This window comes from Homo sapiens, chromosome 5, assembly GCF_000001405.40.
Source record: "Homo sapiens chromosome 5, GRCh38.p14 Primary Assembly".
Classification (NCBI taxonomy): Eukaryota; Metazoa; Chordata; class Mammalia; order Primates; family Hominidae; genus Homo; species Homo sapiens.
In genome coordinates, this window is record NC_000005.10 from 69,030,318 (window position 1) to 69,133,161 (window position 102,844).

Consider the following 102,844-nt stretch of genomic DNA (forward strand, 5'->3'; position numbering starts at 1 on the left):
AGAACCCATGCAGAATCACAAACTGATCCTCCCCTGGGTTCATCAGCATGAAGGATGATGGCATTCTTTTCTCGATCCAAATAAAACCCAGCAAACCCTTCTTCAAGTGTTACCAATGAGGCATGTAGAATCACAGTAAGGAGATTTAACTGATAAAGGCATTTTATTTTCCAGCATTTAAGTGTACACTTTAAAGACTAAAATCAATTCCAACGTCCCTATTTATACTCTGGTGGTACACATGTGTATATATAGCAAACCAGCCATTAGGAAAGAAGCTTTGCATCTTTCCACATAATCCAAAATAATGGCAAATTATGATGTGGTGATTAAATCAAGACCTTCCATATCAAAAAATATATTGCGGACTGGATCTATTCAAAGCTACCTTCTTTTTCAATTTTTTATATTTTATTCCACCTTGCCAATGTACTTTCCTTATAATTCATTCTCTAGCTCAGCTGGACTTATTGCTACTTAGAATGGCACATACAACAGTGAAAAGATGATGTCACCCTTTAGCCAAATTGCACTATTATTCCAGAACTGCATGTACTCTCATTCATTTATCTCTGCTGACATCGCTCCACAGGAAGGTTTTCCAGGGCAGATGCGTGCTCCCTTGGCAATAAAAGTGGTGGAGATTGCACATCCATTTTAAAATCCTGAAAGGTAGATTTTAGTAAATCTCAACTTTTTAAAAATGTATTGTGATTAAAGGAGGCATCAGTTGTTGTCCCCAAACCTGTTCTGGTTAAAAACCTCAAAGAATCTTGAATGTGAAACAACCTTCAAAATTTATTCTCATTATACAAATATTTTCTTCATTTAAAGGCATGTTTTAAAAGCTGAATTTAAGAAGAATTGTGCAGATTATAGTGGTCTATTTTGCAAGTATGTGCATATATGCTAAGAAATAACTATACACTTTAGTGAACATTTGATAAGGAGTCGGGGGAAAAATTAGTGAAAGATTATTATGCAGGATTCTATTCAAGTGTGCCAGAACAGCTTTAAAATCAAATGCAAGCATTAGAGATAGGAAGAGACTTTAGGAAGAGGAAGACAAGCAATTGCAGAAATTGTATAAAACAGAAAAGGCAACGTAGGAAGTAAGAGTGAAGAGAAAATCCAGGAAAAATAGGGTTGGGTACAGTGGCTCATAGTTGTAATCCCAACATTTTAGGAAACTGAGGCAAGACAATCGCTTAAGGCCAGGAGTTCAAGACCAGCCTGGACAACATAGTGAAACCCCATCTCTACAAAAAATTTAAAAATTAGCCAGATGTGGTGGCACACACCTGTGGTCCCAGCTACTCAGGAGGCTGAGGCAGGAGGATGGCTTGAGCCCAGGAGTTCAAGGCTGCAGTGAGCCACGATCACACCACTGCACTCCAGCCTGGGTGACAGAGCAAGATTCTGTCTCTTTAAAAAAAAAAATGTGGGGAGGTAGTTTTTAAAAATACATTTTCTTATGTTTTAATCTTTTTAGAATGTAATCCATGCACACAGCAAAAATCCCAATAGCACAAAAGGATATACAAAGAATAGGAATCTCTTTCCCACTCCTGACTCCAGACCCCTAGAATTCATCCCCCACCCAAGGCAAACACTGTTACCACTTTCTTGTTCTCTTCATTTTTGTGTGTGTACCACAGACCACTTCAGTATCTGATAAAGCTTATGGATCCCCCTCTCAGAACAATGTTTGAAAATATGTAAGCTAAAGTGCAGAGGATTACAAAAGAAACCAATTTGCCTGTAATACTGTTCTATCTGTGAATCCCTTAGGGATCCATGGACTCCAGGATAAGAGCATCTACTCTTAGATTCCCATGCATGTACAAGCATATATAGTACAGTATCCTTCCTGCAGTACGCCATCTGCAGGGGGTGCTGCTGTAGCTCGGCCTAGATCCCCTGAAGAAGCCAGTGCACCCATCTCTTGGCTGCTATGAGTGTTAGCAGCTAATGGTTCACAGTTGCCCCCTTCTATAGAGAATTCTCCATCCTGCGGCACATTGTAGCCAGCACAGGGGTATAAAAGGTTGGACAGCTTTATGGTGCAATTCATGCTCCAGAACTCCCTGTGGGATCAGGCTAACACTGATATCCACTGAGATCATCTCTTGCTTACCTTTTATCCACTACTCTATGCTGTTCCCACCCCATCTCCTGGGAGCAACCTCTCCTAAAAACACAAGAATCCCTGTCTCAGTCTTTGCTTCCAGAGATCTCAGCCTAAGACACTTACTCACTGTTTCTTACCTTGCTTTTTTTATTTATTAATTTCTTGGAAAGAATTCCATATCTGTACATTGGAATTGTTGTATTCTTTTAACTGTTGCATTCTTTTAACAGCCCCAATATTATTGTATTCTTTTAACTATTGCATTCTTTTAACAGCCACATACTATTCCATTAAATGGATTTACCATAATTAATTTAGCCCATCTCCAACAGAGCCATTTCCAATAGTTCCTCTCTGGAAACTTACAAATCTAATTTTTACACATCTAAATGCAATTACCTGTACCACCTTGCCACATTTTAAGTATCTAACTAGTTGCTAAGGACCCTTTCTCTAACCTCATGAGCTACAAAACTTTAGTGATTTGCTTTCTTTTTAGGATAAAGCTTTATTCTCAAAACAATTTATCTTTATATTTGACAAACTGTGAAGACTCAGCTGGCTTTTAGCCCCTGCATCTCTTAATCCCCACAGCCCCAGCCTCAGAGCATCAGATCAAGGATTGAGCAATGGACCAATCTCCATTCTAAACTGAAGAAAAACAAGGACCTGCAAATGCTTAACTTGGACCCTCAAATCTCTGGGCCTCATCACTTGCCTCCCTGCTAGTAAGAGGAGTAGATGGGCCTCTTCATTCTGCTAGGAAACTGCTAGATCTCTTGCTCCGTCACACACCCCTCCTAATGACAAACATTAATCCCCAGGGACAGCACAGTATAAACACCTAAAGGGAAGAGAAACAATGTCCTATCTGCCCACACACTGAAAAGCAGTTTTGGCTGGACGCGGTGGCTCACACCTGTAATCCCAGCACTTTGGAAGGCCCAGGCAGGCAGATTGGTTGAGGTCTGGAGTTCGAGACCAGCCTGGCCAACATGGTGAAACCATGCCTCTACTGAAAATACAAAACAAAACAAAACAAAACAAAATTAGCCAGATGTGGTGGCACATGCCTGTCATCCCAGCTACTCAGGAGGCTGAGGTGGGAAGATCACTTGAACACAGGAGGCAGAGGTTGCAGTGAGCCGAGATTGCCACTGCACTCCAGCCTGGGAGACAGAGCAAGACTCCATCTCAAAAAAAAAAAAAAAAAAAAATTAAAATTTTTTTTAAAAAAGCAGTTTCACCCCACAGTATAGTATTTGCCAAAGGTATTTGTTTCAGGCTGCCCCGCACCTTTTGAAAAGCTTTCCTATGTTTAAGAACTTCCCACAGTTTAAATTCCACTTCCCCAATACTGAAATCAGCACTTACCTCCCGTTTTGCAGGTGACTCACACTTTACACAACTATCAAAAAGAGAGGAACACAAATAGGCAGGTGTTGCTTGGAATTCATTTTCTGGCCAAGAAGGAACAGAGTGACCCAGGGAGCCTGGGCTGAAGGTAGGGTGTCCACTGGATTGGTTTGATGGTATAAGTTCTGTTACTTGCATCAGAGAACTCAGGCTGATAACTTCCTACACATTCATTTCTCTTTCCCTCACAGGCTCCTCTCTCCTCCAACCATAAAAAGATACTCAATTTCAATCAAAATCAGAGAAATGCAAAAGAAATCAAGAGAAATATCATTTTCTACCAATAGATTGGCAAAGATGAAAACATTTGCTGTAGTGAATGGGGGAGAGATATGAATGATTAATGGGTACTAAAAAATAGTTCAAATGAATGAATAAGGCCTAGTATTTGATAGCACAACAGGGTGACTATTGGTAATAATAATTTAAGTGTACATTTTAAAACAGCTAAAAGAGTATAATTGGATTGTTTGTAACACAAGGGATAAATGCTTGAGGGAATGGATATTCCATTTTCCATGATGTGATTATTATGCATTGCATGCCTGCATCAAAACATCTCATGTACCCCATAAATATATACACCTACTACATACCCACAAAAATTATAATAAATTATTTAAAAATTATTTAAATCATCAGCCAATAAAAAGAAAACATTTGATGTGCTGCAATGGTGAGAACATGGTAAAGTACACTGCTAGTGGAAGAATAAAGTAGTACAACCTCTACGAAAAGAATTTGGCCATAACAATCAAGTAGGAAATGCAAAATCCTTGACCCAGCAATTCTACTAATAGGAATTTATCAGCTGGGTGCCATGGCTCACGCCTGTAATCCCAACACTTTGGAGGCCAAGGTGGGTGGATCACCTGAGGTCAAGAGTTCAAGAGCAGCTTGGCCAACATGGTGAAACACTGTCTCTACTAAAAATACAAAAAAAAAAAAAAAAATTAGCCACATGAGGTGGCAAGCACCTATAATCCCAGCTATGTGAGAGGCTGAGGCAGGAGAATCGCTTGAACACTGGAGGCGGAGGTTGCAGCGAACCGAGATGGCGCCACTGTACTCTAGCCTGGGCAACAGAGTGAGACTCTGCCTCAAAAAAAAAAAAACGAAAAAGAATTCATCCTATAGCTCAGAGGCAAGCAAACTTTTGCAAAAGGACCAAATAGTAAATGTTTTAGACTTCCAGGCCATACATCACTATTACAACTACTCAACCCTGCTATTGTAGCATGAAAGGAGCCATAGACGACAGGCAAACAAATGAGCACAGCTGTGTTCCAATAAAACTTTACTTTTTTTAATGGCAGGTTGAATTTGACCCACAGGCTATACTTTGCCAACCTCTGCTAGGTATCCTAGCACATATAAATGAAAACATGTATACATATAATTATTGTATTCATCACAGCAATAGCCTAACAGCGGCAAACAACTTGATGTCCATTAAGAAAGGACTAGACAAGTAAATTATGGCACCTCTATTCAATGGAATACTTGCCGTCACTAAAAAGAAGGAGGTAGCTCTATGTGCACTGATAAGGGTTGGTATTCAAAATACATCAAATTTTTTTAAAAAGCAAGTACAGAACACGGTACAGTAAGCCTCCATTTTTATTGAAAATTTATATGTGCATATGTACATATTTGCTTATCTAAGCATAGCATGTATCTGAAGGACAAAGAGATTGGGGAGGGGAAGTGGATGGCTGTGGGACAGGAGGGTGAAGGCTTTTTTTTTTTCTACTATGCCCTTTTGTGCCTTTTGAATTTTATACCACGTGCTTTACCAATGAATGACAAATAAATATAATTTAATGTTTTAAATGCATATGTTCTCGCAGTAGTGTTTTTAGATTACAAAGTATAGATATAAAAATTAATTGGAGCTCTGGACAGCAGACTATCTATTTCCAAAGTCCTCTCCCATGCCCAGAAGCCATGTGGAATCCGTCAAAGAACATCATAGTGGGAATCGGGAGACCTGGCTCCAAGCCCAGGCTGTTACCCACTCTCTGCGCTGCCTGGGGCCAGCCACCTCATCTCTCTGAACATCTCCTTCCTCCTCTGTAAAATGGAGGCAGTAGTACTTGAGAGCTGTGTTATATGAAATAATATTACTGTTATTGGGGAAATCTCAATGCCTCTGGACCTGTTTCTTGATCTGCAAAATCAGAAAGTTGGACAAAATGAGCCTTTTGACTCCCGTGTCAATAAAGAAAATTGTTATTTGTAAGAACTCAGGCAAAATCAAACTTGGTAAGCAAGTAAGGACTCTTTTTGCTTATCTCAAGAAAGTAATCTCCAAGACCAAAAAGAAAATAGGAGACATGTTTGGACTCAGACATCAAGTCCAACCTGGAGGTGGAGAAAAGCTGCCTTCCTCCAAGGACACCACTTCTTGTTTCCTCAACCCAGCTGACTCAGTGATTGTCAACCAGTCAACATTTTTTGAGCTACCACTGGGTACAGAACACACTCTGTAGGAAAAAGTTTAGGAAATGTCACTCATAAAGAGGGATACACTAATAGAGTCAAATAATAGACTTATGAAGGCCAGTGGGACAAATGAATGAAAAGAATGGGTGAGAGGGGCCATTCAGGGAGGGTCCTCTGCCCTGACCTGACTTCTGGTCTCTGCTAAGAGCCATCATTTGTGTTGTTTCAGGGACTCCAGGGAGATGACAGGACAGTAACAAGGAAAAGCAGTGTTGCACTATTCTCTTCTCTTTTTTTTTCTTTTTCTTCTTTTTTTTTTTTTTTTTTTTTTTTTTTTGGACACAGGGTTCCGCTCTGTTGCCCAGGCTGGAGTGTGGTGTCAAGATCACAGCTCACTGCAGGCTCAACCTCCCCTGGCTCAGGTGATCTTCCCACCTCAGCCTCCTAAGTGCCACCCTGCCTGGCTAATTTTGTATTTTTTGTAGAGGTGGAGTTTCACCACTTTGCCCAGGCTGGTCTTGAACTCCTGGGCTCAAGGGATCCACCTGCCTCAGCCTCCCAAAGTGTCCTCTTATTTCTGAGAATTAACAACGGGAACTGGTTATTGTTAAACAAAAGTTTTGGGTGAGTTAAACTGACAGGAAATAGCATACATGTTGAATTATAAGGTGGCAAATGTGAAATCCATTTTCAGACAAAGCCGATTCGATGAGAATGTGCTGATATGACAAGGGGCAGAGCTCTCAGCAACATGTCAACTGGTGGAAAACTCTTTCCTTTCCTTCCTCACTTCTGTGGGCTTGGGTGTAACTCTCCAGACCCTTTGAAAGTAATGTTGCAAAGACTCTGTGTTCCTGGCTCTAAAGAACTTTTTACACCCAAATAAACCGGTTTTGCTCCCTCAATCTTAAAATGAAGGCAGCCAGTCAAATCTAAGAGAATTTCACAAATCATAGACGCTCCCTGGCAATACAGAGAGCATGGCAAGGGTATAGTCCCAAAAATGATGGGATGGGGCAAGGGCGGGGAATGCGGTACCCTAAGTAAGCAGAAAAAGAGGGTGGGATTTCAAGTGCGAATTTAAAAATACACTTTCTCGGCCAGGCGCGGTGGCTTACGCCTGTAATCCCAGCACTTTGGGAGGCCGAGGCGGGCGGATCACGAGGTCAGGAGATCAAGACCATCCTGGATAACACGGTGAAACCCCGTCTCTACTAAAAATACAAAAGAATAGCCAGGCGTGGTGGCGGGCACCTGTAGTCCCAGCTACTCGGGAGGCTGAGGCAGGAGAATGGCGTGAACCCGGAAGGCGGAGTTTGCAGTGAGCCGACCAGCCTGGGCAACTGGGCGAGACTCCGTCTCAAAAAAAAAAAAAAAAAAAAAAAAAAATACACTTTCTCTTTGAGAGGTGGGAGATAAATGTTTATTTAGGGTTTGGTAACAATTTTGGTGGAGTATGGGAACAAGAAGAAATAGGATGAAAAAGGGAAGAGAAAAAGGAAAATGAGGCTGGGTGTGGTGGTTCATGCCTGTAATCCCAGAGCTTTGGGAGGCCAAGGAGGCTGGATCACGGGGTCAGGAGTTCGAGACCGGTGAAACCCTGGCTCTACTAAAAATACAAAAAATTAGCTGGGCGTGGTGGCAGGCGCCTGTAATCCCAGCCACTCGGAAGGCTGAGGCAGGAGAATCACTTGAACCCAGGAAGCAGAGGTTGCAGTGAGCCAAGACGGTGCCACTGCACTCCAGCCTGGGCAACGGAGCGAGACTCCGTCTCAGAAAAAAAAAAAAAAAAAAGGAAAACGAATGAGTGAATTCAGTACGAGAAAAATTTGCTATGTGCCCACTCTTTGGGCTGCTTCATGAGGAGGAATCTCCTGAAGGGGGACTTTGTGCTAGAGGAGAACAGGCAAGCCGTGATGGGGCTGGGGCCTGAGAGAGAGCATTTGAAGGACCAGCACCCGAGAGTGTGAGAAGGGGACCCACGTGGGATGGCCTTTTTGTTCCCTCACAGTCTCAGTCCCCTCAGACTCCCTAGGGCAGCAGTCCCCAACCCTTTTGGCACCGGGGACTGGTTTCATGGAAGACAATTTTTCCACAGATGGGGGGCAGGGGGTGGTTTCAGGATGATTCAAGAACATTACATTTATTGTGCACTTTATTTCTATTATTATTACATTGTAATATATAATGAAATAATTATACAACTCACCATAATGTAGAATCAGTGGGAGCCCTGAGCTTGTTTTCCTGCAACGAGATGGTCCCATCTGGGTGTGATGGGAGACAGTGACAGATCATCAGGCATTCTCATAAGGAGCACACAACCTAGATGTCTCGCATGCATGTTTCACAATAGGGCTCGCGCTCCTATGAGAATCTAATGCCACCACTGATCTGACAGGAGGTGGAGCTCAGGAGGTAATGTGTGCAATGGCGAGCGGCTATAGGTACATACAGATGAAGCTTTGCCTGCTCGCCAGACACTCACAACCTGCTGTCCAGCCAGTTCCTAAATTAGCTTATTTCCACCATACCAATCCATGGCCCAGGGACTGGAGACCCGTGCCCTATGAGGAACTGTTACTATGAATTAGGCTTAGTCTTTTGTTTTGTTTTGTTTTGTTTTTTTTGAGACAGAGTTTCAGTCTGTCACCCAGGCTGGAGTGCAGTGGCGCAATCTTGGCTCTCTGCAAGCTCTGCCTCCCCTCCCAGGTTCACACCATTCTCCTGCCTCAGCCTCCAGAGTAGCTGGGACTACAGGCGCCTGCCACCAAGCCCGGCTGATTTTTTGCATTTTTAGTAGAGACAGGGTTTCACTGTGTTAGCCAGGATGGTCTCGATCTCCTGACCTCGTGATCCACCTGCCTTGGCCTCCCAAAGTGCTGGGATTACAGTCATGAGCCACCGCACTTGGCCTAGGCTTAGTCTTTCAGCCTGTATTTTGCTGCATATATACCTATCTGCAAACAAAAGATACTTTTCTTTGTGTGTTAATTTCTACCCAACTTGGAAAAAATAGTAGCATCTAGTATACATCTTTCTGCAACTTGCTTTTTAAAAAAAAAAAAAACCTCATTGCCTCCTAATATATATTGATTGAGTTCATTCATTTCAACCACTTTGCATCATTTCATCATATAAACATACCTTGATTATTTATACATTCCCCTTTTGATGGGCATTAGCTTATTTCCAATTTTCATATTTTGCAAGCAGTGCCATAATATACAGCCTTTTCCATGTCTCCTAGTGCATATGTGCAAAAAGTTCTAGACCAATGAGTACCTAGAATTGGAATTGTTGGATCCTGTGGCATGCTTACTTTCAACTTTACAAGATATTGCCAAATTATTTTCCAAAGTGGTTGCACCATCTAGGCACAGTGGTTCACACCTGTAATCCCAGTGCTTTGGGAGGACAAGGTGGGATGATCACTTGAGGCTGGGAGTTTGAGACTTGCCTGGGATACATAGCAAGATCCCATCTCAATTTTAAAAATAATAAAAATATAAAATATATATAAATAAACAAAGTGGATGTATTAATTTACACTTGTACCCACTCCCCAAAGACTATTCTATGACTTTTTTTACTTTTGCCCTTATAATGCATATGAAGTGCTATCTTGTTTTAGTTTGCATTTTCCAGATTACTAATGAGGTTGTGCATCTTTTCATATACATTTTCCATCTGTGACTTGTCTATTTATACCCTTTGCCCATTTTTCTGCTTTATTTTTTGTCTGTTCCATATTGATTTGTAGGAGTTCCTTATATATTCTAGAAATTATTCCTGTGTTTCATATACCTGTTTTTTGTCCAACAGTTTGGAAACCAAAATATCACTAATCATTTCTGGAATATAGCATTCAGTTACATAGGCATTAATATCAGAAAAAATACCACTTGGTTTTCTAACCTAAAAAAATTTATAAAATAGTTTCTATCTTTGACTCTGATACACCAAAAATTTTACAAAGGGTCAGTTACTGGACCATCCAAGAATAGTTTATCACGTGGTCCAAAAAAAACTTGATACAATAGAAGAACTTTCTCTCACACTTGTTTTAAACTTCCTGTATCAGTCCAGTTCTCTCCACCTCAAGGAACAAAAACAGATGGCACACACGAATTAGGAAAATTGGAGGAGGTTTTATTTACAGAGGGACTAATTACAAAGGGGTGAGTGGGGATAGCAGAGCCATAAGAGATAGTGGCAGTGGAACTGTATAGGAATAGGGTAAAAGAGAGCTTGCCAGAACCCAAAAAGAGAATGGCATAGAGCAGGCCACCTAGACAAGAGCAGTGACATTCTGTTGAGAGACTCAGCAACTTGTGTCAACCTCGCAGGAAGGAACCAAGGAAATATATGCCCTGACCCCATGCTCCTTTCTCTCTCCCTCCCATCTCCTGCGGAAAGCCAGAAGGCATAGGTGCCTTTGCTGTGATCCACACAGGACAGCCTCCCAGAACAGAAAATTATGGATAAAGGTGGAAAATGAATCTAAAAGGTCAAATTGAAGAAATCCAGCAAGCTTGCCTAGCCAAATAACTTCAGATTCTATACCACACAAAAGAAAGGCAGATAAACTTTAAATGTAAAGAGTGACTTAAAGCACTTTTCTGGGCACAGTGGCTCACCCCTGTAATCCCAGCACTTTGGAAGGCTGAGGCGTATGGATCACCTGAAGTCAGGAGTTTGAGATCAGCCTGGCCAACATGGTGAAACCTCGTCTCTACCAAAAATACAAAAACTATCCCAGCATGGCGGTTCATGCTACTTAGGAGGCTGAGGCAGGAGAATCACTTGAACTCGAGAGGCGGAGGTTGCAGTGAGCCAGGATCATGCCACTGCACTCCAGCCTGGGCAATAGAGCGAGACTGCATCTCAAAAAGAAATTTTTTAAAAAGAGCACTTTCTGGAATTATACAAGAGTAGTGAAAGATGGATAATAGAGGCAGATACCACTTTATCTCCTATTTTCTATCTTTCATTTCTGCCAAGGAGAAAGATTACTGGCCAGAAAATAATACAACAAGGATTAAGATAAAAGATCTAAAAATCCAAACTGGTGGAAAAATCATAAGAAAGCATCTGGGTTCTCTACATCGGTGCAAACCTCCTGGCCCCAACAAACTACATCCTAGCCTATACCTAGAAGAGATTGGTGACAAAATGAGCTGCTGTTCGTTATCACAAAGAATTCTAGAAACTGGGGCAGGAATCAATAGTGCAATTCTCAGGCAGGTTGTCTAACACCACCTTGAACATGGAGAGAAGAAAGGGGAGTATTTAATTGTGCATAAGATTCAGATAGGGAAAGTCATGACTAATGAATTAACAGGACTTCTGTTTTTATCCAAACTCTGCCAGACTGACAAATCAGAAGAAGCTGTCAATACGCAGCTTCACCATTTGAACTCAGCATTTGACAGAGACTTTTACCTTGTGAACAAGACAGAAGAATGTGGCCCAGATGATCACAAAGATAGGTGCTAATTATGAATCAATGTCAGCCCAGAGTTTCTAGTGTAAAGGAATTCTGTTTGCAGACTTGTCCTGTTCATTGAGTAAATAGTTGAGTGTACAGTTGGCTTGCTAATGCACTTCTCTGACTGCTGGGAAAGGTAGCCAATATATTTAATATGGCAGAGTGAAGATCCAAAGGCTCTAACGATAAGCCAAACTTAATAAAAATTTTAACTGAAATAAATGTAAAGCCCTACGCTTACATTTTTTTCGTGCATAAGAACAGAATCAGGTCCAGGCGCGGTGGCTCACACCTGTAATCCCAGCACTTTGAGAGGCCGAGGTGGGCGGATCACCTGAGGACGGGAGTTCAAGACCGCCTGACCAACATGGAGAAACCCCGTCTCTACTAAAAATACAAAAAAAAAAATTAGCCGGGCATGGTGGCGCATGCCTTTAATCCCGGCTACTCGGGAGGCTGAGGCAGGAGAATCGCTTGAACCCGGGAGGCGGAGGTTGTGGTGAGCCGAGATTGCACCATTGCACTCCAGCCTGGGCAACAAGAGTGGAAACTCCGTCTCAAAAAAAAAAGAACAGAATCAGAAAAACATGACTAGGCCCCTAATTAAACATGGTGGGGTTTATTTCTTTCTTGTTTTATTTCTTCTGTCCTCCCAAACCTATCAAAATGATAATAGATTAATTTTTGACAAAAAGTAAAACTCAAAAAAAAAAGAATGAGAGAGGAGAAATAGAAGACAGGAGATATGAGCAATAATTTGAAACACAGAAAGTGCATAGTAACTGATTTAGCAGAGCCTACCGTCAATGGGTCTGCAAAGAAGAATTCCAATGAAAGTGAAACCAATTCACTCCCAAGAACCCTGGAAAGACCTAGCACTAGGTTCTGTCCGGGTGCTGCAGAAAGGAGTGGTGAAGCACTGAGTGAAAAGTAATAGTGTGTGAAAGTATTCATATTAATAGAATGAGCTGCTTAGTGAGGGTGTGTTTTCATTCACTGAAGATGTTGGAGCAGAATTAAACACTAATCAAATATGTTATAAAAGTGATTCAAATGTTGGACACAAACTTGACTCCAATGACTTTTAAAGCCCCATCACTCTGAAATCCTATGATTCTAGAATTTATAGTTACTTACAAAATTGTGTAGACAGGACTTCAATAGGTTTTAGGTACTTCCGGATGTATTTTTATCAGCGTCCAATAGGTGGCGCTGTGGTATAAGATGAGACTCAGCAAATGGCTGCCCTTACTTGATTCTCCTGTGCCCTACCGAGTGTCTAATAACAAGTAACAGCTAGAATGTTTGATTTTTTTTAATCGGAAATCTAAACCCAGAGATTCAGAACACCTAGGTTTCATAGTTCTTGTGGCGCATGAGCCTTTGTGTGATTTAGTTTGTCATCCTTCTCTGTCCTTCCGTCTTATTCCTATCCAAGTTGTGGCACTTCAATGTATTTGTCGTTCTCGGACAGCAAAGTAAGTCAAACGCGAAACAACTCCCCCTTCACATCCCGGATGCCCTGCCTCCATTGCGTGTACCCTTTATCTCAGGGCTCTGAGTGTGTGGGGCTCTACAAGCGTTATCTCCCTTGATTTAAAAAATAATAATAAATAAAAACAAGACAAAACAAAGAACTTACTGTTCCAGCACAAGTTTACATCAGTATCGATCAGGAATACGATTGTCTCCGGCTGTCCTCCCTTTTCTGCTGATTAGGAGATTCATGCTTCGCTTCTTTGTTTTTGTTGTTTTTGTTTTCGTTTTGATTTATTAAATGAATTCCTTCATATCATAGCCAAGTCCAATACACTTTGCTTCCTAAAAGCTAATTACTTAATATCTAGCTCTTATTGACAAATTTTGCCACTCATCAAAGTTGTAAAACTTGGTTTCTTCATTTCCCTTTATCTGCTTCAGATTTACAAGGTCCCTGGGGAATTTCTGCTTCTCATCAAGGAATGTCTCCATCAACTCCATATATTCAGGTAACTCTGCTCCCACATTGAAGACTCAAATCCAGGAAAATTTCCTAACATGAGGCATCTGTAAAGCTGTCCAATTCACCCTCTTGGCATAACCTGTCCCGCAGGGTTTTTCAACTTAATGATTTTTTTTTTCATTTTGGCTAAATGCCATTAGTCCACCCAGAAAGCAAGACTGGCCTTTTTGTTTGTTTGTTTTTAACGGAGGTTTCACTCTTGTTGCCCAGGCTGGAGTGCAGTGGCGCGATCTCAGCTCACTGCAACCTCCGCCTTCCAGGTTCAAGCAATTCTCCTCCCTCAGCCTCCCAAGTAGTTGAGATTACAGGCACGTGCCACCACTCACAGCCAATTTTTGTATTTTTATTAAAGACGGGGTTTCACCATGTTGCATGTTGGCCAGGCTGGTCTCAAACTCCTGACCTCAAGTGATATGCCTGCCTCAGCCTCCCAAAGTGCTGGGATTACAGACGTGAGCCATTGCACCGGCCAAGGCTGCCTTTTTTAAATACTTGAGTCTAGTCTAACTGACAAGAAATGTTAGTGAGTTGAGCTGGGGGGGAAAAGGCCCATACTCACAATGCAAAACAGTAACAAACCCCAAACAACAACAGCAACAACAACAAAAAACCAGCATTCTTTCCATGACCAGATTTTCAATAGTAATTTCATCTTTGCACCTTGTGTAAGTACACATCCTAGCAGCCTTGCTCAGTTACATATCTGATTGACTCCTGTTGTTTTACTTGGTTTTCTAAAATGTCCTCTGTACTAATCTGATCTGAACTCATATTTTCCATCAGTTCTATACCAACTTTCTAGACTTGATCTTTCTGTTGTTCTCTGGAAAGAACAGAAGTATTTAGAGCAGTTAATAAGCACTTGTGGAAACCTCTCTGAGTTGTTTGTCTCACAGAAGGAAGAGTTACACCTGGCTAATTAGTCCTCCAACTACATCGTTTCTGTAGTTTCAAAACGTTCTCACATTTCCAACATCAGTGGTGTAAGTGAACACCCACCCACCCCAAATCACAAAATAAAAAACTTTCAAAGGAATGTTATGCATTTGTCATACAGATTCTCATATGTTTATTTTAAATTTATTATGTTCATAACATATTTAGTCTGTTAAGTAGCTTATAATGTTGGGTTGGAAGTAGTGTTCTTAGTGGTCCTTGTAATCTGCTATCAGGCAAATTGCAGAGCCTATTGAAAAGGAAAGATTTTCAACTTTGTGGGTTCGAATTCTACATACAAGCCCCTACTCAAGCCGCATTCATTTATGTTGTGATGAAGCTGTGTACTGGGAGACCCTGGAACGGCCCAATGGGTTCACCTTTCCCGCTGCCTAGACAGAGCGAATTTATCAAGACAGGGGAATTGCAGTAGAGAAAGAGTAATTCACACAGAGCTGGCTGTGCAGGACACCAGAGTTTTATTATTACTCAAATCAGTCGCCCTGAGCATTCAGGTATCAGAGTTTTTAAGGACAACTTAGTGAGTTGCGGGAAGCCAGTGAGCCAGGAGTGCTGATTGGTTAGGTAGGAGATGAAATCATAGGGAACTGAAGCTGTCCTCTTGCGCTGAGTCAGTTCCTGGGTGGGGGCCACAAGATCAGATGAGCCAGTTTATCGATCTCGGTGGTTCCAGCTGATCCATCAAGTGCGGGTCTGCAAAATGTCTCAAGCACTGATCTTAGGATCAGTTGAGGGAGGATCAGAATCTTGTAGCCTCCAGCTGCATGACTCCAAAACCATAATTTCTAATCTTGTGGCTAATTTCTTAGTCCTACAGAGGCAGTCTAGTCCCCACACAAGAAAGAGTTTTGTTTTGGGAAAGGGCTATTATTGTCTTTGTTTTAAACTATAAGTTCCTCCCAAAGTTAGTTCGGCCTATGCCCAGGAGGGAGAAAGGACAGCTTAAAGGTTAGAACCAAGATAGAGCCAGTTAGATCTCTTTCACTGTCTGTCATAATTTTGCAAAGGCAGTTTCAACCCTAAGGATGAGGCACACCAGTGTCTCTGTAACTCAAGCATCTTAAACATAGATGTGGTTTGCCTCCCACCAGGACAAAGGAGAAGCTTTCTAAAGCTGATGAAAGAGCTGCTCAAGAGAGCATACAAGCGCAGTGGCTCATGCCTGTAATCCCAGCACTTTGGGAGGCCGAGGTGAGCAGATCACTTGAGGTCAGGAGTTTGAGACCAGCCTGGCCAACATGGTAAAACCCCGTCTCTACTAAAAATACAAAATTAGTCAGGCCTAGTGGCACATGCCTGCAATCCCAGGGAGGCCTAAGGCAGGAGAATCACTTGAACCCAGGAGACAGAGGTTGCTTGACCCGGGAGACAGAGGTTTCGGTGAGCCAAGATCATGCCACACTGCACTCCAGCCTGGGCAACAAGAGTGAAACTCTATCTCAAAAAAAAAAAAAAAAAATGCATACAAGTTTTTGGTTTCTAAAGCAAAATAATAATAATCAACTTGAGCCTATACTTGCTTCAAGAAAATTTTCAGTCAGATTTAAAACAAATAACAATCACAAAAAAAAAAAAAACCTGACTAGGCTTCTATGAGATTATACCACCTAAAGTATGCCCTAGCTCAGGCTGCCATAGCAAAATATCATAGGCTGAAGAGAAACAATGGAAATCTATTCTCTCGCAGTTCTGGACGCCGTTCCCAGAACTGGAAGGTGCAATGCTGCCGTAGCAACAAATAAACCCAGGTCACCATGCTGACTCTTCAGCTGCTGTGTTCATTGACCCACCATCATGGTGACTCAGCAACTTTCTTTCTCTGCTCCTCCAGCTCCACTGCTACCAACCTCTTTAATATCAACTTTGAGTATCTTTTCTCTACCTCACAACTAACATAACTTCTGCTAGTCCGTGGCTTTTACAGCCTCTTGCATTTGTGTACTGCATCTCTGGAGAGCCCAGATCTGCTTCCGTTATCAATTGTCTGCCTCTTGTCCTTTATTGATCACCAGTACAAATTCTTGAGAGAGAAAACCTGATTGAGTTAGCAAGTAACTATAGGCTTCCTCACAGGCCTCCAGCCCAGTGGGTCTCAAATGTGAGCATGGAATCACCTGGAAGGCTTCTTAAAACACAGATTGCCAACGGGAGTGGTGGCTCACGCCTGTAATTCCAGCACTTTGGGAGGCCAAGGCAGGCAGATCACTTGAGGTCTCGAGACCAGCCTGACCAAGATGGTGAAATCCCATCTTTACTAAAAATACAAAAATTAGCCAGGCATGGTGGTGCGCACCTATAATCCCAGCTACTCAGGAGGCTGATCAGGAGAATCGCTTGAACCTGGGAGGCACAGGTTGCAGTGGGCCGAGATTGCACCATGGCAGCACTCCAGCCTGGATGACAGAGTGATTCTCTGTCTCAAAAAAAAAAGAAAGAAAGAAAGAAAAAACACACAGATTGCTATGCACTACCCTCAGAAGTTCTAATTCGGCAGATCTCCAGCAGAGTCCGATCACCCATATTGCTATACATTTCCAGGTGATGCTGATGTTTCTGATCTTGAGACCACACTTTGAAAACCACTGCTCTAGCCTGTAGGTGAACGGTCCTTGGGTAAGATGTCCATCAGCTGTAGGCCGGGGAATATGTGATGTGGTTGTGGATGTGGCCACCTATGGATAAGGATAATAAGACTTCCAGGGGATTCTATGCTCACATTTGAGAACCACTGGGCTGGAGGCCTGTGAGGAAGCCTATAGTTACTTGCTAACTCAATCAGGTTTTCTCTGTCAAGAATTTGCACTGGTGATCAATAAAAGACAAGAGGCAGGAATTGGTAATGGAAGCAGAGCTGGGCTCTCCAGAGATACAGTCAACAAATGCAAGAGGCTGTAGAAGTGTCCATTTCCCTCAACAAAAGGCTCTGGACATAAACATTTTAATATGGCCTGTGGACAGGCAAGCTGTTGTCTGACATTTTCCCTGTTCTGTCTTTTACTATGAGACGTCCACCAGGCTTTCACTGAGTGCCTACTACATGCCAAGCTTTCATTGTGCTAAGCATTGGAGATATAAAACTCAGCCATTTTAACTTGTAATCACGGAGGACTTAGCTAGATAAATTTTAATGACTTGTAAAAATTAAGATAAATGTTTTGGTTCCCTTTTAAATAGAAAGACATATCAAAAGATAACTACAGAAATTCTCAAAAGTTTCCACTCAAATCGAGTTGTGATAAAAACAGAAGTGTGAGGGGTGCATAAGTAAGAAAAGCACATTCAAAAAAATAATTCAGTTAAAAGAATTAGTTATGAACTACTCAGAATGTTTAACACAGAGCAAACCAACATATATTATGTTGAAAATAAACTAGCCTCGGTGCTCTCAAAATCCAGATTCATGCAAAGAAGTAAAGCCAGCATTTCTGAAAAGGAAGAGTTATTCAGCAGATCTGCTAGAGGCAGGAAATAAGCAAAATGTATACTGAATTTTTAGTAAAGGCTAAAAACCTGCTTCCATCCCTAAGTCATTCAGGTTCCATTGCCCACCCTTCCCATCTCTGAATTTTGGCATTTGCCCTGCCTAAATTCGGGGTGGATTGTGTTGTATTATATCGTCCTCTAGTGGTTTCAAAAATTTCTTGTCTCCCTTCTCTACAGTCAGTGCCTATCACAGGGCCACACAGACACTTGATGTGAATGAATGTTAAATGGACTGATGGATGACATAGGTCCTACATCCTACTTGATGACTGAGACTGGGTGACACAACCTATGTCAGCTTCACTAGGAGAATGAGCATACAAGTATTTTAGGCTCAAGCTACTTATGCCATCATTGATTGTCCTTAAAAATAGACAACGAGGCTGGGTGCAGTGGCTCACACCAGTAATCCCAGCACTTTGGGAGGCCGAAGCAGGCATATCACCTGAGGTCAGGAGTTCAAGACCAGCCTGACCAACATGGTGAAACCCCGTCTCTACTAAAAATACAAAAAATTATCTGGGCATGGTGGCAAGTGCCTGTAATCCCAGCTACTCAGGAGGCTAAGGCAGGAGAATTGCTTGACCTGGAAGGCAGAGGTTGCAGTGAGCTGAGATTGCGCCACTGCACTCCAGCCTGGGCAACAAGAATGAAACTCCATCTTAAAAAATATATATATATTCTGTGAGCTAATTTTTGTTGTTGTTGTTGTTGTTGTTGCCAGCTTGGTTTATTATGCTTTTTGGTTTGAGGTGTTTTTTGTGTGTGGATTTTTTTTTTCACTTTATGTATTTGTTCAACAAGTGTTTATTGCTTCCACTATGTGCAAGGGACCCTGATGGTGAGTTTGGGGAGCAATTGAGGTGCAAATGGGATATATCCTTGCCCTCAAAGTGCTTACAGCATAGGAAGAAACCAGAGTAAACACGGATTCCACTCCAGCAATGTTTCAGGGTGCCCCAAGAGAGTAATGGTTTTAAAAGTTCAGAGAAGGGAGAGGTTGCCTCTGAAATAATTATCTCTGGACATATGACACCTGTCTCTCTTTCCTAAATGAAGACCACTCAACAGCAAACAAATCACAGGATGTCAACATGACAGAGCTGATGTCATAGTCTACACTTAAGCTGTGACTAAGTTCAAGAGTCCATTCCTGTTCTTCAAGTAACAAAAATGCTACTAGATTTCAACACAGAAATAATATTCACTCAGTATTTACTGACTTTAAAATACCTTACCAGTTACCATGAGGAAAGAAAAAAAAATAGCTAAGATATTGACTCTGACATGAAGGAAATTATTATATAGTGGGAGAAAGTTGCTTAGGATTAGTAATTAAGCAATGTATCAGAACTGAGATCTTATGATTCTCCAATTTAAACTCAGCTATTAAAGTTTATTGAAATAATTTATAACATATCTAGGTGTTAGTATTGGAACTGGAGGTAGAAAAAAAGTTTTATCTTCTTTGCTGGAAAGAAATTTGCAAAACGTTTGTTGATGAAGGAATGGTATAGGCAGAATATAAAGTTTTCCTACAAGTTAGTAATAAAAAGACAAACCACCTAATCAAAAGTTGGATGAAATACTCAAACAGACGTTTCTCAAAAGAAGACATAAAAAGGTGAGCACGTTTTCATGTGCTTATTGGCCATTTCTATTAGTCATCAGGGAAATGCAAAGTAAATGAGATACCACTATCCACCTATCAGAATGGCTTACAATTAAAAAGATTGATAGCACCAGCTGTGATGCAGATATAGAAAATCAGAACTCTCAGACATTGTTGGTAGGCTTGTAAAATGATACAAGTATTTTGGGAAAAGGCCTGACATGTTCTTATAAAGCTAGACAGGCACCTACCCTGTGATGTCACAATTCTACTCCTAGATATTTAACAAAGGAAAAAAAATACTGTCTAGCCAAATGTGGTGGCTCCTGCCTGTAACCCCAGCTACTTGGGGAGCTGAGGCAGGAGGATCCCTGGAGGCCAGGTGTTTAAGAGCAGCCTGGGCAACCTAGCAAGACCCTGTCTCTACAAAAAAAAAAAAAAAAGTTTAATTAGCTGGATGTAGTGGTGCGCACCTGCAGTCCTAGCTATTCAAGTGGCTGAGGCAGGAGGATTGCTTGAGCCCAGGAGTTCAAGGTCGTAGTGAGCTATGATTATGCTACTGCACTCCCGCCTGGATGACAGAGAGTGACCTCATTTCTTTCTTTTTTTTTTCTTCTGTAAATTATGAATAACCTTGGAAGAGACCTTGTTTATTTAAAAAAAAAAAAAGCCTCTCTTTCCCCTAAACTGTATTCATCAATAAGGGAATTAATAAACTGTGCTACACTTACACAGTGAAGAAAAAGTAACAAAATACACATCAACAAAAAATAGTAAACTATTGATATAGCAGCATATAGCAGCAACATTGATACATCCCAAAAACATTATGTTGAGTGAAATGAGTCTTACTCAAAAGAGAACACATTATAAGATTCCGTTTATATGAAGTTCTAGGACAGTCAAATCTACTCTGTGGTAGAAGAAAAAATGAAAACAGTTGTTTCTTCTTTTGGGTGACTGCTATCACTTGAATGTGTGTGTTCCCTCAAAATTCATATGTTGAAACCTAATCACCAATGCAATAGTATTAAGAGATGGGGTCTTTGGAAGGTGATTAGGATAGGAAGGAGGAGCCCTCATCAATAGGATTTGGGCTCTTAGAAAAGAGACCTAGCCTGGCATTGTGGCTCACGCCTGTAATCCTAAAACTTTGGGAGACATGGATCACTTGAGCTCAGGAGTTCGAGACCAGCCTGGGCAACATGACGAAACCCCATCTCTACAAAAAAGTACAAAAATTAGCCAGGTGTGGTGGTGTGCTCCTATAGTCCCAGCTACTTGGGGACTAGGGCAGGAGGATAGCTTGAACCTGGGAGGTCAAGGCTGCAGTGAACTGAGATCATGCCACTGCACTCCAGCCTGGGTGACAAAGTGAGACCCTGTCTCAAAAAAAAGAGAGACCCAAGAGAGCTGCCTTGCCCCTTCCACCATGTGAGGATGCAACAAGAAGTCATCTAAGAACTAGGAAAAGTCATCCTAAGAACTAGGAAACAGGCCCTCACCAGTCACTGAATCTGCCAGAGCCTTGATCTTGGACTTCCCAGCCTCTGGAACTATAAGAGACAAATTTCTGTTGTTTATAAACCTCTAGTTTGTGATATTTTGTTATAGCAGCCTGAATACACAAGGACAGTGGGGGTGGAGATGGACTGAGAAGGGACATGAAGGAAGTTTTTGAGTTGATGATAATGTCCCATGTCTTGCTGGGAGTTTGGTTACAAATATATATGTATTTGTCAAAACTTGATAAATGTACACATAAGATAGTGTATTTCATTTTACATAAATTTTATATCAAAAGAAAAATCTATAAATATTAAACTTCACTTAGTAGTATACATGCTGAAGTATTTAGGGAAAGTGTATTGATACCTACAATTAACTTTGAAATATATCAAAAAATATAACGGGTGATGTGAGTGGGGCTTGTGGGTTAAAAATATACATGATGGAACAATTAATGAGTAGATGAACAGACATGACCAAACAAGCATGATATTATGTTAATAGAATCTGTGTCATGGGTATGTAGATGGATGTTCATTGTAACTCATTATAAAATTGTAAAATTCTTTTTACTTTGCTGTATGTTTGGAAATTTTTATAACAAAATGTTGAAAATATATATATAATCAATAGACTTCAAAGTGGAGCATAATGGTATAAATACTGAAATAAGTGTGTCTACAGAAATTTATTTATTTATTTATTTATTTTGAGACAGATTCTTGCTCTGTGGCCCAGGTTGGAGTGCAGTGGCGTGATCTTGGCTCACTGCAACCTCCGCCTCCTGGGTTCAAGCAACTCTCCTGCCTCAGCCTCCCGAATAAGTGGGATTACAGGCTCACGCCACCATGTCCGGCTAGTTTTTGTATTTTTGTAGAGACGGTGTTTCACCATGTTGGCCAGGCTAGTCTTAAACTCCTGACCTCAGGTAATCCACCCGCCTCAGCCTCCCAAAGTGCTGGGATTATAGGCATGAGCCACCGTGCCCAGCCTACAGAAATATTTTTAAAATATGGTTGTAGTCAGCATTATTACCATGATATTCTACTTTTTAAAAAATCTGTCATTATTTTACACTGTTCTATGTTTATTCATTGTCTTTATATTTATCCTTTTAAATGACTGCATAGTTATACACCAATATCACTATGCCAAAAGCAACTTAACTATGCCTCTACAGTAGATGTTCACTATAGCAGAGGCAGGAGGAAAAGCCCTAGAATAGAGGCCAGATGTTGGGGTTCCAGTCCTCCTCAACTCAGTCTCTGCTGGCTACTCTCTGTCTGATCCTTGCTGGGCAGGTTCTCTATCTCACCTGTCCTCAGTCTTCTCCTGTGTTAACTGAGGTACCAAGATTAAAAGAAATCTACAGCCCCTGCCAGCTCTGTACTTGGTGCTTTTATAAGGGTGGTTTGTAGTTTTTACTTTGTTATGAATAAAACCATTATGAATAATTTTAGAGAGTTACTTGTCAAATTGTAAAAATAATAATATTGGCTGAGTGACATAAGATTCAGAAAAATAAGAAAATGTTTAAAAGTTTAAACAAAAAAAACTAATCACACATAAGCACTCTACCCAAAGATTATAATTGTCAACATTCCAGTGTATCTTCTTCTACATTAGATTTGCAGTGAGCCATGATTGCACCACTGCACTCCACTGTATGTACTTTCAAACATACAGCAAAGTTCAAAGAACTTTAGAATGAATTACAATGGGGCCAGGTGCGGTGGCTCACGCCTGTAATCCCAGAACTTTGGGAGGCCAAGGAGGGTGGATCATGAGGTCAGGAGTTTGAGACCAGCCTGGCCAACATGGTGGCACCCTGTCTCTACTGAAAATACAAAAAAAAAAAAAAATTAGCTAGGCATGGTGGTGTGCGCCTGTAATCCCAGCTACTCGGGAGGCTGAGGCACGAGAATCGCTTGAATCCTGGAGGTGGAGGTTGCAGTGAGCCAAGATCGAGCCACTGCACTCCAGCCTGGGCGACAGGGCAAGACTGCATCTCGGGGGAAAAAAAAAAAAAAAAAAGAATGAATTACAATAAACATCCATCCACATACCCATGACCTAGATTCTATTAACATAATATTATACTTGTTTTGTCACACCTGTTCATCTACCCATTAATGGCTCCATCATATATATTTTTAACCCAGAAGCCCCACTCACACTGCTACATATTTTTTGATGCATTTTAATTTTTGTTTTTCTTTTTGAGACAGGGTCTCATTCTGTCACCCAGGCTGGAGTGCAGTGGTGCAATAATGGCTCACTGCAGCCTCGAACTCCCGGGCTCAGGTGATCCTTCCACCTCAGCTTCCCAAGTAGTTTGGACTACAGTTAGGTGCCACCATACCTGGCTAACTTTTTTTATTTTTTGTAGAGACAGGGATCTCACTCTGTTGCCCAGGCTGATCTTGAACTCTTGGCATCAGTGATCATCCTGCCTTGGACTCCCAAAGTGTTGGGATTTACAGGTGTGAGCAACTGTGCCCAGCCTGATTTGTCAATTTTTTAATGTGTTAGTATGAAATTTCTTAGAAAAAAATTCCTTACACAGGTTGGGTTCTCCAGGAGCACAGTGATTTGGGATCTGCATGCAATATATTTATTCAAAATCAACACCCATAGAAGGAAGGGAGAAGGAAGCAGGATTGGGCAGATGGAAAAGTGGAACGCCAGTGCAGGCCTGGTGAAGTCTCAGCCATAGGATGTGCTACGGAGTATGTATGATGGAACAGAATTGCTGTGCATTAAGACAAAATAACCAGGCCTTGTAACATGGCTTCAATCAGTCATTGGTTGTGGGCTACCCCAGGAAGCTGAGGCAAGCCCTGAAGAAGCTGACAGTTGGGGGCTGTGAGCTAACAACCAGACAAGCTCCCCCTGGAAGTGGGATCCATGACACACATCTCTGTGTCCACCACGGCATATTTTGTTTTGATTTGCATTTCTTTCACTATTAGTGAAGTTTTAAAATATTTATAGATTAAAATGCATATTGAATCATGTTTAAAACACTTTCAATCTAATGTACAACCCCTTCCCCAACAAGGGGCCGCTGAATTATTCCATTCTTTGAAGTGCCTTCAAGCCCTAGTGCAGTTTAGGCAGGAAAGATAGTGATGAGGTTGGATAGGGAGGGAAGGATAGAACCCAATTGAGAAGAGAGGTTGGAACTTTATGTACTGGCAATAAGACAGTCACCTAATGTCGCTGAATAGGGGGATGTCATGATGAAATTCTGGCCTATCACAGTGATTCTAGCAAAAGATGTCAGCACCACAATCCAGCCTTAAACAACACCCAGACAACTCTTCTTGAGCAAGACTTGACGTTTCTGACTTTCTGAGAGTTTGACCTTTCAGAGTTCTTCCATATCCAATTCTCACTGGAAAACCACCCAACCATGGTGAATAAGTTAAGGTTAAAGATTATGGTAAGCAGCACTGGGCACAGTGGCTCACGCTTGTAATCCCAGCACTTTGGGAGGCTGAGGCGGGCGGATCACGAGGTCAGGAGTTCAAGACCAGCCTCACCAACATGGTGAAACCCCATCTCTAATAAAAATACAAAAATTAGCCAGGTGTGATGGTGGGCACCTGTAATCCCAGCTACTCAGGAGGCTGAGGCAGGAGAATCACTTGAACCCAGGAGGCGAAGCCTGCAGTGAGCCGAGATCGTGCCATTGCACTCAAGCCTGGGTGACAGAGTGAGACTCCGTCTCAAAAAAAAAAAAAAAAAAAAAAAAAGATTATGGTAAGCAGCAACAAGCGATGGATCAGAAAATAAATAAGACATGTCCGGGCGTGACGGCCCACACCTGTAACCCCAGCACTTTGGGAGACCAAGGCAGGCCAATTACCTGAAGTCAGGAGTTCAAGACCACGCTGGCCAACATGGCAAAACCCTGTCTCTACCAAAAATACAAAAATTAGCTGGGCGTGGTGGCAGGTGCCTATAATCCCAGCTATTCAGGAGGCTGAGGCAGGAGAATCACTTGAACCCAGGAGGCAGAAGTTGCAGTGAACCAAGATCTCAGCATTGCACTGAAGCCTGGGCAATAGAGCAAGACTATCTCAAAAAAAAAAGAAGAGAAGAGAAGAGAAGAGAGAAAGAAAGGAAGGAAGAAAGAAAGAAAGAAAGAAAGAAAAGAAAGAAAGAAAAAGAGGAAAAAGAAGAAAACAGTGTAGAAGCTATACCTGAACATGGTCCAGGCAAGAACCCCACAGCTGGAATTAGAGTCTAAGGAGGCCGAGTGCATTGGCTCATGCCTATAATCCCAGCACTCTGGGAGGCCAAGGCAGGCAGATCACCTGAGGTCAGGAGTTTGAGACCAGCCTGGCCAACATGGCAAGACCCCATCTCTACAAAAATACAAAAATTAGCTGGGCATGATGGCAGGTGCCTGTAATCCCAGCTACTCGGGAGGCTGAGGCCGGAGAATCACTTGAACCCAAGAGGCAGAGATTGCAGTGAGCCAAGATTGTGCCATTGCACTCCAGCCTGGGCGACTGAGCAAGACTCTGTCTCAGAAAGAAAAAAAAAAAAGTTGTTAATTGTTATAAGTACATAATAGGTATATATTTTTATGGGGTGCATAAGATATTTTGATACAGGCATACAATGAGTAATAATCACATTAAAGTAAATGGAGTATCCATCAGCTTGAACATTTATCATTTCTGTATGTTACAAACATTTCAATTATAGCTTTTTAGTTATTTTATTTTATTTTTACGTTATGTACTTTTTGTTTTTTTTTTTTTGAAACGGAGTTTCACTCTTTTTGCACAGGCTGGAGTGCAATGGCTCGATCTCAGCTCATTGCAACTTCCACCTTCCAGGTTCAAGCAATTCTCCTGCCTCAGCCTCCCAAGTAGCTGGGGGTATAGGCATGCGCCACCACTCCCAGCTAATTTTTTTGTATTTTTAGTAGAGACGGGGTTTCACTATGTTGGTCAGGCTTGTCACGAACTCCTGATCTCGGGTGATCCACCCGCCTCAGCCTCCTAAAGTGTTGGGATTACAGGCTTGAGCCACCACATCTGGCCCAGTTTTTAGTTATTTAAAATGTACAGGCTGGGCACAGTGGCTCATGCCTGTAATCCCAGCATTTTGGGAGGCTGAGGCAGGTGGATCACCTGTGGTCAGGAGTTCGAGACCAGCCTGACCAACATGGCAAAACCCCGTCTCCACTAAAAATACAAAATTACCCGGGTATGGTGGTACACACCTGTAATCCCAGCTACTCAGGAGGCTGAGGCAGGAGAATCGCCTGAACCCGGGAGAAGGAGGTTGCAGTGAGCCGAGATTGCACCATTGCACTCCAGCCTGGGCAACAAGAGTGAAACTCCATCTCAAAAAAAGTACAATAAATTATTGCTGACTATAGACACCCTGTTGTGGTATCAAATACTAAATATTATATTCATTCTATGTAACTGTATTTTTGTGCCCACTAACCATCTCCACTTCTGCCCACTCCCAACTATCCTTCCCACCCTCCAGTAACCATCCTTCTACTCTCAGCCTCCATGAGTTCAATTTTTTAAATTTTGAGCTCCCACAATTAAGTGAGAACTTGCAAAGTTTGTCTGTCTATTCCTGGCTTATTTCACTTAACATAATGTCCTCTAGTTCCATCCATGTTGTTACAAATGACTAGATCTCATTCTTTTTTATGGCTAAATAGTACTCCATTGTGGCCGGGCGCGGTGGCTCACACCTGTAATCCCAGCACTTTGGGAGGCCAAGACAGGTGGATCACGAGGTCAGGAGTTCAAGACCAGCCTGGCCAAGATGGTGAAACCCCGTCTCCACTAAAAATACAAAAAATTAGGCAGGCATGGTGGTGGGCACCTGTAATCACAGCTACTCAGGAGGCTAAGGCAGAGACTTGCTTGAACCCGGGAGGCGGAGGTTGCAGTGAGCCGAGATCATGCCACTGCACTCCACCCTGGATGACAGAACGAGACTCCATCTCAAAAAAAAAAAAAAAAAGAAGGGCGTGCGGTGGTTCACGCCTGTAATCCTAGCACTTTGGGAGGCCAAGGCGGGCAGATCACGAGGCCAACAAGGTGAAACCCTGTCTCTACTAAAACTCCAAAAATCAGCTGGGCTTGGCGGCGTGCCCTGGAGTCCCAGCTACTTGGGAGGCTGAGGCAGGAGAATCGCTTGAACCCAGGAGGCAGAGGTTGCAGTGAGTTGAGATCATGCCACTGCACTCCAGCCTCAGCGACAGACCAAGACTCTGTCTCAATAATAATAATAATAATAATATTCTATTGTATATGTGTACCACATTTTCTTTATCCATTCATCCATTGATGAACACAGGTTGCTTCCAAATCTTGGCTATTGTAAACAGTGCTGCAATAAACATGGAGTGCAGATACCTCCTCAACATGCTGATTTCATTTCCTTTGGATAAATACCCAGTAATGGGATTCTTGAATCATATGGTACCTCTATTTTTAGTTTTTTGTTGAACCTCCAAACTCTTCTCCATAATAGCTGCACTAATTTACATTCCCACCAAGAGTTCCTTTTTTTCACATTCTCACCAGCATTCATTATTGCCTGTGTATTGCTTAAATACAATTTTTACTGAGGTGAGATGATATCTCATCATAGTTTTGATTTGCATTTCTCTGATGCTCAGTGATGTTGAGAACCTTCTCATATACCCATTTGCCATTTGTATTTCTTCTTTTGAGAAATGTCTATTCAGATCTTTTGCCCTTTTTTAATCAGATTAATAGATTTTTTTCCTGTAGAGTTGTTTGAGCTCCTTATATATTCTGATTATTAATGCCTTGTCAGATGGATAGTTTGCAAATATTTTCTCCCATTCTGTGGGTTGTCTCTTCACTTTGTTGATTGTTTCCTTTGTTGTGCAGAAGTTTTTAACTTGATGTGATCCCATTTGTCCAGTTTGGCTTTAGTTGCCTGTGCTTTGGGATATTGCTTAAGAAATCTCTGCTCAGACCAATGTCCTGCAGTTTCCCTGATGTTTTCTTTTAGTAGTTTCATCATTTGAAGTCTTAGATTTAGGTCTTTAATCCATTTTGATTTGATTTTTTCTATGGTAAGAGATAGGGGTCTAGTTTCATTCTTCTGCATATGGATATCCAGTTTGCCCAGCATCATTTATTAAAAAGACTGTCCTTTCACCAACATATGGTCTTGGCACCTTTGTCAAAAATGAGTTCACTGTAGATGCAGGGATTTGTTTCTGAGTTCTTTATTCTGTTCCATTGGTCATGTGTCTGTTTTTATACAACTGCCATGCTGTTTTTATTACTGTAGCTCTGTAGTATAATTTGAAGTCAGATAATGTGAGTCTTCCAGTTTTGCTCAGGATGGCTTTGGCTATTCTGGGTCTTTTGCAGTTCCACATAAATTTTAGGATTAATTTTTCTATTTCTGTGAAGAATGTCATTGGTATTTTGATAGAGATTATATCAAATCTGAGGATTGCTTTGGGTAGTATGAATGTTTTAACAATATTGATTCTTCCAATTCATGAACGTGGAATGTCGTTCCATTTTTTTGTGTCCTGTTCAATTTCTTGCATCAATGTATTATAGTTTTCATTGTAGACATCTTCTCTGCTTTCATTAAGTTTATGTGTAGGAATCTTATTTTATTTTTAGCTATTGTAAATGGGATTAATTCTTTATTTCTTTTTCAGATCGTCCATTGTTCACATATAGAAATCCTACTGATTTTTGTGTTGATTTTGTATCCTACAGTTTTACTAAGTTTATTAGTTGTAATAGTTTAGTGGTGAAGTCTTTAGGTTTTTCCAAATGTAAGATTGTCTCAGCAAACAAGGATAATTTGACTTCTTCCTTTCCAATTTGGATGCCTTTTATTTCTCTTATCTGATTGCTCTAGGTAGGACTTCCAGTACTATGTTAAATAACAGTAGTGAAAGTGGGTACACTGGTCTTATTCCAGATCTTAGAGGAAAGGCTTTCAGTTTTTCCCTGTTCAGTATGATACTAGCTATGGGTCTGTCATATATGGCTTTTACTGTGTTAAGGTATCTTCCTTCTATTCCCAGTTTTTTCTTTTTCTTAGGGATGTTAGATTTTATCAAATGCTTTTTCAGCATCAATGGAAATGATCATATGGTTTTTATCTTTAATTCTGTTGATATGATATATCACATCGATTGATTTGCATATGTTGGATCATGCTTGCATCTCTAGAATAAATCCCACTTGGTCATGATAAATGATCTTTTAAATGAGTTGTTGAATTTAATTTACTGGTATTTTGTTGAGGGTTTTTATATCAATGTTCATCAAGGATATTGGACTGTAGTTTTCTTTTTTTGATGCATCTTTGTCTGATGTTGGTATCAGGGTAATACCAGCCTCATAGGATGAGTATGGACTTGTATTCTCCTCCTCTATTTTTCAGAATAGCTTGAGTAAGATTGGTATTAGTCCTTCTTTAAATGTTTGGTAAAATTCATCAGTCAAGCCATTGGGTCCCAGGTTTTTCTTTGCTGGGAAAGTTTTTATTACGGCTTCAATCTCATTACTTGTTATTGGTCTCTTCAAGTTTGAGATTTCTTCATAGTTCAGTCTTGGTAGGTTGTATGTATCTAGGAATTTATCCATTTCATCTAGGTTTTCCAACTTACTGGCATATAGTTGCACGTAACAGCCTCTAATGATCCTTTGAATTTCTGCAGTAATCCATTCTAATGTCTCCTTTTCATCTCCGATTTTATTTGGGTCTTCTCTCTTTTTTTCTTAGTTAGTCTGGCTAATGGTTTGTCAATTTTCTTGATCTTTTCAAAAAACCAACTTTTTGTTTCATTGATCTTTTGTATTTTCTTCATTTTAATTTCATTTATTTCTGCTCTGATCTATATTATTTATTTTCTTCTAAATTTTGGGTTTGGTTTGCTCTTGCTTTTCTAATTCTTTACGACAGTGGTTCCCAACCTTTTTGGCACCAGGGACCAGTTTCATGGAAGACGATTTTTCCATGGACAGCAGGGGGTGATGGGGGATGGTTTTAGGATGAAACTATTCCACCTCAGAACATCAGGCATTAGATTCTCATAAAAAGCACGCAACCTAGATCTCTTGCATGCGCAGTTAACAGTAGGGTTTGTGCTCCTATGAGAATCTAATGCCACCACTGATCTGACAGGAGGCGGAGCTCAGGTGGTAGTATTCACTTGCCCACCCGCCACTCACCTCCTGCTGTGCAGCCTGGTTCCTAACAGGCTACGGACCAGTACCAGTCCATGGCCAGGGGGTTGGGGACCCTGCTTTAAGATGCATAATTAGGTTGTTTATTTGAAGTTTTGCTACTTTTTTATGTAAGTGCTCATTGCTATAAAGTTTTCTCTTAAGACTGTACCCCATATGGTTTGCTATGTTGTGTTTCCATTTTCATTTGTTTCAAGAAATTTTTTATTTCTTCATTGACCCATTGGTCATTCAGGAGCATATTGTTTAATTTTCTTTCATGTGTTTGTACAGTTTCCAAAGTTCCTCCTGTTATTGATTTCTAGTTTTATTCCACTGTGGTCAGAAAAGACACTTGATATGATTTCAATTTTTTTGATTTTTTGAAGACTTGTTTTGTGGCCTAACATATGGTTTATCCTTGAGAACAATCCATGTGCTGAGAAGAATATGTATTCTGTAGCCATTGTACGAAATGTTAGGTGAATATCTATTAAGTCCATTTGGTCTATAGCACAGATTAAGTCTGATATTTGTTGATTTTCTGTCTGGATAATCTGTACAATGCTGAAAGCGTGGTGTTGAAGTCTCCAACTATTATTATATTTGGGTCTATTTGACTCTCTAGCTCTTATAATATTTGCTTTTTATGTCTGGGTGCTCCAGTGTTGGATGCTTATATATTTGTAATTGTTATATGCTCCTGCTTAATTGACCCTTTGTCATTATATAATGACCTTCTTTATCTCTTTTTATAGTTTTTGTCTGGAAATCTATTTTGTCTGATATAAATATAGCTACTCCTGCTTTTTTGGTTTCCATTTGCATGGAATACCTTTTTCTATCCCTTTATTTTCAGTCTATGTGTGTCTTCTTAGGTGAAGTATGTTTCTTGTAGACCACAAATCATTGAGTCTTGTTTTTTTATCCATTCAGCCACTCTCTGTCTCTTGATTGGAGAGTTTAGTCCACTTACATTCAATGTTATTATTGATGAGTAAAGATTTACTCCTGCCATTTTGTTATTTGTTTTCTAGTTGTTTTGTGGTCTTCTCTCCCTTCTTTCTTTCCTTGTTGTCCTCTTTTTAGTGAAGGTGATTTTTTCTGGTGATGTATCTTAATTTTTTCTTTTTACTTTTTGTGTATGCATTGTGTGTATGTATTTTTAATTTAAGGTTACCACGAGGCTTGCAAGTAATGTCTTATAACCCATTATTTTAAACTAATGGCAACTTAAAACTAATTGTGGCCAGGCACAATGGTTCATGCCTGTAATCCCAGCACTTTGGGAGGCCGAGGCAGGCGGATCACCTGAGGTCGGGAGTTCCAGACCAGCCTGACCAACATGGAGAAACCCCATCTCTACTAAAAATACAAAATTAGCAAGGTGTGGTGGCGCATGCCTATAATCCCAGCTACTCAGGAGGCTGAAGCAGGAGAATCACTTGAATCTGGAAGGCGGAGTTTGCGGTGAGCTGAGATTGCACCATTGGACTCCAGCCTGGGCAACAAGAGCAAAACTCTGTCTCAAAAACAAAAACAAAAAAAAAACTAATTGTATAAACTAACCAACAAGCAAAGAGAAAACTAATAAAAACCTCTACACTTTTAATTTCTTCCCCCAACTTTTTAACTTTTTGTTATTTCTTTTTTTTTTTATTTCAGTTTTCAATATTCACTTTTTTTTTTTTTTTAATTGATCATTCTTGGGTGTTTCTCGCAGAGGGGGATTTGGCAGGGTCATAGGACAATAGTGGAGGGAAGGTCAGCAGATAAACAAGTGAACAAAGGCCTCTGGTTTTCCTAGGCAGAGGACCCTGCGGCCTTCCGCAGTGTTTGTATCCCTGGGTACTTGAGATTAGGGAGTGGTGATGACTCTTAACGAGCATGCTGCCTTCAAGCATCTGTTTAACAAAGCACATCTTGCACCGCCCTTAATCCATTTAACCCTGAGTGGACACAGCACATGTTTCAGAGAGCAGAGGGTTGGGGGTAAGGTCACAGATCAACAGGATCCCAAGGCAGAAGAATTTTTCTTAGTACAGAACAAAATGAAAAGTCTCCCATGTCTACCTCTTTCTACACAGACACGGCAACCATCCGATTTCTCAATCTCTTCCCCACCTTTCCCCCCTTTCTATTCCACAAAACCGCCATTGTCATCATGGCCCGTTCTCAGTGAGCTGTTGGGTACACCTCTCAGACGGGGCGGCTGGCCGGGCAGTGGGGCTCCTCACTTCCCAGTAGGGGTGGCCGGGCAGAGGCGCCCCTCACCTCCCGGACGGGGCGGCTGGCCGGGCGGGGGACTGACCCCCCCACCTCCCTCCGGGACGGGGCGGCTGGCCGGGCGGGGGACTGACCCCCCCACCTCCCTCCGGGACGGGGCGGCTGGCCTGGCGGGGGCTGACCCCCCACCTCCCTCCCGGACAGGGTGGCTGCCGGGCGGAAACGCTCCTCACTTCCCAGACGGGGTGGCTGCCGGGCGGAGGGGCTCCTCACTTCTCAGATGGGGTGGTTGCCAGGCAGAGGGTCTCCTCACTTCTCAGACGGGGCGGCCGGGCAGAGACGCTCCTCACTTCCTAGATAGGATGGCAGCCGGGCAGAGACGCTCCTCACTTTCCATACTGGGCAGCCAGGCAAAGGGGCTCCTCACATCCCAGACAATGGGCGGCCAGGCAGAGACGCTCCTCACTTCCCAGAAGGGGTGGCGGCCGGGCAGAGGCTGCAATCTCGGCACTTTGGGAGGCCAAGGCAGGCGGCTGGGAGGTGGAGGTTGTAGCGAGCCGAGATCACGCCACTGCACTCCAGCCTGGGCACCATTGAGCACTGAGTGAACGAGACTCCGTCTGCAATCCCGGCACCTCGGGAGGCCGAGGCTGGTGGATCACTCGCGGTTAGGAGCTGGAGACCAGCCCGGCCAACACAGCGAAACCCCGTCTCCACCAAAAAAAATATGAAAACCAGTCAGGCGTGGTGGCGCGCGCCTGCAATCGCAGGCACTCGGCAGGCTGAGGCAGGAGAATCAGGCAGGGAGGTTGCAGTGAGCCGAGATGGCAGCAGTACAGTCCAGCTTCGGCTCCGCATCAGAGGGAGACCGTAGAAAGAGAGGGAGAGGGAGACCGTGGGGAGAGGGAGATGGCAGCAGTACAGTCCAGCTTCGGCTCGGCATCAGACGGAGACCGTGGAAAGAGAGGGAGAGGGAGACCGTGGGGAGAGGGAGAGGGAGACCGTGGGGAGAGGGAGAGGGAGAGGGAGAGGGAGAGGAACTTTTTGTTATTTCTATTCATTTCTTTTTTGTGTCATTTTTTTTTTTTTTTTTTTGAGACAGTCTTGTTCTGTTGCCCAGGCTAGAGTACAGTGGTGCAATCTCGGCTCACTGCAACCTCTGCCTAACCAGGTTCAAGTAATTCTCGTGCCTTACCCTCCCATGAAGTTGGGATTACAGGTGCATGCCACCATGCCCAACTAATTTTTGTATTCTTAGTAGAGATGAGGTTTTGCCATGTTGTCCAGACTGGTCTCAAACTCCTGGGCTCAAGCAATCCAGCTGCCTTGGCCTCCCAAAGTGCTGGAATTACAGGCGTGAGCTACTGGGCCCAGCCTCTATTCATATCTTTTTTTTTTTTTTTTTTTTTGAGACGGAGTCTTGCCCTGTCGCCCAGGCTGGAGTGTAATGATGCGATCTCGGCTCACTGCAACCTCCGCCTCCTGGGTTTAAGCGATTCTCCTGCCTCAGCCTGCCAAGTAGCTAGGATTACAGGCACGCTGCCACCACGCCCAGCTAATTTTTTGTATCTTTAGTGGAGACCGGGTTTCATCATGTTGGCCAGGCTGGTCTCAAACTCCTGACCCTGTGATCCACCCGCCTCAGCCTCCCAAAGTGCTGGGTCTACAGACGTGAGCCACCACATCTGGCCCTCCTCTATTCATATCTTATTGTAATGTCTGTGTCTCGAAAAGTTGCTGTAATTTTTATTTTTGATTGGTTCATCTTTTCATCTTTCTACTTAAGATATGAGTAGCTTATACACTACAATTACAATGTTGCAATATTCTGTGTTTTTCTGCGTACTTACTATTACCGGTTAATTTTGTACCTTCAGATTATTTATTTATTTATTTATTTTTGAGGCGGAGTCTTGCTCCATCGCCCAGGCTGGAATGCAATGGCAGGATCTCGGCCTCACGGCAACCTCCGCCTCCCAGGTTCAAGCAATTCTCATACCTTAGCCTCCCAAGTAGCTGGGATTACAGGTGCATGCCACCACTCTCGGCTAATTTTCGTATTCTTAGTAGAGATAGGGTTTTGCCATGTTGCCCAATCTGGTCTTGAACTCATGACCTCAGGTGATCCACCTGCCTTGGCCTCCCAAAGTGCTGGGATTACAGGCCCTTCAGATGATTTCTTATTGTTCATTAACATCCTTTCCTTTCTAATTGAAGAACTCCCTTTAGCATTTCTCTCTTGTGGAACAGGTCTGCTGTTGATGAAATCCCTCAGCTTTCATTTGCCTGTAAAAGTCTTTATTTTTCCTTCATGTAAGCTAGTATTAGGCTACATTCTTAAATATGTTTTTTGAGGAATATATGTATATATTTGTGTTGGGTATCATAGGAGTAAAATTTTCTGTATTATGGAGTATGTATGTTCAACTTTATCAATACTTTCAGTTTGCAGTGCTATAAGCAATACACAGGAGTTCCAGTTTGTTCCACATCTTAGACAACACTTAGTATTGTCAGGCTTTTAAATTTTACTTGTTTTTGTAGTTGTGATATCACATTGTAGTTTTAGTTAGCATTTCTTGAATGTCTAATGAACTTGGACAATTTTTTAATATTTTTGCTGGCCATTAGGCTAGTTTCTCTGTAAAATGCCTATTCTTTTGCTCGTTTTTCTATTTTTCTATTGAGTGATTGAATTATATGTTTGTTTTCTTACTGATATGCGGGGTTTATTTATACACTTTGAATATGAGTCCTTTTGGGGGATTATGTGTTGTAAATATTTTGTCCTACTGTGAATTGCCTTTTCACCCTTTTAGTCATGCCCTTAAATGAATAAAAGTTTTTAATTCTAATATAGCCCAGTCTATCATCATTTTTTTTTTTTTTTTTGAGATAGAGATTTGCCCTTGTTGCCTAGCCTGGAATGCAATGGCATGATCTCGGCTCACTGCAAACTCCACCTGCTAGGTTCAAGCAATTCTCCTGCCTCAGCCTCCCGAGTAGCTGGGATTACAGGTGCCCGCCACCTGGCTAATTTTTTGTATTTTTAGTAGAGACTGGGTTTCACTATGTGGCCCAGGCTGGTCTCGAACTCCTGACCTCGTGATCCGCCCACCTCAGCATCCCAAAGTGCTGGGATTACAGGCGTGAGCCACCACGCCCGGCCTCCTATTTTTAACTTCTGAAAACTTACTTTGTTTTACATTTCAATTTAGATTGCAATCCTCTAGAATTTGTTTTAATTTAAGGAAATGGTTTATTACTTAAAATATCTTAGCAAAATAAAAGCATCAATTTTATGCCATAATTAAATTTTTTTAAATTGACATAACATTTTATGGTTGATTTTTTTTTTTTTTTTTTTAGGGGACAGAATTTTGCTCTGTCACCCAGGCTGGAGTGCAGTGGCACAATCTTGGCTCACTGAAACCTCTGCCTCCAGGGTTCAAGCGATTCTCATCTCTCAGCCTCCCAAGTAGCTGAGGGATTACAGGCACATGCCACCACACCTAGCTAATTTTTGTATTTTTAGTAGACACAGAGTTTCACTATGTTGGCCAGGCTATTCTCAAACTCCTGGCCTCAACTGATCCACCAGCCATAGCATCCCAAAGTGCTAGGATTACAGGCATGAGCGACCACCCCTGGCCATTCTATGTTTTATCATGTACAACATGATTAAAATTCTTTTTTAAGGTACGATGTAAGAGTAGGGATCAAGATTCTTTTTTTTCTTAAAGATTTATAATTGCTTCAAAGCAGCTTATATTTTTAAAAAACTTGTTTTCCACTTTGTCATAAGTTAAGTGATCATGCATATGTGATCAATTTCTGGACTCTCAATTTTATGCCTGTGGTCTGTTCATACATACACACACACACACACACACACACACATATATATATATATATATATATATTTTTTTTTTTTTTTTTTTGAGATGAAGTCTCACTCTGTCGCCCAGGCTGGAGTGCAGTGGCGTGATCTCAGCTCACTGCAACCTCCATCTCCCAGGTTTAAGCAATTCTGCCTCAGGCTCCTGAGTAGCTGGAATTACAAGCATGCACCACCATGCCTGGCTAACTGTTTTTGGTTTTTTGGGTGGTTTTTTTTTTGTATTTTTAGTAGAAATGGGGTTTTACCATTTTGGCCAGGCTTGTCTCGAACTCCTGACCTCAAGTGATCTGCCCACCTCAGCCTCCCAAAGTGCTGGGATTACAGGCGTGAGCCACCACACCTGGCCTGCATATATTCTTGTAATAATGCCACACTTGTAAATCTAACATTATAATAAGCATTGTGTCTTATAGTGTCAGTCCTATAGCTCTGTTCTTCTTCAAGATTGTTTTCGCTATGCTTGTCCTTTATATTTCCATACGCATTTTATTTTTTTCCGCTAATAGTCATTTATATAACTTTGTTAATCTTTGTTTAGCATCAGTATCAATCTATCAGAAACACCAAATAGCTTTATTTCCTCCTTGAAATGTTACTTCTAGCAGGACTATTCATGTGTTTTTTTCTAAGTCTCAATTTTCTATTTAATATTTCTCAGAATAAAGAACACAGCTCATTTTAAATAAGAAGTTTATTTAAACAAGACACTTGAAGAGAAAACTATCTAGAATTCTTTTTTTTTTAAGAGTAATTTATCCCTACTTAAAGACAGATTGCCCTATATGTAACCACTACACACAAAAAAGTTATAAAATTGTCCTTGGTTTTACAATAATAAATGAAAAATATTAAAATTCTTTGAACAAGGTATGCCAGGATTTTTTTTCTTTTTTCTCTCTTTTTTTTTTTTTTTTTTTTTTTTTTTGAGACAGAGTCTCGCTCTGTCGCCAGGCTGAAGTGCAGTGGCATGATCTCGGCTCACTGCAACCTCCGCCTCCCGGGTTCAAGCAATTCTCCTGCCTCAGCCTCCTAAGTAGCTGGGTTTACAGGCGCCCGCCACCATGCCCAGCTAATTTCTGTATTTTTAGTAAAGACGGGGTTTCGCATGTTGGCCAGGGTGGTCTCAATCTCTTGACCTCGTAATCCGCCCGCCTCAGCCTCCCAAAGTGCTGGGATTACAAGCATGAGTCACCGAGCCCGGCGAAAGGATTTTTATGTTGTTGTTTTTTTTGTTAAAATAGAGGAAAATAACTTACTGGAATATAAAGATAAGAACTGAATGAGCATGCCACTAATGGAGAAGGGATATTTTCACAGAATGAGTATTTTTCCCACCCCATTTCCACTTGATGTCAACCAAAACATACCATTGGCTGTTTAGTTTTTAAAAATGCGATATTCGCCGGGCGCGGTGGCTCATCCCTGTAATCTCAACATTTTGGGAGGCCGAGGAGGGCGGATCACGAGGTCAGGAGATCGAGACCATCCTGGCTAACACGGTGAAACTCCATCTCTACTAAAAATACAAAAAATTAGCCAGGCATGGTGGCAGGCGCCTGTAGTCCCAGCTACTCCGGAAGCTGAGGCAGGAGAATGGCGTAAACCCGGGAGGCGGAGTTTGCAGTGAGCCGAGATCGCGCCACTGCACTCCAGCCTGGGTGACAAAGCGAGACTCAGTCTCAAAAAAAAAAAAAAGCGATATGCTTGTGCATATATACCAGCTACTTTATGTACAATAAAGGAATAGGGAAGGGGGAAATGAAAGAACAGAGAAAACTATACTGTAGTAGTCAGGATGTGGTGGCAACAAATTGCAGTTTTGTAATTGAGAATGTAATCTTGATCTTTAAAGAACAGAGTTCTGGCCGGGCACGGTGGCTCACGCCTGTGATCCCAGCACTTTGGGAGGCCAAGGCGGGCGGATCACCTGAGGTCAGGAGTTCGAGACCAGCCTGACCAACATGGTGAAACCCCATCTCTATTCAAAATACAAAAATTAGCAGGGCGTGGTGGTGGGCACCTGTAATCCCAACTACTCGGGAGGCTGAGACAGGAGAATCGCTTGAACCCGGGAGGCAGAGGTTGCAGTGAGCCGAGATCACGCCACTGCACTCCAGCCTGGGCAACAGAGCAAGACTAACTCTGTCTCAAAAATAAATAAATAAAATAAAGAACAGAGTTCTGGAGTAAAGAAGCAGTTTCCTTTTTCAGTAGACACCTCCCGTCTGCTGTTGGAATGCATCAATTCTATTTTCATCCCACATTTCCAACTGTGCAGGTGTGTCTACTTCATTGATTGGTTGCCCGTCAAATCGGAATCTAATCTGCTTCATTGACAATACCTGTCATTCACAATAGGCTTTCATTAGTTTACTAAATGGTGTATGCCTCTTAATCTTAAACTGCACCACAGAACCATCCTGCCCCAACACCTTCAAATTAATATGTTCCTTGTTCTCATTCTTGACTCCTTCCTTGGGCTTTTTTTTCATCGGCCATAGCAAGCACCAGTCTCCTCAGCTGCTGCTTCACAAAAGAGGCACCAAGTCCACACCAAACGAGCACACAAGCAGCCCCAAGAGCAGCAGAAGAAGGAAGCAGCAGTGGTGGATGAGAGCTCCATATGCATTTTAGAGTCAGCTTATCAACATTCACCAAACACATATTCTCTTACAAAACTGCTGGAATTTTACCTTAGCTTTCATTGAATCCATATGTCAATTCAGGGGTTTGTCATCTTTATAACTGTGCTTTCCAATCCATGAAGATGGCATATCCCTCCATTTATTTAGGGTTGGTTTTGAAGTTTCATTTTTTGGTTTTTTGTGTGTGGGTTTTTTTTTTTTTTTTTCGTTAGTTTGTTTGTTTGTTTTTGAGACAGGGTCTTGCTCTGTCACCCAGGCTGGAGTGCAGTGGCATGATCTCAACTCACTGCAACCTCTACCTCCCAGGCAAAAGCAATCCTTCTGCTTCAGCCTTTTGAGTAGTTGGGACTACAGGTGTATGCCACCATGCACAGCTAATTTTTGTATTTTCTGTAGGTGGGTTTTCATCATGTTGCCCAGGCTGGTCTCAAACTCCTGGCCTCAAGCAATCCGCCTGCCTCAGCCTCCCAATGTGATGGAATTACAGGCGTAAGCCACCATGCCTAGCCTTATTTAGGTTTTGTATAATTTTGTCTCAATAGTGGATATTTTCTAGTTATATTTTTGTTTGTCTTTTTCATTTTTATTTTAGGTTCAGGGGTACATGTGCAGGTTTTTTATATAGGTAAATTCATGTCATGGGAGTTGGATGTACAGATTATTTCATCATCCAGGTACTAGGTCTCATACCCAATAGACATTTTTTCTGATCCTCTCCCTCCTTCCACCCTCCATCCTTAAGCAGGCCCCAGTGTCTGTTGTTCCCCTCTTCGTGTCTGCATCTTTTCGTTTTCTTAGTGGTATCCTTTGAAGCATAAGATTTAAATTTTGATGAAGTCTAATTTACCTATTTTTTCTCTTGTTGCTTGTACTTTCGATGTTATATCTAAGAAATCATTGCCTAATCTAAGGCCATAAATATTTATACCTATGTTTTCTTCTAACAGTTTTATGGTCGGTGTGGTTTGAATGTTTATGTTCCCCCGAAATTTATTTGTTGAAATCCTAATCTTCAAGGTATACACACATAGTCAGCCCTCTGTATCTGTGGGTTCCACATCTGTGGATTCAACCAACCGTGGATGAAAAATGTTTGGAAAAAAAATTGCCTCTGTACTGAACACGCACACTTTTTTTCTTGTCATTATGCCCTAGACAATACAGTATAACGACTATTTACAGAGCATTTACATTATATTAGGTGGTCTAAGTCATCCAGAAATGAATTAAAGTGTAAGGGGGGGTGTGCATAAATTACATGCAAATACTACACCACTTTATATCAGCGATTTAAGCATCCACGGATTTTGATATGCATGGGAGGTCCTGGAATCAATCCTCCTGCCAACAGGTACCAAAGGATGACTGTATATGTATATGTATAAATATATGTATATGTACATGTTCATGCACACATGTACACACACACATAGATGCAATGAGTACACCAGCAGCAATGAGCATACCAGACACTAAGACTTTGGTTTTAAATACTATTCTCCTCAAAAGGAACCAGAACTCCTTGAAGAAATGGCTGACTTCGGGTCTAAAGCAGAGAAAGCATATAATACACCTAGAACATATTGTACCATAAAGTATGGTAATTCTCAAAGGTTCATGGGGATGTGTCAAAATGACACAAGAGACAGCCAAGGGGCTCCCACTGGCTAACTCTGGGATAATTTGAGTGTCAAAATAATGACATAATTATAGCAATTTCTTATAACCCATTAAATAGGAACCTATGAGCCCATACTAATATCAATTAATAGATAAATATTCCTCAGAAGTATTGACAACATAAAATAGAAATTACAAACAAAATATATATTTTTTTTCCTGGATGACAGAGGGAGACTCCATCTCCAAAAATATAATGAAATAAACAAAAAAATTTTTTTAAGTCAAAAAATTAATAGACAAATAAATGAGAGCAGAGGGATGGGAAAGCTTTCCCTTACAATAGAAGGTCAACTAATAAATGTGGAAGAAATAATAGAAGGAATGATTATCTTTTTTTTTTTTTTTGAGGCAGGGTCTCACTCTGTCACCCAAACTGGAGTGCAGTGGCGCCATCATAGCTCACTGCAACCTCCAACTCCTGGGCTTAAGCAATCCTCCCACCTCAGCCTCCCAAGTAGCTGGGACTACAAGCACATGCCACTGCGCCCAGCTAATTTTTGTATTTTTTGTAGAGACAGGGTTTTGCCATATTGCCCAGGCTTGTCTCAAACTCCTGAGCTCAAGTGATCTGCCCTCCTCAGCCTCCCAAAGTGCTGGGATTACAGGTGTGAGCTACCATGCCCAGCCAATGATTATCATTTGATAACCTTTACAGTAATAATCGTTTTGGTGAAAGAACAAATAAAATGGTACTTATATAAATAGGTAAAGTCCAGGCAACATTGAGACCCCCATCTCTAAAAAAAAAATTAACTTAAATAATTAGCTGAGTGTGGTGTGGTGGCTGGCACCTGTAGTCCCAGCTACTTGGGAGACTGAGGCAAGAGAATCGCTTGAGCCCAGGAGTTCGAAGCTGTAGTGAGCTATGATCTCACCACTGAATTCCAGCCTGGGTGACACAGCAAGACCCTGTCTCAAAAAATAAATAAATAGGCCGGCCACGGTGGCTCACGCCTGTAATCCCAGCACTCTGGGAGGCCAAGGCGGGCAGATCACCTGAGGTCGGGAGTTCAAGACCAGCCTGACAAACATGGAGAAACCCCTACAAAAAATACAAAATTAGCCAGTCACGGTGGCACATGCCTGTAATCCCAGCTACTCGGGAGGCTGAGGCAGGAGAATCACTTGAACCCAGGAGATGGAGGTTGCGGTGAGCCAAGATTCGTCATTGCACTCCAGCCTGGGCAACAAGAGTGAAACTCCATCTCAAAAAAATAAAAAATAAATAAATAAAATAAATGCGTTATCAGTAACAATATTTTTACATAGTCTCAAAGTATCTCAAGACAAAAATACTTACTAACTTTACATTGCAAAATCTGGCAGACATCATCGTACCAAATGATGACAGTTAATTTCACCAGTGATGAGACAAATCAACATCATATGCCTTCTGAGATGATGCATTAAGAAGAACACAGCTGGCTGGGCTTGGTGGCTCATGCCTGTAATCCCAGCACTTCGGGAGGCCGAGGCAGGTGGATCACTTGAGGTCAGGAGTTAGAGACCAGCCTGGCCAACTGGTGAAACCTCGTCTCTACTAAAAATACAAAAATTAGCTGAGCATGGTGACACAAGCCTGTAATCCCATCTACTCGGGAGGCTGAGACAGGAGAATCACTTGAACCCAGGAGACGGAGGTTGCAGTGAGCTGAGATCGCGCCACTGCACTCTAGCCTGGGCAACAGTGTGGGACTCCGTCTCAAAAAAAAAAAAGAACACGACATCACTTCTGCAGTATTTCTGCCAAAATGATTATCCTAAATCTAATCATGGGGAAACATCAAACACAATCTGATGGACATTCTGCAAAATAATCGACCTGTCCTCTTCAAAATTCCAGGTCATGAAAGAAAGAAGAGACTAGGAACTGTTGCAGATAGAAGGAAACAAATGAGACACGGCAATTAAATGCAACACGTGATCCTGTATTGGATCCTGGATCTATAAATAACTTTATTGGGAAAAATCAGTAAAATTTGAATGAAGTTTGTGGATTAGAAGGTGCTATGGTGGCCGAGCACGGTGGCTCATGCCTGTAATCCCAGCACTTTGGCAGGCCGAGGCAGGTGGATCACCTGAGGTCAGAAGTTTGAGACCAGCCTGGCCAACATGGTGAAACCCAGTCTCTACTAAAAATACAAAAAATTAGCCAGGCATGGTGGCAGGCACCTGTAATCCCAGCTACTTGGGAGGCTGAGGCAGGAGAATTGCTTGAACCTGGGAGAAGGAGGTTGCAGTGAGCTGAGATCGTGCCATTGCACTCCAGCCTGGGCAACAAGAGTGAAACTCCATCTAAAAAAAAAAAAAAAAAAAGAAGGTGCTATGGTATCAATGATAATTTCCTGATTTTCATGGGCATTCTGTGATTACATAGAAGAGTATCCTTATTTTTATGAAACAGACACTAAAGTATTTAGGGGTGATTGGCATCATGTCTGTAACTTATTCTCAGATGGTTCTGGAAAAAGAAATAATCTTTATCTATACAGAGAGAAAAAGAATAATAAGGCAGATATGGTACGTTACTAACGATTAGGGAATCAGGTGGAGGGAACATAGGAGTTCTCTACAGTATTCTTGAAACTGCATTAAGGTTTTTAATTATGCCCACTTTAATAGCTGTAAAATATTTCTTATAACTCTATTTTATAAATCCCCGGCATCTATTTAATTCAAGATCAGAATACAATAAGAGCATGAAGGTAATGAGAAATAAGTCAGGCACAAAGAGAACTTATAAAGGTAAATAAGAGCTATTCACTAAATATACTAAGGCCTATGAATCTTAGGTTCAATTTTTTTTTCTTTTTTTTTTTTTTGAGATGGAGTCTTGCTCTGTTGCCCAGGCTGGAGTGCAGTGGTGAGATCTCAGCTCACTGCAACCTCTGCCTCTTGGGTTCAAGCGATTCTCCTGCCTCAGCCTCCTGGATAGCTGGGACTACAGGCACACGCCACCATGCCCAGCTAATTTTTGTATTTTTAGTAGAGACAGGGTTTCACCATATTGGCCAGGCTGGCCTCTTGGCCAGGCTGGTCTCGAACTCCTGTCCTCGTGATCCGCCTGCCTCAGCCTCCCAAAGTGCTGGGATTACAGGAGTGAGTCACCACGCCCAGCCCTTGGGTTCTATTTTTTAATTACATATGAAATTTTAGTATTAAAGAGCCAGAAGGAGCTTGAAAAGTCTAGTTCCTCAAGTCTTTTCGTCATACATGTTTACATTAGGATGAAGAATAGAAAGGGGCTGAGTACTGTGAGAAGCCAGGAAATGAGGTCCCATGAAGAGAGACATGTTTTCCAAGGAAAAGGACAAGGGAAGTCCACTCACCATGGAAGAAAGTGCCACAGGGCATGCTAGAAAGGCCAAGGACAGCAGAGGGATGGATGGAGGTGGGGGATACAGGTTGCTGCCAGGCAGTGGATGTGAGATGGGCCCCACCCTATTTTGCACCTCAGGCCTGCCAAGCCGGGATCCTTCTGCCCAGCCAGGCTCTGGGCAAGGAAGAGGGGTTCTGGGAGGAAGTCCCAAACTCGAAGGGTGAAGGAAGATGGCAGTGCCGAGGCTTTGGGAAGGGAGCCAGAGGCAGGAATTGGAATTGGGGCCTGGTTTCCCCATGGCAGATTTCATCCAGGTCCAGGATCTGCCCTCTCTTGGCATTGACTGGCCAAGCCATGGCTCAGGTATTCCACACCTGGGCCCGGAACCACATGCCAGAAAACCCAACACTGTTCGGCCCCAGCCGGCAACTTCCAGCAGCCAGGAGCAAACAGGACTTGTGAAGGAGGCAGTGGATCTCCAGAGCCCAGCAGCAGGGAGGCTACTTTCCGGGAGAGGGCAGCAGCACAGGAGAAGGCCCTGCCGCCTACAGGGGTCCTACTCCACTCCGGGACCCTGCCCATCTGTGGCCATCCTCCCACCAGCAGCCTGTCACCTCCCATCCCTCCCGCTGGTGACAGGCACCGGGGTACCGTGCCCAGCCCCCGGGCACCTCCACAGGGCTGCCATGTGGCAGAGGAAGCCGGTGAACTGACGCTTGGCTGCAGCCAGGCAGGCCTAAGCTCTGTTGCCCCGCCGCATCCCAGCTACACCCACAGGCCTGGATGCCAACCAGCTGGCGTCAGTGCCCGCGGTGCCTTCCAGCACCCGCCTGTCCTGGAGGAGCTGCACCTGTCCCCTAATATCTTCACCCGCCTCTTAGGGGCAGCCTTCTCGGCCCTGGCGTGCATGGTGCACCACCTCCACCTCTCTGAAAAGCTGGCCTGGGTGCCCGTGGAGGCCTTCGTGGGGCTGCAGATCCAAGTGAACCAATCCGCCAACCCGTGAAACTGGGACTGTGCCCTCCAGGGAGTGCTCAGGCTGGTGAGGCTGGCGCCGGGCACCAGGACAGGCATCGTGTGTGACCCCAGAACCCGACCAGACCTCGGTGGGGCAGGAGCTCCTGCCGCTGGCAGGGGAGGAAGAGCTGTGTGGGTCGGGGCAGGGCCCAGAGGAGCACCAAGGTGGCCCCTGCCGTTGAGGGGTGGCTGACCTGGTGCATTATGTATGGTAGAACCGAGATGAAACCTGGCGCACCCTCAAGCGGCCCCTGTTGCCAGTGCACCCAGAGGATGACTCCACCCTCAGCACAGTGGTCTAAGGGTGCTCCTGGGGCCACACCACACACTCCTCCTCCTACGCCCTCTCCCTTCCTCTGACCCCCCGCCTTCTCCCTTCCTCTGACCCCCTCGGCTTCCTGTGCAGCCTCACCCCAGCCCCCTAAATACCTGTCCTCTCTCCTCTCTGTCTCTCTCTGTCTCTCTCTCTCTCACACACACACACACACACACACACGCCATCTCTAGTGCCTGGATTTATCTGGTGCTCCAACTTACTTAAAGAATGGGAAGGACTTTGGACAGAAAAGAGGGAGGGACCCTAGATGAAAGGCTGTGGAGGCGGCAAGGAAAATGTACAACTTGAAATGTCTGGGCAGTGGCAAGACCAGCCTCAGGGCTGGAAGAGAGGATGCAAAGAGGGACGGGGAGATGGTGAGACCAAGCTGCAGGTGGGGTCCGAAGTCGGGGTGCGGCCAGATTTAAAAGGACACTGTAGGCTCCGCCTCTCTTCTCCCTTTGCCTCTACTGAGAGCCTCCTCCTTGCTTCTTGCCTCTCTCTTGCCCACAGGCCCCTCTTCCTGCAGTCTGTTGGAGACCTCCCATCTCAGACTCCCTGCTTCCTTCTCCAGACACTCCTTATCTCTCTGTGCCCTCCTTTATGCACTGACAGGGTTCCTGAGCTCCTTCCTGTGTGGAAAATGTGGTCTCTTCTATGACTGAGCTGGGGACGGGTAACTGGAGAGAGCTGGGGGAAGGGGGTAGACCCCAGAACATCACTGGAGAAATCAATAAAGTCACCTTTATGAAGGAGGAAAAAAGGATCAAGAATAAAGTACTATGGGCCAGGCGCGGTGGCTCACACCTGTAATCCCAGCACTTTAGGAGGCTGAGGCAGGCGGATCACCTGAGGCCAGGAGTTTGAGATCAGCCAGGCCAACATGGCAAAACTCCGTCTCTACTAAAAATACAAAAATTAATCAGGCTTAGGGGCACGCGCCTGTAATCCCAACTACTCAGGAGGCTGAGGCAGGAGAATCGCCTGAACCTGGGAGGCAGAGATTGCAGTGAGGCGAGACTGTGCCACTGCACTCCAGCCTGCGCAACAAAGAGAGAGTCTGTCTCAAAAAAAAAAAAAAAAAAAAAAAAAGAATAAAGTACTATGAGCCCAAGAGGATTATGTATCAGAGTTTTTCTGGAGTTCATGTATATAAGTTTCATTTTATTTCAATTCTTTATAAAACAAATCAAGGAAAAAAGTCTAGAAAAGACATTATGGGCCGGGCACCGTGGCTCATGCCTGTAATCCCAGCACTTTGGGAGGCCGAGACAGGTGGATCACCTGAGGTCAGGAGTTCAAGACCAGCCTGACCAAAATGGAGAAACCTGTCTTTACTAAAAATACAAAAAATTAGCCAGGCTTGGTTGTGCATGCCTGTAATCCCAGCTACTCGGGAGGCTGAGGCAGGAGAATCACTTGAACCTGGGAGACAGAGGTTGCGGTGAGCCGAGATCTCTCTATTGCACTCCAGCCTGGGTGAAAAGAGCGAAACTCCGTCTCATAGAAAAAGAAAGAAAGAAAATACATTAGGTAGGCCGGGCGCGGTGGCTCACGCCTGCAATCCCAGCACTTTGGGAGGCCGAGACGGGCAGATCACGAGGTCAGGAGATCGAGACCATCCTGGCTAACATGGTGAAACCCCATCGCTACTAAAAATACAAAAAATTAGCCAGGCGTGGTGGCGGGCACCTGTAGTCGCAGCTACTCGGGAGGCTGAGGCAGGAGAATGGCGTGCACCCGGGAGGCGGAGCTTGCAGTGAGCCGAGATTGAGCCACTGCACTCCAGCCTGGATGACAGAGCGAGACTCCATCTCAAAAAAAAAAAAAAAAAGAAAGAAAGAGAATACATTAGGTAATATAATGAACACCCACTCAGTCTAAAATAAAACATTTCTAAACACAACAGACTCCCCTCCCTATCACATTCCCAGTACAATATCTTTAATTTAGCATTTGTCATTCTCTTTTATGTATTTATACTTTTACTACACAAGTATCTACTTCTTAACAAAAGATAATATTGTTTGGCATGATTTTTGACTTTACAGAAGTTGTATAATACTGTATATGTCCTTCCAAGCTTATTTTTCCCACTCAAGTTTTCTTTGGCGGGAAGGGGGTGTTTGTGTGTTTGCTTTCTGAAAATTCCTAAGTCTTATCACTCAAGTTTAATATTTATTTAGCTTAATACACATAATTTTAATTCACTCATTTTATCTGCTATATAGTGTTCCACGATATGAATATGTAATTTTTCATTGTGTATCATACTGATGAGCATTTTTTTTTTTTTTGAGACAGAGTCTCGCTCTGTCACCCAGGCTGGAGTGCAGTAGTGAGATCTCAGCTCACTGCAAGCTCCGCCTCCCGGGTTCACGCCATTCTCCTGCCTCAGCCTCCCAAGTAGCTGGGACTACAGGCACCTGCCACCACACCCAGCTAATTTTTTGCATTTTTAGTAGAGACGGAGTTTCACCATGTTAGCCTGGACGGTCTTGATCTCCTGACCTCGTGATCCTTCCGCCTCGGCCTCCCAAAGTGCTGGGATTACAGGCGTGAGCCACCACACCCAGCCTTGATGAGCATTTAAATTGTTACCCCATCTGTTCTATTACCATCAATGCCAAAATGAACCCCAAATCTGACTCCTTGTGTTGATATGCAAGTATTTCTCTAGGCCAGTGGCCCTCAAATTTTAGAAAGCATCAGAATCACCTGAGAGTTTTATTAAACAATAGACCGTTGAATCCCACCCCCAGAGTTTCTAATTCATTTCTAACAAGTCCTTAAGCGATGTTGATGCTGTTGGCCTGAAGAACGCACTTTAGAACAACTGCCCTAGGATGTTCATCCTGGAGTAAAATTGCTATCAAATAATTGTGCATCTTCAACTTTACTAAATGATGCCAAATTGCTCTGCAAAGGAATTTTAATGATGTGCTCTCCCAAAGAAGTCAGTTCCCTTTCTCATGTCTGAAACCACCTTTGCACAATTGTGACTGAGACAGTGAAAGAGATCTAACTTAATCGACTTCATCTTGCTTCTAACCTCCAAGCTGTCCTTGTTCATTCCTGGGCATAAGCTGAACAAACTTTGGGAGAAACTTAGTTTATAGTTTATAGTTTGGAACAAGGACGATAACAGCCCTTTCCCAAAGCAGACCTCCTTCTTGCCTGGGGACTAGACTACCTCTGTAAGACTAACATTAGCCACAAGATTAGACATTATGGTTTTGGAGTCATGCAGCTGGAGGCTACAAGATTCTAAGATTCTGACCCTCCCTAAACTGCTCCTAAGATCAGTACTTGAGATATTCTGCAGACCCTGCACTTGATGCATCAGCTGGCACCACCCAGATCAATAAACTGGCTCACCTGATCTTGTGGCCCCCACCCAGGAACTGACTCAGCTCCAGATGACAGCTTTGACTCCTTATGATTTCATCCTTGACCAATCAGCACTCCTGGCTTACTGGCTTCCCCCCACCAAGTTGTCCTTAAAAACTCTGCTCCTCAAATGCTCAGGAAGACAGATTTGAATTAATAATAAAACTCCAGTCTCTCGCACAACCAGTTCTGCCTAAATTACTCTTTCTCTATTGCAGTTGCCCTGTCTTGAGAAATCGGCTCTGTCTAGGCAGTGGGCAAGGTCCACACCACATTTGATGTCATAACACTTCAAAAGTGTTGCCAATCCAAAGAATACAGAATTGTATTTCACTGTGGTTTCCATTTGAAATTCCCTGTTACTAATAGGATTGAGCATCTTTTCATATGGCTGTAGCCATTCAGGCTAAATTATACTGTCTCTTATCTGTTCATTCCTTTGCCTATTTGCTATTAGGGTGTTTGACTTTAATTTATTTCAAAAGACAAAATTACAGGCTGGGCACAGTGGCTCAGGCCTGTAATCCTAGCACTTTGAGAGGCCGAGGCAGGTGGGTAACCTGAAGTCAGTTTGATACCAGGCTGGCCAACCTGGTGAAACCCCGTATCTACTAAAAATACAAAAATTAGCCGAGTGTGGTGGCAGGTGCCTATATTCCCAGCTACTTGGAAGGCTGAGGCAAGAGAATTGCTTGAACCTGGCAGGAGCAGAGGTTACAGTGAGCCGAGATCGCACTACTTCACTCCAGCCTGGGTGACAGAGTGAAACTCCGTCTCAGAACAAACCAAAAAAAAGACAAAATTACAACAAATTTAGTTTAAAAATCCAATTGGCTTTTATTTGTGATTGTAGAATCAGGCAACACCTCACTGTATGAAATAGAATGGGTGTTCTGGTAGACAGAGCAGAGGAGGTTGGCTTTGTAGGCCAAAAAGGGCCGAAGAAAACAGAAACAGAGACCAAAAGGTAAATTGGCCATTTCATAGTTACTTTCCTTCTAGGGTTAAAAACAGAGGGGACTGGCCGGGTGTGGTGGCTCACCCCTGTAATCCCAGCACTTTGGGAGGCCAAGGTGGGTGGATCACAATGTCAGGAGATCGAGACCAAACTGGCCAACATGGTGAAACTCCGTCTCTACTAAAAATACAAAAATTAGCTGGGCATGGTGGCACGCGCCTGTAGTCCCAGCTACTCGGGAGGCTGAGGCAGGAGAATCGCTTGAACCCAGAAGGTGGAGGTTGCAGTGAGCTGAGATCATGCCACTGCTGCCACTGCACTCCAGCCTGGGCAACAGAGCGAGACTCAGTCTCAAAAAAAAATTAAAAAAAAAAAAAAAAAAAAAAACCAGAGGGGACTTCCTTATTATGCTGACTTAGGTTGACTGGAATCCCCGTGTTTTAGAAAACTGGCCCATTTCAAAGTTTGGTTTGATTACGTGGCACTTAGCATAAGTGACTTCATTCTGCTTTGGGCTGCTGGGGCCTAGGGCAGGAGGCTATCCCAAAACAATGGCCTCCTATAAACCTTACTTAACACTTATATAGTTATAGTTACTAAACCATCATCTTTAGAACATAATGAGGAAAGGCTGGGTGCAGTGACTCACACCTGTAATCCCAGCACTTTGAGAGGCTGAGGTGCATGGATCACCTGAGGTCAAGAGTTCGAGACCAGCCTGGACAACATGGTGAAACCCCGTCTTTACTAAAAATACAAAAATTAGCCATGCGTGGTGGTACATGCCTGTAATCCCAGCTACTTGGGAGGCTGAGGCAGGAGGATTGCTTGAACCCAGGAGGCAGAGGTTGCAATGAGCCTAGATTGTGCCATTGCACTCCAGCCTGGGCTTCAGAGAGAGACTGTCTCAAAAAAAAAAAAAAAGAAAGAAAGAAAAAAGAAAAAAAGAACATAATGAGGAAAATGCATGTCTAGCACATTTTTCAGAAAATTCAAGATATACATTTATACTGAATTTACTATAATACAGAAATTTTTGTGTTCTGTTAACCTAAAAGGGCAAAGCTGAGGCAAACTTTAGAGAGTTAATTTGGGCCAAGGTTGAGGACTGCAGCATGGGACATACTTCCAGCTTGCTTTGGAGAGTACTCTGGGAAACAGAGAGGCTCAAACCCACGTATCAGGAGGGTGCAATTACTAAAGCTGTTTGTCGGGAAGTCTCCTTGGTTTACAGAAATAACATTGGTTAGCGATCGGCTATCCGTTGTTGAACTACAGTCTAGCGCCCCGCATAGCAAGTGGCTTCAAGAGGGGAGTGACTGCTGTTACAGTTTAAATGCCTCTCTGGGCCTGGATAATTTAAAGAGGCTTGCCTTCCTCAGATTAAAAGAGGTTTTTTTCTTTCTCAGTTATAGTAGGAGAAAAAAGAATACAAAATTATACATGTACCACAATATACAAACTAAAATTCCAAAACACTATCCTTAGAAAAGAGACTAAAAGGAAATATACTATTATTGCATGAGCAGTTTAGAGATAGATTTCTTATTTTATGGCTTTAAGTGTGTATACTTTCTTCCAATTTTCTATATTTTCAGTTCTTTTATAAAATAATGCAGTTTCATATTCCATGGAGATTCAGTGCCAAGCTAATACAAAAAACAAAAATCATGTATGCAATATTACCCCAAACATCCCTTAAATTGGGCCGTCTCAGCCAGGCACGGTGGCTCATGCCTGTAATCCCAGCACTTTGGGAGGCCAAGGCAGGCAGATCACCTGAGGTCAGGAGTTCTAGACCAGCCTGGACAAAATGGCAAAACCCCATGTCTACTAAAAATACAAAATTAGCCAGTGGTGCAGGCCTGTAATACCAGCTACTCGGGAGGCTGAGGCAGGAGAATCGCTTGAACCCAGGAGGCGGAGGTTGCAGTGAGCCCAGATCGTGCTACTACACTCCAGCCTGGGCAACAGAGCCAGACTCCATCTCAAAAAAAAAAAAAAAAATTGAGCCGTCTCTCAGAAAGTCCAATAGTGATTTAATAAATGTTCAGGGTAATTTTGCAACATGGCCTATTTTTTTCCCCTATCATTGGAATTGTTGCTATTTGTTTGATTGACCACCAGACAGAACAACAGAAAATCAACTATCTACATGTATTTCCTTTTAGAATCACACTTAACTCTGGTAAGATGATGTTATCAGAGGCACCCAGGAACTAGAACCAACAAACTAGGGACCAAGGAAAAGCAGATTTACACATCCCATCTCATGCTCAGCCTACGGTTCACTGAGAGGAATGTTAGGTAGAATCATGCACCATTTACATTGCCACTTTCTCCCTCTCTTATTTTTGTGGGGTTGAGTTAATATGGTTGAGTTTGCATATGGTAAATTTGTATGTGATGAGACTCCTTTGTACATAATTCATTTATAATAGAAAAAACCTCTTTTTTAGAAGGAACAGATTTCTTGAATATATAAAGATATACACACTTTCTGTTTTCATCATTCATTTACTCTTTCAACAAGTATTGTATCTGCAATTTTTTTTTTTTTTTTGAGATGGAGTCTCACTCTGTTGCCCAGGCTGGAATACAGTGGGGTGATTTCGGCTCACTGCAACTTCCACCTCCCAGGTTCAAGTGATTCTCCGGCCTCAGTCTCCCGAGCAGCTGGGATTAGAAGTCTGCACCACCACGCCGTGCTAATTTTGTATTTTTAGTAGAGATGGGGTTTCACCATGTTGGCCAGCCTGGTCTCAAACTCCTGACCTCCAGGGATCCGCCCACCTCAGCCTCCCAAAGTGCTGAGATTACAGGCGTGAGCTATCACGCCCAGCAATTTTTAATAGAGGAGATGGAAGGAAGAAGTAAAATAGTCTCTGTCTCTACTCTCATGGAGCATAATCAACTAATCTAACAGTAAAATAAATAAAAAACTACCCTGTGATAAAGAAGAAGTACACAGTAGCTTAATAACATATAATAGTAATATTTTATCTTCATTGAGGGTTTTAGAAAGGCTCCCTGAGAAAGTGGTTACTAAGCTGGGTGAGGAGTGTGGTGGATACTGTGTTGTGTGACCAGCAGTGGTGCTGGAGCTGGATCATACTGCCTCATGGGTGCCAATAGTTGAATTGTTAGGAATTTTGAGACAGGTTTTAAACAACCATTATTAAATATTATGTAAAGTTATATTAAAAACACAAATCAATAATACTCAAAACTCATCACTTCCTAATTATTTTTTACTACATTTTACTATTATCTGTGCTTTTGAGGTTATCTATCGTGCATCTTTTCCCAATTCCACATTCACCGATATCACAATTGGTAGCTTGAAAGTGGCCATGGTGGGGGTATGTACACCATGGAAATTGGCAAACACTATAAAATGGGGCTTTTTCTCCCATAGAGCTGGTTGTTAAATGTTTACCAACATACTACTGAGACAGCCAAGTGTAAAGAGGCTCCTGGAGAAACTCTGACCAGCCTGTGCACACTGGAGTAGAGCCACAGAAGTTCACACCCTTTACAGCAGGAGGAGCCTGGCCCCTCCTCTTCCTGGGTGGAACCTGGGATTCAATCTGTAAGGTGGGAAGCCTATATACTAGCAGGAGTCTCCCTCTGCTGACAGTCCCTGTTTCCCTTTTTTTTTCCTTTGTGACCAATAAATTCTACTTTTCTCACCCTTCAGAGTGTCTGCAAGCCTAACCTTTCATGGTCAGGTGACAAGAATCTTGTTTTTAGCTGAACTAAGAAGGAAGTCCTTCAACACTACTGTGCACAACCCAAATCCTCCTTCAAAGAAAGATCTCTTGCCCTGCGGGGAATGTGGTCAGCAGATGATCTTTAGCTATAGGTACCTTTAGGGATTCCTTACATGCAAAGAATCATCCTTCCAAGGTTGATGTACATCTCATGAATGACTGAAGTGGGAGTATAAAGGTCCAGTCATTTCAACCGAATGTAAGATACCTGAAAGATCATTTTAGCTCCAAAGGTCTCCATGAGGCTTTTGTTGGACTGTACTACTTCTTGACTTCTCCCTCTGCCAAAGTATGCTTTCTTTCCCTCTCTTTCCCAGTTGTTGGTCCCAAAAGCACCCTTTTCCGCACTAAACTCCATGTGAGTCTGCTTCTGGAGAACTCAAACTGCAAGAAAAAGGATAAGGAGGGTGTTAATGAGAAAATGTTCAGGTAGGGAGTGTTAAAAGAAAGGCTTTAGCCAAATTAAATTCAGAAGAATTTAATTGAGCAAAGAATGATTCATGAATTGTGCTGCCTCCCGAGCCAGAGTAGGCTCAGAGACTCCAGCACAGCCATGTGGTGGAAGATTTATGGACAGAAAACGGAAAGTGGCATACAGAAAATGGAAGTGAGGCACAGAAAAAGCCAAATTGGTTACAGCTCGGTGTTTGCCTAATTTGAACACAATTTGAATAGTTGGCCACCTTTGACTGGTCAAAACTTGGCACAAGAGTAGGCTACAATCTGTTTACAACTAACTCCATTTGGGTAATAGTTCATGATGTACAGAAAAACCTTTAGGCTGAACTTAAAATATGTAAGGAGGCAGCTTTAGGCTAAACTTGATTTAACAGGAGTGTTCTAGGGCATGGAAAACTATCTGAGCAATGTCTTGTATTGGAAGACAAAATAGCACAATTGAAGAAAGTACTAAAGGGCTAGTGGAACCCAGAGAGCAGGAAACAGCTTAATGTGAAATGAAACTGAAAAGGTAAGTTGGGGCAAAACCATGTAGGATGTTATTGGCCATGATAATGATTTGAGTTTGTCAAAAGGATAATGGAAAGCTACTGGAACGCAGGGGTGGAGTGTTATGCGGTGGGCAATGCATTGTGAGATTTGCATTTGGAAATATTACTATTACTATGGCAGAATGTGGAAAATAGATTAGATAAAAGGAAGTGTAAACTTGGAAGGTTAGCTAGGAGATGATTGTAGTGGTAAAGATGATGGCAGCCTAGACTTGATAGTGATGGAGATGAAAATTTTTGGATTGATTTGAGAAACATTTAGAAGGTAAAAAATGATGCAACCTGGTAATAGATTACAAGAAAGGGGAGGTGTTAAGGATGATAACTAAGTTTTTGATTTGCTAAACTGGATAAATGGCACCATCCAATGAGATAGAAGAGGATTAGGTTTGGGGGAAAGATCGTAAGTTTATTTTAGGACACAAAGAACTCGAGCTTCCTTTGAGACAATCAAATGCAGTATTCTGGAAGCCAAGGAAAGAGAATGTTTCAAGAAGAACAGAGAGATCAATTATGTTGAAAGCTGTATAGAAATGAGACAATATACAGCTGAAAGTATGTAGGCCCCTTATCTACAGTTTTGCTTTCCACAATTTCAGTTACCTGTGATCAACCACAGTCTGAAAATATTAAATGACAAATTCCAGAAATAAACAATTCATAAGAGTTTTTTTGTTTCTGTTTGTTTGTTTGTTTTTGAGACAGAGTCTTGCTCTGTCACCCAGGCTGGAGTACAACGGCAAGATCTTGGCTCACTGCAACCTCCACCTCCAGGGTTCAAGCAATTCTCCTGCCTCAGCCTCTCAAGTAGCTGGGATTACAGGTGCTTGCCACCATACCTGGCTAATTTTCTCTCTCTTTTTTTTTTTTTTTTGAGATGGAGTTTTGCCCTTGTTGCCCAGGCTGGATTGCAATGGCACGATCTCGGCTCACCACAACCTCAGCCTCCCGGGTTCAAGCAATTCTCCTGCCTCAGCCCCCTGAGTAGCTGGGATTACAGGCATGCACCACCACTCCCGGCTAATTTTGTATTTTTAGTAGAGACGGGGTTTCTCCATGTTGGTCAGGCTGGTCTTGAACTCCCAACTCAGGCGATCCACCCTTCTTGGCCTCCCAAAGTGCTGGGATTACAGGCGTGAGCCACTGTGCCTGGCCTGTTTTTTGTTTTTGTTTTTTTTTTAAGACAGAATCTTGTTCTGTCACCCAGGCTGGAGTGCAGTGTTATGATCTCAGCTCTCTGCAACCTCCACCTCCTGGACTCAGGTGATCCTCCCACCTCAGCCAGCCTCCCGCGTAACAGGGACTACAGGTGCACACCACCACCACCCCTGGCTAATTTTTGTATTTCTTGTAAAGACAAGGTTTTGCCATGTTGCCCAGGCTGGTCTCGAACTCCTGGGCTCAAGCGATCTGCCTGCCTAAGCCTCCAGGAGTGCTCGGATTATAAGCATAAGCCACCATGCCCAGGCAATTCATAAGTTTTAAATTGAGCACAATTCCAAGTAGCGTGATGAAATCTGACGCTGTCCCACTCCAGCCCAGCTGGGACATGAATTCTCCATTTGTCCAGCATAGCTGTACACAGTTCCTGTCCATGAGACACTTATTAGCCCTGTCCATTATCAGTTTGACTGTCACAGCATTGCAGTGCTTACATTCAAGTCACCCTTGCTTTACTTAAAAATGACCCCATTGCACCAGAGTAGTGGTGCTGGCAATTTGGAAATGCCAAAGAGAAGCCATAAAGTGCTTCCTTTAAGTGAAAAGTTGAAAGTTCTCAACTTAATAAGGAAAGAAAAAAATTGTATCCCAAGGTTGCTAAGATCTACAGTAAGAACAAATCTCTCTGTGAAATTGTGAATGGTATAACATTATAATTATTCCATTATTATTTATTGTTAATCTCTTACTTTGCCTAATTTATAAACTTTATCACAGATATTTACATATAGGAAAAAATATGGTATCTATAGGGTTTGGTACTCTCCGTGGTTTCAGACATCCACTGGGGGCTTGGAACATTTGCCCCACAGATAAGTGAGGACTACTGTGTCCTGCTGCTTCAGGGGAGTGATGAGTATAGAAGCCAGCTTGGAATGGGTTCAGAGTTGAACAGGAAGAAAGAAAAGAGAGGCACTTTTCCTTCTACCACAAAAACAACTGTAAGAAAAGTACTTATATTTGGCCTAAAAGAAAAATGTACCAGGCCCGGCCAGGCGCAGTAGCTCACGCCTGTAATCCCAGCACTTTGGGAGGCCAAGGCAGGTGGATCACCTGAGGTCAGGATTTCGAGACCAGCCTGACCCACATGGAGAAACTCTGTCTCTACTAAAAATACAAAATTAGCCAGGCTTGGCGGTGCATGCCTATAATCCCAGCTACTTGGGAAGGCTGAGACAGGAGAATCGCTTGAACCTGAGAGGTGGAGGTTGTGGTGAGCCAAGATTGCACCACTGCACTCCAGCCTGGGCAACAAGAGCAAAACTCCATTTCAAAAAAAAAAAAAAAAGTTTAAAAAAAGAAAAATGTACCAGGCCCAATGGCTCATGCCTATAATCCCAGGACTTTGGGAGGCCAAGACAGGAGGATTGCTTGAACCCAGGAGTTCAAGACCAGCCTGGCCAACATTGCAAGACTCCGTCTTTACAAAAAAAATACAAAAATTAGTCAGGCATGTGTAGCAGGACAAGCCACAGACAAAACCCCTCAGACACCAAGTTAAAGAAGGAAGGGCTTTATTCAGCCAGGAGCGTCGGCAAGACTCACATCTTAAAAACCGAGCTCAGGCCAGGCACGGTGGCTCACACCTGTAATCCCAGCACTTTGGGAGGCCAAGGCGTGCAGATCACGAGGTCAGGAGATGGAGACCATCCTGGCTAACACAGTGAAACCCCGTCTCTATTAAAAATACAAAAAAAATTAGCTGGGCGTGGTGGCGGGCACCTGTAGTCCCAGCTACTCGGGAGGCTGAGGCAGGAGAATGATGTGAACCCGGGAGGCATAGCTTGCAGTGAGCCGAGATCGCACCACTGCATTCCAGCCTCGGCAACAGAGCAGGACTCTGTCTCAAAAAAAAAAAAACAAAAAAAGAGCTCCCCAAGTGAGCAATTCCTGCCCCTTTTAAGGGCTTACAACTCTAAAGGGGTCCATGTGAGAGGGTTGTGATCGATTGAGCAAGCAGGGGGTACGTGACTGGGGGCTGTATGCACTGGTAATCAGAATGGAACAGATCAGGACAGGGATTTTCATGATGCTTTTCCATACAATGTCTGAAATCTATAGATAACATAACTGGTTAGGTCAGGGGTCGATCTTTAACCAGGCCCAGGGCGGGGCGCCGGGCTGTCTGCCTGTGGATTTCATTTCTGCCTTCTAGTTTTTACTTCTTTCTTTGGAGGCAGAAATTGGGCATAAGACAATATGAGGGGTGGTCTCCTCCCTTATTTCTCCCTTTGAGAACCTCACTCATTAGTGGGAGTTTTCACTTTTATCCTCACTACCCATGTCTTCTTGTAAGACAGATCGATAGTGATTCATATAGTACACTTGTGCTGAAGCATTTTGGTGAACTAAGGTAGCGATGAAGCTTTTTATCATTTGAAGAAGTACAGGTAGCAAACAAGGGAGCAGTAAGCAGGTTCCTACTACTATTATAACTCCCATTATAAGAGTTTTAAATCCTCCTAGTGCTGGGAACCATTTTCCAAACATGGCCCCAGGATCAAATCCATGCCACACTTGCATGGGCACATGTGCCAGTTTTGTCATATCTCTAACTATGTCTTTAACTACTTGCTCTTGGTCATCTATGTGTAGACAGCAATTAGTAAGGTTAAATTTCCTACAGACCCCTCCTTCAGCTGCTAGCAAGTAGTCGAGAGCCAATCTATTTTGATAGATTTCTCAATCTATCAAAATGCAATCTATTTGATAGCATTTCTCATCTGAGTTTCTTGCTGGGCCAGAATAGTCAAGGCTCTGCCGGTTTTGTTAGTGATTATTTCTAAGACAGCTTGTAACCGTATGATTCGGTTAAGCATGTAAATGGGGGTCTGGTATCCCCATGAGCCATCTTGTGCCCAAGTAGCAGGCCCATAATATTGTATGATTTTCTCAGGGGGCCATTTATCATCTTTTTAATTTCTTATAGCTATGCTTATCTTTTTGCAGGAAGCACAGATGGGGAAGCCCAGGAGTTCGCCTGTCTTTATGGGCAGTAGGAAGAAAGATGGTTTAATAGTGCCAATAACACAACTACCTGCCCACTCATCGGGTAATTTGGCATAAGCTCTATGCCTACATAACCAGTATAATCCAGTGGGGGCTGTCCAGTCCCAGTGGGACTCCAGGTGGGTCCACACAGTTTGCAACTTTGGGAATTTACAAAATGGATTCCTTTCTGTGTGATTTGAACTCCACCGAGTGACTTTTTGTGGTACCATTATACAGTTTCTGTCCCAGACAACTAAGTCGTCCTACGGGGTGAGTGAATTCTTTTCCTTTTCTAGCTCTACAATATTGTCCAATAATTGAGGTTTTTAGGACCCAGAAATTATCAGGGCGATTCTTTTGAGCCGGGAATTTATCAGGAACTGGGTCTGTAGGTACTAATTCTTGGGCTTCCCATGGCCATTGATCTCCCATTACAGTTTCTCTATATACATAACATGAAGTGACATTGAGAGACTGGGCTACATGCTCGGCTAATTGCAAAAACCAATTTCTTGTTTTTCCTGGAATTTCTGATACTGGCACATTTAGTTCATCATAGAAAGTTTGAAACAGTGGCTCAAGAGAGCGTTCGTAAACTTCTCCTCGAACTAAGATATTTACCTGAGGATCCAGTCTGACCCCATCAATTCCTAAGGTCACATGCTCCCCTTTTTTCCAGCACGGATCAAGGGGATTGGTTATTACTAGCTCTAAGGGGTTACATTGTCCCTCAGTAAAGTAAGGGCCATTTTTTCCTTTTTGAAGGTGGACTGGATCCTTTTTATTTTTTATCCAAGTGGCCCAAATGACACAAGACCAGTATCCACATTTATTTCCACACAGTCCTAATTCATGACAAATGTACTTATTTTCAGTCATATAGCCTTTTTCCCAATTAAAAGAGCCACATTCCCTTCCTAACTTATTGCTATTAATGACTTCTGGGTGGGGCCACAGAAGTGGTAGTTGGATCCAGGTGGAGCTATGGTCCATCTGGACCCATCAGTCTTCAGATATGCCACACAAAAAAAAAAAAAAAAAAAAAAAAACAGAAAAAAAACTGAAAAGATGTCTCAAAAGGCCAATCTTAGGTTCTACAAGAGTGATGTTATCTGCAGGAGTAATTAGGTAAGTTGTGACCTCTGGAATACTGTCTAGCGCTCCTTGATGTCTACGCCTTAGCAGAATTCAGGCTCCTCTCATTCTCCTAGCCTGATGGTCTCTCAATAGCTTTACAAAGGTAATTGAGTTTGGGGGAAGGGCCATTATCATTTAAACTATAAATGTCTCCCAAAGTTAGCTTGGCCCAAGCCCAAGAATGATTAAGGGCAGTTTGAAAGCTAAAGGCAAGACAGGGTTTGATTAGATCAGATCTCTTTTGCCATAATTTTCTCACTGTTATAATTTTGCAAAGGTGGTTTCAACAATAAAGTTCCAGTAGACAGACTGTGATACCTCGTTTTTTTTTATGCTACTAAAGGTCTTTGTGTGTATTCAAATTAGAGTATTGTAAATTAATTATAATTTATACTGCTCAAAACCCGATTTTCATCTCCAAATCATCCCCAAATTTCCCAGAGTAATAATAATATTTAACATCTATTGAGTGACATTTTATACTATTCATAGTGCTACAGGAAAGGGGTCCAGATCCAGACCTCAAGACAGGGTTCTTGGAGCTCATGAAAGAAAGAATTCAGGGCCAGGCTTGGTGGCTCACGCCTGTAATCCCAGCACTTTGGGAGGCCGAGGCAGGTGGATCACCCAAGATCAGGAGTTCGAGACCAGCCTGACCAACATGGAGAAACCCTGTCTCTACTAAAAATACAAAATTAGCTGGGTGTGGTGGCGCATGCCTGTAGTCCCAGCTACTGGGGAGGCTGAGGTAGGAGAATCGCTTGAACCTGGGAGGTGGAGGTTGCAGTGAGCCGAGATCATGCCATTGCACTCCAGCCTGGGCAACAAGAGCAAAACTCCGTGTCCAAATAAAAAAAAAATTCAGGGCAAGTCCATAAAGTGAAAGCAAGTTTATTAGGAAAGTAAAGGAATAAAGAATAAAGAATGGCTACCCCCATAGACATCTCTTAGAATGTCTTAACTGTCTGGGAATACAGCCCAGTAGGTCTCAGCCTTATTTTACCCAGCTCCTATTCAAGATGGAGTTGCCCCGGTTCAAACGCCTCTGACAACAGTTCTGTTAGTCCAAACTGCACCATTTTGTAAGCTCCCCACTAATTTTGCAGACCTTGGTCAAAGTGAAACATTTCACAGGGGTTCGGGGCTGTAAGAAACATCCTGTCTAACCACTTGACCACAAGGCAGACAAAGGCCCAAATAAAGAAACATCCCTATCATATCTTGCTGGGCAAAGTTCCAAGGAATACCATGATGACATCTGCCAGAACAAGGGCCAGAACTGCCTCATCACAGGAACATCTTATCAATATCCTGCCAGGCAGCAAGCCATACTGCCCAGACCCTTACCGCCCATACCTATAAATACCCCCAGCCTATAAGCAGTGGTGGGCTCTGGCATTAAGCTGGTCCCCCACATCTGTAGGTTTTATGCTGGACATAAAGCCTGCATTTACTGTCGAGCCGCCCTCTTTCTGTGTGTGTGTGTGTGTGTGTGTGTGTGTGTGTGTGTGTGTGTGTGTGTCTTTCTTTAACCCTCCTGTTCCCTTCAAAACCTAGCAAGTTCTAGAGACTTTTCACTTATTAACACATGTATAATCCTCCCAACAACCCTACAATATAAATATTACTATTCCTACTTTGCATATAAAAAAAAAACTGTGGCGCAGAAAGGCCAACTAACTGACCCAAGATCCCACAATTACTAAGTGGCAGAGTTGGGATTCAAACCAAGACTGACACAGGAACCCACATTCCTAAATTTTTAGCAACAGAAAAATAACCTTTATAATACCCAGTCCTACTTGTCAGAGGCGTTTGACCCAGAGTGCCTCCATCTTGAATAGGGGCTGGGTAAAACAAGGGGGAGACTTACTCGGCTGCATTCCCAGGAGGTTGGGCATTCTTATTACTATTATTATTTTTTTTTTTTTGAGACGGAGTTTCACTCTTGTTGCCCAGGCTGGAGTGCAATGGCGCGATCTTGGCTCACTGCAACCTCCATCTCCGGGTTCAAGCCATTCTCCTCCTCAGCCTCCCGAGTAGCTGGGAGTACAGGCATGCACCACCCCACCCGACTAATTTTGTATTTTTAGTAGAGACAGGGTTTCGCCATGTTGGTCAGGCTGGTCTCAAACTCCTGACCTCAGGTGATCCACCCGCCTCAGCCTCCCAACTGCTGGGATTACAGGCATGAGCCACTGTGCCCTCTGCCTATGGAGTAGCCATTCTTTTATTCCTTTACTTTTTTAATAAACTTGCTTTCACTTTACTGTATGGACTTGCCTCGAATTCTTTCTTGCGTGAGATCCAAGCTCTCCTGGGGTCTGGATGGGGACCCCCTTTTCAGGTAACACTACCTGACCTGTTTTTACAGATGTGCCTGGATTACACAGTTTCACAGGCAGAATTTAAAGAAAATCAACGCTTTCCTTTTCAAAAAGGAGACAAAACAGTTTGCAGCAACACTTAACAAAATCCTCTTCCTTCTCCTATGTTCTGTCCTCACACAGTTGGATTCCAGGGCCTCTAGCAACAACGGTTACCAGTACTCCAGGCCCCACACAAAAAGCCACAAAAGCAGTCACCTTCCTCCGTTACTTTATTTGATAGATGACCCCAGGCTCCCTGTGGCAAAGAAGAATCCTTTCTTTTTCTTTCTTTTTTTTTTTTTTTCCAGAGACGGTCTTGCTCTGTTGCCCAGGCTGGAGCACAGTAGCATGATCATGCCTTATTGCAACCTTGACCTCCCACGTTCAAGCGATCCTTCCGCCTCTCCCTCCTGAGTGGCTGGGACCACAGGCATATGCCACGCCTGGCTAATTGTTTTTGTATTTTTGATAGAGACAGGGTTTTGCCATGTTGCCCAGGATAAGAATGTTTCTTTAGAAATCTGGAAATTGCCTTTAGGTTCCCTTAGGAGTAGGAGAGAAGGCCATGAAGTTTCGCACGTGGTCACTCCTAGAAAATTGCCCTGGGATAGTTTGCTGAGGAGGCAAATTTTGGTCAATACTAGTTTCTCCTCTCCAAAGTCCATCAAAGGCATTGTTCAAAAGAAATGGCCGTACCACTATTTGTAATTGATTCTCTACAGCTTCAAAAATAGTTATCTCTGGTTGGGGGAAGGGCACGTGAACTTTTAAGACTTCGGGCCTTCTCATCACAAAAATGATCCATACTCACAAAAACTTAGAGGCAGAGGGTATGTTAACCTAGATTAAGAATCTCTAGGCCGAGTGCGGTGGCTCACTCCTGTAATCGCAGCACTTTGGGAGGCCGAGGTGGGTGGATCACCTGAGGTCAGGAGTTCGAGACCAGCCTGACCAACATGGAGAAACCCCGTCTCTACTAAAAATACAAAATTAGCCAGGTGTGGTGGCACATGCCTGTAATCCCAGCTACTTGGGAGACTGAGGCAGGAGAATCGCTTGAACCTGGGAGGTGGAAGTTGCCGTGAGCCGAGATCGCGCCATTGCACTCCAGCCTGGGCAACAGGAGCGAAACTCCATCTCAAAACAAAAAAAAAAAGAATCCCTAACGCAGAGGAAAAGATTGGTGAGCTTTGTTTAATCACACACGCTGTACATTTTCCACGCCCTCCCCCTCTGCCCTACAGGAATCCGCTGTACTTCTGACGGCCCATAGGTGGCACTGTAGGGACAGGTAAGTGCACAGGGAGCGCCACCCGGAGAGGCTGATAGGAGGCGGAGCTTCAATGCGACACAACGTGGCGGGAGGAGCCTAAGGGACGAGGAAAGGCGAGTGTTCTGCTTGCGCAGACGCAAGGCTGGGCACTCCCCCGGGAGTGAGGGTTGCTGGGCCTGATGACGTGGCTTGGCAACGTCCCTACCGCCGCTGCTTCCCGGGAACCTGGCGCCGCCGGAACTGATCGCGGCCTAGTCCCGACGCGTGTGTGCTAGTGAGCCGGAGCCGGCGACGGCGGCAGTGGCGGCCCGGCCTGCAGGAGCCCGACGGGGTCTCTGCCATGGGGGAGTGACGCGCCTGCACCCGCTGTTCCGCGGCAGCGGCGAGACATGAGGAGACCCCGCGACAGGGGCAGCGGCGGCGGCTCGTGAGCCCCGGGATGGAGGAGAAATACGGCGGGGACGTGCTGGCCGGCCCCGGCGGCGGCGGCGGCCTTGGGCCGGTGGACGTACCCAGCGCTCGGTAAGGGACCGATCCGGAAGGCAGCGACCGGCCGGGTCGCTCAGGATGCACTTTCTCCGGCCTCCCTCCGGTCTCCGCTGACAGCCCGGGACGTCCCGGGGTCGGCGCGCCCTCTCCCCCTGCCTGCCTCCCTGCGCGCAGGCTGCCTCCGGGCTCCCCGGGCTCTTCGGGTGCCTGCTGCAGAAGGAAGGCGCTAAAGCCAAAAAGCTTCTGCTTGAATTTCTGGGTTACAAGGCAGACAGTCAGTCTTAGAACTGCCCGCCAGTTCACGTGAGAGGTTTTTCTGATCTGTGAGAAGCCTTTCTCTTGGCTGTTTCTCCCTGAAATAGTCTGGCGACTACTTAACCTTTCTGACGTTTCCCTGCATAAATTAGGGGAAGGTGTCACCATCAGCTCTCTTCAGGCGACGAAACCAAAGTACATACGTGAACTTGGATGTTCAGGGGAACTTGGATGTTCAGATTAACTGAGCACATCGAGGGTCCAGCCCCGTTTTCTTTTTTTATTTTGTTCTTAAATAAGAAATGTGTCCTCGTTGTCAAAAAAAAATCTAAACAGCAAAGCAATTCATAGAGTAAAAAGTGAAAATTCCCACTTCCTCTCTTCAATTCTCCCACCAACCCGAAAAGTAAGGGACCAACAGGTGCAGCGACCACTTTCTAGTGTATCCTTCCTAAGTTCTGAGATAGTGTCGAAAATGCACAAAATACAGCCCTGCAATTTGGCTGGAACTGGTGTTCTTTGCCTCCATTTTTAACGAGTTCTTCCCATTCTGGAATAAATACTTCTTTGATATTTAAAGAAAGTGATAAATGTGATAAATTCTTTAGAACTGTAGTAATAGCATTATAACGTAACTTTTTTTTTTTTTTTTTTTTTTGAGACGGAGTTTCGCTCTTGTTCCCAGGCTGGAGTGCAATGGCGCGATCTCGGCTCACGACAACCTCCGCTTCCCGGGTTCAAAAGATTCTCCTGCCTCAGCCTCCCGAGGAGCTGGGATTATAGACATACTCCACCACGCCTGGCTAATGTTTTGTATTTTTAGTAGAGACGAGGTTTCTCCATGTTGGTGTGGCTGGTCTTGAGCTCCCGACCTCGTGATCGGCCTGCCTCGGTCTTCCAAAGTGCCGGGATTACAGGCATGAGCCACCGCGCCCGCCCAACATAAGCATTTGTTATGAAAAGGGAAGAACACCACATAGGACAGAACTTAAACCAACTGCATTTTTGTAGCATAAATTTAATTTTCTAATCTATTTTGAGCATCTCATTTTGTAAATAACAGCATATCAGATGTTAATTCTTGAGACATGACAACTAAATGCAATAGGCAATTCTGGTCTGATTTGGTAGTAGGGGAAAAGTGCTTTAAAGGATGTTACTGGGTCAATTGACAAAACTGGACTATGGACAGTAGATTAAATAAAAGTTTCATATCAGGCCGGTCGCAGTGGCTCACACCTGTAATCCCAACACTTTGGGAGGCCAAGGCAGGTGGATCATCTGAGGTCAGGGGTTCGAGACCAGCCTGGCCAACATGGTGAGACCCCATCTCTACTAAAAATACCAAAAAAAAAAAAAAAATTAGTTGGACGTGGTATGCGCCTGTAATCCCAGCCACTCAGGAAGTTGAGGCAGGAGAATGGCTTGAACCCAGGAGGCAGAGGTTGCAGTGAGCCGAGATCGCACCACTGCACTCCAGCCTGGGTGACAGAGCGAGACTCTGTCTCAAAAAAAAGCATATCACTTAAATTTCCTGAAGTAGACAGCTCTGCTGGTTTTATAAGAGAATGTCCACGTTCTTGGGAAAAACAAGTATTTAAGGATAAAGAAGCATGAAGTATGTAACTTACTCTCAAATAGTCCAGGGGAAAAAAATACCTCTGTGTGTGCATTCAGAGGGAGAGAGAATAATAAAACACAGGACGATACATTAACAATTACAGAGTCCAGGTAAAGGATATACTACTCTTGTAACTTTTACGTAAACTGGAAATTATTTTTAAATGAGTAGTTTAAAAGTGCTGTTTATTCAAGAGTGTAAAGAGTGTATTGTCTCAGGTAGGGAAATGTGGTAAACAATCCTTTGCTATTTTATTTGTACTACTTACTTAGCAGAGTTGCCCTTCTATTGTAGTTTATTGCAGAATCAAATTCAACTCCTGACTGGTTGAATTTTGATGGATTCCAGGTTGCAAGAGTAAAGGAAGGATGAGGTCCTGGACGGAAAATGTGGAAATTAAAAAGAAGTTTCCCCTCTTAACTCTGCTTACCATTCTCTCATTTAACTCCAATATCCCAAAAGCCAGGCTTCAACCTTCCAGAAGGACCCTTCTGGAAAACTTACCAAATCTCCAGCAATTGTCTAGGTATAAAGTAAACGTAGGCTAAAGCAGGAGGATCACTTGAGCCCTAGAGTTTGAGACCAGCCCTAGTAACACAGTGAGACCCCTGTCTCTACAAAATATAAAAATTAGCCAGGCACAGTGGCAGTGCCTATAGTTCCAGCTACTTGGGAGGCTAAGGCAGAAGGATCACTTGAGCCTGGGAGGTCAAGGCTGCAGTGAGCTATGATCCTATAAGTGCACTGCAGCCTGGGTGACAGTGCAAAACCCTGCCCCGCCTTTCCCCTCCAAAAAAAAACCCCAAAAAAACCCCCACAAAAAACCAACAACAACAAAAAAAAAGTAAATGTATATGTACTAGAAAAAAACAGAACACAAAAAACACCCTTAGAGATTTTAGTTGTTTCTTCCCTTCCTCTCTTTTTCTTTTTTTTTTTTTTTTTTTTTTTTGAGGCGGAGTCTCGCTATGTCGCCCAGGCTGGAGTGCAGTGGCGCGATCTCGGCTCACTGCAAGCTCCGCCTCCCGGATTCGCACCATTCTCCTGCCTCAGCCTCCCGAGTAGCTGGGACTACAGACGCCCACCACCGCGCCGGGCTAATTTTTTGTATTTTTAGTAGAGACGGGGTTTCACCGTGTTAGCCAGGATGGTCTCGATCTCCTGACCTCGTGATCCGCCCGCCTGGGCCTCCCAAAGTGTTGGGATTACAGGCGTGAGCCACTGCGCCCTGCTCTTTCTTCTCTTTTTCTTTCCTTCCCTTCCTTCATTCCTTCCTTTCTTCCCCTTCCCTTTCTTTTCTTTCTGACAAGTTCAGTTCCTCTGTTGCCCAGGATGGAGTGCAGTAAAATAATCATGGCTCACTGCAATCTCAAACTCCTGGGCTTAAGCAATCCTTCCACCTCAGCCTCCCCAGTATGTGAGATTGCAGATGTGCACCATCATGCCCAGTTCATTCTTTAATTTTTAGTAGAGATGAGGTCCCAGTATGTGAGATTGCAGATGTGCACCATCATGCCCAGTTCATTCTTTAATTTTTAGTAGAGATGAGGTCTTGCTATGTTGCCCAGGTTGATCTCGAACTTCTGGGCTCAAGCAGTCGTCCCACCTCAGCCTCCCAAAGTGCTGGGATTACAGGCATGAGCTACCATGCCTGGCCTGGATTCTTTGATTTTTAAAGTTCCAATTAATGAACTGTTGGGCTAAAGATGAAAAACCAGGCTAAGTAACCTATATTGATAAGCAGACATTCCTAGTTCATGTTATGAAGGAAAAACAATGGCGTCGATTTATCAGGACGTGGAGACGGGAGAGGAGAGGAGAGGGAGGCTAATTTTTAAAAACTTTTTGGAGAGACGGGGTCTCGCTGTATTGCCCAGGTTGGTCTTGAACTCCTGGACTCAAGTAATCATTCTGCCTAGGCTTCCCAGGCATGAGCCACCATGCCTGGCCCATCCCCCCACACCCCCAATTTATAAACCATTATTTCCCATTAACTAGTCTTGTCAAAGGTTATCACTGGACTTTTCTGTGAAGGTTTAGAAAATTCCCTGGTTCTCGCCAGGCGCGGTGGCTCATGCCTGTAATCCTAGCACTTTGTTTGGGAGGCCAAGGTGGGTGGATCACCTGAGGTCAGAAGTATGAGACCAGCCTGGCCAACCAGCATGGCAAAAACCCATCTACTAAAAATACAAAAATTAGCCTGACATGGTGGCAGGCACCTGTAATCCCAGCTACTCAGGAGGCTGAGGCAGGAGAATTGCTTGAACCCGGGGGTTCAATCAAAGAAAATTCCCTGGTTCTCTAAACATGGAATTACTGAAATCTGGATTTAGGTTCAAACCTGCCTCTTGGGCTTTGCCTACTGCAGTAGCTCAACAGTTCTCTGGCTAAAAAATAAAAATCAGTGTGTAATTCAAGTTCAATTCATTTAATAAATACTCAAGTATCTACTATGTAGAAGGCACTATACATGGGGTTTTAAACAACTCGGACTACCAGCTTATTTATTAGTTGTGTGACCTTGGGCAAATTACTTTTCTACGACTCAGTTTTGTGAAACAAGGATACCACTTCTTAGTTTGTAGGACTGTTGTAAGAATTAAATGAAATGATATATTCAAAGCACTTGGAACATAGCAGGTGCTCAACAAATGTTAACTGTGACCCTCTGCCCTTCCCCGCAAAGAGGACTTAAACCAAAATAAACCTTTGTTTAAAATAATCCATATTTGTGAATTTAGGCATAAAAATACCCACAATTAAAGGACTTGTCAACTAGTTTTTGTTGCAGATTATAACTAGTATTTGATTTTTGGTCTGTATAAAGTAAAACTCTTGCAACCTGGAATCCATCAAAATTCAACCAGTCCTGAGTTGCATTTGATTGATTCTGCAATAAACTACAATAGAAGGGTAACTCTGCTAAGTAAATAGTACAAATAAAATAGCAAAGGATTGTTTACCACATTTCCCTACCTGAGACAATACACTCTTGAATAAATAACACTTTTAAACTACTCATTTAAAAATAATTTCCTGTTTACCTAAAAGTCACAAGAGTAGTATATTCTTTACCTGGACTCCGTAATTGTTAATGTATCGTCCTGTGTAATTTATTATTCTCTCTGAATGCACACACACAGGTATTTTTTTCCCCTGGACTATTTGAGAATAAGTTACATAATTCATGCTTCTTTATCCTTAAATCCTTGTTTTTCCTAAAAACATGGACATTCTCTTATAAAGCCAGCAGAGTTGTCTACTTCAGGAAATTTAAGTGACCTCGCCAGAGGCTAAGACTCGTGACTCCTATAGTGGTTGAGGAGAGATAGTTGCCTGCCTGCTGGGTGGGAACCTGGGGATCTGATTACTTGGAAGACTTCCTAGAGATCCTCGTCTTTTCAGCTTCTCATTCCCCTCCTGAGGTGTTTCCAATTCCTGAGCCTTTTTAGGACTCTAGGTCCAGTCAATTGACCTTTCAACCACAACTCTCACTGTAGTCACTTAACAAGGCCAAGGAGGCGCAAACCAAAGGCATTTACCATTCTTCCGTTTCTTCCTATATTGTGGTCTTTTCATTTCATAACAGAATTTAGTTTTTATTTTGTTCTCCTTATTTGTTTGGAGGAGTTATTAAGTTAGAAAGCAGATAACAAAATAGTCCAGCAACTCGATCAACAAAATTTTCATTTTTCATTGGGCATCTTTTGTTAAAGTAAACTGTATCTATACATAATCATTCATATACATTGAAAAGAAACCAGAAGTATGTATACCAAAATGTTGTGGTTGGTTGGTTCGTTTTGAGACAGAGTCTCGCTCTGTTACCTAGGCTGAAGTGCAGTGGTGCAATTTCGACTCACTGCAACCTCTGCCTCCCGGGTTCAAGCGATTCTCTTGCCTCAGCCTCCCAGGTGGCTGGAATTACAGGCACCCGCCACCACGCCCAGCTAATTTTTGTATTTTAGTAGAGGTGAGTTTTCGCCATGTTGGCCAGGCTGGTCTTGAGTTCCAGACTTCAGGTGATCCACCCACTTCAGCCTCCCAAAGTGCTGGGATTACAGGCATGAGCGCCCAGCCTGTTTGTATTTTGAGACAGGGTCTCACTCTGTCGCCCAGGCTGGAGTGCAGTGACACGAACACAGCTCACTGCAACCTCAACCTCCCACCTTAGCCTCCCGAGTGGCTGAGACTGCTACCACGCACCATAATGCCTGGCTAATTCTTTGTATTTTTTGTAGAGATAGGCTTTTGCCACGTTGCGGAGGCTGGTCTCAAGCTACTGCACCTGGCCTCAAAATGTTAACAGTAGGGCGCGGTGGCTCACACCTGTAATCCTAGCACTTTGGGAGACCAAGGCTGGAGGATCGCTTGACCAAAGGAGTTCGAGACCAGCCTGGGCAACACATTGAGACCCCGTCTCTATGAGTTAAAAAAAAAAAAAAAAAAAAGTCAACAGTAGTTATCACGTGGATGGTGAGTTGTTTGGGGACTCTGTTTTGTTTCATTTTGTGTTTATGTATATTTCTGTGGTTTCTGTAATGACCTCTTGTTTAAAAAACCAGATTGATGAGCTGCTTGTAATTTCAGTGATACTAAAAATTGTTTCTGCTTTTATTTTTCAGATTAACAAAATATATTGTGTTACTATGTTTCACTAAATTTTTGAAGGCTGTGGGACTTTTCGAATCATATGATCTCCTAAAAGCTGTTCACATTGTTCAGTTCATTTTTATATTAAAACTTGGGTGAGTGTGGGGGGGGGTTTTTTCTTGATATTTTTTATTTCTTTGAAAATCCTGTTTTAACAGAGTATCTTTAAGAAACTTTACATACAATATTTTGTTTGTTCCTCCTGACAAGTATTTGATAAACTTTTTTAACTGGGAGTATACTTAAGATTAGAGGTACAAAGAGACTGAAAAGAAAACGGATTGTTGTGCTCTAATCACTTGCCTAAACACAAACTTTGATGAGATTTTTGCAAATTTAGTTTTTGGGCTATTTATTATTATTATTATTCACTGCATAATCCTTTCTTAGTACAGAGTCCTCATGTAGTGTGAACATTAATTTATTCTACTTATACGAAATGCTTTTTTTTTTTCTTTTTTGAGACACAGTCTCACTCTGTCACCAGGCTGGAGTGCAGTGGCGTGATCTTGGCTCACTGCAAGATCACTGCCTCCTATGTTCAAGCGATTCTCCTGCCTCAGCCTCCCGAGTAGCTGGGACTACAGGCGCTCACCACCATGCCCAGCTAATTTTTGTATTTTTAATAGAGACAGGGTTTCACCATGTTGGCCAGGATGGTCTCAATCTCTTGACCTTGTGATCTGCCCGCCTCAGCCTCCCAAAGTGCTGGGATTACAGGCATGAGCCACCACGCCTGGCCTACATATAAGAAATTCTAAATAAAGATTTCTTGGACCTTGAGATTGATAGTGACCACCCTCTGTGTTAATAAAAACCTGTTAAAGACTCTTGGGAGTCAGCTGGGCACGGTGGCTCATGCCTGTAATCCCAGCACTTTGGGAGGCGGAGGCAGGTGGATCGCCTGAGGTCAGGAGTTGGAGACCAGCCTGGCCAACATGTCGAAAGCCTGTCTCTACTAAAGATACAAAAATTAGCCAAGCGTGGTGGCATGTGCCTGTAATCCCAGCTACAAGGGGTGCTGAGGCAGGAGGATTGCTTGAACCTGGGAGGCAGCGGTTGCAGTGAGCTGAGATCATGCCACTGCACTCCAGCCTGGGCAACAGAGCGAGACTCCATTTAAAAAAAAAAACAAAAACAACACTCTTCGAAGTATAATTTTGGTAAGTTGGGAAAGAGATTATTGACTAGGAAATATTAAGCACCAGTGACGTGCTTTTTTTTTTTTTTTTTTTTTTTGAGACAGTCTGGCTAGGTTGCGCAGGCTGGAGTGCAGTGGCTCAATCTCAACTCACTGCAGCCTCTGCCTCCAGGGTTCAAGCAATTCTGTCTCAGCCTCCTGAGTAGCTAGGATTACAGGTGTGTCCCACCATGGCCAGCTAATTTTTGTATTTTTTTTAGTAGACACGGGGTTTTGCCATGTTGGCCAGGCTGGTCTCCAACTCCTGACCTCAGGTGATCCGCCCACCTCGGCCACCCAAAGTGCTGGGATTACAAGCTTGAGCCACTGTGCCTGGCCAAGTTGTGTGCATTTTTATATAACTATTTTGGCAATGTGAAAGGTAGGGATATATAATTAGTAATTTCTTCATTTTCATTATACTATTTCAAGATTTATTACTGAATTTTAGAGAAAATAGGAATTCTCTTCTTTGATATTTTAAGATATAAAAAAAATTGTGACTCCTTTATTTTTGTGGCTTGTTAGCTGGTTCTGAAGACAGTTAGAAAATAAGAGTTCTCGGCCAGGTGTGATAGCTCATGCCTGTTTTCCCAGCAGTTTGGGAGGCCGAGGCAGGCGGATCACCTGAAGTCAGGAGTTCGAGACCAGCCTGGCCAACGTGTTGAAACACCATCTCTACTAAAAATACGAAAAATTGGCTGGGCGTGGTGGCGCACACCTGTAATCCCTGCTACTCAGGAGGCTGAGGCAGGAGAATTGCTTGAACCCGGGAGGCAGAGGTTGCAGTGAGCCAAGATCGTGCCACTGCACTCCAGCCTGGTGACAGAGCAAGACTCCATCTCAAAAAAAAAAAAAAAAAAGTTATCAAAATATTGCAATAGGAGTTTTACTAAAATAAGTATAATTAATTCTCCAGTATGATTTATTCAGAGGATAACACTTCAAGTTCTGGCATATTTGTTTAAAATAAGTGTCTTTACTTAAAACTGTATCTTGTGTTTAATATGGATTAATATTAATATATTAATGTTTCAATATTTACAGGACTGCATTTTTTATGGTTTTGTTTCAAAAGCCATTTTCTTCTGGGAAAACTATTACCAAACACCAGGTAAGATTTTTGCAGAATCTTTTATTCCTAGCAGCTTCTCGTTTAGTGGGCCAGGAGGCAATGCTTATTTTTTATAATGGGTACTTAATGAATGATTTAAGTATGCCACAGAACAATTTTAGAGTTAACTTGCTCTTGTCTTTTCAGAATGGAGACTTTAAATCATAAAGTACTAAGATCATGGAATGTTTTTAAAAAAAACAAGAGGGTAAAAAAAATTATAAAGCATTCATGTAATTGTTTTCTTCAGTACACACTTCTTATTCTGAAAGATTTACAAATTGGACATGAAAGCATGCCCAAGAGCCTAGTACAAATGTCACTGGAAAGCTGACAAAGCATAGGGGTTAAGAGTGTGATTTCTGGAGTCAGACAAAGTCATGTTCTGTCTGTCCTCCTTACTGACCCTTACTTTGGGCAAGTTACTTGATTTCTCTCTACCTTAATTTGCTCACTGTAAAATGGAGATAACAGTAACTTCCTAACAGAACTGTGAGGAAAAATGAATTAATACTTATGAAGTTCTTAGAATGATGCCTCATCATCATTGTGACAATGTGACACCCTCATGATCATTGTCACTGTTCTCTTTAGGCAGCTGTGATTCAAACTAGAAATGTCCTACATTTTGCATAATCATCTCACATCGTCACTTCTTTGGGCAGCAGTTATACCATAGTACATGTTTGCTTTATGCCATGACTTACAAACCTGCGTCATAATTTTTTTATTAGAAAGACGAATTTAAGTACTTCTGTTTCAGAGACCAAGAACATTTTTTAAAATATGATTAATAGTCTAAACCCCATTTTAACTTTTTTCTCTCCTTTCAGATAATTGGATCACTAAAAATTCCTGGTAGAAAAGAATTTAAAGACAAAAAGTTAAATGATCCTAGGAAACTAGTGGGAAACTGAGAAATCATAAAATTGTACTCTGAAGAAAAAGATTTCAAAATCTACCAGCAGACAAGAATATAGATAATGGAAAACAGAATACTGTCCTTTTTTTTTTTCTTTCTTTTTTTGAGAAAGAGTCTTGCTCCATCGCCCAGGCTGCAGTGCAGTGACACGATCTTGTCTCACTGCAACCTCTGCCTCCCGGGTTCAAGCGATTCTCCTGCCTCAGCCTCCTGAGTAGCTGGAATTACAGGCACCCACCACCACACCCAGCTCATTTTTGTATTTTTAGTAGAGACGGGGCTTCATTCACCACATTGGCCAGCCTGGTCTTGAACTCCTGACCTCAGGTGATCTGCCTGCCTCGGCCTCACAAAGTGCTAGGATTACAGGCATGAGCCACAGCACCCGGCCCAGAATAAGAATACTGTCTTGGAAATCTAGACTTAGTCAAGGGATCTTATGTTTTCTATTTACAAAATATGTAATGATTTCACCTTTAAAATATTTGTTATTATTATCTTTCTGTATTTTATTTAAAATTTGGATATATAGCAAAATATATGTGACTGAAATTTTTAATTTTTTTGTTTCCATTTATAGTGGATCAAAATATTTAAACATGCAGTTGCTGGGTGTATTATTTCACTCTTGTGGTTTTTTGGCCTCACTCTTTGTGGACCACTAAGGTAAATAAAAATGCATATTTTGAATGTGTGTTTGTATTTCTTCATTTTGAATATTATTTTTGTTCCACTGTGTTTTACGTCAAATATTTATCTGTACAAATGTGTCTAGCACTTTTATAGCATCAGAGAGAATTCAACAGATAGAACAAACCTGTTTAGTTTCTGGACTAGTTCTTTAGTGAATACCATTAATATATTTATTCATGATTTGTCATAGATATTTTACTAGTTAGAATTCCAAGTTTCAGAAAATTTTTAGCATAAACGGCTTTTTAATCATTTATTCATGATCCCTGTTAACAGCTTAGAAGCTATAATAAAAGGTCTGAAGTGGTAAATAAAATTAGCCAATAAGAAGGAGAACAAAAATCTCTAAAAGCACTCATTTTTTGCACAATTTTGCAAATACTCTCATAAATAAATGTCTCAGAAGTAGTATATCAATTATCAGATTAAATGCGTGGTGGATAAAGTAAACTACTCCCATTTCATATTTCCCTAGATCTATATAGATTAGTCTTTTTCTGCAAGTGGACTGGTTTAAGGAGGAAATGCTTAGGGACCATTGATAGGAATTGTATCATGCAGCTGTGTATGAGCATTCTTTTAACATTTCCCCATCTGTAAAGGATTTTACTTAGTGAATAAGTGTAAGAAAAAATGCCTTGCCGTGAGAATGAGAGGTAAGGAGTGAAATGAAGAATGTTCTTGGCCAGCACTGTGGCTCACGCCTGTAATGCTAGCACTTTGGGAGGCCAAGGGGTGGATCATTTGAAGTTACGAGTTGGAGACCACCCTAGCCAACATAGCAAAACCCCGCCTTTATTAAAAAATATACAAAAATTAGCCAGAAATCACTTGAACTCAGGAGGCGAAGGTTGCAGTGAGCCGAGATCACGCCACTGCACTGCAGGCTGGGCAACAGAGCGAGACTCCGTCTCAAAAAAAAAAAGAATGTTCTAAAGCAGAGAGATCCCCCACCCCCTGGCTATAGACCAGTATGGGTTCATAACTCATTAGGAACCAGGCCACAGAGCAGGAGGTGAGCCACGGGGGAGCAAGCATTACTGCGTGAGCTCTACCTCCTGTCAGATCAGCAATGGCATTAGATTCTCATGGGAGCAGGAACCCTGTTGTGAACTGTGCATGGGAGGGATATCTAGGTTGCATGCTCCTTATGAGAATCTAATGTCTGATGATCTGAGGTGGAACAGTTATGTCCTAAAACATCCCCCCACCACTGCTGTCTGGAAAAATTGTCTTCCAGGAAACCAGACCCTGGTGCCAAAAAGGTTGGGGACCACTGTTCTAAAGGATCTCACTCAGAATAGTGGGGTAGACAGAGTGGAAAGTGAAGGGTGAGAAATGTGGAAATGCTTTGTGAAAAGTCCTTTCCCCTCTCATGGCCAATAGAATAGCTTCTGGATTGGGATCCCTTTGACTTGTTTGTCATGTACTTTGTCAGATGCAGAGTAGGTATAATTGGAAATGTCATATCTCTAGCCACAGTAGCAGCTGCAGCTTGGAGGGCTGAGAAAGCTAGCTGAATTTCCTAGCTTGGGAAGAGGTTTTTCACCGTATGCTTGAATATGATTGAGTGCTGCTATTGCTTATCATCTGTAATATTTTAAATTTGTTATTCATGAAATTATGTTTTGGTTCCTGTGTTACTATATCACTGTCCTTTTGTGTTACAATAAGGAGGGAAAGAGGAAGTACTTACATCTTTACTTGGTTCCCTATTTAGTCATCTAGCTCCTGACCTTATCACTACCAACACTGCCCTCTCATTCTTCTACTAAAACCATTATGCAGTTTCTCAATTGCAAAAATTTTAATCCCAGCACTTTGGGAAGCCGAGGTGGGCAGATAGCTTGAGCCCAGAAGTTCGAGACCAGCCTGGACAACATGGCAAAATCCCATCTCTACAAAAAATTAGCCAGGCATGGTGCTGCGTGCCTGTAATCCCAGCTACCTAGAAGGCTGAGGTGGAAGAGATCACCTGACCTCAGGAGGTAGAAGCTTAACCTTAGCATACTTTACTCTTTTGTAAAAACAGCTTAAAACATAAACACATTGTACAACTGTACAAAAATATTTTTTCTTTATATCCTTATTCTGTAAGCTTTTTTTCTGTTTTTAATTTTTTTTCAACTTTTTTTTTTTGGAGACAGGATCTTGCTCTGTCATTCAGACTAGAGTATATGGCACAGTCTTGGCTCACTGCAACCTCCATCTCCTTGGCTCAAGGGATCCTCCCACCTCAGCCTCACCAGTAGCTGGGACTACAGGTGCCTACCACCACACCTGGCTAACTTTTGTATCTTTTTTGATAGCAGGTTTTGCCATGTGGCCCAGGCTGGTCTCAAACTCCTGGGCTCAAGGATCCACCCTTCTCACCCTCCCAAAGTGCTGGGATTACAGGCATGAGCCACTGCTCCTGGCACTTTTTTGTTAAAAACTAAGACATGCACACATTAGCCTATACCTACACAGGGTCAGGATTATCAATATTACTGTCTTCTACCTCCACATCTTGTCCCACTAGAAAGTTTTCAGGGGCAGTAACATGCAAGGAATTGTCATCTCCTATAACAATGCCTTCTTCTGGGGTACCTCCTGAAGGACCTGTCTGAAGCTATTTTACAGTTAACTTTTTTTTTGTTTTTGACACCACTATTTGAAGTCAAAGGATATAGTTACTTTTATTTTTAACAAGCAAAAGTACATTCTAAAATAATTTATAGTATAGTAAATACATAAACCAGTAGCATAGTCATTTATTATCATTATCAAGTCTTATGTTCTGTATATAATTGTATGTACTGTATTATATGACTGGCAGTGCAGTAGGCTTGTTTACACCAGCATCACCAGAAACACATGAGTAATGCATTAACACTAGGTGACTGGAATTTCTCAGCTCCATTATAATCTTATGGCACCACCATCGTATATATGTGGTCTACCATTGACCAAAATAATGTTATGCAGCACATGGGTATATGTTGCCTGTACTTTTTTTTTTTTTTTTTGAGATGGAGTCTCACTGTGTCACCAGGCTGGCATGCAGTGGCCCGATCTTGGCTTACTGCAACCTCCACCTCCCGAGTTCAAGTGATTCTCCTGCCTCAGCCTCCCGAGTAGCTGGGATTACAGGCATGTGCCACCACGCCCAGCCAATTTTTGTATTTTTAGTAGAGATGGGGTTTCACCATGTTGGCCAGAGTGGTCTCGATCTTTTGACCTCGTGATCCCCCTGCCTTGGGCTCCCAAAGTGCTGGATTATAGGTGTGAGCCACCATACCCAGCCACATTGCCTGTATTTTTTTGGATTACTGCAAACAGTGCTGGTATGAGCAACCTGGTAAGTGTTACCTGATACATACCTATACAAGAATAAGAAATCTGTATGACATAATTCTATGAGTGGTATGATTAGGTATTTGTAGCTTCAATCTTTCTAAGGTAGATAATGCCAAACCATTTTCTAAAGCAGTTGTACCTATTTATTTTTCTTATGTTTTGTGAAATCAAGGGGAAATGTTTTTCTTTCTCTAACTCTAGTTGAATTCATGCGTCTTGATAAAGATAAATTACATTTCATAAATGATAATGTTTTATTTTTGTAGGACTTTGCTGCTATTTGAGCACAGTGATATTGTTGTCATTTCACTACTCAGTGTTTTGTTCACCAGTTCTGGAGGAGGACCAGCAAAGGTAGAATTTTCCATTATCAGTTACTTGGAAATGGAAAGTATGTATGTCACATATTATCCAAAGGAATAAAATCTTATCTTTCACCATTTAAAAGAATGCAGGAGGCTGAGCGCGATGGCTCACGCCTGTAATCCCAACACTGTGGGAGGCTGAGGTGGGCGGATTACATGAGGTCAGGAGCTTGAGACCAGCCTAGCCAACGTGGTGAAATTCCATCTCCACTAAAAATACAAAAATTAGCTGGGCATGGTGGTGGGCACCTGTAATCCCGGCTACTCTGGAGGCTGAGGCATGAGAATTGCTTGAACCTGGGAGGCGGAGGTTACAGTGAGCTGAGATCATGCCACTGCACTCCAACCTGGGCAATAGAGTGAGACTCAGCCTCAAAAAAAAAAAAAAAAAAAAATTCCAGGGGCTTTTTCCGCTAGTTTTACATTTTTCTTACAATTTTTTTGTTTTTGAAGAATTCTATAAGTTTACAAAAATAGATATTTGTGAAAATATAATCCGTAGTTGGAGAAATTTCTTAACATGGAAACAGTGGAAAATGATTTTGAAATGATTATAGATTCCTAGGAAGTTGCTAAAATAGTACATAGAGGACCCTCACCCTTCATTTAGTTTCCCCCAAAGGTAACTTCTTAACCAACTCAAGTACACTATCAAAACCAGTCAATTAGACCTAGTATTTCATATCACAATAGGGTGACTATAATCAACAATAATTTAATCATACATTTAAAATAACTAAAAGAGTATAATTGAATTATTTGTAACACAAAGGCTAAATGCTCGAGGGGATGGATACCCCAATTTACCTGATGTGATTATATACATTGCATGCCTATATCAAAACATCTCGTATACCCCATAAATACATATACCTACTATGTACCCACAAAAATTAAAATCAAAAATTAAAAAAAAAAACAGGAAATTGACATTGGTGCAATCCATAGACCTTACTCAGATTTTACCAATTTTACATACGATCGTGTGTGTGTGTATGTATGTATGTATGCATGTAGGTCTATGAAATTTTGTCATGTGTAGATTTGTGTAACCATCATTACAAGCAAGATATAGAACTGATGCATCACCACAATGATCTCTTTCATGTTGTACTCATGCACCTTTCCCCCAAACCCCCTACTCATTCTTAACCCTGTAAATCATTTTTGAAAAATAACTAAAAACTTGTTAAATTTAAATTATGATGAACATTTATCCAACATTTTGCCACCTAAGCACTCCTATTCATCCTAAGTGATTCAAGTATTATCCTTTTGTTAAATGAGTTACCAATCTACAATTCCAAACTGTTAGAACTATATAGTGTTTCTGTTTTACCAAATTAAACACTTCCTTGCTGGGTCCTACTTGCAGACCCTGGCTGAACAACAAATGCACTCAGACACAGGTATTTAGTGAAGGAGTGGGCTAGGGAACCAGGCCGCTTACAGACCCTAAGGAGGGTGCTGTAAAGAGTCAGCAGCTGCGGCCCTGACAAGCTGGCACTGCGGGCATTTATTCAGTATAGATTTAATGACAAAGGCCTTGAATCAACACGCTTTGTGGGTAAATAACATTGCTGACCCCCTACATAGAGAGCAGTCTTGAGCGCAAATGATCAAAGGTCGGTTTTAGGACAACATGAGTAAACGAGCTATTTAGATAAACTCCTCTACACTCCCTTGTATCTACGCCTTAAGCTTTTAGGCTTCTGATAAGAGAATCTGGCTGCCTTCAGCCAAAATATCCTTCAAAACTTGCAAAACCCCCAGCCTTCCAAGAAGGTTTGCTTCTATTCCTATAATTTCTCCCACCACTGTGACTGATCTCCCACACTTCCTGTGCATGGTGCATTTTCCTAGACATAAAGGAAAGGATAGATAAAGACAAATAAGGTATAATAGTCCCTATTCTGAAAGGGACTTTCAAGCAAAGTAATGAAGGGAGATGAATGAAGTAATGAAGTGAACAAAGTAACATGCCAAGTAGAGCAGAGTAAAAGAATACTCTGCCTGTAGATTTCAAACTGGGTCATTAGTATTAAAGCATGGGCCACTATTTAATCCTTCCCCCTCACTAATAGAGTACTCCAAAATAAATTTCAAGTGGATTGAAGAGCTTTGTGAGTTTACAAAATAGACATTTGTAAAAACATAGAATAAAATACGTAGATGGAGAAAATTCTGAGCATAAAAGCAGTGGAAAAAATCACAAAGGGAAAACTCACTATATTTGGCTTCATAATGATTATAAACTTAACGTATAACAGAAATCAGTGTGTATACAAAAAACTAACAACAAAAATTGCCAGAAATAAGTTTTACATTCCTTTCAAAGTATAAATCACCCATTTCAGTTTAAAAAATGCTTAAGATCCTTGGCAGGAAATCAGCAAAAAACTGGGAATGACAACTCACAAAAGAAATAAAAATGACTTGAAAACATTTAAAAAAAAAGTTTTCCTCCTTAAGTAACTAGAAGTGAGAGTGTTCTCATTAGTGTGAGAAATGGATCAGGGCATCAGTCCAGGACTTGATGATTGTTTTTTCTTTTTTTTTTTTTTGAGATGGAGTCTCACTGGGTTGCCCAGGCTGGAGTGCAGTGGCACCATCTTGGCTCACTGCAACCTCCACCTCCCAGGTTCAAGCAATTCTCCTGCTTCAGCCTCCCGAGTAGCTGAGATTACAGGCACATGCCACTACACTTGGCTAATTTTTGTATTTTTAGTAGAGACAAGGTTTCACTATGTTGGCCAGGCTGGTGTTGAACTCCTGACCTTGTGATCTGTCCGCCTTGGCCTCCCAAAGTGCTGAGATTACAGGTGTGAACCACCACGCCCGGACTTTTTTTTTCTTTTTCTTTTTTTTTTTTTTTGAGACAGAGTTTCACTCTGTCACCCAGGCTGGTGTGCAGTGGCACAATCTCAGCTCACTGCAACCTCTGCTGCCCAGGTTCAAGCAATTCTCCTGCCTCAGCCTCCTGAGTAGCTGGAATTACAGGCACCTGCCACTGCGCCTGGCCTAATTTTTGTACTTTTAGTAGAGACAGGGTTTCACCATATTGGTCAGGCTGGTCTTGAACTCCTGACCTCATGATCCACCCGCCTCGGCCTCCCAAAGTGCTGGGATTACAGGCGTGAGCCACCACGCCTGGCCTTTTTTTCTTAATTATGAGACTGAAGCATTACAAAATTCTCAGTTGCCTTCTTTGTTAACAAAAAGATTAAGTTATGTTCTCTGTATTTGATTGTTGTTGATGTTGCCATATCCTAACTCAGTGAAAACTTAAGAAATTTAAAAGTACATGGTTTTTCTCATGTGTAGTGTACTGAATTTTGTTGTAATACCACACTAACAGAATTTATCCATTATAGTGGTAATCATAGAATGAAGAGTATCCTCACTTTGCATTGTAAACTTTAATAGAAGTATTGTATTATACTTCCATTATAGGTATATATAATACACTTAATGTATCTATATATAATAGGTATTCTACAAGTATATGTATCATACAAGACATGTTATACCTGTAAATTTGTAAATATAGAATGTATAGTAATGCTGTTTAGCCAGGCACAGTGGCTCATGCCTGTAATCCTAGGACTTTGGGAGACCGAGGCGGGTGGATCACGAGGTCAAGAGATCAAGACCACCCTGACCAACATGGTGAAACCCGTCTGTACTAAAAATGCAAAAATTAGCCAAGCATGGTGATGTGCACCTGTAATCCCAGCTACTCAGGAGGCTGAGGCAGGAGAATCACTTGAACCCGGGAGATGGAGGTTGCAGTGAGCCGAGATCGTGCCATTGCACTCCAGCCTGGGCAACAGAGACTCTCCTCAAAAAAAAAAAAGGAATGTATAGTAATGCTATTTAGATTGCTCTTGAAGCTACCATTCTGAAATATTTACATAAACCGAGCTAATATGTCCTTTCTATAATTTTCTTTTATGAAAACCTTTTTCCTCAGCCTGAACAACATGGCTAGACCTGGTCTCTACAAATAAAAAATTAACCAGGCATGGTGGCACATGCCTGTGGTCCCAGCTATTTGGTAGGCTGAGGCAAGAGGATCACTTGAGCCCAGGAATTGGAGGCTGCAGTGAGCTGTGTTCACGCCACTGTACTCCAGCCTGGGCGACAGCGAGATCTGTCTGAAAAAAAAAAAAAAATTTTCCCTGGAATGAGAACATAAATTTTATCAGCTTTTTAAGTACTTTGTACTTTACTAGATCTTAGAAATGACTTTGCTGGTTTTACCGTGCCCTCTGGATTATTTTTCTCTAGAGGAGTAGTATCTAGAATATTCTCTATTCCTTGCATATTGTAGAGTAAAATAAGTTCCTACTAGTTATTCTTTAGCTACGTGGGCTTTTCAACCAGAAGTAAAGTAGCATTTAGGAAGGCTGATTCTGTAAACAGTACCAATTTGTACATAGTAATATGCCCAGCCATGTTAGCAAAGAGATAATCAATGTTATCATTAGTTTATATCTCTTTGATATCTTACTGCCAATACTGTAAGCTTATAATATGTAAGAGCTTTAATGTCAGATTTTTTTCTGTTTTTTAATGCATTTTTGTAAATGCTTACTTGAGAAAATGTTTTTCTTTAGTATTTATGTAGTTACGGTCTTAAAAATCAACCCTTGAAAAAGTCATCCTTGATGTTGTTTTCTTTATTTTCAGACAAGGGGAGCTGCTTTTTTCATTATTGCTGTGATCTGTTTATTGCTTTTTGACAATGATGATCTCATGGCTAAAATGGCTGAACACCGTATCCTTTTGGAATAGATCAGAGTTGTTTCAAGTCTTGAGGAAAACTAGAAGCCTGGAACAATGGAAAAAGAAAGGATAAGTGAATTAAACTGATCAATGATGAATGAAACTTTCATAGATTAATGTAGATATTCTAAATCAGTATTCAAATAATGAACAAACTCATTATAAGTTAAATATTTTATAGCATCTCTGTATCACCTACAGTACCCTAAATTTTCAGAAATGTAGGGACATTGAAAGAATATTTTGGAATGTCCTGGTGCTGGAAAAAAAAAAGGTGATTTGCCACTCAACATGTTTGCTCCCTTATAATTTAACAATTAAAAGGCTGATAAATGAAAAACCTTTAGTATCTTCTTGCCTGAAAGAAAAAGTTCAAATTCCCTTACCTAGTATTCATTGTCTTGCTCTAAATTATTATCTCTAGCTCAGCCCCAACTCTTCTCTTACAGAAACCCAACTTTCTAGTCAAATATATCTACTCATTTTACTCTACAAACATGCCTTTTTTTCTATTTTCTATTCATACATCCTTACCCACTCCATCCAGCAGAACTCCAAGCACCAGTTTTTATTCTTCTATTACTGATACTCACTGCCCTAAAACTTATTAGTAAACTAATAATAATTTTCTTTGTTACAGTGAGGGAGAAGAGTGTGACTTTGGAAAAGCTCCAGGTTGCTTGTGATACAACCTCTATTCCCCACCCTCTTTTGCTTGCCACTTAATTTGCTAAGACTTATGTGGTCAGTGACTTAGAAGACAGATTTAGGACTCATTTTACATGTCAGTCTTAAAGGGCAACCTTAATTCCACTGGACAGGAGTGGTCCAGGGAGATTCCTTGCTCTTGTACCTTTGTCGTTCTTAAAGTATGTATGCAATGTGTCTTTTAGAGGTTAACTACTAAAATCTGGCAAGTTTATCTTAAGCACTATTATAATTGTTTTGGAGACAACAAAAGAAATACAGGCATTCCAGTTTATAAATGAGGTCCTGGAATTAAATGTTAGATTGTTTTATTTTGTTTTGTTTTTAAGTGAAACATGTTATTGAAAGTAATTAAGTTTGAGGCCTCCAGATCAGTCTATATGCAATCCAAAATAATGTAACTAAAATTTCAGGAGAACTTCAGGTGTCAAAGAGTGACTTTTTGGAATTTTTTTCCTTTACTTCAACTCACTTAGCTGAAGGACATCATGACAGTGCTCTAACTCATATGCTTTACACAGCCATTGCCTTCTTAGGTGTGGCAGATCACAAGGTATGATTTCTTTGTTCCTAACAGGATCAAAAGATTCTGAAAAGTTGTAGCAACTATAACTATAAAGGTACATTTAAAATAAATTATCAGCTGGGCCCAGTGGCTCACGCCTGAAATCCCAGCACTTTGGGGGCCAAGGCAGGTGGATCACCTGAGGTCGGGAGTTCAAGACCAGCCTGACTGACATAGAAAAACCCCATCTCTACTAAAAATACAAAATTAGCCAGGCATGGTGGCACATGCCTGTAATCCCAGCTCCTCTGGAGGCTGAGGCAGGAGAATCACTTGAACCCGGGAGGCCGAGGTTGCAGTGAGCCAAGGTCGCGCTATTGCACTCCAGCCTGGGCAACAAAAGCGAAACTCTGTCTCAAAAAAAATAAAATAAAATAATTATCAGTAAGTTATAACATTGCCGGCCATTTAAGTAGTTACGTAATTGAGTATATGGGAAAAATATACTAGTTCCATTTCCTTAAATATTATGTTAGCATGGTGTGGTGGTGTGTGCCAGTAGTCCCGGCTACTTGGGAGGCTGAGACAGGAGGATCTCTTTGATCACAGGAGTTTGAGGCTGCAGTGAGCTGTGATCATGCCACTATACTTCAGCCTGGGTGGCAGAGCAAGACCCTGTCTCTGGGGAAAAAAAAAAAAAAAAAAAAAAAAAAAAAAGATCATGTATTTAACGACTGACTGTTGAACTGTGTGTGTTTCTAATGAGACTTATCTAATTTTACTCACAGGGTGGAGTATTATTGCTAGTACTGGCTTTGTGTTGTAAAGTTGGTTTTCATACAGCTTCCAGAAAGCTCTCTGTCGACGTTGGTGGAGCTAAACGTCTTCAAGCTTTATCTCATCTTGTTTCTGTGCTTCTCTTGTGCCCATGGGTCATTGTTCTTTCTGTGACAACTGAGGTAAGATAAGAGCAAGAATTTATTGGTATTAAATTGCTAGTAAAATGAATTGCTATTAAATTTTTAGTTCACTGTATTCAATAAATTATATTTTAATTTGAGGTTGAAAGTGGCTTAAATTGTCTTTGCTTTTTCTTTGTAGTTTTTTAAAAAAAATTTGGAGTTAATTTTATTGTTTATAGAAAATACAAATCAAATGCTATTACATTTACATATCCCTCACATTGCTATGGCCCAAAGGAATCATTTGAAGAAGGAGCAATTAACCATGTGTTAGGCTTAAAGATTGTGTGTCGCCTAGTGTTCATCGAATGATTACACAATAGTGCTTTTGTTTTTTAAAACTTTGGAGAATACTGAGAAAATGTACCAATATCTTATAGCTTTTATATGTTGGCATATTATGAATCATATTGAATCATGCGATTTTTATTTTTTTAAAAGATTAACAGAAACATCTTGTAAGATGTGAACTTTATACATGTATAGTCTTGACAATTCTTTTTTTTAATTTCTAGAGTAAAGTGGAGTCTTGGTTTTCTCTCATTATGCCTTTTGCAACGGTTATCTTTTTTGTCATGATCCTGGATTTCTACGTGGATTCCATTTGTTCAGTCAAAATGGAAGTTTCCAAATGTGCTCGTTATGGATCCTTTCCCATTTTTATTAGTGCTCTCCTTTTTGGAAATTTTTGGACACATCCAATAACAGACCAGCTTCGGGCTATGAACAAAGCAGCACACCAGGAGAGCACTGAACACGTCCTGTCTGGAGGAGTGGTAGTGAGTGCTATATTCTTCATTTTGTGTAAGCATTCCCCCCTTTTTTTTATTTTAACAAATTTCTATTTATGGATTTTGATGGTCACATCATTTACTTATTTTGGGAAATTCTTCAGTGCTTGCATTTAGTGCCGACAGTTACTGTGTTGGTTTTGGTAGCTTAAACTTCGAAAATTTAAACAATATTGTTTTTTCTCTTTGTAGCTGCCAATATCTTATCATCTCCCTCTAAGAGAGGACAAAAAGGTACCCTTATTGGATATTCTCCTGAAGGAACACCTCTTTATAACTTCATGGGTGATGCTTTTCAGCATAGCTCTCAATCGATCCCTAGGTTTATTAAGGAATCACTAAAACAAATTCTTGAGGAGAGTGACTCTAGGCAGATCTTTTACTTCTTGTGCTTGAATCTGGTAAGATTTTTAAATGTTAATTGACATATCCTAAAAGCATAATATTTTAATTTTGACAGTTCTGGTATAAGTTTAGTACTTCCCAAATTTCTGATAATAAGATGAGCTAAAATTTAAATTTTTTCTAAGTATAATAGCAAGATTACGAGATCATATTCAGATTCCTTAGGCAATCCTTAAGGCATGTGCCACCGTGCCCAGCCACTTAAGCAAACAATTTGTGAGGCATTTTAGAAGCATTGATTTAGTATGTTCCTTCAAATCAGTAAATATAGTAGCATTTAAAGAGTTCTAATAACTTACAGGATCTCACTATTAGCAATCAGTGTTATAAATCACCTATTGCTAACATTTTATAACCTAGTTTATTATTTTTATAGACATATAAACAAAACCATTTTTAAATAGTTTCTAAAATGGATTTATCTTAGTTTTTTACAATTTAATAGTTTGTAAAATGGGTTTATCTTAGTTTTTACAATTTGTGTGAAATAGGGTTTCTAATGTAAGTGGCAGTTAAATAACTAAACAATTATAGCAGATCTTCAAGTAAATTTGGATAATTAAGGGTTAAAATCCTCCTAATTGAAACAGTGCCCAACATACTCCTCCCTTTTTTTTTGGTGACATTTTTAGCTTTTTACCTTTGTGGAATTATTCTATGGCGTGCTGACCAATAGTCTGGGCCTGATCTCGGATGGATTCCACATGCTTTTTGACTGCTCTGCTTTAGTCATGGGACTTTTTGCTGCCCTGATGAGTAGGTGGAAAGCCACTCGGATTTTCTCCTATGGGTAGGTACATTGACTGTCGAGGTGGTATATCTTAAGTGCAAATTCCATCTTAAGGAACAGAATTATATTACTTATATTACTTTTAATACAAATAATTTCCAAATCTTCATTTTTAAAAAATGTGAAGTAAATAAGGGGATGTGAATCGGGCATTTGATAAATACTGAATGGAATTAAGCTCAAAGATTATGCTCCCTTGGCCGAGCACAGTGGCTCACGCCTGTAATCCTAGCACTTTGGGAGGCCAAGGCAGGCGGATCACCTGAGGTCAGGAGTTCGAGACCAGCCTGGCCAACATGGTGAAACCTCGTCTCTACTAAAAATACAAAAATTAGCCGGGTATGGTGGCACGCACCTGTAGCCCCAGCTACTCGGGAGGTTGAGGCAGGAGAATCGCTTGAACCCAGAAGGCAGAGGTTGCAGTGAGCCAAGATCGTGCCACTGCACTCCAGCCTGGGCAACAGAGTGAGACTATGTCTCAAAAAAAAAAAAGACAGGGCCAGGTGCGGTGGCTCACGCCTGTAATCCCAGCACTTTGGGAGGCCGAGGCGGGCGGATCACAGGGTCAGGAGATCGAGACCATCCTGGCTAACACGGTGAAACCCCGTCTCTACTAAAAATACAAAAAAAATTAGCCGGGCGTAGTGGCAGGCACCTGTAGTCCCAGCTACTCGGGAGGCTGAAGCAGGAGAATGGTGTGAACCCAGGAGGCGGAGCTTTCAGTGAGCCAAGATCGTGCCACTGCACTCCAGCCTGGGTGACAGAGCAAGACTCTGTCTCAAAAAAAAAAAAAAAAGAGAGTAAAGAAGGACTTTGATGAATATATAACATTTTAACAAATGTATATATTCGTTAAAATGTTATATATTCATATATAACGTATATATATTCATATATAACGTGTATATATATGTGTATATATATATATGTATATATATATGAAGGACCTTCCAGGCATTAATATGATATTTAAAATATTGCTAATTTTCTATTATTAATTACTTAGTAGTATGAAAATTTGGACTTGTTTCCTCATTTATAAAGTTTATACTTTAAAAATATTTGTCCTTTTCCTTTTCTGAAAAATGTTCTATGTTTTTAGGTACGGCCGAATAGAAATTCTGTCTGGATTTATTAATGGACTTTTTCTAATAGTAATAGCGTTTTTTGTGTTTATGGAGTCAGTGGCTAGATTGATTGATCCTCCAGAATTAGACACTCACATGTTAACAGTAAGTCTTTTTATTTTCCTATTTGGATTTCTAGTCATACTTACATAGTTTTTTCTATCCTAAAGTTTAATTGTTTGCAGTTATTGCTCTAAGAAGGTTTTATTTTTTACTTATATCAACATAACTTCCTATCTTGCTGTTTACATTTATACTGCTCCCTCTTAGAAATTCTCTTTTTTTTTTTTTTTTTTTTTGAGACAGAGTCTCTGTTTTCCAGGCTGGAGTGCAGTGGCATGATCTCAGCTCACTGCAGCCTCCACCTCTCAGGCTCAAGCGATTCTCGTGCCTCAGCCTCCTGAGTAGCTGGGATTACAGGCATGTGCCACCACCCCCTGCTAAATTTTGTATATTTTGTATAGATAGAGTTTCGCCATGTTGGCCAGGCTGGTCTCGAACTACTGACCTCAAGCAATCCTCCCACCTTGGCATCCCAAAGTGCTGGGATTACAGGCATGAGCCACTGTGCCCGGCCAGCTATAGCAACTTTTAATGTTCTCCCTGTACCACCAAAGCTTTACATGTGCTGTTTCTTGTAGTTGGCATGTCCTTTCCTTACTTCTGCCCTTCAGCCTCCATCAAGATTTTGCTTATGTGAAATACTTTTTTTCTTTTCTTTTTTTCTTTTTTTTCAAGCAATTCTCCTGTCTCAGCTTCCCGAGTAGCTGGGACTACAGGCGCCTGCCACCACGCCTGCCTAATTTTTGGAAATACTTTCTTTTAATCCCCCTCTTCTCTCCACAAAGTTTGTTAGATTCCTTTTCTCAGTATTCTCATTATGTTTTGTGCATTCTTCTTTTAGCAACATTGAGTTGCAGTTGTTTAATTTGTCATTCTTCCACAATTAAGATATGTAAGTATCTTCAGGACCTGAATTACATATTATTAACTCTTAAGTTCAGTTCTAGCACCTGGCTTGTCGTAGGAAATCAGTTGTTAAATGACAAAAAGCAGCTCTGGCTCTTGCTGGTGGAAGCATACATGAGTAAAATGTTTCTATAATACAGTTTGGAAAAATAGACTTTTTTGGATTTTTTAGTGCCTGTATCCTTTGATATTGACTATTTATCATACATAAACATTCACACAAACATATAGAAGTACATGACTCTGGCCGGGTGCAGTGGCTCACGCCTGTAATCCCAGCACTTTGGGAGGCCGAGGTGGTTGGATCACCTGAGGTCAGGAGTTTGAGACCAGTCTGGTCAACATAGTGAAACCCCATCTCTACTAAAAATACAAAAATTAGCCGGGCATGATGGCGCACACCTGTAATCCCAGCTAGTTGGGAGGCTGAGGCAGGAGAATCACTTCAACCACGAGGCAGAGGCTTCAGTGAGCCCAGGTTGCACCAACTGTACTCCAGCCTGGGTGATAGAGAGACTCTGCCTCAAAAAAAAAAAAAAAAAAAAGTAGTACATGATTCATTGTACCCTTATTTATAATAGTGAAAAAATGGAAACAATTCACTGTCCACCAGTGAAAAAAGTAATTAAATAAATTTGTTATCTATATAATAGAATATTACAGAGCTATTGAAAAGAATGAGATATATCTGTATATACTGGCCTGAAAATATTTACGAGATGTACTAGTGAAAAACAAATTGCAGGCCATGCATGGTGGCGGGCGCCTGTAATCCCAGCTGCTTGGGTGGCTGAGGTAGGAGAATTGCTTGAACCTGGGAGGCAGAGGTTGCAATAAGCCGAGATCATGCCACTGCACTCCAGCCTGGTTGACAGAGCAAAACTCTGTCTCAAAATGAAAAAAAAAAAATTGTAAAATAGTATTATGATTACATTGTTGGTTTTAAAGGGTGTTATGTGTATGTATGTTAGTACACAGATGGAAAATACACCATTTTAAGCGTGACTAACCCTTGGTGGTAGAATTATAGGGGACTTTCATCTTCTACATTTTTATTTTCCTGATAAAATACACAATGATGAAGTATTTTTCAGTAGGGGAGAAGGAGTACTTATGAGATGATGGAGTCTCTGTAAGCAGTACTTGGTTTCATTCAAAGTCATTAACCATCTACCAGCTTATAAAGCCTAATGAAATTTTAAAATCTGGAGTCAAATGGTCCGAATCAGGAAGAAGTAAATAACCTCCCTACACATTTAATAAAGTAAATCTCTTACTACTTTTGAAAAGTAATTAAAAGTATTTGTCCTTCTCATATTTATATTTTCCTTTTATAAAACAAATGGATTGCTTTAAATTGTAGATGTAGGCAAATTAACACCCTGAGCTACTACTATTCAAGATCATTTTGTAAGAGCAGATAATCAAGGATAAGTAACTTTGTTTATCCTTTGGAGTATTATTGTGGCACCATTAAATTAAAGTAATTTCATTCACTTTGTTAAGAAAAAAATGAGAGGCCAGGCATAGTGGCTCATGCCTGTAATCCCATAATCCCAACACTTTTGGAGGCCAAGGTGAGAAGATCGCTTGAGCCCAGGAGTTTGAGGACAGCCTGGGCAACATAGACCCTGTCTCTACCAAAGAAAAAAATTTGTTTTTAATTTAAATAAATGCGAGATTACTATTGTATGTTTCCTTTTTATTATACTTGTTTTACTTTGGAAAATTTTACTGTGTTTAAGACATAATAAGACCATATTTGGAATCTGCTCATTAATAAATTATAATTGTTGGCATATAAACTGTTCAAATTTACCTAGCAATATAAAGATTTCAGGTACAGTGTATACTTGCCCTAGTAAGCAGTACTTTCAAACTCTTCAATAAACAAAACAAAACTTTGCATCATTTATTTATACATAAACCATAAACCAAGTACATACCATTCTTAATTGAAATAAGTCCAAATTCCTCTACTTACCAATTCTGCTTGATATTTGAAAGTTAAAATGTTTCTTCTAAAATGTTCTAAAATTCACATTTTTAAAATTTTGGACTTACTGAAACTTAGTAAGGTTTTACTGTGAATACTTTCAAAACTGTAAACAGAAAAACATATATAGCTATATAATAACTTTTAAATAACAAGTCTATTTTTAAATTACTAATTTAAAGGTTTTTTTTCTCCCTTTTGCTAGCCAGTCTCAGTTGGAGGGCTGATAGTAAACCTTATTGGTATCTGTGCCTTTAGCCATGCCCATAGCCATGCCCATGGAGCTTCTCAAGGAAGCTGTCACTCATCTGATCACAGCCATTCACACCATATGCATGGACACAGTGACCATGGGCATGGTCACAGCCACGGATCTGCGGGTGGAGGCATGAATGCTAACATGAGGGGTGAGTCCTTGCAAAATATTATCCTACTTTTCAACTGTGTTCTAAATCAACCCTCTGTGTTTATTTGTATTAAGTTTTGGGCTTCTGGTATGATATGATTTTTAAAAAGCAATCTGTGACTAAAAGAAAGGTCTGAAGCTATCACTATAGAAAATATTCTTACCTGAATACACATAAAATTAAATATTATTCAGCCTTTAAAAAGAGGGACATTCTGGCTGGGAGCATGGTGGTTCACGCCTGTTAATCCCAGCAATTTGGGAGGCTGAGGCGGGAGTACCACCTGAGGACAGGAGTTCAAGACCAGCCTGGCCAATATGGTGAAACCCTGTGCCTACTAAAAATACAAAAATTAGCCGGACATGGTGGCAGGTGCTTGTAATCCCAGCTACTCAGGAGGCCGAGGCAGAAGAATCGCTTACAGGTGTGAGCCACCATGCCTGGCCGTCACAGAAAATTTTTTAAAAAGAAAATGAGGCTGGGAACAGTGGCTCACATCTGTAATCCTAGCACTTTGGGAGGCCAAGGTGGGTGGATCACCTGAGGTCAGGAGTTCGAGACCAGTCTCTCCAACATGGTGAAACCCTGTCTCTACTAAAAATACATAACTTAGCCAGGTGTGGTGGCAGGCGCCTGTAGTCTCAGCTACTCAGGAGGCTGAGACACGAGAATCACTTGAACCTGGGAGATGGAGGTTGCAGTGAGCCAAGATTACGCCACTTTACTCCAGCCTGGGCAACAGAGTGAGACTCTATCCAAAACAAAAAGAAAATGAAAATATATTTGTTCTTAAATGTTAGTTTTTAAATGATTATAATTATATAGTCCTTTTCATAGTGACAGCTGAATAGATATTAGTTGCAAGGTAAACACAGTGTGCTATTATGAACCTTCATTACAAAAAGGAAATTCTTACTCCTTTTTTAGAAATTTTTATTGCACTATAAAAAAAATGGAGGAAGTACTAATCATTTATTTTGCTGAATTGTTTATTCTGATTGCTTAATATAAGTAATGTGGGTAATGTCAAAACTTGCCTCAAGTATGATTTTTGGGAAGCCTTTCCAGACAAAGTACACCATAAAATTTGGCACGCTGTGTCATGAGTGCCTATGTCCTTATATTTTTACCACTGTATTCTGAATTCCTTGAGGGCAGTGACCATGTTTTAGGCATTTTGAAGTACTAGCCAGTAGCAGAGTATGTGGTGCACAGTAGGTATCCAGTAATATTAGTAGAATGTATTAAAAAACTAAATTAGATGTGCCTTAATTTTTAATGTCCTTATATATTTTATTTGTAGGTGTATTTCTACATGTTTTGGCAGATACACTTGGCAGCATTGGTGTGATCGTATCCACAGTTCTTATAGAGCAGTTTGGATGGTTCATCGCTGACCCACTCTGTTCTCTTTTTATTGCTATATTAATATTTCTCAGTGTTGTTCCACTGATTAAAGATGCCTGCCAGGTTCTACTCCTGAGATTGCCACCAGAATATGAAAAAGAACTACATATTGCTTTAGAAAAGGTACTGTATGTAATTTCTTCACTACTTTCTTCCTTGAAAATCACATTTTTGAAGTCTTTGCTGGAAGTAAAACAGACAACCAAATAAATAATAAAACAAAACGAGGCCAAAAAAGAAATATAAAGTAGCATTTAAAATTTAATAAGTTGACCTAACAAGAAATATGCAAGATATAAATGAGAAAAATACAGTTTTACTTAAAGGATATAAAACAGGGACCGAATAGATGGATGAGATTTTCTTGGATGAGAAGACTCTTTATTATAATGATGTTGATTTTATTTTATTTAGATTTCAATTTAGTTGCCTTCATTGGATATTTTTGTTTATGGTTTGGGATGTTCTAAAATTATTTGGAACTTACTTGGAAGAGTTAGCGCTTGAGAATAAGAAAACATACATAAACTTACAGAATTAATTAATAGGATCCTACTTTGCAATTATAAAGTAGCAGAATTAAGTGACAAAACTAACAGTTTAGATCGAGACCATCCTGGCTAACAAGGTGAAACCCCGTCTCTACTAAAAATACAAAAAATTAGCCGGGCGTGGTGGCGGGCACCTGTAGTCCCAGCTACTCGGGAGGCTGAGGCAGGAGAATGGCGTGAACCCGGGAGGCAGAGCTTGCAGTGAGCCGAGACCACGCCACTACACTTCAGCCTGGGTGACAGAGCGAGACTCCACCTCAAAAAAAAAAAAAAAAAACCTAACAGTTTGGTCCTTGCACAAGAATAAAGACATAAATCAACTTTTAAAAAAATAATAAGTTCCCATTCTTGTGACCTGGGATTGTTTCCTGGACAGCACAAAAAAAAAAATAGTAACAATAATAATAGGTTGTCTGTAAAAGAAGAAATAATAAAAAATGAAAATAAATGAAGAATTATGGTATGTAATGTAAAAGAAGAAATAAAAATAGGTTGTCCAGAAACAGACCCAGGAGTTTATGGAATTCAGTATATAGCAAAGATGGTATTTTAGATCACTGGGGAGAAATAGTTGACCTAAATAACCAGCTTTTGGTTAATTACTTCTTTACTTTGTGGGGAAAAAAAAGCTATATCTCTATACCATATTATATAAAAATACATTTCCAGTGGATTAAATATGTAAATGACAAAAAAATTATGAAACTACTAAATAGAGAAATATTTTTGTTTGTTTGTTTTTTGAGACAGTCTTGCTCTGTTGCCAGGCTGGAGTGGAGGGGCGCAATCCCAGCTCACTGCAACCTCCACCTCCCGGGTTCAAGCGATTCTCCTGCCTCAGCCTCCCAAGTTGCTGGGATTACAGGCCTACCACACCCAGCTAATTTTTGTATTTTAGTAGAGATGGGGTTTCGCCATGTTGGCCAGGCTGGTCTTGAACTCCTGACCTCAAGCTATCCACCCACCTTGGCCTCCCAAAGTGCTGGGATTACAGGTGTGAGCCACTGCACCCCGCCAGAAAAATATGTTTATAATCACAAAGATAGGGAAAGACTTTTTAATATACTTGAAACCAGAGGCCAAAAAGGGAGGATAAAATTTACAAATTTGACCAGTTGAAAATTGCCAGTTGGTGGAAGATTTCATTAACAAGTATAAAACATAAAAGGCAGACCAGGAAAAAACATTTGCAGCACATATAAACAGGCAAAGGTTTACTGTCCATAATTCTTTAAGTCAAGAAAAAGACAATCTTAGCTGTGCATGGTGGCTCATGCCTGTAATCCAGCACTTTGGGAGGCTGAGGTGAGCAGATCACCTGAGGCCAGGAGTTCAAGGTCAGCCTGGCCAACATGGTGAAAGTCCATCTCTACTAAAAATACAAAAATTAGGGTCGGGCACGGTGGCTCACGCCTGTAATCCCAGCACTTTGGGAGGCTGAGGCAGGCAGATCACGAGGTCAGGTGATTGAGACCATCCTGGCTAACATGATGAAACCCCATCTCTACTAAAAATATAAAAAATTAGCCGGGCATGGTGGCGGGCACCTGTAATCCAAGCTACTCAGGAGGCTGAGTCAGTAGAATCGCTTGAACCCAGGAGGTGGAGGTTGCAGTGAGCTGAGATCACGCCATGGCAACAGAGCGAGACTGGCAACAGAGCGAGACTCTGTCCTTCCCCACACACAAAAAAAAAAATTAGGCCTGGCACGGTGGCTCAGGCCTGTAATCCCAGCACTTTGGGAGGCCAAGGCTGGCGGATCACAAGGTCAGGAGATTGAGACCATCCTGGCTAACATGGTGAAACCCCGTCTCTACTAAAAAAAAATACAAAAAATTAGCCAGGCACCGTGGTGGGCACCTGTAGTCCCAGCTCCTCGGGAGGCTGAGGCAGGAGAATGGCATGAACCTGGGAGGCGGAGCTTGCAGTGAGCCATGAACCTGGGAGGCGGAGCTTGCAGTGAGCCGAGATCACGCCACTGCACTCCAGCCCGGGCCACAGAGCGAGACTCCGTCTCAAAAAAAAAAAAAAAAAAAAAAAAAATTAGCTGGGTGTAGTAGTATCGCACACCTGTAATCCCAACTACCTGAGTGGCTGAAGCATGAGAATCACTTCAACCCAGGAGGCAGAGGTTGCAGTGAGCCAAAAATCACACCACTGTACTCCAGCCTGGGCAACAGAGCAAGACTGTCTCAAAGGAAAAACAGTCATGTAGAAAAATAAGATGAGAATATAAACCAGCAATTCCTAGAAATAAACAAATATAAAATAGACTCTCTTTCACCTCGTGGTTTACTACATCATATTAAAGTAATTGGGATCTGCTGATGAAAAGATAGCATCTTGAATATTTAAGTTCTATCATCTTAACCCATTGTTTTCATAAATAAAATTAGTAAAGTTATCTCACCTCATAGTTATTGGATAGTAGTACATCATGGGGTTTTTTTAAGTTTTTGTTTGTTTGTTTTGTTTTTAAATAGAGCTGGGGTTTCTCAATGTTGCCCGGGCTGGTCTTGAAATCCTGAGCTCAAGCTTTGGCCTTCCAAAGTGAGGGATTATGGGCGTGAGCCACCGCGCCTGGCCTAAAGTATTTTTTATTTCAATAATAATATATGTCTGTTGTAGGCCAGGCGTGGCGGCTCACACCTGTAATCCCAGAACTTTGGGAGGCCGAGGCGGGCGGATCACAAGGTCAGGAGTTTGAGACCAGCCTGGTCAATATGGTGAAACCCCATCTCTACTAAAACTACAAAAAATACAAAAATTAGCTGGGTGTGGTGGCACGTGCCTGTAGTCCCAGCTATTCGGGAGGCTGAGGCAGAAGAATCGCTTGAACCCAGGAGGCAGAGGTTGCAGTGAGCCGAGATCACACCACTGCACTCCAGCCTGGGCGACAGAGTGAGACTCTGTCTTAAAAAAACAAACAAACAAACAACAACAACAACAACAACAAAATATATATATATATGTATATATATCCATTGCAGAAAACTTCAAAATATAGAAAAGTGCAAAAAAGAAAAAAAAAAATCACATAATTTTACCACCTGGAAAGAAATACTTTTTGTTTCCTTCCCATTCTACAAAAAGCCATGTAAAGAAACATTTTTACAAGTTGTTTCCATATTAAAATTTTGAAAATAAAAATGGCAAAAAACTTTCGTAATGTTTTATAAATTTTCTCCCCACTTAATAATGTCATGTTGATTAATATTCTAATACATTGTTAATGACTGCATTATTACATTGTATGGGCAGTCAATCATTTATTTAACCAATCCTCTGTTGTTGAACATTGAGGATATCTTTTGAATGTGTTATCTCTATATAACAAATAATGTGCATATGAATGTGTCCGTGTAAAGGAGAACTTGTAGTTCATTGAATGTGTCTAGGTCATGATTAGAATAGGCAGAGTTGTGCTGTATCAGGGAAAATAAGGGTACTGCTATTGATAAGAGCCCATTTTAGGTATAAAGATAACTGTAACAGCTGGGCACGGTGGTCCACACCTATAATCCTAGCACTTCGGGAGGCTGAGGTGGGTGGATTGCCTGAACTCAGGAGTTCGAGACCAGCCTGGGCAACATGGTGAAACCCCATCTGTACTAAAATACAAAAAAAAAAAAAAAAAAAAAATTTAGCCAGGCGTGGTGGCGTGCACCCGTAGTCAGCTACTTGGGAGGCTGAGGCAGGAGAATTGCCTGAACCTGGGAGGCTGAGGTTGCAGTGAGCCAAGATGGTGCCACTGCACTCCAGCCTGCGACAGAGCAAGACTGTCTCAAAAAAAACAAAAACGAACAAAATAAAGATACCTGTAACACCCATTTGCCTTCCTACTCAGAGCTGCCATACTAGCATCATTCCTAGGTGAGATTTTTTTTCCCCCACACATCTGTAGCCTCCAGAAATAGATCAGAATATTTTAGGCACCTTTACTTTAAGCTATTTTCCCATCTCCTATTCCTTCCTGCTTCTGGCTTCTCATTATGGCTGGTTTTTTGTTTGTTTTGTTTTGTATTTTAAAGAGCTTAATAGTGATCCTGGACCAAGGAATCTGTGTGTTTACTTTCTGTCAGAAAGCATCTCCATTGTGTTGTGTAAAGTAGCCTGTATGACCATTTATATCACCTCTTTTATTTGACAGATACAGAAAATTGAAGGATTAATATCATACCGAGACCCTCATTTTTGGCGTCATTCTGCTAGTATTGTGGCAGGAACAATTCATATACAGGTGACATCTGATGTGCTAGAACAAAGAATAGTACAGCAGGTAATCTTTTGTTTTTAAAGTAATTTTAATTGAGGTCATTCATACCCAAAATTGTACACCTCATAAGTTATATGGCTCAGTAGTCATTTACTATTCAGAAATATCAATCTTCCAACTCTTTTTTTTTTTTTTTTTTTGAGACAGGGTCTCACTCTGTTGCCCAGGCTGGAGTGCAGTGGCGTGATCTCGGCCCACTGCAACCTCCGCCTCCTGGGTTCAAGCAGTCTCCCTGCCTCAGCCTCCCAAGTCGCTGGGATTATAGGCACCCGTCACCATGCCCGCCTATTTTTGTTTGTTTGTTTGTATTTTTAGTAGAGATGGGGTTTCGCCATGTTGGCCAGTCTAGTCTCAAACTCCTGACCTCAGGTGATCCGCCTGCCTCGACCTCCCAAAGTGCTGGGTTTATAGGCAAGCCATCATGCCCGGCCTAATCTTCCAAATCTGTAACGGTAATATAGCTTACTTTTTACATCTAGATTTGTTTTATATCTAAAAATTGCTAAAATAAATGAAGTTTTGTGTTTAGAGGATAAGCTTTAATTAATATAAAAAAATTCATTTATGAGTTTGATTAATCTTGGTTTCCAGTAGATTATCAAAAAATAAGTTATTATAAATATATTCCTAAATTAGTAATAATCAACTTGGCAGGGTATATGCTATGTTTGGAGATAGAGGTCAGAATAGTTACTAAAGCCCTGTTCTAGATGTGCCAAATTGGAAACAATGGCTGTTTTCCTTTTCTACTGTGAATGTCAAATCAGTAATTTACTGACCTAAAAGAGTCTAATATTTTAACTAACTAAATGATGAATATTACTTCGAAGATTTATCTTGGACTACTGTAACTGTTTGTTTGTTTGTTTACTCATTCATTTTAGAGACAAGATCTCACTATGTTGCCCAGGCTGGTCTCAAACTCCTGGGCTCAAGCGATCCTCCTGCCTCAGCCTCCCTGGGCCACTGTGCCTGGCCTGTAACTATTTTAAAAATGTGACACAGGTTTAATATTCCTTATCTAAAATGCTTGGAACCAGAAGTGTTTTCGATTTGCGATTTTATTTTTTTTAATACTCGCATTACGCTTACCAGTTGAGCATCCCTAATCTGAAAATCCAAATCCAAAATGCTCCAATGAGCATTTCCTTTTAACACCATCTTGGCACTCAAAAAGTTTCAGATTTTAGAGCGTCTCAGATTTCGTATTTTCAGATTAAAGATACTCAACCCGTATCAACTATGTACAGCATATTAAGACGTGTGTACTAAATGCATTACTCTAAATGCTTCAAAATATCTGGATTTTTATAACAGGTTACAGGAATACTTAAAGATGCTGGAGTAAACAATTTAACAATTCAAGTGGAAAAGGAGGCATACTTTCAACATATGTCTGGCCTAAGTACTGGATTTCATGATGTTCTGGCTATGACAAAACAAATGGAATCCATGAAATACTGCAAAGATGGTACTTACATCATGTGAGATAACTCAAGAATTACCCCTGGAGAATAAACAATGAAGATTAAATGACTCAGTATTTGTAATATTGCCAGAAGGATAAAAATTACACATTAACTGTACAGAAACAGAGTTCCCTACTACTGGATCAAGGAATCTTTCTTGAAGGAAATTTAAATACAGAATGAAACATTAATGGTAAAAGTGGAGTAATTATTTAAATTATGTGTATAAAAGGAATCAAATTTTGAGTAAACATGATGTATTACATCATCTTCAAAAATAGATATGATGGATTCTAGTGAAGACCAAAATTACTTCTGTTTACTTTCTATCAGGAAGCATCTCCATTGTAAATATGTATTTACATGTTTATTACAAAGACCCAAATGAAAAATTTTTAGTCCATTTTTTGCATAGCCTAAAGATAAAATAGGAATAAAAGTTCTATATTTATGGATTTTCTGTATATAAAACTGGTTTCTAATTATAACTTAAGTCCATTAAGTAAAATCTGTATTGCCACTTTAAATGTAAACTAAATTATTTGGGAGAAACTTCAACCACTGATATGAGATAAGCAATGAGAATAGGGAAGTGTATAACATCACAGTTTTTGATGTATTACAAAAATCAACCACTCTATAAAATAAATTTTTTTTACTTTTGGTAATATTTGCAAATGAATAATTAATTTATTAGGGTAAAGAACTTATACTAAGTTGTGTCCATGTTATTCATTTACTTACCATGTTCCTTTAAAGTAGAATATTTCCTTTCTTGTTATATATTTGACATTCCAAGCTGCTTATCAAGCTGGTATCCAAGCAGTGGTAAGCTTTCATCCTTTCTTAGCTCCATAACGTTGTGAAACAGCCAGTTAAGAGAATCGTAAATAATTGTCAACTCACAGTTGAATTCTCTGCCTATGTAGGTAACTTTTTTCTAATTTCTGGAACATATAGATATATAAGAAATATCAAAGAATAGGTAGTTATTTCAAAGTTTAATAAGTAAAACTTGTTCATAAACATTTGAGCACCATGAAATCAAAATACCCTATAACTACTTTCTATAGTCATATCTAATTTATATTTTTTTCATTTCCAGTTGTAACTAGATATGTAGTAAAGTCTGAAAAGACTTTACCATAGACAATAACATGCAGTTTTATCAGCACCAAAGAATGTTGTCCAAAAGAAACTTTTTAATACCTGTCTTTCTATTTATAACATCTGAATATTTTCATTCTTATATTAAGAATTTTGATAAGTAGATTGAATTTAGTATGAGTACTATTTTCTTATATATACCACAATGGCAAACATGTATTATAAATCATATTTTTGTCTTACCAATTTTAATATATGAGGGGTTTTAGAAATTTGTTGTAAGTTATTTTTATATTCCTTGTCTTTTGCATATTTTTTGGCCAAAATCTTCAATACATATTAAAATTTTTGAGTGGTGGGAAAATAATTGCATATTGATGTTTTAATGCAATTTTTATACATTAAAAAATTAAGTAGATAGGTGCAATAAATATTACACCAAAGTTAAAATTGTCATTTCCCTTAGAAGACATATAAACAGCAAAAAAATTAATGTGATTGTGAGATATTAGAGTGAGAGAGAGCAGGGGCTGAAGGTTGGGGAGGTACAATTATAAAGTATGGAAACTCTAATATTGAAAGCACCAGGGTACTGTATTTCAGCTCATGCAAATCATGCAACTAGGCCAGGTGCAGTGTCTCTTGCCTGAAATCCTGGCACTTTGGGAGGCTAAAGCAAAAGGATAGCTTGAGCCCAGGAGTTTGAGAACAGCCTGAGCAACATAGCAAGATTCCATCTCTACAAAAATTTTTAAAAATTAGCTGGGGCATGGTGGCACATACCTCTTGGGAGGCTGAGGCAGGAGGATTGCTTGAACCTAGGAGGCCAAGGCTGCAGTGAGCCATGATGGCACCACTGCTCTCCAGCCTGGGTGACACAGAAAGATTTTATCTCAAAAAAAAAAAAAAAATTCATGCAACTTTAGGCAAATCAGCCTTTCTGAGGTATCTTTTTTTTTTCCTCATATATAAACTATATAAAACCTGCTCAAATTTACAGCACAGGATATGGGAACAAAAGGTATAATGTATGTGAAAATGCAGTGGAAGTTGAAAAAGGCTAAATAGGCCGGGTGCGGTGGCTCACGCCTGTAATCCCAGCACTTTGGGAGGCCGAGGTGGGCGGATCACGAGGTCAGGAGATCGAGACCATCCTGGCTAACATGGTGAAACCCTGTCTCTACTAAAAATGCAAAAAATTAGCCAGATGTGGTGGCAGGCGCCTGTAGTCCCAGCTACTCGGCAGGCTAAGGCAGGAGAATGGCGTTAACCTGGGAGGCGGAGCTGGCAGGCAGCCGAGATAGCACCACTGCACTCTAGCCTGGGTGACAGAGCAAGACTCCATCTCAAAAACAAAAAAGAAAAAGGCTAAATACGAAGAATTGTTACTTTTTAAGCCTGACTTCAAAGGTAGCCGTCATTAACTTGTCTCTTTTTTTCTATAAATTAGCATCTCAAGAGATTAATTAGATGTTTAACATATAAATAAGTTAAAAATAATGCCCAAAATAGAAGCCTGTTTTGAGGGAGGGGAGTTTGGATTTTTTTTTCAGAGACAAGGTCTCACTCTGTTGCCCAGGCTGGAGTGCAATGACATGATCATTGCTCACTGCAGCCTTGAACTCCTGAGCTCAAGCAATCCTCCCACCTCAGCCTCTCCAGTAGGTAGGACTGCAGGTGCACATTACCATGCCCAGCTAATTTATTGTTTGTAGAGACAGGGTCTCACCATGTTGCCCATGCAAGTCTCGGAACTCCTGGGCTCAAGTGATCCTCCCACCTCTTCTTCCCAAAGTATGAGGATTATAGCCATCCTGGCTAACACGGTGAAACCCCATCTCTACTAAAAATACAAAAAATTAGCGGGGCGTGGTGGCGGGCGCCTGTAGTCCCAGCTCCTCGGGAGGCTGAGGCAGGAGAATGGTGTGAACCCGGGAGGCGGAGGTTGCAGTGAGCCGAGATCGTGCCACTGCACTCCAGCCTGGGTGACAGAGTGAGACTCCGTCTCAAAAAAAAAAAAAAAAGAAAGAAAATAATACAATCATTTATGGCTTTTTGTGTTTTATTTATGTTTTTATTTATTAGTTTTTAGAGTCTCGCTCTGTCGCCAGGCTTGAGTGCAGTGGTGCAATCTGGCTCACTGTAACCTCCACCTCCTGGGTTCAAACGATTCTCCTGCCTCAGCCTCCTGAGTAGCTGGGACTACAGGTGCACGCCACTACGCCCAGCTAATTTTTGTATTTTTTTTTTAGTAGAGACAGAGTTTCACCATGTTGGCCAGGATGGTCTCGACCTCGACCTTGTGATCCATCCGCCCACCTCGGCCTCCCAAAGTGTGGGATTACAGGCATCAGCCACCGTGCCCGGCCTGTGTTTTATTTTTAATTATAATTCTTTTCTTCTGTTATAGCAATTTATGGCGTTTTAAACATTCAGTAAATTAACTCATAACAAAT

The 102,844-nt window shown here is 41.6% G+C and overlaps 1 protein-coding gene and 2 pseudogenes across 6 annotated transcripts, besides 9 other annotated features; 2 read left to right on the forward strand and 1 right to left on the reverse strand.

Annotated features, from left to right (window-relative positions):
• Nucleotides 16,173-16,317: an enhancer, noted in NCBI's record as "145 bp enhancer 182 fragment used in the MPRA reporter construct; PK_construct_3755". NCBI's record gives its function as "activates an SV40 promoter by MPRA in HepG2 and K562 cells {active_cell/tissue: HepG2 | K562}" and the evidence as "EXISTENCE:reporter gene assay evidence [ECO:0000049][PMID:23512712]".
• Nucleotides 16,240-16,250: a transcriptional cis regulatory region, noted in NCBI's record as "NFE2L2 motif; enhancer activity is reduced when this motif is scrambled". NCBI's record gives its function as "necessary for full MPRA enhancer 182 activity {active_cell/tissue: HepG2 | K562}" and the evidence as "EXISTENCE:site-directed mutagenesis evidence [ECO:0005528][PMID:23512712]".
• Nucleotides 31,679-32,390: an enhancer, noted in NCBI's record as "NANOG-H3K27ac hESC enhancer chr5:68357823-68358534 (GRCh37/hg19 assembly coordinates)". NCBI's record gives its function as "activates a minimal SCP1, AML or CMV promoter by ChIP-STARR-seq in naive and primed H9 embryonic stem cells {active_cell/tissue: H9 hESC(naive and primed)}" and the evidence as "EXISTENCE:reporter gene assay evidence [ECO:0000049][PMID:30033119]".
• On the reverse strand, nt 38,565-39,012 carry SUMO2P4 (SUMO2 pseudogene 4; annotated as a pseudogene).
• Nucleotides 44,599-45,361, forward strand: LOC100130639 (leucine rich repeat containing 3C pseudogene; annotated as a pseudogene).
• Nucleotides 44,731-44,899: a silencer, noted in NCBI's record as "fragment chr5:68370875-68371043 (GRCh37/hg19 assembly coordinates)". NCBI's record gives its function as "represses an EF-1alpha promoter that drives an FKBP-Casp9 reporter gene in an ReSE screen in phorbol 12-myristate 13-acetate-treated (for megakaryocytic differentiation) K562 erythroleukemia cells {active_cell/tissue: K562(+PMA)}" and the evidence as "EXISTENCE:reporter gene assay evidence [ECO:0000049][PMID:32094911]".
• Nucleotides 63,410-63,519: a silencer, noted in NCBI's record as "silent region_16075". NCBI's record gives its function as "represses an Ori minimal core promoter by ATAC-STARR-seq in GM12878 lymphoblastoid cells {active_cell/tissue: GM12878}" and the evidence as "EXISTENCE:reporter gene assay evidence [ECO:0000049][PMID:35858748]".
• Nucleotides 63,620-63,719: an enhancer, noted in NCBI's record as "active region_22638". NCBI's record gives its function as "activates an Ori minimal core promoter by ATAC-STARR-seq in GM12878 lymphoblastoid cells {active_cell/tissue: GM12878}" and the evidence as "EXISTENCE:reporter gene assay evidence [ECO:0000049][PMID:35858748]".
• Nucleotides 63,697-100,752, forward strand: SLC30A5 (solute carrier family 30 member 5). 6 transcript variants are annotated; one of them, NM_022902.5, is made up of 16 exons: nt 63,697-64,021; nt 70,490-70,612; nt 72,745-72,811; nt 74,314-74,399; nt 78,032-78,119; nt 82,823-82,910; nt 84,103-84,179; nt 84,920-85,090; nt 85,609-85,897; nt 86,077-86,285; nt 86,922-87,079; nt 88,182-88,311; nt 91,377-91,578; nt 92,882-93,108; nt 97,687-97,815; nt 99,130-100,752. In NM_022902.5, exons 1-16 carry the CDS (start codon nt 63,939-63,941, stop codon nt 99,298-99,300), a joined length of 2,298 nt encoding a protein of 765 aa, NP_075053.2. In that variant the 5' UTR covers nt 63,697-63,938; the 3' UTR covers nt 99,301-100,752. The 6 variants fall into 6 exon arrangements, with proteins under 6 accessions (NP_075053.2, XP_006714735.1, XP_005248626.1 ...); XM_006714672.5 differs by lacking the exon at nt 97,687-97,815; XM_005248569.4 differs by lacking the exon at nt 70,490-70,612.
• Nucleotides 63,850-64,139: a silencer, noted in NCBI's record as "silent region_16076". NCBI's record gives its function as "represses an Ori minimal core promoter by ATAC-STARR-seq in GM12878 lymphoblastoid cells {active_cell/tissue: GM12878}" and the evidence as "EXISTENCE:reporter gene assay evidence [ECO:0000049][PMID:35858748]".
• Nucleotides 64,185-64,479: a silencer, noted in NCBI's record as "tiled region #11799; K562 Repressive DNase matched - State 1:Tss". NCBI's record gives its function as "represses a minimal TATA promoter and a strong SV40 promoter by Sharpr-MPRA in K562 cells {active_cell/tissue: K562}" and the evidence as "EXISTENCE:reporter gene assay evidence [ECO:0000049][PMID:27701403]".
• Nucleotides 69,957-70,534: an enhancer, noted in NCBI's record as "H3K27ac-H3K4me1 hESC enhancer chr5:68396101-68396678 (GRCh37/hg19 assembly coordinates)". NCBI's record gives its function as "activates a minimal SCP1, AML or CMV promoter by ChIP-STARR-seq in naive H9 embryonic stem cells {active_cell/tissue: H9 hESC(naive)}" and the evidence as "EXISTENCE:reporter gene assay evidence [ECO:0000049][PMID:30033119]".

Excerpts from the sequence above, each read along its gene's own strand:
- SLC30A5 (NM_022902.5), top strand. The coding sequence starts at position 63,939 with ATGGAGGAGAAATACGGCGGGGACGTGCTGGCCGGCCCCGGCGGCGGC. Across the intron at positions 64,022-70,489 it reads GTGGACGTACCCAGCGCTCG|ATTAACAAAATATATTGTGT; the intron begins GTAAGGGACCGA and ends TTTATTTTTCAG. Across the intron at positions 93,109-97,686 it reads TACATATTGCTTTAGAAAAG|ATACAGAAAATTGAAGGATT; the intron begins GTACTGTATGTA and ends TTTATTTGACAG.